We start from the raw sequence: 108111 nt of genomic DNA, 5'->3' as shown, positions 1-108111 counted from the left end.
GCATCTAAATTTGAATTTTACATCACATTGAATTTTGAGTCCTCAGACGTATTTGTGCAACTGAATGCTCAGGCCCTGATTTAGCAAAGCACTTAAGCATTAGCCAAGAAGCTTATTATTGGAAGGCCAAATTACACCTGCCCTACTTATAAAAGCAATCCAGTTGGAGTCAGTAGAACTTCTTGCAGGATTAAGATGACACCAAATTAGATCACAAATTCTAAAGACACAATATACCTGTTTGACTAGATGAAGGTCCATATTATTTGTATTACAGTAGCACTTAGAGGTATCAACTAAGATCAAAAACCACATTATGCTAAGCATTGCACAAACACATGAGACAGTCCCTGCCCTGATGAGTTGACAAATAGAAAGACAAGGAGTGGGAGGGGAAATTTGCAAGAGAAGTGAAGTGACTTGTACAGTGTCATACAGCTGCTCTGCAAATTTTTCTCAAAATGTATCAGCGCACTTGGTAGATGAAGTTCTGTTTCCTTAACAGTAATATAAACAAACTTAGTCAAATTCTGCCAGTTCAGCTCCATTGACTTGTGGGGATACAAGAGTATAATTAAGGGCAGAATTTTATGGCTTATTTAATTTCCATCAAGGTGTTTTTGCTTCCTAGCTGTACATTAATGTGCACCTGACAATTAAGCAGTAAGTGCTCCAGTAGTTCCTCTACCCTCCTTCCCCCTGCCAAGCATATGTTAAACTTCAAGGACAATAAATCATGGAATTGACATCTATGGTAGAACAGCTGACGAAGGCTTCAATCAAAAAGGAATTTCCCAGACATGGATGCTGCTTGCAAGCTTTGTGTTGTATGTGCCATGGCATATACATTTTGTACATATCTAAAATTACCAATCAATTTAGGAATGCCAAACATAAAAGTACGGTACAGAGAGGTGAGGCTACACAAATGTATGAATTATTTGGCTAAAGGCCAGAGTTGGTTCTTTTAATAACTCTGACCTCCAAACATACTAAAGAATTAAAAGTTGAACTAAAATAACTGGAGAATATGTATTCCTATCCAAAGAACCAAACAGGGATTTTCTGCATTCCTTTGGAAAAAGACTATTCAACTTGCTGAAGTTCAAGTTGTGAGTAGAGTTGCTGTTATTACTAGAATGATCTAAGGTTGTTTGGAACGAACTGCATATGAAGTAGTGATCCATTTTAGCAGGCTTCCATGATGGTTGTAATGCTGATAACTCCAAAAAAAAAAAAAAAAAAAAAAAAAAGGAAAAGTGCAATATGATGATCTTTTGCATTGGTGAATAGCAGTGAATTAAGGGATGGTACTTATAGGATAGCTATTGTGACAATGTTTTAACCAATTTAGGTCACTAGATGTTCAAATTGCAGTCTTATTGCATCAAACACGTCTGTCTGCCTGCCCCAGCGCAACATACTGCATTAGAAATGTTTATACATCTGTCCTTGCCATCATTAAGCCCTGCTCTGAAGTACCAAATTAAAGTTTTAAATCTTCCACTTCAGCACATATTTATGATTTGTGTTCAGGGTGTGATAACAGCTTATAAGAGGTGGCAGACTAAAGCAGAAGGTAATGCATGTGTTGTGCTTATGCACCAATACATAGTACAATCAAAAACTGTATAGCCGTGACAGCACAAGCATTCTGAATGTTTCTGCTTCCTTGCTGCCAAGAGGCCCCCACAATCGGGTCCCCTGATAAAATAATTATTAGAATTTAGCACAGCCTAGCTTTTAATTTCCCTCTGCCCTCTTTGAAAATAGTTTAATAATTTACACTGGGGCTTGGAAAATCAATCTACCATTGGCAAGTGGGGAACTTTTCTTGGTGAAGGAGGTTGCATAAGAAATAAATTACTGGAGAATGTATTTTTCATTTAGAGAAAATCATTTCCTATATTGTGAAGACAGCTATATGAATGTCAACTAGTTCAGAGCTGTCTTCCTGCTGCTAGTGCTCTAGTGCCCCTGCTGCTGCTCAGTGTAAGCAGTGACACACAAATATGGAGCAATGAAACTGACAAATATGTCAGTTTTACTTCTCCACTGCAAGACAAAGTTCTCAGAACCTCTTGAATTCCAAGGAAGGAGATGGGGATGCCTCCCACATCTACATGCTCCTCTCCCAGCCTAAGGAGGAGGTCTCAACTGACATTGGGAAACAAATAATGGAAAACAGGAGTGAGGGTTACAGGGTCAGAATCAGGGATCCAGAAGAGGACACTGAGCAGAGAACCCTGGACAGCACCCACTGCTCCTCGAAGGAGTCCGGGAAGCCAGTGGATGCAGCCCAGAGGAACTTTTCCCGGATACCTGATCTGAGGGAGGAGCAGAAATAGGCCCCACAGTTGCAGAGCACCTCTCTGTCCAACATCCTCCTCCTGTGTGGCAAGTTCTGAGCAGCTGCAGAGGCAGACCTTGGAGTTACTAAAATAAAAGGTATGCACTGGTGACATCTTTCCCTCCATCCATCCACAATCCCTTGCCCTCCTTCTCTCTCCCTGCACAACAGCCAGGAGTCCGGAGAAGATGAGGAGGGGAGAAATAGAATAATGGAGACTGCCCTCTCACAGCACGCAGGATGCTCTTGGGGAAAGATAGTAGTAGATGGAGACTTCTTTCTGTCCTTCCCTCATTCAGGAGGCTAGGGGAGGGGAATAGAACATCAGAGACAGATATCCTGCCTTCTTATAACATCCAGGAAACTTTGTGTACAGAAGAATAGGTGGGATTCTCCACACTTGCAGTAGAAAAGAGCCTCTCTTGGGAAGAGAACAGATAATGAGGTTCCTTTTCTCTTTCAGCAGTTAGAACAAGGAGGAAGCTTAACATTTGCTACATATACCAGTCAGTGGCATATGGAAGATTAAGGCCACAAGCAGTTTCTGGGCCAGCACCCTAGTAAAAATCTCAGAACCCTCCAGCCCTTTTGTTGCAGCAGGCTTCTTACCAGGATGTTGTCCTTGGACCTGTCTGGTGCCCACCTTCATCCTCAGTGTCAAAAATCTGAGTACAATTCAAGAGCTCCTGGCTTCTAGTCCTGTGCTGACACCCGTAGGCCAGGCCTCTCACATTTGGCTGATATGTAAAAAATTAGAATGTTGTATATCAGAGGGAGCATTGTCTAGAGGACTGTGCATGAGGCTGGAAGTTGTGATCTTGGCTCCACCCTTGAATTGCTGTGGGGCCTTACGGAAGTTGTTTAAATTCTGTCTCTGTTTTCACATGTTTAAAACCATAATCAAACCATAGTGAAGATTAGCTCATTAATATTTGTACAACACTTTGAAAAATGTAACATTCTGCAGAAATATGAGGTATTAATCAAGAACAATATAATAAACAAATGGTAGTATATGTTTAAAAAAAGACATGGATAAAAAATGTTAAACATGTTGAATCACTGCAGGACATACTTTGATACTGAATGTCTATATACATTGTGTATTCTGGTGTGTTGCCTGATGTCCGCCATCTTTAGTAAAAATATTCTTGTGATTAAAGCACAACGAGCTGGCTGGAGACCTGGGATCTGGTCCTGGACTTTGTGTGGAACTCTGAGCAAGGCAATTCACTTCTCTGTAGCTCATTTTCCTTAATTGTAAAATGGGGATAATACAACACTGCCTAGTTAATGGATATTTGTAGAGAGTTTTTTTTGGAGATCTTCAGATGGAAGCCACTTGACAAGTGCAAAATATTATTTATTATATTATTATTTATGTATTTTTGTTTCTATGCAAATTTTTGTTTCAGTTCAAGAATACAAACCACTACCTCTGAAATGTACATTATTAGGGTTCAGCTTTTGTCTCATTGAACCAAAGAAGGTGGCAAATATGGCAAGGCATATAGCCTTTGAAAGAGAAATCCATCCAGTGATGTATTGTAAATGCCCCTTGATGCTGTCTGCCAAATTCACCAGGACGAGTTAGGATAGATGAGTCAGAAGGTGGCTGATAGTGTTGTCTGAAGGACAAGATCAAGGTGAAATCCTGGTCCCACCAAAGTCAATGGGGCCAGGATTTCATGCCAAGAATATAAATTTGAATGGATGAGAGGCAGTTAATATGAAATTCCACTTGTATTAAAAATGACATTGTTTAAGTTGGTCTCTGGGCTGTTCTTCTTTTGAAAACACCATTGTGTGGTATCACTTACTACTTTTAATATCTGCCTGTAATGTTTTTGAGAGACATGTATCTCAGAGAAACTACAGGAAAAAAAATGTCTTTTTATAAAGAATGAAGCTAGTGTTTCTCAGAGTGATGGAGATCCTGAAAACTGAGGAGGCTAAACTCTGGTATTTATCCAGGAACCAAGTACCTGGCTGGAGAAAAATGCTGGCTTTGCTGCACTGTTCCACCTGTTTCCCCCAACCCTGATTTGAAAGGCTAACCTTCGAACAGTGCCAGATTTTTTTCAGATAGTCTGCTCATCCAGTCCAGCAAGGATATCTAGAACTTGAAAAATATATTACTGAGCTTCCACAATCTCATACAGAATTTCTTCTCTGCCTTCTTCCCCTAAAGAATTACCCTCAAAACACACACACACACACACACACCCCCTTTCATTTAAAAACGGTACTTCTACACAAGCTTCCCGGTCCGAGTACCATACTAGCTTAACTAAAAGTTGCCTCAGAGCTTCTAGTTGCTACAGTACTTATGTGTATGGTGTCAGTGGGGCCTATGCCTCTTTTTAGCACAGATTTTTGGATTTGTGGTGTACTTTGCAATGTTGCCAATAGTCCACAAAGATCTACTGTGAGTTTGTTGGTGACGCTGGGCACTACTCTAGGTAACTCGGGAGGGTGGAAGACCACAAGTGTTGATGAAGCCCTCTTGCTCTAGGCCCAGGCAAACTGAAGCCCCTCTGCTCCTTGAACTTTCTGTGACCCTGCACAACTATGAGGAAGCTAGCACACAAACAGACAGGTTTGCACACGGCTCGCTAGCCAAGGCCAACTTCGGCCTGGGAAACGTATAGATAAGGCAGAAATGTTTAGCAAAAACTAGTAACAAATAGACCCAAATAAGGCAAGGCTTAGGCAATGAGGAAAAACACAACTGGCTGCTTTAGCGGATTGGCTACGGTATTGTACGGGGCAACAGGTAATTGGTTGTATAAGCCTGTGTAGTGAAACAGGCAAAGGTATAAATTGTATACTGTAATCTGCATTCGGGGCTGCAGGATTTGAGACAGCTCAGTCTCCCTGCGCCCTATTTGAAGCTTCAAATAAATCTCTCTGCTTCTCCACCCCGTTGTGGTCATCGGCGCGATGCACACCGGGCAACGAACCCAACTGTTGCTTGCCTCGGGCACTCTGTGCCGGCAATAAGTTTATACCTGCAAACCATTTTCTTCAAATCCTACAGAGCCACTTACGTGGAAAAAGTTTTACTTACATCAAGGCTGAATCTATCTTGGAGATTTAGGTAAATTAACAAGAAACAACAAAAAAAGGATTTTTGTGTTGATTATTTTCATATCAAAATAACTACATGATAGCTGTATATGAAATGTAAAACAGGAAGATGAAAGTGAGACAGTGAAAAAGCTGAAATGCAGGAGTTCACTAGCTTTAGTGCTGTCTTCTGGTGAGAATTTTTTCCGGTGGATAATCTTCTTAACCTCTCAAGATTAAATACCCTAAAAAAAGAAAAAAAAAAGCTGAGCCTTCAGTAGGGGTGACGGTAACTTAAAGGAATTACTGGTGCACAGGGTGGCTGGGCTCCTGGGCAAGGTGTGGGGTGGGGAGGCTCTGGGCTCCCAGAAAGGGCAGGGCCTGGGGCGGGGTTGGGGCCAGACTCCCCCAGCCAGCCCTTCAGCACTGCCCGGCCCGCTCCACCAGGGCTCCGGCGGCGATTTAAAGGGCCCAGGGCTCCAGCCACTGCCGGGAGCCTCGGGCCCTTTTAAATCACCGGGCCCTGGGGCAGCTGCCCCTTTTGCCCCCACCCCCATCAGTGGGCCCTGCCGGTATGGTGTTTAAAGCGCAGCCATGGCAGCGCTTTAATGTCGGCTGTGTACCGGCCCATACTCGCAGCCACTTTCTTACCAGTACGCTGTACTGGCTTACTTTCACCTGTGACGTTCAGATGGCAAATTTAAATTTTATCCCCCTCTTTTTCCAGGTATAGTCCATTTATTAGGCCATGTCTACACTACGTACTTAAGTCGATTTAAGTTACGTCCATGATCATAAGCCCCTGTAATTACATTGCTTGTGCATGTTCACACAATGCTCTTTATAGCAGGAGAGCGGATCCACAGTTGGTGCTCTAGCATTGTCAGAGAGAGCTGTGCACTATGGATAGCTATGCCACTGTGAAATTGCCACCGTCTCTTGCTATGATCACAGTGCATCCTGGGGGCAGACTTATCACCCCGCGATGCAGTTTTTTTGGTCCCATGATTCCAAGGGCTTCCGACTGCATTTCGTGCCATTTTTCGACTGCACCTTTAAACTTTGCCCGCCATCTCTGCTCACCAGTCTTGTGATAAGCGTTATGAACACAACATGGCTGATCCTGCAGTATTTCATGAGCTGCAAATCTGAACAGAAATCTGTGGTGCCTGCCCTACTGGGTGCCATGGAAAGAAACAAAGAGCAGCTGCACACAGTGGACCATTGCTATCGAGCTCAGAAAACAAACACCGAGTGGTGGGACTGGATTGTGACACAGGAATGGGATAATGAGCAGCGGCTGCAGAACTTTCATATGCGCAAAGCCACCTTCCTGGAACTCTGCGTGGCGCTCACACCCGCCCTCCGGTGCAAGGTTTCCAAAATGAGAGCTGCCCTAATGGTGGAAAAGCACGTGGTGATCAGTGTGTGGAAGCTGGCAACTCCAGATTGCTACCAGTCCATCACAAAAAAGTTTGGAGTTGCGAAGTCACCATGGGGGTTGCGGTGATGCAAGTGTGCAGGCATAGGCTCCGACTCTGTGGGTGCTCCAGGGCTGGAACACCCATGGGGGAAAACTGGTGGGTGCTCTGCACCCACCGGCAGCGCTCCGCCCCCGCAGCCCCAGCTCACCTCCACTCGGCCTCCTCCCCTGAGCGTGCCAAGTCCCTGCTTCTCCCCCTCGCTCCCAGTGCTTGCTGCTGCAAAACAGCTGTTTCATGGTGGCAAGCCCAGGGAGGAGGGGGAACACAGCGCGCTCTGGGAGGAGGCGGGGCGGGGGGAAAATCTGGGGAAGGAGTCCAACAGGGGCAGGGAGGGGGCGGAGTTAGGGTGGGGACTTTGGGGAAGGGGGGAGGGGGAAGGGCAGGAGGGGGCAGTACAGGGGTGGAGTCCGGGTGGGGCCCGGGGCGAGCACCTACCGGCACCGCAAAAAGTTGGCACCTATGATCCCATCCTTAGTACATCAGGCTCTGGTGAGCAGATGTTTGGTATATTTTTCAAGTCTTCTATAACATATTTATAGCACAGTTCATCCCAAATGATCTACGAAGCAGAGCCACTGAAATGCACCCACCTGTGGGTGGACAATAACATGCACTGCAGTATTGCAGGAGGGGTATTCAGTAAGGTACTCTCAGGTATACATGTTTCTTAATCAGTGCAATAGACCTTAACTATCTACAAAGAACTGACATAGCTTTAATTTTTAAGATTTTGTCAGAAAGACACACAAGCCCCATTCTCCTCTCACGCACATTTATAGCGCATGGTATGGTATGATATTTTCCTACTTTAGAAAGACAGTAAGTGGAGTTTGTTGCAATTTGAAATTATGATTCCATGGTGTCTTAAGTCTTCATACCTGGCTTATACCTTTAAGCCATTCCCTCCTGTTCATTTTTGGGACTGCATTCTTCCTATTACTGAGAACTGCTCTGCCGCCACTGAATAGTCTTTAATATTCCAGAAAAGTCCTATTGATCTAACTATTTTTTGTACCATTCCACTCATATAACAAAGGGGCCAAACATGATACGGTTTCTAGGGGGTACTGTAATATAAATAAAATAACAAGTATAAACACTGGTTTCAGAGTAGCAGCCGTGTTAGTCTGTAGCCGCAAAAAGAAAAGGAGTACTTGTGGCACCTTAGAGGCTAACAAATTTATTTGAGCATAAGCTTTCGTGAGCTACAGCTCACTTCATCGGGTGCATTCAGTGGAAAAATGAATGCATCTGATGAAGTGAGCTGTAGCTCACGAAAGCTTATGCTCAAATAAATTTGTTAGTCTCTAAGGTGCCACAAGTACTTCTTTTCTTTTTAAGTATAAACACTGCATCTCATTATTGCTGTGCCTAGATTTTGGGTTAAGACATTGTTTGCTGGATTAATCTCGATATTGCAATCAGTGTGTCTGGGGGTGGGAAAGGACACTCTATTAAAAATATATTTTATACAAAGCACTTCATATACGACACACCTACAGTACCACTGAAACACAGCCCTCGCTAGTCTGGAAAGTGCTGGTGGACAGCAAAGGGAATTTTCTCAGTGTGGTCCACTCTGTCAATTCGCATGATATTTGGTGTAGTTCTTAAGCTCCAGCTCCTGGAATCAAGTGATTACATGACAATCACAACTTTCATTTTTAAAAATTATAATTTTCTAACCTTCATGGTTGAGGAAAAGGAAGCTTGAAAAATGTGATTCACGGGCACCCTAAGCCTCAAAAGCCAGAAGGAAAATACACAGAAACCAACCTTTATTGTTGTTTTATTAATACTAATAATAATTAATATATATTTTATTATTTAAAAAATTGTGATTTTTAAGGAAGTTTCATCAGCATTGAATCCTTGGGGTTGGCAAGCCTGAGGACACCTTTCCTTATGCTGCCACTGGGCTCGTCACCGCCCCCTGCCTCAGTTTCCCCAGCTGTAAAAGGAGGCTAAGGATATTGGTCTCTTTGTAAAGCTCCGCGCACTCCATCGATGGTGCGTACCAGCAGAGTGCGAGGCACGCATGAATTATTATGACTGCTCCCGCCAGTGGGAAGCGCCACGTGAAGCGGAAGGGCCTGGCTCCCATCCACACAGCCCCTCATCGCCGAGCCCCGCCGCCTCCCGCCCTGCAGGTGGCGCTGTCAGGAGCCTGCCAAGTGCATGGCCGGGCTGGTCCCCTCAGTTCCCCGGAAGTGTTCCCAAGTCGGGCCGGAAGCGTTCCCTAGCCGGGCCGGAAGCGTGCGGGCACCAGGACCTTGGCGGTCAGAGCCGGAGGGGGAGCGGTGCGCCGCGCCTTGTCTAAATGCGCCATGCTGCAGCTGCTGAGAGCCGGGCTGGTGTTGGGGCCTTGGCGGTGTCAGGGCTCGGCGCTGCTGTGGCAGCAGGTACTGGGCTAGGCGAGCAGCTTCGCTTGTTTCCGCGGGGCCAAGCTGGCCAGGGAGCCGGAGCCCCTCTGGCTGGCAGAGCAGCTCCCGGCCCGGGGAGTGTCGGCAAAGGGCCAGTTTCTGCCCGGTTGCGCGGGGCTGTTGCCATCGCGCCGGGGGCGAGGGCTGTCCGGGCTGCGGGTAGTAGGAGATACCACGATCCCTCTGCCCCTAGGTGTAAATACATCCATACTGCCCTACACAGACCGTCTGACTCAGGTCTGCGTTTTGAGATGCGTCCACATTGCAAACCGACAGGGCTTGGGCCTGAATCACAGTGGAACTCTGACTCAACCTCCCCTGCCCCTTAGAGTCCTAAGACTCCAGTCCTAAGTGCTCAATGACTTCAGTTAGACTGATGTGTGTGGATGGAAGGGGGGGTTAGGGCTCAAACCTGAGTCAGAGCCAAGCTTTAGTGTGCAATGTAGACAGACCTTAAACTTGTGGGCCTCTTGGCAAGAGTATGGGATTAATCTTTGCGTATTGACCAAATTATATGCTAATGACTCTTTCAAAGATTTCAGTGCACTTTCTAAACATCCACGAAAGTGGACAAGCTAAAAATCTTACCTTAAAAGCCAGATTCCTTACCTGTATTCTTAACACCATGTTATCTTATTTAAAACCCATCATCTCTTATTCTAATGTACTTTTCACTGCTAATGCTTACTGCTTATTTTTTTTCATTTCTTGTAGTTTTGTAGGCTTAAGTAGTTTAGTCAGTGATCCTTTGTGGCTCTCGAGCACTAGAACAATCCTGCAATGATTGGGTTGCAAACACCACAGGATAATGTATAAATCCAAACAAAGAATAAAAGCTTTTGTTGGAATAAAAATGCACTTAATATATATTTAAGTCTTTTGTTCACAAAACTTAAATTTATGTCTGAAGTGATCTGAAAGTGTCCCTGTAGACCTTACATACATCCTGGTGAGGCAGGTAAATATTATCTCAATTTTATAGACATAAGAGTGTGACTTGACTGATTTAAAGGCCATGCAGACTCCGTGATGGAGCTGGAAACAGAATTAAAGAATTTTGGCTTCTGTACCTCAGCTCTAATCACCAGACAAAGCTTCCTAATATCTTGATAATTACATTCTACTAACTCAATACTCCCCTAGTCTCACTTGGATACCGAATATTGCTGCTTCTCTTCTACTATAATACAATGTTACTATGCAATGCTTAACCCCGCTCTGCTTTAGTTGAGGGCTCTAAATTGAGGAACAGGTCCCTTATTCCTGCAGTTGTGGTTCGTATTCCTTAGGGCTCTGGAAGTGCTGTTAATTGTATTCCTAGTCCCCTCTTGTTACTGACCTGCCTCTGCACAGAGCTGCTCTATGCTTATTCACCTTTGCCCAGATTTGCCCTCCGTATAGGTTTTGCCTCTCACCTGCAGGTTACTGGCATGGGACTTCATCTGTACAGAGATTACATTTTTTATTTAAGCCTCTTACCATTATTGTAATAGCGATGTCAGTAATGGTGGGAGCACTACCATGGCCACATTGTCATTGACTAGAAATTAAGAGGGGATGAATGGAAAAAAGAAAACTAAATGGAGGACAATATCTTAGAGCGTGGAAGGTAAGACTGAGGGAAGTAGTAGGTAGACATGGAGAACAGAGTGTGGAATGAAGGGATCGAAAAGAAGGGAGACGGGGTGAGTCTATAAGTGTCCAAATCCTCAGTTTCTCACGCACAACACTTTTAGGGATGGACTCACCAATAATGGCTATCTTGTCTGCTCATTTTCAGATGTTCCTGATCTCTCCTGTCACCTTGTGACCTACTGTCTTTCTGCTGCTCCCTTTAGGCATAAAGGGAGTTTGCTTTCATACATTGTCCAAAAACCCCTTAAATCCACACTATGGCCCTCCTCAGAACAGGAGAGCTAGGAGGTGGCTTGACTGAATTAATAGCTGGTAAATGCAGGGAAAAATAAGACTGCTACTTCACACAATGTCTTTGAATGTGTACAGTATCTTGCCTGGTATCCCAGAAAGCAAGAGGGTGCAGGGAGCAAGTTTATCTGAAACCTCATTGCAGCATCTCTCTCTGCTTGCCCAAAGGATGGCAGGCTAAGTGCAGGGTTGATTGAGCTTTGAGTTGGAGGTGGGGGTTCTGGAATATGCTTAAGGATGTTTGGAGAGCTCAGATTAACTGATTTATTTCCTATCACAATGAAACAGAGGAAAGAATCACTTTATTGGTCACAAGTTACCTTCCTTGAGGCATAAAGAAAAGGAGTACTTGTGGGACCTTAGAGACTAACCAATTTATTTGAGCATAAGCTTTCGTGAGCTACAGCTCACGAAAGCTTATGCTCAAATAAATTGGTTAGTCTCTAAGGTGCCACAAGTACTCCTTTTCTTTTTGCGAATACAGACTAACACAGCTGCTACTCTGAAACCTTCCTTGAGACATGTTTATGGTGAGCCATTGTTGTTCTGACATGGACAAAACTGGCTGAACTGCCTTCTTCTCTTGTTTTTCAGTTTCTCTTGAACAGCTGCAGACAGTGTTCTTCAGGAATCATTCCCAATGAAAAGATCCGCAATATTGGAATCTCTGCTCACATTGACTCTGGGAAAACGACATTAACAGAACGAGTCCTTTTTTACACTGGGAGGATAACACAGATGCATGAGGTTTGTCTCTGCGATACTGGTATGACACTCGTTTTGGTGGTGAGGGGATTTTGAACGTTACATGCAATGATTCAGCTATTGAGTTGTCTAGAATTGTTGAACCACAAAGAGCACTGAATGGAATAAGAAGGTTGTGCTTAAAGGCTTAGTGACCCTGTTTGAAGTACAAGCCAAATGGGGAATCCTAGAGACAGCTTTCTCATGGTGCTCTCTGACTCCTCCCTAAAGTCACACACATTTGCTGTCACACACACTCCCCACCCCCCCAAACAAAAAACCCCAACAGACCTACCACCAACATAAATGGAGAACTTCTCCATACAGTCAAAGGTGAACGCTCAGTGGCTCCAGATATGTTGGCTTATCAGATTCATAGTGAAATAGAAATTGTTTGCAATGGCTTTTTGACCACCAGGTCTTCTTCAGGAATGATATGCAAAGGAAAGAGCAAAGCTAGTTAGGATTGTAGACTTGTGCCACTAACTCAGCTGAATTTTGTTGCCTGTGTGAAAGATGCTTAGTCTGTGTTTATTCAGGCAAAATTCTAATTCAAGCCAGTGGGAGATTTTCTTTAAGTAAATGCTTTACTTTTTGTGTTTAGGTAAAAGGTAAAGATGGAGTCGGGGCTGTCATGGATTCTATGGAGCTGGAACGACAGCGTGGTATCACAATTCAGTCTGCGGCAACATATACCATATGGAAGGACACCAACATCAACATCATAGATACACCAGGTAACGTGAACTCTGAGAACTTTGCAAGTGCTATCCTAACCAAAATATCTTGTGTCCAAAGAAGACATCGATTCTCCCCCACCACTGTGTTACCAATCTGATAACAGTAATGTAGCTGTTTATCTGAGCTGATCACACAAAGTGTTGCACTGAACAGAGACTTCCATGTGTTTGTTTCTGTCTGCCCAATCCAACCACCCGTTCTCCCCTGACCGCTCCAGGAACCCCTGTCCCTGACTGCCCCCCGCCGCCCCATCCAACCCCCCCTCCCCATCTTCCTGACTGCACTCATTCAACCCCCTCCCCCGTTCCCCGCCCTCTGACTGCCCCGACCCCTATCCACACCCCCACCCCCGAACTCCCCTGCCCTCTATCCAACCCCACCGCTCACTGCCCCCTTACTGCGCTGTGTGGAGCACCGGTGGTTGGCGGCGCTACAGCTGCACCGCCCAGCTAGAGCCAGCCACGCACAGTGCAGCTCAGCACACCGAGTCAGGCTGCGCTCTGCAGCTGCACTGCCCCAGGAGCTCGCCACCCAGAGCATTGTGCTGGCGGTGCGGCGAGGTGAGGCTGTGGGGGAGGGGGGACAGCACGGGAGGGGCCTGGGGCTAGCCTCTCGGGTCAGGAGCTCAGGGGCCGGGCAGGAGGGTCCCACGGGCCGGAGTTTACCCACCTCTGTGCTAGGTGCTGTACACAGAACAAAAAGACAACCTCTGCCCCAACAGCTTACAATCTTAAGTGTTGGGCGAGAGTCAGCAGATACAGAGGGAGATGGGGAGCACAAGAAAACAGTGAGACACTATTAGTCATCACGATCAGCAGTGGTATCAGTGGTTTTCTGTTTCATTATTGATATACAGTAGTCTGCTCAAATCAGTTTTCCTTTCTGGCTTTTTTGCACTAGTATAATGTTGTTGTGTTTGAGTTGTAGTCACTGTATGGGGATTTCTATGTGATTAAAATCAAAACGCTGTCCAGTGGAATTCCTTTAAAAACAATTTCTCAGAAACATTTATTTTTTTCAAAATCTAATTCTTGGACAGAATTTGACTTGACAGTGTCCCTTTCAGCATAGCTAAAGATTTATTCATGTGGATACAGAAGAGTAAACAACCCAATAGAGTGCAATTCCTTGCTGCAACTTAAACCAACACAGAAAATTGTTTTTCTCATTCAGGGCATGTGGACTTCACAATTGAAGTGGAACGAGCGTTAAGAGTTCTTGATGGAGCTATCCTGGTGCTCTGTGCTGTTGGAGGAGTCCAATGCCAAACAATGACCGTGAACAGGCAAATGAAGCGTTACAATGTCCCATGTTTAACATTCATCAATAAACTGGACAGAATGGGCTCAAATCCAACCAGAGCTGTGCAACAATTGAGGTAACTAATGTGCTTAGCTTGTTTGCAGTGCAGTTTCAAACTGTTCATGTGATGTTTCTTGATGTTCTGAGTAGATGTTAATGAGCTTAGCTTGTATGGTCTGAGATAACAATTCAGAGAATAATGCGTAGCTTCAGGTTAATCAGATGGTAGCAAGGTAACAGAAACAACTCTTCTTTAACGTCGCCATAAGGTGGTACCAAAATAACGCTCCCATTCATCAAACAGCTGTCAATGCCAGCTTAGGTTATGAAACTTCCATTTCCCCAAAAGAAGTCCGTTTCATGGCTAGTGAGTTAGGTCTGTGGCTCATTTGGACTCATTATGATAATAGAGATGTTTCTGGAGTTATGTATAAAGGTTTAATAATAAGATAGTAGTGCTGCAGTGCATTGTTCCAGTATCCCAGGGAGGAGGAGTAGGGACCTAAACGTGGGGCAGGCGGTTGACTTTAGCCTTGTATCTCATGCAGGTACTACCTTCTTTTCCCCCATCTTCTTCCATCCTCCAAGTCTGTACATAGATTCGTTCGTAGTAGAAGAACAAGCTGGCTCCAAAGTACTAACACACATGAAGGAGAAGTAACTTCCTGGATTAAAATTACTATTGAAAACAACTAACATGGGTGAAAGCAAACTTTGATGATCTGCTAGCGTTTTGATTTCACTAGGGCTCTGATACTATGACATGAGCCAGTGAGGCTTTTCACTTGAGTGAAGGAAGGCTAGGTTATTGGTCCCGGGGACACTATTGAAGAACCCAGGTAAGACAGATGAGTTAAAATGCTGCCTTGCTTGTACTGAGAACTGATTTGTATTTTTAAACTTTTCAGATCTAAGTTAAATCACAATGCAGCCTTTATGCAGATTCCCATTGGCCTGGAGGGAAACTTCAGGGGGCTTATTGATCTTCTTGAGCAAAGGGCCATATACTTTGATGGTGACTTTGGGTAAGTGGTTGATGGCATTTCTTATTTGTTGAGGCTACTCCCTGTTTGGTGAATGCTGAAACTGAGTAGACAATTGTTCCTGTCCCTCCCCCCCCCCCCCCCCCCCAAAAAAAAAAAATATTTCTTGGTAGTGAGAGAGGTAGTTAGTGGCTTGCCTGGGAGGTATGTGTTTGGTTGCCCAGCTTTGGTAGCTGCATCCCTTTGATGGCCACCTGAATGTGGCTGAGAAGGTAAAACAGCACTGTTCACTAAGAATATAGGGAATGCAGTTTGATTGAGGAGCCCAAATCTTTGCAATCTCTGTGGCTGTGGGCAAGGTGGGAAGACAACACAGCATTATATCACGTATCTGGCAGAAATCTGGAGCAAGATTTTTATTCTTGTGGCCATTGGTTAAGCTTGTTGGGTGAAATCCTGTCCCTATTCAACACAGCAGCAAGACTCCCATTTACTTCAGTGCACCTGGATTTCACCCATTCTCTCTCATGAGGGTGGGGTAGATAGGCAAGGATCCCGTTCTTCACTTTATATTGGCTGTGAATAAAAAGCATCCATCCATGACATAATGGGGGATGAGGCCCCTAATTTTGTATCTTTATTTAAAACCTGTTGAGATGCCAGTAGGGCCAGTTTAGGGTGCAGTGGTAGCTGCCGGAAACTTGGTGCAGCATAAATCAAAGCGATCTGACATTACAGCTGTCTAGAAGACAACAATTCTGTTTTGTGGGAAGTTTTGAAAATAATTTTTGTTCCCCATTGGAAACAAAACAAGACCTTTCAAATGTTTTCACAAAAAAAAAATTGGTTGAAATGTCAGTTTTCAGACTAAAACCGTAGCTTTTTGATTTGGGAAGAAAAGTGTGTGTCTGTGTGTGTCCGTGTGATTCAGAATAGAGCTTTTCATCCCAGACCACTCTGAATCAGGCAGAGCAATGACTTGAACCACATCCCAGGCAAGTGCCCTAACCACCAGGCTGGAGAACATGGCAGTCTCTCTCTCAACCTTCCCAGTCAAAACCAATATGTCTCTGCAAAATGTTTTGGCTTTGACAGAACAGGATATTTTGACAAAATTTCATGTAGTCGAAAATGTTTGGATTAGCTCTAGTGGCCAGGCTGGTTGCATCCAACCTAAAGAGTAGGAGATCTCCTGCTCTGAAACGAGGTCCAATAGTACCTGTTTGGCATGTGAGTCTTGGGATAAACTAAAGGTAAGGTGGAATTGAGGCTGATGTACAGATTGTTCCGCTGCACTGCAAAGCCCCAGCATGAGCTGTTGAAGTTCCTCTCTGCTGTGGTGTTGGGGATGCAACATTGGTAGACCTCAGGAAGTTTATTACTTGCCTACATGCCGAGACTGTTGAACTGACTCAGAATTTCATGGCCACTGTGGTGCCCACATTGTTGAAAGCTCCACTCACATAGCTGTCCACAAAACTTACCGTGTTTTCTTTGCCTTTGTAGCGAGACCATTAGATATGATGAAATCCCAGCTGAATTTAGGACAGAGGCTACAGAAAGACGCCAGGAACTGATTGAATGTGTTGCTAACTCAGATGAACAACTTGGGGAGCTGTTTCTGGAAGAGAAGATCCCTACAGTCACTGATTTAAAGGTAAATGATAATTCTTGTGGAACATGTATTATTTATTAGCGGTGAGATTTTTTTTCAAAGCCTCCTAAGGGATTCGAGTGCCTAAATACCATTACAGTTGTTCTTTATATCACCCAAAGTGTGCCAAGTGCCACATATTGCAGGGCCACCGTTACCTTGTAAGTGTGCCTTTACCTAGAGGCACAGCCTCCCTTGGGTGAGAGGCACCTTCGCTCCCTATACCAGCTCAGATGGCTAACAAGGCTGCCAGATGTGTTGGTGGGTTTTGTAATGTGGACAGGGAACTGGACTGACACCCCCAAAAGGCCATGAGGTCTGGAGTGGATTTGAACTTTTATGTGCCCTTCATAACTCTGATAGTCTGTATAAGTATGTCCACACTTCACACTAAATCCAGGTCTGTGGGACTCAGGCTTGTGGAGTCAGTGTTTCAAGTCACAATGCTTGAGTTTCCACACTGCATGGTAAACCTGGATTTCCAATTGCTGGACCCAGTTGTCTCAGCTGTGCTAACATGGCCATACTGCACGACACAGAACTTGTGACTCAGGTCTCTTGATGTGACCTGCTTCCACACTGCATAATGACAGGGCTTGGACCTGAGTTACAGCAGGACTCCCGTTTTGACCCACCTTCTAACAGGTTCCTAGGTCCTGAGTACTTCCTGACCTGCGTCAAACTGATTTGTGTGTGGACAGAAGGGAGGTCTGGGCTCAAACGTGAGTCAGACCCTAGGTTTGGTGTTCAGTGAAAACATATTCTTTATGCCCTTCTGAATCCTTGAGCCATCTATTTAGTCACCTAGGTTCTTTAAGCATTAGTCTATCACTGTTACAGATGGCCATACTGATATTGAGGCACAGAGATTGTGACTTGCTCAAAGTCACACAGCTATCCAGTAGCAGTGCTAAGAATATATACATAGTCCTGAGGAGGGAATTCTGCACCAAAAGATTCTGTGCACAATATTTTAAAATTCTGCATATTTTAATTGTCAAAATAAGACAAACACAATAATATAATCACACCATTTTCAATTATTTGCTGACAAGTATTTTGAAATAAATTACCAAAATAACTGAAAATGGTATGATTATATTGTTGTTGTGTTTGTCTTATTTTGACAATTAAAATATGCAGAACTTTGCAGAATTTTAAATTCTTTAATTTTTTGGTGCAGAATTCCCTCAAGAATACCAGGGTTCCAGGTTTGAATGTATTTTCAGTATTCCAGGAAAGTGGCCAAAGCAGTATTCCAGGAAAGTGGACAAAGTGGCCCGGATGGGATAAGTGGGCACTGTTTCACTGAATTGAACTCACTTAGGCTAGACTGAATTTGACTCGGACTTGATCATGGAAATCATAACTTTAAAACATAGCTTTAGATTTAAAAGTGCCTTTGTCAGCATCTTTTTGACTCCCTTGGTATCAGAGTAATGTGGGATTGCCATTTTGTAATGCTTTCCTGTTCTATTCATGTTCTTATACTGCACTCATCACCATAGGAAGCAGCCCCCTATACCTGCTATTAATGGTGTATTATGGAGGCACAATAGTCACTCAAAGTTGGATGCATTGAGGGTTCCATTGTAAACTTTACTTGGATACTCTGGGCCCCTAACTTTTGATTTGAGTAAGTGATTTGTTTGATCCTTTTATGTATGTAATGTGTATTAGGATTGAAAGAATATTGATTTTTGGCTCCATGGAACTTTAATGATGAATCTTGTTGTCCAGCAAGTGCTCTGGCTTCAGGAGCACTCAGAAAGTTTATACCTCAAGATGCTATTAAAGCATGTGCCATGATGGCAAAAGGCCTGATTTTTCGGAGGTGCTAAGTAGCTGTTGCTCCCACTGACTTCAGTGGGAATTCTGGGTGCTCTGTGCATTTGAAAATCTGGTCCACTGTGCTTTATTTGATGAGATGTAAAGGCAAGAAAAACTAACTGGCCCACTCATAAAGCACCCCCTCTGCTGAGTGACTAAGACAGTCCTTAATAGTGGCCTTAGAGAACTGCAAAGCTCTTCCAGCCAGAGGAGGGAGTGTTGCAGTAGTCTGTACACTCTGTTCCTGTTGTGATTTGCTGTAAGAGATTCTAAGAGTTTGTTGTTGGTAGTACCCAGTGGGATGTCTGGGAAGGCAGTCTGTTACAAAAGTAAATTTGTCTATTCAGAGTGGCCTTGCTCTTATCACCTTTCCTGAAAGCAAATTAATTAGTTATTTAATAGCTGTGACAAAGCAGGTTTACTTATGCTAATTTTTTTTCAGTGGCAGACAGCCAAGTTCTTGTTTAACATATTTTTTCTTGGAAAACATGTTAGCTATCAATCCTGAAGGTCACAGTGTTAGTGGATGATCGTTAAGGATCAAGTGCTTAAATAAATACCTGGTTCTCTGGCACCAAAACATTATTTACAAGAAATGTTGTCCGATGTGCCCCAGCTCCTTAATGGAATGAAAATAATCTTCACAAAAAAAGAAATAAAATTACTTCTGTATCTCTAAAAAATTATTGCTGATGAGAATTGAATGGAGCCATACATTTCCAGTGTTTTATTAGGCTGTCAAAATAGAAATAATAGGCATTAACATAATTAAATAGGTTTCCAAAACACACACACTCAATGACTAGTTAAGCAGAAAAGATGACAATGGAATCTTGTATTTTTGTGCATAATTTTGTTAGATCTTCAAATATTTTTTTAAAAAAAGCATCCAGCAAGATTTTTTTCCAATTCAAGAACTGTTAAGTTTTTTTCCAGTGTCCTCCTTATGAACCATCTTGCTATTTCAAAATATTCTTTCAATCAGGAGAGCTTAAAAATAAACTGCAAGGTGGATGGCTAAGAGTTTGTGCTAATGGAAAAGGCAAGTAAAATTATTTAACGTAGGGACCAACAATCCTTTTTTGCAAGTAGTTTGAGTTTTAGCATATTTTATAAAAGTCCTGATTACATGGAAGTGCCATGTGTATCTGTAATGCCTCATGCTTTGGCCTGACCTCAGGGCAAATTGACTCCAGCCCTTCATTTAAGAGAGCTTGAACCTCAAGCCTAAACTTTAGGTCTAAATTTTCAAAACTGACTCTTGATTTTGGGGTGCCTTAATATGAGTACTCAGTAATTTATTTAAATAGGGCAATCAAATCACTAGACTATATTTTCCATAATTGACCTTAAGTGAATGGAGCCCAAAATGGCCTTCAGTGGTGGTGTGTAGGGTATAATTTGCTTTGGGGAAGGGGCGGGGCTTTAGGGAAGGGGCGGGGTTGATCCTGGGTTGCCCTTAAATTCAAAAAGTGATCTTGGGCGTAAAAAGGTTGGAGACCACTGTGCTACATACATCATTAATGCTATAACAATGCTTCCGGTCCAACCCTGTCCCTTTATGAATGATTATCATTTTTTGTTCTTGTTAACCGTTTGCTTGGCACCTTGCAAGGGATAAGTAAAGACACAATCCCTGCCCAGCAAAGCTGCCAGTCTGAACTGCTACAGTGTTAAAGGCGACTACCTTTGGTTCTATGTATAATATTGGAATTGCTACAAAATTTAAGTAATTCATAAATGTTTTTCTAGCTTGCAATCAGAAGAGCAACACTGAAAAAGTCCTTTACGCCTGTACTTGTGGGAAGTGCTTTGAAGAACAAAGGAGTACAACCCCTTCTGGATGCTGTTTTAGACTATCTCCCAAATCCATCTGAAGTCCAGAACTATGCTATTCTCAACCAGGAGTGAGTGCCAGAGGGAAGAGGGTGGGGAGGACAGATCTATTTTTATAAATATAAAGTGCTTATAGAATCAGGATTTCAAGCAGTTTCAAAACAGAGCCGGAAATTTTAACAAAATGCATGAATAATACAATTCATCAGTCATTTTAAAGAAAAACATTTATAGTAGTGTGGTGTAGTAGCCTTGCATGATCATTAAAAGATGACAGATCCCTCCATCAATGGGGCATTCTTTTCACTTGTAGTATAACATTGTTTTACTTGCTCTTAAATATTAAAACTGACAAATAGTGATCTGGTCAGGTCTTATTTGTAAGGATAAATTTATATTAACATCTTAGGTTGTATCTAGACTAGGAAATAGGTCATATTTAAAAATGTCAGGGCATGTTTTAAAAAGTATTTGCTATTTCTTACTATAGTTATGCCCTCATAGTTTAAAAACAAAACAAAAAAACCCCAGCCAAATCTTCAGTGCTAGCATATATCCTTTTGTGTATAAATGGTGGTTTGAGTAATCTGTACATATGTGCATATTTTCAGACATCTCTTCATGTAGAAATAAATCTTAGAAGGATGATCAGGTTTCTCGTGCTGTATTTGAGTTGCTCAGATAATGCAGTGATAGGTACAGTGTAAAACCTTTATACCTAGAAATTATACTAGTAAATGTTGTTTACCACCACCACACCCGAGCACCAGTATTTTTCATCTGACTCCTCACCCCTTCCCTGTCATGACCATCCTTCTGTGTTAGAAAGGTTAGATAAAGTTTCTTATGTGACCCATCAGTGTTACTTCTGAGCTTGTGAGAGCAGTTGCTACTGAGGGTTCTCTCTGCTCTTCTAGCATCCAGGTTGGAATGTTTTCTTTATAATAGTTCCATTCCACAATTGTAAGACCAAACCCAGAGGCTCTGAGGTTAGAGCCCCTGAATTGAATAGTAGCATATAGTGCAACAGCCAACCTAACCCATTCTTGTACCCTTATTGGTACTGACAGGTTGAGTTTTTGACCAGCCAGCTGTAGTTGTGGTAGTCATGCGCTTTCCCTCTCTGTTCTGTTTCATGAATACTCCCTATGTTGACATTTATAAGTACGGGTCTCTGCTGCATGTGCAGGAAGAGCGTGACGTGGAGGGCGCACTTGGCTGCAAAGTCCATGTCCACACTGCAAGAAAAACACCCGCAGCAGTGAGTCTTAGAGCTCAGGTCTTGTACTCGTGCTATGGTACTAAAAACAGCTGTATAGACATTCCTGCTCAAGCTGGAGTTCAGGCTCTGAAATCCACAACCCACCTACCCCCATACTATCAGACCCTGAATGGGAGCATCTACATGGCTATTTCTAGCACCATAGTGCAAGCCTGGTCTATAGACTCAGGCTCTGAGACTCTCTGCCACATTTGCTTTTGTTTTTTTCCAGTGTAAAGAGAAATGTTCTGCACTGTCTTTCTTACTAGGCCCTGGTCTACTCTAGAAAATTAGGTCAGTTTAACTACATCAGTCAGAGTGTGAAAAATTCACTCTCCTGAGTGGCGTAGTGAAGCTGACATAAGTCCCCATGTAGACTGCATGAGGTCAATGGAAGAATTCTTCCATCACCCTAGCTACGGCCTCTCAGGGAGGTGGATTACCTACGCCGACAGGAGAGTCCCTCCCATTGGTGTAGGAATTGTCTACACTAAAGTGCTACTGTGGCGCAGCTGTAGCATTTTAAATGTGGAAAGACCGTAGGTCTCCTTTCAGAGTAGAATTACACTTCGGTAATATTAACCAGTCTTCAAAATACCTGGAAGAGGCAGTAGTGTTATGAGGAGACTAGAACTTGGGAGGTTAAGCCAGTTTTGCCCAAGATCACAAAGGGAGTCACTGTTAGTTTGGATTTGTACTTGAGACTTTCTGGCTCCCAATTCTGTGCCTGACGCACACCTCTCTCTAATGATACTTGCTTTTGGGATCAGGTGAAATCCTGGCCCCTTTGAAGTCAACAGGGGTTTTGCCATTGACTTTAAGGGGGCCAGGATTTCACTCTAGGATTTCTGTCCCTAGTGCTTTAAAAGTGCCATCTTCCATGTAGAATGAATTATATCTAATAAAGCGTTGAGCTAGCCACTTCTTCCAGTGGAATTTTAGTGAGATGAGTGAATGCTGGTGATAAATATGTCAGTGCTATGGACCTCCACTTCAGTGATGGCTGTAGTTTGTCTGAAGTTGTCTCCAAAGAGCCTGTCTCCAGAGGTGCACAGATCCTACTGGGAGGTGCTGAGCAGCACTTTGCAATTCCCAAACAAATTCAGTGGAAGTGTAGGGCACTCCAGCACCTAGCAGGATTGAGCACACATTCAGGAGAAGTTGCCATGTATTGTCTAATCACCTTAACCTCCCCCCCCCCCTTTTTTTTTTTTAAGGGATTCTGAGGATAAAACCAAACTGCTGCTGAACTCAGTCAGAGATGACTCTGAGCCCTTTGTAGGTCTGGCTTTCAAACTGGAGGTGGGTTATTAATGTTTCTTTTTCATTTGAGAGGAATTTCTAGTTCAGCAAGAACAATTGAGGCACAGGGCATTTCCTGGGAGAACTGCTGGATTAAGTAAGATTTATCTGCACTGGGCCATTAATGGCAGCTTGTCATTAATCCCCAGGAAATGTCCTAGGCAGGGATGGTTACTGGTTTTGTAAATGAAACATACTAGAGTTTTGTTTAAAAGTTTTCTGGTAAATATGTCTATTTGTGCATATGACGCGTTTGTTACGTGACTGAGCTAAGGATTTCTAGCAGATGGATGGCTGGTACATTAGCCAGTTGACTTGCTTCAATTGTTTGAGTTTTTCATTTATCTTTTTCATGCTGCCAACATCTGATCCCAGCTGACTGACTTAGAGTGTTGAATACAGCTTCTATTAATCACCTTAAAGACATACTGTACCCACATTCATTATTTGTGACCTGGGTAGAGAACAGAGCAAACAAAACCAAAGGGATCTGCCATAATGTGTATAGCTCAAATCTCTCAAAAGGGGCAGAGGGGTAAGAATTCTTCCATTCTGTATGAGGTAGATCTTTAATGCTGTTAATATTAGCACCCTGCGTAAGGCACCACATGTACTCTGGTTGGCTAGCAAAAGAATTTGACTCTAACATTCAGTGTGCACTGAATTCTGGGGAATGACTTTTAAACCAGGTTTTCATTTCATGAGCATAGCTTTGGTCTCAAGATGAATTGCCAGGAAAAAGCATTAACAAATGGATGTAGAATGGGGTGAGATGGTGCAGGTATAATTAATCTTGCCTCAGAATTGGGGTGGTTTATGGACTAGATGACCTCTTGAGGTCCTCAGCCCTAAATTTCTGTGATTCTAATTGAGGATGAAAACATGGATGGCCTCTAATGTGTACTACTGTATCTTACCAGAACTGGTAGATCTTATGAGATAGAAGGCAAAAAATAAGAGAGACATGATCAGGAGGTAGGAATAAAGTGGCAATGAAGCTGATACACTAGGAGGAGAATAGCCAGGACATTGGTTGTTTCTTAGGACAGGCCAAGGAGGTGGTGATGGCCTCTCATTTTGTCCAGTTAGAAAATTTTTACTGTCTGGAAAAAGGGATAGTGGTGTATTGGTAAATGGCAGGTCCTGGTACATGGTGATGACCATGAATAGGATGCTGACAATAGCCCACGTGGTGATGCTGCTGCCCATTGAGTTAAGTTTTTCCACAGAAAAATGCACAAAACAATTGTTGTTCCAGATAGCTCTCGCTTCTCATTGCTTCTCATCTTAAGATGATTCTGGTTTATTGCAGTAACAATTTTGTAGCTTCAACAGAAGGCTTGAAAACCCCTAATCAGTTCTTTTAGTCCAGACAAACTCATTTAGCCCATTTCTTTGACTCCATTCTGTGCTGTCTTTCAACCTCCATTTTTATCCTTCCCCCTTTCTTCCATTTTGGCTCAGCAAGACTTCTTATCTTAAAAATAGCTGTGTTGTAACATATTTGTGGGGTCAGCAGCTATCCTGGCTCCCAAAGCCCCATGGAGCTGCTGAGCTCTGGTCTCAGTGCTCCTTTGATGTCTGTGCCTGTTGCCACAGACTGACAAGTAAATCTTTTAAATGGAGATCTTACTATCAGAGATCGAGTTAATAATGACTGTTAGACAATACGTTTCTTTATTTTAATAATTTTTTTTCATCCTGCTGTGTCTGAATGCATCTAAACATGGGTGAATTTGGAAATTTTAAAATGATTGCATTCCTGATACACATCATGTTTTTTCAAAAGGATTTGATTTTTCCACTTTTTCTGGGTTGAAAGGCGTTACCTTCCTTCTCTGTGGTTGGAACGGAACTGTAGCTGAAAAGTTTTGCGTTCCTTTGATTTATCACCGATATTTTCAGAGGGAAATGTTATGTTCCTGTGAAAAGCTGGAAAAGGGGGTGGGTTTGTGCATGTGTGAGAGGGAAAATAAGGCTTAAAATGAAAACGTGGTTGCATCTTTAATTAGAGTAGTGACAGAGACCTCTGTCATATGAGACATTACCATCTGGATTGTTGCTAGGATGCTGTGGCATACGTTTTAGCGGGCAAGCTTTTGGAATGGTGAGTTGGGGAGGTAGGAAACTCGTCAGGAGATGCCAAATTCTACCCCAGAGTTGAGAGAAGGTTTGACTGTTGTAGAAATTTAGATGAAATTCTTTTTGATGTATAATTTCAAACTAATAAACCCAAATTAATGGTCCTTTAGCAACAGCACAGTAGAGTGCATGTAGAGTAGCAGTGCTGTTGACTCTCATGGTGGTTCTAACTTTTATCTCCATTTTTTAATGCCATTTGCAGGCTGGCCGTTTTGGGCAGCTAACGTACATTCGAGTTTATCAGGGGATGTTGAGGAAAAGTGAATACATTTACAACACCAGGACAGGGAAAAAGGTGCGAGTGCAGAGACTGGTTCGCATGCATGCAGACTTGATGGAGGTAAGTGTAGGAACTAGAACTAGAGGAAAATGTTTGGATGCTGTTATCTGTCCTTCAGGCTTTTTTGAAAAGTTGAGGTGCTTGTTCAGCATCTCAAAATAAAGCAACACATGGCAAAATTCTGCTCTCACTTGGCCCATGTTACCCTGTTTCCTTTAGTAGAGTTCTAAAGGTAGAACTGGACATTAAAATCTACTCCATTGTATTTTTTTTCCCCATTGAGTTGGACGATTCTCCACATATGTCTGTTCTCCACCCCTGATGCCTTACAACATGGCTCTTCGCCTTCTGGCTGAAGAAGGCTAGATGTCACTTTCTCCTTTACAGCTTCCTTACTCATGTCTGTTTTTCAAAGGCTATTTCCTCTCTCTCCCAATGAAATAGCTCTGCTGTGAGGTTTTTAATATAATTCTCAAACTAAAAATTACCTCCCAAAATGCTACAAAAACTACCCTATCCAGAAAACATGCAGCTGTGGAAAGCAAAGTAGGTTTGCTTCTAGAGTTCTTGCAACTGTGATACTATGGGCAAGTGAAGATTGCATGAAAGTTAGCAAGCGACATGCTTAGCACCCTTTCTCTTGGGCTAGCTAATATTGAAACTGAGACCCCTTTATGAATTTGCACTGAAGATCTTCGTGTCAAGTTTGTATCCAGCTGTTTACAGCACATTTTTGTCAAAGCTGGAATGTTAAAATGGCTAGACTCTTAAGCCCCTTTTGCAAATTCCAACCCAGTCCTTTTTATCGTAGTTCTTTCCACTTGAAACCAGATGTAGCTGTGTGTGTATATATTAGATATTCTTTGCCATTTCTTTTCAATACCATGTACATAGCTAACCTGATTTTCTCCTCTTAGGATGTAGATGAAGTTTATGCAGGAGACATATGTGCATTGTTTGGAGTTGATTGTGCTAGTGGGGATACATTCACTGATAAAACCAGTACTGACATTTCCATGGTAAGTATAACTCTTTTCATGGACCTGATCCGTCACGCCTTGGGACTTTATTGGGTTTTTTAAGCCACTTTTTCTTAATTTAAATGCTCTGTTTATTCAGACAAAGGATATCTAACTGAAAATAACTTTTAGAAACATTTCTGATGCCAGTTTAGATTCTGTAAAAATGATACAAACGTAAAATTGCGGTGTGGATATATATGTAGGCATGTATACAAGATATTATACACACATAATACCAAATGTCAGCTCTCAGGAGTAAAAGTTAGGTATAATAGGTAAAATGTTGTGTGTGTCAATGTACATATAAAATTTGGAGTTAAAAACATGGAAGCCAAACCATTTAACTAACTAGGAGACCCACTGTCCAGAAAAAAGGTAATTTCACATTCAAGCAACAGTATTAGAAATAAGAAAAGGAGTACTTGTGGCACCTTAGAGACTAATCAATTTATTTGAGCACGAAAGCTCATGCTCAAATAAATTGGTTAGTCTCTAAGGTGCCACAAGTACTCCTTTTCTTTTTGCGAATACAGACTAACACGGCTGTTACTCTGAAACCTAGTATTAGAAATATTTTTCTTATAATTACTATATATATTAGAGTACAGTTTTGTCATGGTCTTGAGAGGAACTAACAGAATTTAGTAAGAAAATGGGGAAGGAGTTATAGTGCTTTGAAAATATCTGATAAGGCAAAGTGCTTTAAAGAGAGCTGTAAAACTAATGCAGATATGTTGGTGGTTTGTCATGTACAATATATAAAATCATTTATCATCATCATCATCACTCCCATAACCGCATTGGTCATTGAGGCACTATCACTGATGAGCAATCAACCATTAAATCATTAGCTTCAGATTTTAAAACCTTTTTGATATACATACAAGAATTGTAACTAGTCAGTTTTCTTTACTGTGTTTGAAATGATGTTAGGTCAGAAGGATTCTTGGTTCTAATACATATCCACTTGTGGCAATGTTTTTCCAGTTTTATAATTCAATTAAAAAAAAAAATCCTCCCCATCACCTGAAACATAAACCTGTACAAATATCACTCACTCATACTTGCAAAAATATTTGAATACATTGTGTATACGAATGTGTCATGCTTACCTCATCCCACTGTCCTTCAGCAGTTATTGCATAAGGTTTGAGCTTGGCAAATGGGCAAGTTCTTATCCCTTTCCTTCCACCTTAGTACTCTTCCTTCCTTCCTTCCTTCCTTCGGAGGGTTGGTGGTGATCAGGGTAGTATTCTAGTATAGATTTAGATCGCTTCCATGCACACCCTTCATTCCCAATGCCGTAAAGCTTGAGCCCAAACTACACACAATAGAGAGTGGGTCAAGGACAGAGTGACAGCCTTAAATCTCAATTTTCCTGGCTTTGTGATTGTAAGAACATAACATTATTTTAACTTTTACCTAGGGATATGAATACCTGTTCAAAAAGTTAAACGTTTAAATGATTAAAATTATATTGTTTAACCGCTTAACTGATTAAAGGGAGAGGGGCTAGGGCTGCTGCAGCTGGGGCTGCTCTGGCCGGCGCTGCTGGGATGGGGCTGGAGATTAACGGTTAGGGTCAGTTAACCAGGAAGACTAATGCTTACCAGTTAACCATTTAGTATTTTGCATCCCTACTTTTACCATGTTAGATGTAAATCTGAACAAAACCATGTTATAAAAATAGTCACTTTTGTTTGGAACGCATAGTCCCTGAGACCAAAACTTCAGTTTTCTGCTATGATTGCATTGCCAGCTGTACTGAAACTTGTTTATTTGGTAACTGTTCCTTTTTAACTACTACAGGAATCGATTCATGTCCCTGAACCTGTCATTTCAGTAGCCATGAAGCCTTCCAACAAGGTAAGAGCCTGTCAATCAAATTTATAGCCAATAATATAAAACTTTCTGTCTGAGTTCCCCTCCCCTATCATTCTACTCTTGTCATTTTGCAGTTTATTGAGGGAAACACTCTGGATTTGTCTATGCTGTGAAAATGAGTGGTGTCTTAAAACATGTTAGCTGATGCATTTATCAACATTTATTTGCTACTCAAATTGTTTAACATATGAATTAAATGTTAGCTGGTCCTGATTAACTGTAGGGATTTAGCTACATTAAGGAAAGGCTATCCGCTAAATCAAGGTAAAAGGTGATAACCTGCATGTTCACGAAGAAAAAGATTGGGGTTAGCTAACGCTGACCCAATCATGACCTCTTTTCCTACTGTAGAGGTGTTCCTGCTTTGTGGTATGGCACATGCAGGCACACTTGCAAGAGTTTGGAGAATGAACCTGATTGTAAGTTTATGGATCTGTTTGGGATGGCAAATCCGTAGACCTCTTATTGGGAGGAAACAGTGCTAGCTAGTTAAGATGAACTTTTCAGACCTTTCTATCATCTGCTGTTTATAGAATGTGGAATAAAGTGGTTAATTTATTTTGCATGTGTGTAATTTTTTTTTTTTTTTTTAGAATGACCTAGATAAATTTTCAAAAGGCCTGAACCGGTTTACAAGAGAAGATCCTACCTTTAGAGTCCACTTTGACAATGAGAGCAAAGAGACCATCGTTTCTGGAATGGGAGAATTGCACTTGGAAATCTATGCTCAGGTGATTATAAAAACTGAATCTGAGACGCATGCAGTTGAGTCTTGGCTGGGGAAAGTATTGCTCTTTATGTTCTGCCCTAGAATATTGTGTAGTGTTGCTGTGCGCTTTTAAAAACATCTGCAACAATCTTTCTTGTAGGTGGGCTAAGTAATCACAAAATATAGGCCCTGATTCTGCAGTTGTGAATCACTATGCTTGTGTGGTGCTAACAGGTAGAGTTTGGGTGGAAAGCTGTTTTGAGATTTCAAAGATTTCACACTGCACATTGGGATGAAACACATCTTTTGACGTGTGTTGCCAAAAAAAAGTCAGTAGCCAGTAGCTGAGTAGTTGGGGCAGTCACCTGGGATGACTTGGGCATAAGTCTAAATTCATGGCATGAATTAGGCAGAGCAGGGATTTGAACCAAGGTCTTTTTCACATTCTGGGTGAGAGTTCCAATCACACCCATCCTGGATTTGAGAAACCTTGATGAAAGTATCGTCAAAACTGACCTTTTCCTGTGAAAACATCCATTTTGATGAATCGGCATTTTCCAATGAAAAAACATTTCATTGAAAAATTCCTGACAAGCTGTACTACCAGTGCTCTGCAAAAGTGCACGATTCCACTTGTTTAGATCCAGTGGAGGGTTGGGGCCACAGTTCATAAAGGATTTTTGGATCTCCAGAATGAAAAGCACTAAAATATTAATGTAAATAATTATTGGCTGCTTAAGGTCAGGATTTAATAAATGTCTAGATATAGATATTTGTACATTTCTTAGTAATCTTTTATTGGTGTTAATAGTTTTAGTTGAAGGCTTTCTATCATCTTAAAAATCAGACTTTGGTCTGAAATTTTTTACCTATTAGTACAAACACCACCTAAGATTCCTATAATTAAAATTTCAGAAGAGCACTTTCTTCCCTATTTCCTCATTTTGTACATTTGACAGCCTTTTGTTTACAGTGAATGTCACCATAGTCAGTTTCCCCTGTTTAGCAACAGAAAGAAGAAAAAGCTCTAAAAATTATAAAGGAAAATGGGTTGTAAAACTAATTGGCAGGAAGATCTGGAGTCTGTATGGGGTTATTCCCTTAAAACTAGTTTTGACTTGAAAAAAAAGTATGGTATTTCAAGATGATAGTGTCCCTTTAACAATTTTATATAACAATAAATGGAGCTGGCATTTTAAAGAACATAGAAAATCTTGTACAGCTTAAATCTGAATAAGAATGTTGCTGTTACCTGTATTGCGGAACACTTCTAGTTCAGAAGTTACTGTTCCTAAACCGGGATTATATCAGAATGACAGTGACACGCAGTTTGTTTTTTCAAACTACTTTAATGACTGTGATCAAAGACATTGTCACTGACAGGAACAGTCCTGAATTTTTTCTGCTTTCTCTGCAGCGAATGGAAAAAGAATATGCTTGTCTTTGTACCATGGGAAAGCCTAAAGTTGCCTTTAGAGAGAGCATAACAGCACCTGTACTGTAAGTATTTTCTCTATCCAGCATAATACACCAAATTAGCCAAGCACTGAGACATTTTATTATACCTTCATCACAACATTTACACTACAGAGAAGAAATACATAACACTTATTTTGATTTGGTTGGGCATGAAGTAAATACACATGGTAGGAATAGAGGGTTTCACTGAGTGAGTGAGGCTATTGCTCATCTCTTAGTCTATCTATATAGCTGCCTGCTTTTATGACTTCTCTGTCACCATAGCTTCTGAGCATCTGTTATTGCCATCTGGATATGCTTCTAGTCCTGCTCTGCATGTTTTGGCTGACAGCTGTTCTTTATTACTTTAACTCCATGCTGTGGATGCCAAAGAACTTGCATTTGCCAAGGAATAATTTCCTGTGAATAAAAAAATACATAACATACTGGAGAAGACTGGAAATTTTCTTAGAATAATACTGAACTAGAATACCAATTGCTATTTAAGAAACAAAAACAAGTGCAGGACTGCAAAAGAAACAAAAACTGTGCTTCGTACTGCAGTTAGTTGGCTAATTCTTTTCAGGACCTTCCCTCCCCACAGATGACTAAAGTATGGTATGTACACGCGATGCAAATATTAATGGAGATGCAGTGGGTGTCTGAATGGTAACATTTGTAATGAGAGGGGAATCTCTTGTTATCTGTGTATGATTTAATACTGAATTGCAGTATCTAAAGCTTTGAGTCTAAAACTTTTTCCCTAAATCAAATGCAAATTATTTTCTTTGTAAAAAAAAGATTTACCTGGGACACAGTACTGTGTAGTAAGATGGTGCCAGGTGTAAGATGGTGCCATTTTGGGAACCTAAGGTGCTGCTGCCAGTGCCATGCCCAGTGTGGAGAGTAGCTCCATGGCCTGATCCAAAAGCTCTTTGTGGACCTTGCCCTTATGCTGGTTGGGTACACTGCTTTCATTCCTCCAGGCTATGGAGGACCTAGCCTCTCCCTCATGTCTCTGGTCATCTTGTTCTGTGCCCAGATTGCTCCAACACATGAGCATTTTGGTCCTTGTGAGGGCGTTAAAGCAGATTAGGATGTTTTTGGCTCCTTCAGACATGGCCAGAAAGGGGAACGGGTCCACCCTAGCAATAATTTCCCCTTGATGGAGAGATCTGAGAGAAGCTGCTCAAAGAACCTCCTCCACCTCACAGGAAAGGCCCAGGAATTTCACCCTTTTCTCTTTAGTTTTTGTAGTCAATTAGAATTATAACCAAAGAATTTAAGATCCCTGAAGCCCTGACATAAGCGGAGACCCTTGGTCTGCTACCTGCATACAAATCAAGGCAGAGTACTCTGGAGAATACAGAGTGGAAAGAGTGGTCTAGCCCTGTCATGCAGCCAATCTACTGGTCCAACCACCAGGGCGAAGGGGGAACACGTCACTGTCAGTCTGTCTAATGTGGAGGGTTCTAGAAAGACAATTCATAGGTAGTAATCTTATTTTCCCTTTTGCTTGATGATAAAACTTTTACCTGTGACACAATATCATGAAGTAGGACTGTGTAGTCAAATTCCAAGTAATCATCGTTTCTTTTCTAGAACCACGTAAAGACAAGACAATAAGGACTGAGATTTTAAGTTACCTTTTCATTAACAAAAACAGTCATTTAGTTGTACTTGGCAGCAATAAAATGCCCAAAATATTACAAAAGAGTATTGAATAAAACAGATGAAATGTAGTTTTGCTCTATGCTGTACTTCATTTAACGACAGAATAACATCTGAAAGGCAGAACACAAAGTTTAACTCCACACTGATTGCTCAAACAGCTCTGTTTACAAAGTCAAGCATGACTAATGTTCTCTTTCAGGGGAAATATTGGGTTTATTTTCCAAACCAACTTAACTTTTTTAGTGTTGACTCATTTTCCATTTACTTATGTTGCTATAGAGACTCTTTCCTTTGGTTGTGTTTAGATTTTTTTTGACTGTGAATAATTTAGGGTTTGGACGAAGAAGCAAAGTAGAGCAATTGGTCATTTAAGAAAATCCAAAGTGACATGGAAATGGTAAGCAGCAGAAGCTAGTACATATTTTAGGGAAAGCAAATCTTGCTATAAAAATACCTGATTTGGGAAATTAGCAGCTGCAATCAGTTGGATTAGTCCTCCAACCACAGATATTGCTGTTCATAATGTAATCTTGGATGGGAGAACACTATGCTGGATGGAATCCCATAGAAGTTCTGTTTCTGTTGATACTAAACACTTTTACCATACGTCTTGTTTCAAGCGTAGCAAATATTTGCACGTGCCATGGTCCAGTCAATTGGGGCAGTTAATCACTATGTCCATAATATATGAATATTTCAAGGCCAGATCTAATCTGAAAGATGTTGGAATTCAGAGAAATTGTATCCTCTTGCATAAATGTTGGGTATAAGTGTTTGAACCTCACCATGCAGAGATATGAAAAAATTGTTCCCTTAGGTGAAGAGGTTAGAGGGGGTGTAGCCTCCCAACTACAGGGATCTGTGCGAAAGGGAACTCCCTCGTTGCTGCTCCTGTGGCCTGTCATCAGCCTCTAAGACCAATCCCTACAGCACATGCATTTCTGCAGGTTTCCAAGGAAGAGGGAAATGATACTTCGGTGTTGGCATTCCACACACTCAATAAGGATCTCTTCTGCTTGCAAGAAGAGACAGTAGGGCCCCGGTCTCTTTATTACTCCTTCTGTACAGATGCATTTTTGCACCTAATAGTGGTGAATAGAGTGGGACTTTTCAAAAGCGCCTAAATGAGTTAGGAGCACAAATCCCACTGATTTCAAGATCTCAAGTCTGTAAGGTGTGCTAACAAGGAAAATAACTTGTAAATGAAATTATGTTAATAGGGTAAGACATGCCAGGCACTGCAGGAAGTCTCACCAGGGTAACGTGTTATAAGAGATGGGTGTGGACAGCAGAATACACAAAAACAGACTAAAATCTAAGGATAAAGTGAAACCTGATAATTTGCCAATAATTTCTTATCTCTGTATGAAAGGAACACAGCACAGATCTGAAATTTAATCTAATTTAAGTGTTATATAGTGTCTGCTTTTCCCTGTTCTAAAATTTATCTGTTGCAGACAGTTGTGTTAAAATCCACACATAATCCACTCCTGCTCCAAGTCAGCCATCAGAGGGAGAAAAACTAACTAACAGATTCTGTTCCCAGAATGATACAAACATCACTGAAGTGATGATGCTCAGGTGATTAGTCTTTATCCCCATTCTGTGACAGTTTTTCATTCCCAAAGTGAGTTTGTGACTGCATTCCTTTCGCACATACAACCTCAGCTGAGTTAATTGGACATACTGAATATCCAAGGCTGGGCTTTGAAAATGTAGTCTAAACAACTAAGGGACCATTGTACAACAGCGTGATCCTAAATGATATGCCAGTTGTGGTTATTCTGAATGTCAGGTCCTGTTCTGCATTTCAGTGTCCAGGATTAATGTGTTTGAATTTTAAGTTGTCTCTCAGTAATTGCAAAAAAGAATCCATATTTCTTCTCAGCAAGCAGACAATAGAAGCAGGGAGTCAACAGATTTCCACTTGCCTAAACACCATCTATGGTTTTCCTAAGGAAACTTATACTCAGACAAATTGAGTGAAGTCTCTTTCTGGTAAGAAATCCACAGGGTCTTTTGGCTGTGGCAGATGGATTACTTTTGACTAACTTGAAAAGCTATAATTTTTTTTGGCAGCCACAGGTCATGTACTTCTAAATGGTTTATGGCACATCAAGATCAATTCAGTAAGAAGAGACTTTCAATGGGCAATCAGAGTAATAAGGATAAAACATGAAATAACATCTACATGTTTTGGCCCTTCCCTTAGGGACCATCACCTTGCTTTTCCTGCATTTTATTTTCTTGTCAAACTTAATCAGTGATCACTATACCATATAATCCTGTGAACATTAACTAGCTAATAATGTACTGCTTTAACGAGCTGGATGGCTGCTTCTGCAGCAGAAGTAATTATAATATGAATCATATTAATAATGGCCCTCTTTCAATTATATAGTTTTAAAAGAGAAGAATTCAGAGGGCATATCCCAACTATATAACTCTTTCAAGGTATGGGCTGCTTGAGTATTCTTTTAAGACACGTGCTTTAGTGAAATGAAACGTACAGAAATTAATAAAAGCAAATATAGCAAGAGCAAGGTTAAAAATAATATTTGGTGATATTAAATTAAGAATTAAACTGAGACTTGATCCCTTCTTTGAATATCCTTTTAGGTAAATTAACAATGGTTGAAGACTGGAGTGTTACAAACCAGTACAAACATAGATGGATTTTGATCTTATTGGAGTTGAGATGAAGCCCATTGCTATTTGTCCAAACTCAGATAGTATAGAGATGTCAAACAATATTACTGTGACTGACTGTGAGACTGTAGTGTAGACTGAAAGATAAAGGAGAGTATTTTGATATTGTACAGATGTAAGACGACTATAAATTGGACCTACAGAGAATATAAATGAGGGGAAGGAAAGAAAAGTAATAGAAACCCCTAATTAAATGAAGTGATTAGACCAGAGATAAAATGTCAAAAGACTTATAACTAATAAACTTGCAATACTGTAAGTACCAAGAAACTGTATGAGAAATGGAGCAAAATTAAATTAATGAAGAGAAGATCTAGGAGAACATTCCAGTCATCAAGCAGGTGCATTGTTTTGCTAGAGCAGAAAAAATATTTACTGGTTAAAAGTGCAACAGACCAAGAAATTCATAGGAATGGTTTAAAATAGAAATCTTTTTAATTACTTTTGCTTTGACTCCATCCTAGAGGTATGCTTTTCAGATGAGGGGTATGGATCACAGGTGTAGGTTGGCCTGTGCCATAAAGCAGTTCAGTTTTCTGCCTGGAGCATGTCCTTTGACATACTAGCTATTTGGGCGGATTAGGAGTGGGCAGGTTTGCTTCTTTATTGATGCACTCTTTGATAGTGATATCTAATTGCATCCATTGTATGAGTGCTCCTGTAACAGGGTCGAAAAAACATGCAATCACATGCATATGCATGTGCATGAATTCAAAAATTGGGACACTGAATATTAAATTCCAGAAACACCTTGGTACTAATACCATGATGATTGTGGCATACCTAGAGAGAGCAAGCTGTCCTGTTATGTTCAGTGTCCTGAATTTTTTTTAGGTATTGATATGTAAATGCATATCAACTTTGAGGTGCAAAGGATAGAGAAAATAAGTAATAGGTCAGTCAGTATGTACATATAAGACTGCTATCTTATACCTAATCAGGGTAGGAAATTGTCTACACAGTTTTGTGAATGGTGAGCAAAGAACCCATTTAAAATCTTGATATTGTCCACATCTCAGTCGGATTCACAGAATCTGTTCCACTGTAGACCTTAAATCTGAATGTATATGTTTCTACTTATCCTCCAGCAATCTATAGTTTTAACAATTGAGTATCCTTACATAGCAGCTTCTCTGAATTTATTCCTAATTATCATCATCATCCCAGTGCATTGATAGGTGCATTACTTACCACCTGCCTGACATCTCTGATATGAACCAAATTGTACAATGTGTTTTCAGTTGAGTTCTGCCATATTATATAACCACAGGCCACCCGGGCTAGATGGCTGATGGGCTCCATTTCTGGTGACATGTTGCCATAATTGTCTGAGAACCAAAGCAAATAATCTGTATTAAATGTGTGAAAATCTGACAAATTGAAACTCATTCAATCTCACCCTAGTGGGTAGGATACTGGACTAGGAGGCAGGAGACCTGGGTTCTATTCTTTGCTCTACTGCACACCTGCTGTGTGACCTTGAGCAAGGTCTGTTTCTCCTTCTACCCTTTTCTATTTAGATGGTAAACTGTTCAGAACAGGGATTATCTATTCCAGTGTTTAAGTACAGAGCTTTGCACAATGATGGCCTGGTCTCAGTTGGGGCCTCCAGCAGCTACTGTAATGGTTAACAACAGTAATGAGCCATACGTTTTTAAAGCAAAGCAACTAGCCTAATAAGTATTCAGGGAAAGAGCAATTTAAAAAAAAAATTGAGTCAATCTCAGCACATTCAAAACAAATGAATGCTTGCTGCTGCTATGCTTGACACTAGAGTTTGAATGAAGGAAGTGAACGTTTCTGCCAAAATCCTTCCCCCCATCTTCATACCTGGAATATTTTGTGCAACCAACGGTTCTTGAAGGCTCTTGATTCTGTTGTAAAATTTGTTATCTGCTTCATTTGTGTTCTTCCCAAGTTCTCCTTCCACTGTAAAATGCACTTGTGGTGCAGTACGTTGGTTGCCCAGAAGATAAAGAATTTCAGCAGTGCAGTTAATGGCGTTGTCCTGTTACAGAAATAGTTATATGGATTTAATCCATTTTAATAAAGTAAAATAGACAGTTAATATGTAGAAAACTCCACAATGCATCTGTTTTATTGTTTTATGTATTAGCTATTTTTTCTGCAAGTCTGATGTGTGTGAGGATGTGCAGACTATTTCATTAAGATTAAAGCAGGGTCAAAATCATAATTACCCTTAAAATATATTCACAAACTTTCTGTGTAGTTTATATAGAACATGTCAAAGCTATATATTTAGTGATGGTGCTTTCCCTTTTATATCAATTTGACACAGCATTTTGCTTGTTATTTAGCTAGAGAAATCTATTCAAATGAGGTCTGCAATTTGAAGATGTTATCTAACTCACAGTGGCTGACACTAAGGCATCCTTGTTTTTAATATGCTAATTGCCTTTCTCAACCAATTGCCATACCATGGTATTGTACAGCAAAAAGTGACTTTTCAGGGCTTTCATGGTGCAAAAACTGTCTGTTTCGTATTTTGGTTAAATCCAGTCCTATGGCCTCATTAGCAATGAAGGGAGCTCTGAAATTTGTGTATTGTACTCCAATTTTACAACCAGATCACTTTCAAATGATTATTTACTGGTACAGTCTAGAAGCCCCAACAGAGAGCAGGGCTCCATTAATCTACGTGCTGTCTACATGTATAATTAAAAGATGATTCTTGCCCTAAAGAATCCACAATTCAAGTATATAAAGCAGAACTCACCTTGAGGAGGAGATCTTCTATTGAAAATTTAAGGTGGTATTTGTGCCCAACATCAGGAATGTCCTAAAGTGAGGAAGTATTTTTTTAAAAGTTAAACTGTTCTGTCTTTAATCCTCCTTATTTCTGTACCTGATGGAGATTGTTCAGGTTATTTCTGTGAAGTATGACAATGCACAGTACCACTCTGTACAGTACATATTTAACTCTTATCTTTTGTATACATGTGACCAGACTTAAAGGTTACTCATTTAATACACAGCACCATCATTCCTGATGTCACATCTGGTTAGTTATCCATGGTCCAGCTTATTTAAAGTCCTATCGGGTGAAATACATCCAGTTCAGAGGTCCTATCTGTCACATAAAACCCATTCTCACTGCTCTTAAGCACTACAGTATTACAAATAATAATAGCCTTGTGATGACCACGTGCATTGGGTGACTTTCACCCTCCAGGAATTAAGAACTGTATATGGTCTTAAAGTATTTGAGCTGTAAAATGAAAACAATACAGAATATCATAGACTTATCCTTAAGTCTAAGCTGTTTGTGTTCTGGAACATGGTACAGTCTCAATCAAGGACAGCTCTGTGCTGAGAGAGTCCGAGCTGTTCTGATCGTAACCATGATACTATCTTTCTAGCGAAGCTGCTTAAATGAGGTTCTTGGTGGAAAGATGGTAACTGATTCCTTAGCCAATAAAGAGAGAGCCTAAAATCCCATCAGTACAGTAGCAGAAGTGTTGGGGGCACAGTTACTACACAGCAGTCCTTTCCCTCTCCCCAACTGTGTTAAACATGTTTCATACCAGCATTATAGGTGGAATAAAACAATGTTCCTGAACTGTGCTACCTCCTTGGGCACTAGCAAGTCTGCTGCACAGGTTGGAACATAGTTCATTCTTACCTACACTGCAAGACTAAACCCTGTTTTAATCACGTTGTAACTAGGTATCTCAACACAATAAATGGTATAGTACAGGAAGTGTTGAACTGGAGAACAATCTTTGCAAGAAGTTATCACCACCAGGTTATTTATGCTTTCTCTGCTGCTTTGATCTGATATAAAAGGACGTTGTCTGGGGAGAGGGCAGTGCAGATGTAAAAACAGCTTTATCTCCATACTTCAGAACTACAAAAAAGAAAATGGGCACAAGCTAATTCTTATTTTTCAGACTGTGCCAGTAGTGGGGGCAAGGCCACTTAAGACATCTTTGAGCAACTGGTGCGTGGGACATTTGAGCAGATCTGTCCCAGCTATTATCTGTAAGAACAATGAAGAAAAAGCTCAAAGCTGTGACAAACAGGTTTATTAACACTTAGCATTTATATTGTGGTCCATTTTCAAAATGCACGAACGGTAACTAATCCTCACTACACTCTTGTGGAGAATTGTTTCAGTGTTAGTCAAGTCACTTGTCCAAGGCAACATCGTTATCAAGAATCAGGATTGGAATTTGGGGGCTCCTGGCTTCCTGATGTGCTCAATCCAGTAGACAATTCAGCCTACTTATCAAATAGATGTTTGTGCAGCATAAAGCAGCAGTTTTGGTTATTGATATGTAAATTAATCTGTAACTCAAGTTACTAAAGGCACAGTCTCAAAGGTGACTTTCATCCATGCATAGTAGTCTCCTAAAGAGTAGAGTTGAATTGAGAATGAGAGAGAGTATGGCAAATTAAGGGTTAATGCAATTCAATCTGGAAAGAATCCAAGATTCTGTTACTTGTGGAGCCAGACCTGGAATAACTAGAAGTATCAACAATGATCCTTTCTGGATTGAGGAGAGCTACAGAATTTCTGTATGGCAGGAAGAAACTCTTGAACAATGACTTAATCATTTGTCAGTGCTTTATGGTGACAGGTAGAATGGATAGGGGAGCTGATCTCAGTGGAGAGCTTGAAACCAAGTCTCCTAAATTCTTAGGCCCTCTTCATTGTTGTGACCCAAACAGGACAATACTTGGCTTATTTTCAGTACTGACAACGCCAAGCATTGAAAATTCCTGAGCAAAGCCTCACTGAAATCCATGAGATTTTAAATTATAAATTTGCCATTCTTTTTATTTGTCTTGTGGTGGTAGTAATGGCTTATGTTTCCAGGCTTTTCTCTGCAACCATGAGGGCTCTGTTGTTTTTTTTAAAGAAAGCTGAGAACTGTGTGACTCCAGGAACTGAGGCTTTAGGTAAAACACCAAATACAGCAATACTCAGGGTAAAAGCAGGAGCCAGGGTAACAGTAGTTTTACCTGTGTAGACACTTTTTTTTTTTTTTAAGCCATAGCAGAGAACCATAATTTAGCCTAAATCCTCCTGGGTTAAAACGTGGTCTTGTGTGGGATCAATATTTTAACATTAGAAGATTAAGTCTGTGTGATTTAAAGATATATTTTAATGTCCTGACAGACAAGAAAGACTAAAGGAGACTATAATATGGCTATTTGGTAGCATAGCTGCCGCCGGCTGGTAAATACTCAGTTACAGCACTTCTGCAAAGGAACACCTGTGGTAGGAGCGTGACGCTGCTGCGAGACTCCCCCGGGGTGGGAAACAGGCCTCTCCCTGCCCAGGCTCTGTATCAGCACTGAGCAGAGGAGTGGGGAGTGGCTCTGGGGCAATTCCTTACACCACGGAAACTAGCCTAGCTCCGCCCTACATGCCCTAAACGCGCTGGGCTGTGTCCAGCTTTCCAGACCCGGACTAATTCGTTCTAGTTCATGTGCCAGGGCGTTTCTAGCCAGCCCCTCGTCGCAGTGCTTTCCCCCTCCTCACACACTCACCTCCCTGCTGGCTTTGGTCACCTTCTGCACCATAAAAATCTTACTGGGGCTGCCGTGCTGGTAGTTGATGTAGTTCACAGCTACGGCGGCCGCTCTGGTCGCCGGGTAGTGGGTCGGGGGGATCTCCATGGAGCGGGGCGCTTGACTTGCTAGCACAAGCGGGAAGGCTGAGGCCGGAGCAAGGATCGCGCAAGGCGCAGCGGTTGCGAGTGTACGATCCCTTCAGCTGCCGCTCCCGCGAAAGCAGGAAGCCGCCGCTGCAGCCCCCGCGCCGAGGGGCCCGGCTGATGCGTGTGCAGCACTGGGCGCTGCGGATCAGCGGCTAGTCACCTTGTTTCGGGGGAACGGGAGCAGGTGTGTTCTACTTTCGCTTTTGCGGAGGAGGAGTGAGGAGCCGCAGCCGCTGGGACAGGCTGATGCGGGAGGCTGGAAGTTGTGTGTGTGTGTAAGACACTATACATCACAATCCTTCTTCCCAAATACTGCCCCTAAAATGAACACTGCCAGTGGGGGCTTCTAGTAGTGGGACTAGGCACGTCTGTGATCAGCCCTGTCTCAGCTTCCCCTGGAGTGCCTGTTTCATAAATCCAGTCTCTGCTGTTACATTCTTTCTTGTTAATACATTTTATTACGCAAATTCACTTTTGGAGCTTATTCTGCCACTAGAAGCCCCACCAGTGCATCCTTGTTAGCATGAGGGACTACCTGGATCATCCATGCTTAAACAGCTAGTGCTTTATGAAAAATTCGAATTTCTGTTTCACAGAAATGTCTGTATTTTTCTTCATTCTGTGTTATAAGTGTCATTTGCATGACAACTGTCTAACAAGTTAATCCTGTCAAGGTTTTCTTTACCTATCTGAACATCTCAGACATTTATTGACAACCCAGTTTTTGCATCCAAAAAAACTGATGTCACAGTTGAGGATTATGACTTCAAGTGGAGATTAGACAGTGAAAGAAAATGAATTTGGGGCCGCAAAAGAGTTCTGATTTTCATGCTAATATCCCATATGGGTGTCTGTCAGCTATGTTTTGTTTTTTAATATAGACTATTTTGGAGCATTTGGACTGCAGTGACCTATAAAGTAGTATCCTGTCTGTTTTTACTCTCATGTGGCTCCTTGAATATTTTTGGCTATTGTTTCAATGATTAATAGAAATGTGTAGCCAGTTTGGTTATGCATAACTAAATAGGATAAGGCAAAATATCAGTAAAGGGACATATTCCTTTGGAATTCTGACTAGAGCATAGCTTCTATGATAGATAACACAGTGCTTTGTCTTTTTAGGTTTGACTATACTCACAAGAGACAGTCTGGTGGGGCAGGCCAGTATGGTAAAGTAATAGGGTGTCTACAGCCTCTGGATCCAGAGAACTACACGCAGTTGGAGTTTGAAGACAGAACTATTGGAACAAACATCCCAAAGCAGTTTATACCTGCTGTTGAAAAGGTGACGAATATTTTCTAATATTTTGTATTTATGACATAACAATTGCACAATTCTTACCTTCCTCCTGTTGTCATCCCTGAGGAGACCAATCTTGCCCCATTGGAGGGAATGAGAGTTTTACTGTTGATTCAAGTTCAGGCAGGATCAAAGCCTAAAAGTGATTTTGCTGTGTTTCGCCCAATTCCTAAGATTTCCAGTTTTCTATGTAATTGAAACGGTCTTGTTACTTATATTACTAAAGACAATGAAAACAGATCAGTTTCCTCATCTTTGGCATGTGATATTCAGTGTAAGACAAGAAACAAACAAAAAAGAACAAGTTGTTTTTCAAATGTTTTAATAAAACAATCCTACTTCCATTGAGACTGGTTTTTGAACAACCCCTTTCCTGAATGTACCTGCTTTTGGCTATGTCTAACCAGCAGCAAATTCTGAAAAAATGTAGTGTGTGTGATATATCTGAGATCTTTTTGTGCAGGAAACTCCAGCTAAGTTAAATTTCCTGAATAATTTCCCAAATTGCTCCACTGTGTGTGTCTGTTTTTATGTGGCTGTATAGTTTAGTACATATAACTTTTAATATTAGCATGTTAATGGCAATGTCTCCGTCATAGCACTGCTGTACCATTTTATGTTGCTGTATTTCTGAATCTCTTGTTGATTATGCAAAGAGATCATTCTTGGACACTTCTGTTTTGCACCCCTAACTTCAGTCGCACAACAAAAGAAGGATTTTGGCCAACCACTGCCAAGAAAAAAAAAAAAGGATGCTATCAAAAATGAAGGTGACATCTTTATTGATAGTGTGCCTCGTCAAGCCATTCTCTTTCTATTCAGGATGATACTTCAGATACCACAATCGTGGGCAATCTTATAAAAACGTAAATAGATTATTTTAAAAAAATAAATCTTGCCCTGAATTCCTCACCTGATCCGTCTTCCAACGTGACAGCAAACCAAAGTCTAAGAAAATGCCAGTAAAGAGCTTTCAAACTGTTCTGAGGGAGAAACATTCTTTCCTTTATTGTATTATGTTTTTGGGTCTTGTTTTTTCTTCTTGTCAAGTAATAGGACTAGAATTAGTTTAGGATTATGCTTGCTGTGAAGCTTTCTTTCTCTTAGCAAAAGACTTGATGCTTAGTCTCTGGAGGCAGTTTACTGTTCCTTACACACTACCATTAATATTATCCTTTTTTAAAGCTATATTTTGGGGTGAAAATTGCTAACTTTGAGACACTTCTCCACAGGGATTCCATGAAGCATGTGAAAAGGGTCCACTGATAGGTCACAAGATTTCTGGAGTCCGGTTTGTCCTAGAAGATGGTGCACATCACATGGTGGATTCTAATGAATTCTCTTTCATCCGAGCAGGAGAAGGGGCCCTCAAACAAGGTATCTTTGAAGATGTGCTGTTTTACATGTTCATAATTGAATCTTTGTTCAAACCAAATTAAGCTATTGATTTCATTTTTATGCTCCTTGCTTGCTTCCCTACTCATACACCTTTCCCATTCAGAGGCAGTCAGCCAAATGTAACCTGTGTTGAATAATGGATGTGTAAGATTTGTAGAAATTTCAAACAGTCATTCTGAGGAATGTGACCTCACTCCTGAAGCTGTAGGAAAGAGACAATGGATCCTTTTTTCATAGATCTTTGTGGGAACCACCCCTTCCGTAATCATAGACACCTGTAAGAGTAATTATGTTTGGACAGTCTCTCCTGGAATGTCATGCAGAGTAGGTAGCTGCTACAGTGGAACATTGGTTCCTTTAATGGTATAAAAATTGATGCTTTAGAAGTGCTATCATTAGCTGATAATAGACTTTATCAGAATGATTCACAGAATTGAAGAACAGAAAACTCATAAGCTCCTACCTAGACAATGGGCCAGATTCTGATCTTGTTTGTGCTAGTGAAACTGAAATCAAAATCTGGCCCAATGTTTGTTCATTTACATCCTAAGTCATACTCCCTGAATGGCTCCATCTGGGTTTATATTCATCACGAACAAAATTAGATTGTACAGTTATATTTGAAAGAACATATACTCCGATATTGTAATGGTAAACTTAATCTTCCCGTGTATAAAATGTCACAAATTAGTGAACACACATGGCATACCAGCTAGGGTAGGGGATTGGCAACTTTTGAGAAATCAGAAAAGGGTTTCTTCTAGAAGCTGGTCTTCCAAGAGTACTAAGAAGCTGTTGATTCTAAATAGCACTTGGGTTAGAAGGGATGTAAAGTTTTCATAGCATTTAAACTCTGCAGAAATAATAAAACACTTGTCATAGGAACCTGCCCTGATCACTCAGTTCCAAGCAATTGTAATTGATTAGATTTAATTTCAAAGTCAAATACAACATCTCTACACTGATCTCTTTTTAAGATGGGTTTATGTCTCTGCTTTTTATACTACAAATTGTGATCATGCCTCCTCCCCATCCCTAAAACTAACAATTTCAAATGCTTGTTGAAGAAGTTCTAAATGATGCTGCCAGATGTTTTCTGAATCTATCAAGCCGAAACAGCAAATAGAAGCCCCTTCTGAGTAAAACTTAGAAAGTATGATCTATGTGTCAGACCTCTGTAGGGAGTTGTTAATTCCCCAAGGAAACAGAGAAGTAAATGTTTTCTTAAGAGTATCTGAGATGGTATTTGGCTGAGCCTAAAGTAAAGTCAGGTTATTTAGAAGAGAAGGCATCTTGAGGAAATGGTTCCTCTTTCCCCACTCCTAATGCCAATTCAGCAAAATACCCCAAATTAATTATTCATTTGGGGTAAACCTTACCATTGAATCTGCACCAGCATTTTCTAATCATCTGCCTCTATAATAAAAGTTTGTCATATTGTGTAGAGACTGTAGGACAATCCTGTGTTTTCAAGGCACTCTCCTATTAGCAACAGTTGCCAAAAAATTCACATTATGGGTCTGTAACGTGCACTGAATCATATGAAGTTACATTATGCCCTCAGAGGTTTTGACGTTCTGCTTGCATCTTCTTGAACTAATATATTTTCAGTATTTTATTATTAATTCTCAAGTAACAAGTCATGTCAAGCTGGTTTAGGTGTACACATAGCTATTATTTGAAAGAGAGCATGAGTCAAAGGGCATTTTCCATAAAGAATAGATTCCCTTATCCATATAATGATTATTTTAGAAGTAGGAAATATCTGATGGCACAGTAACTCAGGCTTCTAAATCAAGTATTTCAAGACTAAAAGATATGCTGTAGTTCAAACTGAAGTTATAGACATGATGGAGTAATAACTGGGTGCAGTTCTGTTGCCTGTATTATGCAGCAGGTTCTGAGGCTGGTATTATACAGACTAGACCAGTGGTCCCCAAGCCCCCTAAGGAGGCACGGAGGAATGTCTGGAGGGATTGGGGGGGCCTGAGCCAGCCCCCACAGGGGGCGGGGAGGGAGTACTACACGGCCCTGCTCTGCCCCCAGCCCCTCTCCAGCCCCAGCTGCAGTTGTGATCCCCCCAGTTCCGCTGCTGGCCCTCTGCCACAGCCCCGTTCCTGGCCTGTGGCTGCGGCTTGGCCCCTGGCCCTGGCTGCAGCTCCAGGTTGTGGCTCAGCCCCTGGCCCTAGCTGCGGCATCATCCCCTGGCTCCGGCTCTGGCTCCACTCCCAGTCCCCAGCTATGACTCTGCTCCTGGCCTGGGGGGCAGGGGGCGGGGCGCAGACACATTCCATTACTGATAAGGGGAGGGCGTGAGAGGAAAAGTTTGGGCACCACTGGACTAGATTATCATAATGACCCCTTCTGTCCTTAAAATCTATGATATAAAGAGTGCAAGTCCTCACTGAGGGAGGTTGGAAGTCAAGACATTCTTCTCCAGTAATGTAAGAAATACACTTAACATTAATCATGAAAGCCCTTGACATTGTTGTGCGCCAGAATATTATGAATATCAAGTCATCACAGCCAGGATTCTCCACTAGTTCCTATGATGGTCCATGCACAAGTATAACTTATAGCTAAGTGTTACCTTTCAAAACTGCCATAGAAATCTTCAAGCCCAGGTGCAATATCTGTTTTCTCACCCTTTACTGTCATGATGATTATAATGGGAAATGGACACACTTGCCTGTCACTTTTGGCCTTATCCAAAGCACTTTGAAAAACTTGCATTGATTTCAATGGGCTTTGGATCAGGTCCGGTGGGCTAGTGGTTGAATATAATTTTGCATGCCTGAGTTAGATCATTTTTGAAGAATGTGTAATATGTATGGATGAGGGAAACATAAGGATGTGACTATTCTACTTCATTTTCCTTTTTATCCAGCTGTGGAAAATGCAACTCTGTGTATACTTGAGCCCATTATGTCTGTGGAAATTGTAGCACCGAATGAATTCCAAGGAGCTGTGATTGCTGGAGTTAATCGTCGTCATGGAGTGATCACAGGACAAGATGGAGTAGATGGCTATTTCACTCTGTATGCTGATGTATGTGCTGTTCAGTGTGCCTAAACCTGTTTCCCCTTTCAATGACAGACCTAAAGCTGATTTACAAGAAACTTTATTTTAATATTTAGACAATTATGTTATGAACAGAAGCAATTTCTTGTTTCCTCTCCTGCATTATTATTAAGTCTATGGCTGCTTTTTCTGAGCTCCAAATTTGCCCATATTAGTCTGATAAGTAAACCATATCCGAGGGATAAGTGTGACCTGGTGGAAGAAGTTAAATGTAATTGTATAGCAACATGTAGAACAGTACTATTAAACCTATTGTAAGTCTCTGCTATTTTAGCAAAGCAGTTTCATGCAGTGGATAGAGCATTAGACTGGGACTTGGGAGACCTGAGTTCTGTTACCTGCCCTGCCATTATATGATCTTGGGTAACTCTCTATGCCCAGCAGTCCCATCTTAAAAACAAGGATATTGATACTTCCCCTGCTTTGTGCATGGAGAGGTATAGATGAAAAGCTCTTCACTGAAAGAGACATGCTCTACTTTTTAAAACTAATAATTAAGTTTTCTAGTAGAGCACACTTTAAATAATATGTCCAGACGTCTTTTTTTATTATTTTGTTTGTTTTTAAAAGGATTTTTCCTCTCCTCTGTTGTTTACAAAGGTCTTTTCAGCCAGGAGAAGGGTCTGACCAAATAACTATACAGTGGAAGCAGTGAAACCAAATTATACACAAAATCCTGGAAGAAGCACAGAGTAAACTACCTAAAAAGTAGAAGAAATATTTCTTCCTCTAACTTCTTCCAGTTATAGTAACCTATAGTGTTACAAGTAACAATTGCAGATTTACAGACAAATGAGATTTTTTTTCAAGCTGATTAGTGTCCCTTTTTTACATTTAATTGTCTTGCTAGTTCAGGTTAAATTTATTTCTGAACAGTTGTAGGAGGTTAAAATACCTCAGCACAACTCCTTATCTCTGGCTGCCTGGTCATTCATTTTCATCTCTTACCCCCCAAAGAACATTTTTTAACCACCGTGGCAGTACTTTATCTCCATCTATAGCTTTGTCTACCTAAGGAAAAATAATCCATTGCTGACTGTGAGTGTCAGTAACATGTGCAGCCAAATCACTGCTGAACATGGTTTAAATGCAACTACTGCCAAGGACGAACCTTCTCAGTGCTGTTACAGAAATTGTGGTTAAAATCTGCAGCCCAGAGATATTTCCAACTGGGACCTCTTATGTGGTACTACAGCGTACTGAGGTTGTGCCATTAAGCTAGCTGAGATGTCCTTAAACTGAGAATGTCCTTGTTTTCCTGCTGAGCATAATGAAAATAAATGCTTTGAAATAAACAACATTTATAAAGCCATATAAGAAAATCAATACTAAACGCAAAGCATAATTTTTAAAGTGTTACCAACTGGCTTTTTTGATGTCATAGTAAAGATTAGGAGAATGGAGCCTTTAATTCAAAATTACATTGAAAAATTTCTTGCTTGCACAAGAATAACATGTATAATACAATTTCAATTGGATTTCAGGTGCCACTGAATAATATGTTTGGATACGCCACAGAACTGAGATCCTTCACAGAGGTAAGTCAGCAAATAAACTCTGGATACTTTTTATTGAAGACTATTGGATCTGCAGAAATAAGCATCTGAAGTTGTGTTTATAAGTGGGTCACAATGGTGACAGCAACAGTAGAAAAGAGAATCCAAATAGGGAGTAGAGTCATAATATAAACATGTGCATCGCTAATGTAGTTTATTCAAGAGTACTCAATTTTATTAATTTCTACGGCAGTCAGAAGCTGTACAGGTGTTAGACACTTTAGGACAAAAATGGGCCAAAGATGCCTGCAATAAATTATTTATTTAATATTAGACACAACAATTGTGAGTGAGAGTAATAATTGGTAGAGAGGGGATGGAGAAAAGGAAGATGTGGGTTATGGCAAAGTGATCTACAGTTGAGCACATGCACATTTTGATAGTATAGTTGGGTTTTTCAATTACTATTGGGGCAACACAGAAGAAGGACTTTTGGGGTAGGGGGAGGGATAGCTCAGTGGTTTGAGCATTGGCCTGCTAAACCCAGGGTTGTGAGTTCAATCCCTGAGGGAGCCATTTAGGGATCTGGGGCAGAAATAGGGGATTGGTCCTGCTTGGAGGAAGAGGTTGGACTAGATGACCTCCTGAGGTCCCTTCCAACCCTGATATTCTATGACTCTTAAGTAGTAGTTTGAATTAAGACAGGTAGAGGCATAGAAGAATAGAATGGGGGGAGTTTCATTCATGGAAAAAGGTACAGAGATGGAAGCAAATTGCACTGCCTCTCATCGGGCTATAAGGGGAATGGCTTAGCCATACAAACAGCCAGTCCCCTAGGGTGTCCAGTTCACTGTGAAGGTCCAAAAAGAGTTACACATCATGTACACTGTGGCATATCATGGCAATATCTAACTTGACACCATTCTGGAGAAGGGCTCCAGATTCAACTGAAGCCAGGTCTTCTAAAAGGGGAGACCTCCCCAGAGTAACCAAATTTAGAAAGGCCTGTGCCCATTGGTCTGTCTGGGTCGATGGTAGTTTCCACAGAAAACAATACAACCTGCTGGCAATTGTATGCCAGTAATTAATAGTACCAGTAACTCTTAGAAGCAATGTCTGTTGAGAAGTTTAGAAAGGAGGTGAAAGACTAGATCCTTGTATAATGCATTTGTACTTAAAATAGTTCTCATCCAAGGCTGCTGTGTTCTTGCCAGAGTTTCATTGCATGTAAACTTCCTGTAGCATTACGTTCTTTTAACAATAATAGTTAATGATTTTAGAAACTTTAAATGTTTACAAATTGGCTGATATTCAAACTGCAGATTCTTGGAGTTCTAGGGGATGGAAATTTCTCTCTTCTAAGCAAAAAATGTTGGTATTGTTGGACGGTTGAAATAAAGGGCCAGATCTTCAGCTGATGTAACAACAACAACAGTTATTTTGAAGTCAGTGGAGCCATGTAATTTATACCACCCGAGACTCTGGCCCATAGTTTTCGGCTGATTAGAATATACAGTAAATGTACAGGTATTGTCTCCTTTGAGGAAGAGAGTCAGGTAGGGGTACCATAGAGTACTGAAGGAATCAAAGCAACATATTTCATACATTCTGAATGAGAAGCCTAATCTTTCTAGGGCACTTTTTTCTTTTAGAAAGGAATGGAGAGTACTTGGAACAAACAGTTAATGGAACAGTATTGGCAGGACTGAAATTTGGAGAATTCTGCCATTTTTTCTCCCAATTAAGTTCTGATGGCCCTGGTTCAAGGAAGCATCCCTATTCCATTGAAGTCAATGGGATTTATGCATGTGTATAAGTCCATCCTTATTCTGGAAGTGCTTAAGCATGGTCCAAAAAAATGTTTGTTTTTTTTTAAAATAGAGCTAATAGAGTATTGCTCCCAATTCCACTCTATGCCCAGGATGCAGGGTATCAAGAAGGGGGAATATGGGGAAAGGGCGGGGAGACAGTTGTCAGGGCAGGGCAAGTGAGAATTGAGGAGAATAATACTGCCACTTTTGAACCCCAGAGCACTAGTATTTTGTGCAGAAACCTAATTGTCTATGTAGCTGGAGTCATTGCCCCCAGCAGGTGTTGCTGTATAAATGCATGTTTGGTGGGAGACAGGAAGATATGTTAAACAGGAGGACACCTCCATATTTAAAATGTGTTTATAGATGGGTGGGCTTTCGCTTATGTCTTCTACAAAAGACAAATAATAAATATTGATACACTGAAAATGAAAATCTAAATTTGGATACCTCCTAAATACTTGCTATGTCGTTGCAGACTAATGATTTTCACATGCTTTGGGAAAAAAAAGTCTTCCCTAATCTTAAGTGATAATATAAGGCATGAATTTAACACTCTTCTTAGTGTCTGTCAGAATGGAAAAGCTTGGGCATAGAAGCTACTTTCCAAGTCCAATACGTGTTGCCCATTTTGAATTTCTGTGCAAGTAATGGAGATCTTTGAAAGCAGCACTTCAGCAAGCAAGATCTCCATCTTTAACAATATGAATTTTTAAGACTGTATGTTGACTTAATTACTAGAGTACTCTTCCCAAGTGAGATTTTCTGTACATAAATCACTCACAAATAGCAGCTCAACATTCTGTTACATGCAGGTACTTCTACCTGTGAGGTGTTGAGTGGGTCATTATTAACACCAGCATCGTTCTTTTCCAAAAAAAGAGGAAGCAAAATTATAACCCAGTGATGGTCAGTTGGTTGTTATAAAACTATTTGTCTCGGCTCCTTTCCAAGAAAAATATATTGTATGTGAAATAAATCTGGACTTACATTACAGAACGCTTCATTGTGTGGCTCTTCATGCTTTACTGGCAGTTATTACTGCATACTGCTTTGCAGAACATTGTGCAATCTAACTGTCAAGTATGTGTGTGTTTACAGTGTCCCTAACTTTGATTTTTTCCCCCCCTTCAGGGAAAGGGTGAATATACAATGGAATACAGTAGATACCAGCCATGTTTACCTAGTGTTCAAGAAGACCTAATTCACAAATACCTAGAAGCAACAGGACAACTTCCCGTGAAAAAGGGCAAGGCCAAGAGCTGACTTGCCTCCTCCTGAGTGTTAATTAGCAGCTTTTCACAATCTTCCGACAAACTCTTTCTCCTGCAAAGCTCTGTAACCTCAGTGACTCAACACCTCCAGGGTGAATAGATGAATTCAGACTGTATCAGGACCTAATCTTTATTAAAATCTCCTTCCTTTATGATACATTCAGAAGTTACCTGGCAATCACAGCTGAAATGGTCACATACAAATTCCATTCATTAGCAAAAAAATCTGTTTAATTATAATAATAATTGTCTTTGAATTTTTTGTTTTAAAGCACTTGTATTAAAATGGTGATATGGTAATTATTTTATTTTGTTACTTGGGAAAATACGATACTGTGACTATTGTGCCTCAGTTTTGAATCTTCTAGGATCCCAATTCAGAGGACTAAATTTACACAGCTTGTTGGGCATCAGGTGGATGAATTCTTATCCAACAGAATGAAAATGTGTCCTTGAAGGCTGTTCCCAAACAGATCCCTTTGCTTCTATAAGTCACTCATTAGCAATATGTGATTTCAGGAAGTGAACATAGATATTTATTTTACTCTGATTCCAAAACAAAATTCTAAGATCTTCCAAAGTCATAAATAATCCACCGGCCAAATTTATCTGTTAATGCAATTTGCTGCTCACCAGCGCTGCTCAGGACAGAGGAGCCCACTATAGCAAATTTGAAAAAAACTGCCCAGGATTTAGGATTATACCAGCCCTAAATAGAATTAAAGTGAATATCCTTCATAAACTATAATGTTTTATGGATTTAGCTACTATTTCATTTGCTTGCCTATCATCAGGTTCTCTGCTTTTCCAATGGGATCTTTTTGTGACTGCAAAACAAACAGACAAAAACAAACAAACAAGCTGTGCTAATTCTTCCTCAAATCTCATATTGAAGAAGGTAGTTTTATCTACCATTGAAATTGGCATCAGCAGTGATCCTCAGAATCAATTAGTTCCCATTAGGTGGTTGCACAGAGTAAAAGCCAGGCTATTATAATTGGGCAGGCTATTGTTCATGTGCTTTAATTAGAGTTTTTATTACCTAACCAAAAGAATAACTTTGATTTTCACAAAAAGAAAAGGAGTACTTGTGGCACCTTAGAGACTAACCAATTTATTTGAGCATAAGCTTTCGTGAGCTACAGCTCACTTCATCATAGCTCGCGAAAGCTTATGCTCAAATAAATTGGTTAGTCTCTAAGGTGCCACAAGTACTCCTTTTCTTTTTGCGGATACAGACTAACACGGCTGCTACTCTGAAATGTTTGATTTTCACATGCACATTTGTTCATCCCTGACCACTGCAACTCCTGCTATGCTTACAACATTCTCTGCAGATTTTCAGTTAACAGGCCATGGGGTGGGGGTGGGATGTGAAGCTCAAAAGCAAGAAAGCGTTTTGGGACAACGTTCCTGGCACCTTGTTCTGGTTATCCAGACACAGAACAGAACTGTAGTGACGTGCTTTGCATTAGCATTCACAAAAAGATAGCGAAGATGGTTATTTTTAAATAACTATTGTAAACAAATACAATTTCAAGGATTTGCCAGGTGCACATAGACACAAAACAGATGCATCTAGCTCCATGTACACTAAACCTCATAGGATCAAATCCTGCTTGCCCGGCTCATGTATGTAGCTATTCTCAGCTGGAGTACTCTTGTGAATAAGATTAACTGGATTTGGCCTTTAAAAGTGCCCCACACATTGCTTATTCTTTTGTAATCCAGTAAAATAAATGTTCTAGCAGGATCTTCCTTTGCCACAAACAGATAAACCCCCTCATGAAAGTAGTAAGGATGTTTTTGAGAAAGTAAAAACTGGGTAATTGTCACTTATTTTCCATATATTTGTGGCCCTCATTTTGTCCTCTTATCAGAGGATCACTTTTTTTTTTTTTTTTTTAAACAAATAGCTTACATAGACCCAGATTTATCAATGTAAAGGTCACAAGAGTTTCCTGAATTTAGGTCAAAAATCTCTCTACAGGAATACAGTGTGATATGGTTATTGAAGGGACTGACAAAAGCTGGTTGCTCAATACAAGTGGCCTTAGAATAACGCTCAGATAGAATTTAGGCCCTAATTCTGATCTCGCACTAGTGTTAATTGGAGAAACTCCATGTTTGTCAGTGGAATTACACCAATATAAACCTACGTGAGTGAATAAGAATCAGACCCTATAGATTTCTTGGTGGTTTGGTGGGGGAAGGATGGTGTCTTGCACAGGTTTTGTTGGATCTGTAACATGGTAACACATCCTGTATAAGGAGTTTCGGTAACAGTCCAGACCGCTCCATTGTTTTCTCTTTGGGTAGTAACCATTAGTTTGTTCAAGAATTTTGAGGGGTCACTTCTATCTTTGTATCTGTCACCAATCTCAATTTTTATGGAAAAAGAGGCAGTGCTCCTACTTTCAGTAAATGAATAGTCCATTGCATCAGGTGGGTGAATTTCAGCTGTTCATGGGTTTGTGAGGCAGCTGTCCTCTCAGGGAGAAAGAACAGAAAGGACCAAAACATTCTAACAAAGTGGCAAAGCTTTGAAAATAAATACTTTGTTGAATCTGGGCTTACTGATTGAAATACTGTTATTTAAGTCCCCCCCCCCCCCGCCCCCATACAGACTGAGCTTGATGACTCTGATTAAAACATTTGACTGGGAGAATTTAGCCGAGAATTTAGACCATAGTAGTTCACCTATTGCAAGGAATTCCTTTAACTTATTATAAGTAAAAATGCTGTTTTCCTTGGTATTAAGACAATCCCAGATAGATTGGCATAGATTTAAGAGTGGGAGGTGAGGGGACACCCCAATTGCCCTAAACCTAGAACATGTGGCTTAGGGCAAGGAATTTTGAGTGAAAAACTATGAATGTTCTTACAAAAGGACTTTAATATGTTTGGGATGGGGCAAAAAGGCAGCAGTAGAAAAGACAGTCTGAGAGTTCTAGCTGGGTAACTTGAAAACAGCTGTTTGCTGGAGCCCTGCTGTGGGGATACATCTGTGCAAAGCTTTTTCTGTTCTATCCATCTTTGTTCAAGGTAATAACAGGAACTCTGTGCATATTGTAAACAAAAATAGACTAGGAATGACCATCCTGGGTCTTTGTCCTCATTTTTCTTCTGAAAAATTTGTACTTCTCCAAGCAAATTGTTCCAGGCTGTCTGCACGCTGAGGAAGATGACACTACATCAGTTTTTGCTCTGTCCATATTTTTACAGTTGCCTTCCTAACCATGAGGGCTAGAAACTTTTTTTTTTTTTAATGAAAGCTTAGATAATGGAGCACAATTTTGTGTCAAGGAGTAGCTTGTGCACTAAAAATTTGTGGTCACAGAACAGTGGAATACACCAGGTTCTTCTTCTTGGCTTATGTTTATTTTAGTTTGTGATAGAGAATGTTTTTCTCTGCCTTGCCTGTTGCTCTTTCCAGAAGTGCTGCCTAGGCTGGTCTGCAGCCTGTAATGGCCATCGATTTGGAACCAATGCCCACAATGGAGATTGCTTGGAGTTGCTGAGGATAAGGAATGAATCAGCAGTGTCATGCAAAAATAAAACACAACTTCCTCCAAATGTAATGGTATTTATTTTACTGTAGATATAAGTTAAAAGCTAACATCATATTTCTGTTCAAAAATTTAAAAAATTAGTAGACAAATATTTGTCTTATGGAGATGGAAAATTAACACTTTTCTCAAGACTTTCATCCAAATATATTAACTTTGTTCACATTCTGAGTTACAACTAAGTAACTTAGTGAAATAAAATCAGGGGTGTGTGTGTATATATTTATTTTATAAGAACATTTTTAGGTAGATAGATATAATGTGTGATTTCTTTCATTTAAAAAATTCTACAGAGATTTATTTTTGGTGAAGGTTGACTAGTTAAAAGGCTTCGAATTCATTGCAGTACAGTTTGTGTAGAAGAGTTATCACAAAACTGATTGGAACTATTAATGCAATATTTTTTTCCATTTCAAATCTTTATATAAAAGCCAACATTAATCTTTTTAAATATTTGCTTCTTTCTCATTGAAAATTCCATTAGTAGACCCAGATTCTGTTCCAGACCCTTCTCCAGATTCTGACCATTGATTCTCTGACAAGCAGAAGTACTTCACTTTCAGGGGATGACCAGGAGTCCAAATGACACGGAGGTGGCATGAAATCATTTCCTGGAGAGCAGACAAAACCAAGGTTATCTCTACATTGTCTTTTTTGTTGATGAAAAGAGATTTCAGACAATATGTGTTTTTGTACCTGTGTTGGAATTTCATGTAGTACAACCGAGTAGTCAAAGTCAATCGAATCATCTTTAGTTATCTGGATGCACACAAAAGACAACGAAGAGGGTCAACCAAAATGAGACTAATGTTCAGAAGCAATTCTTCCTGGCTCCATTAGTACGGCCAGTTAGATATTGAATACATGCTGTAGCTTTTTGATTCATTGTGTGGGCTTTTCACACAGCTATGGATGGACTCTCCTTCATCTCAAGCTCTGAACTAAGGAACACGCCCAACAGGATCTGTGTGTTTTCCCATCACTTCCTGTGTCCCCTCCTAGACCAGCATATAACACACACCTAAGCAAAAGCATAACCCTCCTGGAGACTTTCAGCCTTGCCCTTTCTTCCTCTCATATAGTAGGGGATATCCTACTATCCTCTCCCTTGAGCCCCAGACTTGTCACCTTCCCAAAGCAGTGGGGCTGCACCATCCCTGAGATCTATCCAGCTCAAAGATCCATTGTTCTTGAGTTATCTCTAGGAAGGTTTTTCTTTACTAGCAAATTAGGTCATGATGAAATATGACATTGAGAGTTGTGGTAAAAACATGATGTAAAATGTAGCTCTTTGTTTACCCATGAATACTTGACATGATGCTAAACATGACTTGTCATAAGAACATAATGGCCATACTAGGTCAGAGCAATAGTCCATCTAGCCCAGTATCCTGTCTTCTGACAGTGGCCAATGCCTGGTGCTTCAGAGGGAATGAACAGAAGAGGCAAATATCGAGTGATCCATCCCCTGTTACCCACTCGCAGCTTCTGGCAGTCAGAGGCTAGGGACACCCAGAGTGAGGGGTTGCATCCCTGACCATCTTGGCTAATAGCTGTTGATGGACCTGTCTTCCATGAACTTATTTACTTCTCTTTTGAACACCATTATAGTTTTGGCCTTCACTACATCCACTGGCAATGAGTTCCACAGGTTGACTGTGTTGTGTAAATAAATACTTCCTTTGGTTTGTTTTAAACCTGCTGCCTATTAATTTCATTGGGTGACCCCTGGTTCGTGTGTTTATGTGAAGGAGTAAATAACACTTCCTTATTCACTTTAGCTAAGCCATTCATGATTTTATAGACCTGTCATGTCCCCCTTACTGGATCTAGTCAACTTGGAAAAGAAACAATTATTTTTAATCTCTTGTCATACGGAAGCTGTTCCGTACACTTAATAATTTTTGTTGCCCTTCTCTGTATCTTTTCCAATTCTAATATATCTCTTTTAAGATGGGGCAACCAGAATTGTATGCAGTATTCAAGGCATACCATGGATTTATATAATGGTATTATGATATCTTCTGTTTCATTATCTATCCTTTTCCTAATGGTTCCAAACATTGTTAGCTTTTTTGACTGCTGCTGCTCGTTCAGCTGATGTTTTCAGAGGACTATCCACAACTCCAAGATCTATTTCTTGAGTGGCAAAAGCTAATTTAGATCCCATCTTGTGAGATCCTCTTGTAACTCTTCACAGTCTGCTCTGGACTTAACTATCATGAGTAATTTTGTATGTTCTGCAAATTTTGCCAGCTCACTGTTTACCCCTTTTTCCACATCAGTTATGAATGTATTGAACAGCACTGGGCCCAGTACAGATCCCTGGGGGACAGTACTATTTACCTCTCCCCATTCTGAAAACTGAACATTTATTCCTGCCCTTTGTTTCCTGTCTTTTAATCAGTTAACAGTCCATGAGAGGACCTTTCCTCTTATCCCGTGACTGCTTACCTTGCTTAAGAGCCTTTAGTGAGGGACCTTGTCAAAGGCTTTGTGAAAGTCCAAGTACACTGTATTCACTGGGTCACTCTTGTCCACATGTTTATTGACCCTCTCAAAGACTCCAAATAGATTGGTGAGGCATGATTTCCCTTTACAAAAGCTGTGTTGACTTCTCCCCAATAAATGTGTCTGATAATTCTGTTCTTTACTATAGTATCAACCAATTTGCCTGGTACTGGAGTTAGGCTTGCTGTTCTGTAATTGCCAGGATTGCCTCTGGAGCTGCAGGCACCAAGTACCACCTGTTGAAATGGCTAACTATGGCCATAGATGCTGAAGGGTATGTCTCCACTGGAGAGTTAACTTGGGGTTTGCTGCTAACTCCCCTCCATCCACACACAAAACCCTCTCACCCAAGTGTGGTGGTGTGTTTTCAGCCTGAGCTGGCTGTCCCTGCTGGGGCTGTCGGTTAAAGCTCAGATGCTGCTTTCACTTGAGCTGGTAACCTCACTTTGAAATGATGACATCAGCTAAATCACTCCAATGCTGATGGTCCTCCAGTGCGCTCCCACAATTTCTCCCATGTAACCAGAAGGAATGACGGTTTCTCCCACAATTCACTGGGAAAGAACCACGGCAGCTCATCTTACTTCAGCACAAAGAACCATGGCATGTGCCCCAAGAACTCCTAGTGATATACATGGTGGAGTGCAGCACCAGTGAGGACACAGTAACTTGGATATGGCTTTGCAGTTTGGCTGATCACACCTGGGCTAGGTGAACCCAAGATGCTCAGAGCTGGATGCTGCTCACCTGAGTTAACTTGGCAATAAAGACTTACTCCAGGTTCAAGAATTCTACCTCATCAACCACTGGAAGGTGCCACCGAAAAAAGGATCTTTCATCTTCCCATAGTTTGGGAAGCCTTCCCATAGCCTTTTCTTCTGAAAATCTGACCCTAAACACCCAGGACCAAAAACTAAACACATTGTGCATATTGATCATAGAAATTAGAGATGGAAAAAACCTATTAGATCACAGATTCCATACCCTCCAGATACAAGATATAGTCCCCTGAGAGAGGGCAGGTCAAATATTCAACTGGCATTATACTTAAGCTTAGCTAAAAGGCCAAAAGACAACTGGAATGAGTTAGTATAAAGTCAGCATATTACATTAACACGGGGTCAAATCCTCACTCTCATGTTTAGTCTTACGGAAATCAGTGGAGGTATTTGCATAAGTAAGGCAAGCAGGATTTGGCTCACACTTTGTACTAACATTTTTCAGATAAATTCTTGGACAAAGTAAGTCATTTCTGATTGAAATACTTTCACTTTGGATACTGAGATCTTGTATGAATCTGATATTTGATAGTGATTATGAGCTCCTGATTGTTGGTCTGTTATGTATTGCTTATTGTGAGATGATGTGTTAACCTTGTAATGCAGATTTAATTTCAGTTTCACTTACCCACTGCTTCACATTCTTGACTTGTGCCATGAAATAGCCTAAGTTCTCTGTTGACTTTTCCCACATTAGGTAGCTGCTGCCAGCAACTGCCAAAGCCCACGCTGGCTCCAAGGCTGGTTCAATATTTCCATAGCTGTCTGAGAGGGGAAGTAAAAGACAGTGATGTAAAAATAATTCTGCTTTTAAATCAGACACACCGGAAACCACTTTTGCACTGACATTGGATTATTCCCAGGAAGTAACTCTTTCCTCCATGTCTGTTTTGCAATATTGAATGGAGAGGGTAATGAACTGATAATAAGCTTATTGTAGATATAGAAATACAAAAGCATGGGCTGACCCTGGTGGAGTTGAGTTTAGCAAGCAACATTATCCACTGGGTCCCCACAGTGTAGAGTGAAATGGGAAACCCAATCTCCATGATGACAGAGTTAGGATGAGCCTATCCAGAGTGGGTGAATAACTGAGGCACATTATCACTCTATTTCCAGTATAAAAATATTCCACTAGTTAGTCCCCTATGTGCCTCCTCTCAGTTGAGGGAACACCAGTGGCCTAAGAGACACTTGTTAATACTCTGACTTCCCTAAAAGCAGCGAAAGAGTGGGTCTTTCATTGCAGAATTTTGCACAGAATTATGTGTCGTCGAATCGTACAGATATCTCTAGTCCATCATGTTGTCTTCATCCTGCAAAGCCCCAGCAAATTTTTTCAGAAATCTTCTGGAATGTTGGCCCCTTTTTAAAATCTCTTTGTTTTAAAGCTGCTATTGTCAAAATAAATATCTTTAAAAGAAGTTTGTGCATATTTGCTTGATTTTTGTAGTGGTTACAAAAACTGTTTAGTACAAAAATTTAAAATAATGACTGAAAGGGAATGTACCAGGAATATCATTTCCAATGAGTGGTTTGGTTTGTTGCCTCATTTTTTTGTAAAAGCTGTAGTCATCTTCTCGGGTTTGCTTCTGATCTTTGGTATATGTGCAGTTTATATTAACGGCAGGTCGAGGTTTCCTCTTCAGGTAGAACACTGTAGCAAGGCAAGTCCCAACGTTTTGCTAAAAACATAAATATCAAAGCTATTATCTTTCACTCCATGTCTTTATGTGCATGCATCATGTTTTCAAAACAAAACAAAAAAACTCCATTGTGTTAATCTCTGAGGCAAAGCATATACGGTCGGCATGTTATGTGAAACTATATAGGATTTGTATAGGGTTAGGAGGATTGGGGCAAAACACCTATGATTTATCAGTTATTGCTTTTGCATCTCTTGAAGTAAACAGTGTTCAGAAGAAATACAATCAGACCTGTCCTGAGCAACAGACAGAAATTAGTTGCTTAACAGAGCTGGTCTTCTAGTACAGGGGAGCAGAGCTGTCCACGGTATCCTTGGGGATACTTTGGGATCGTCTCTCTCAGAACAGGAGATTAACTGATAAGAGAGGTCTTTTGGACAGGTTTTCCCTGTATCATAAACATGGACTTTATTCAGAGAAGAGCCAGGGATTCATTTTAAAAATCATTCTGTATGGTTTAGATCTGCCTGTAATGGAATCCCAGATGCATATGGTGAAATCAGTAATGATAAGTCCCCAGTGGAGTGTAAGTGCAGTGAGGGTTATAATTTCAACAAATTCATCAGGTACGTATTCAGATTTTGGAGCGTGGACACCACAGGAGATACATTTGGATAATGAGGGCCATACTGTGCCATTGATTTTGACATCAATAGGAAGTTTGACTTAAAAGCTTGATGGGACAATATAGCTCCAGGTCAGGATTATCCTCCTCAGGCATTGAGCCAAATAAACCCTATGAAGGGTCCACTCACAAAAGCATTGAAATGAGCTGTATTTTTAGGGGTAAGTATTGTACTTTGTGTAGGAAGGACCATCTTACATTACAAACTTACGCTGCTTTTGTAGTCTTCTGTAGTGAACTGCAGGTAGTACTTATGTCCAATTCCTGGGATAGTCTAGAAGTGAGAGAAACAGGATCTTTATAAAAGGGGAAGTTCAGATTGTATTTTAGCACAGATTGTTCTGGTTGCGTAGGTAGGTCATCATTAAAATATTTACTGATTATTGCTAAATACAGTATTCAGGTGATAGCAGGGAAACCTATGCTGTGGCTTACCCTTGTATCCAGTGTGGGCACTACAATATGATATTATGGACAAGACAGCGATGCATTATTAGAGGTGGTGTCTGGGGTCACTTTTGCCTTGCTTTGGCTGTCCAATCTGAAATTAAAGATCGCATGGTACTACTTGAAATGATGAGGGGATAACCTGAGGGCCCTAATGACTATTTCTGCTCTTATTAAAACCAGTTTTATAATGTCCATGCTACGAATAAGCACACAGGACCTGATCCAGCTCCCAGTAATGGAAATAGAAAGATTCACATTGACTTCAATAACAGCAGCAGCTGATCCATAAATGGCTGTTTTATTTGCTTACACAAGAACTACTACGCTTAACTCTTTAAGAGATTTAGATATAAAGCATTACAGAGAAAGGCACCGTCTACATTACTAACACCAATGCCCAGACACTGCTCATAAGACCAGTGGTGAGCTGGAGCCGGTTCACACCAGTTCGCTAGAACCGGTGTTAAATTTAGAAGCCCTTTTAGAACTGGTTGTTCCACAAGGGACAACCGGTTCTAAAAGGGCTTCTAAATTTAACCGGCCAAAAGTGGCGCCTTAGCCACCGACTCCACGGGTGCTCCAGCCCTGGAGCACCCAAGGGGAAAATTTAGTGGGTGCAGAGCACCCACCAGCAGCTCCCCGCCCGGCCCCAGCTCACCTCACCTCCACTCCGCCTCCTCTCCTGAACGCGCCACCCCGCTCTGCTTCTCTACCCCCCACCAGGCTTACTGCGAATCAGCTGTTCGCGCGGGAAGCCAGGGCGGGCTGAGAAGCAAGCTGTGGCTTCCCACTCAGGCCCAGGGAGGCGGAGGTGAGCTGGGGGGGGGGGGAAGGGGGCACACGAGGAGAGCCGCTCGCACCGCAGCAGGTAACCGGGGGGGGGGGCAGCGGCGCAGGGGAACTGCTCCCCGCCCCAGCTCACCTCCGCCACCCTCGGCCTGAGCAGGAAGCCGCGGCTTGCTTCTCAGTCCTCCCCGGCTTCCCGCTGAACAGCTGATTCGCGGGAAGCCAGGGGAGGGGGCGGAGAAGCAGAGTGGGGCGGTGGGTTCAGGGGAGGAGACGGAGGAGAGCTGGGGCCGAGTGCGGGGCGGGGGGCTGCCGGTGGGTGCTCTGCACCCACCAAATTTTCCCCGTGGAGTCGGCGCCTAAGGCGCCACTTTTGATGTGATCAGTGGGGGGAGCGGCCGCTCCCCCTGCTCCCCCCCAAGCTATGCTCCCCCGCCCCTAGGAGCCAGAGGGACCTGCTGGATGCTTCCTGGGAGCTGCCCCAGGTAAGCACTGCTGGGAATCCCCCCCCCTTTTTGCCCCCCCTGGCAGGTGCCTCTGGCTCTTAGGGGTGGGGTGGGCACCCACTACGGTGGCCCACGAGACCCTCCTGCCTGGTTCTGGGGGCAGACAGGGGAGGGGGGTGGATGGGGCAGGGGTCCTGGGGCGGGGGCGTCAAGGAACACCGGGGGATTGGATGGGGCAGGAGTCCTGGGGGGTGGAGGTGGGCAACAACCCCCTTGTGGGGTGAGGTGGGAACCCGTTGTTAAGATTTTGGCAGCTCTTCACTGCATAAGACCCATTTTTATTTAAACATGGAGCTTGAACTAGCTTGGCTTTACCACCAGTTGAAAGGGGTGTAATTTGGTGCATATATTTTTAGAAAGATGTTTGATTCTCCCTCCGTGCTTCAGAAATTTAGTTATGCCCCATTTCTACTCAAAGCAAAACTGTGCCAACTGAGCCAGCTTTAAAAATCAGCATAGTGTGAAACTAAATTCTGCTGTTCTTTCTCCATTCAATTTGTTCAACCTATCAAAAACAAAACTTAATAGTAACACCACTTCTACTATGAAAATAGGTTCTATTTTAGTCCCAGCTATGAGCAATGGAAACCAGATGCAGTCAGGGGAGCACAAATATGTATATGCATTTGTTACAGAACAATACAAATTGCTACTAAGGACCCTATCCGGCCCAAAGACATCTATGCAGCTTCAAGTCTGCAAAGGCCCTGCCAGTCTGCAAATGTTTCTGCTAACCTACAGTCATTGACTCTGCTGCTTATTCTGAAGGGCCGTGGAAACCAATTTCAACTTTGTGTCTGCCTTTGTCTGTTCTATTCCCAGGGCACAGTCATACATGGTCGCTGCATTCCCAATGACCTAGAAACCAGGTGAGTTCTTCCTCGGCTGACTTTCAGATGGATCTCTGTCAGGAAGATGTGATGATCAGGGCCCACTGGACAGAAGATTCTTCCCTTCTCATTATACTGAATGCCAAATTAGTGTGAGTCCACTCTGAATTATAATCAATTATTACTGATAACGCTGTGATCACAGAGTAGCAAAGTAGAGTGTGCAAAGACTACTTCCGTCACTGTATCAGAAATAATGTTCTCTAAAAATGTAACCCAGACTTCCATTTGATTATGGTTTTTCATGTGATAGATAAGTAAAAAGGACATGTTTGACAAAGATAAAAGCAGAAACCTTCCAAAACAACTGTTAGATATGGACATCAGGCTGATTCACATTGAAAGTGCATACAGCCTAAGAGCTGTCTTTGCAGCAGTCCTGCAAAGACTTGTGTATGTACTTAACTTTATGCACCCACCAGTAGTCTCATTGACATCAGTCGGGTTCTGCTCATGATGCATAAGATTAAGCGCGTGTATAAGTCTTTGCGGGATCTGGGCCTTAGAGAGGTGATGAAGAAAGATGCAAGTATGTTCATGAATCATTCTGCCTGGCTGTGTGTAGTCTCCAAAATTAATTCAGAGTGTGTATCATGTAGCTTATATATTTTACTGAAAAGTTAGAAAAAACAAAACATTGGTCTGAAGACGGTATTGGAGTACAATACTGGGCACAGCATTCCATCCCAAACTTTGGAGCTTAGATTAAGGAATGTTCTAAAGCCAAGGTAGTACAGATTAAGATTCTGTTCTGAAGAGGCTGATAGTCTAGATTCAAAAGAATGAAACTCACATCTTCAGATCAGTGCTGGAAAGACCAGGTGGAGTTTTTAAACATAGGCAACAGGGGTTCCCTTAATTACATACAGTTTAGATGTCTGTCATGTTGCACACTGATTTACAAGTGAAGACTGAGGCTGTCATCCCTGAAGATGCTAGCAGGTAAGAGACTCTCAAATCTCATCAGAAGTTTCAGTTCCTAAAAGCTATGACTGAAACAAAAAAGATTCAATTCTTGCTGAGTGGAAATAACCGATGGTACCACAGTTACCACACAGGTTCAGGAGACTTTTGAAAACTGGAAATTTGAGCACAGAGGAGCTGGAATAATTTGTAAAGTGGGGGTGCTGAAAGCCAATGAACCAAACTGTGAACCCTGTATATGATGGAAATCACTTCAAGCCAGAGGGCGCTGCAGCACCCCTACTTCCATCACCTATGTCTGAGTGTACACATTTGAAATTGTGGCATTTTTCAGATCTGCAAATCTTGTCACCGTGGTTTAACATTGCAGTCCTTCATGATGATGATTGCTGACTGAAATGGTTCAGTAAGATTCCTCAGTGGATCTTTACAGAAACACTTCAACTAACAAGCTCTAATTCTGATGTGGTCTGCTTAACCACAGAATATTTGGGACAAAGTGCACTCAAGTTGCACAGAAACAAATATTTTAGGGTCAGATTCTGAAAAACGCTATCATGAATAGTCCCATTGTACCACTCAAAGTAGTAAGTACTAAGCCTGGTAATAAGTATTTGCAGGATCTGCTCCTTCCTTTGCTAGTTAATCACTTATCCTCCCACCAACTTTTGTCTTTTTCATTTTTTGCAAGCAGGGAGTTGGAATGGTTTGGGAGCTAGTGAACATATACAGGTAAAGGGTGTTTACAAATTAGTTATCTGTTGAAGTCTTGTTTGTCAATTAATATTTTGCATCAGTTAAATGGCTGGCATGTTTGCACATTTTTCTTTGATAAAATCAATTATAAGAAAATCAAACCAAATAAATCTATTTGGATGTTGTCATACAGATTTTCCCTTAAGGGGCTGTCTATATTGCAGTGCCTAATTATTTTATTTGAGAGTGCTAGTTGTTTACCAAATGTGTGTGTTTAAATGTAAAGGTAAATTACTGTATGATAGCAAAAATTACTACAATTTGTTAATCTTATATTTGTTTTGCATGTGATCCTCTCCAAGTGAACAGTGAAAAGAATTCTGGCTGTTTGTACAGTGTTAGAGGTTAGAATCTTGAGCAGGTATGCACATATTTTACTTATCCAAACTTGGCTCTCCTTGCGCGCACGCGCGCACGCACGCGCGCACACGCGCACGCACACACACACACACACACACACACACACACACACACACACACACACACACACACACACACTTTTTCCTCCAGGCAACTATTACTATCAAATGTTTGTAAAAGTTTACTAGGAGAGCAAAGCTGTGGGCCTGGCATCTGCCCTATGTATATACACGTGGTTATATATTTCAGATAAGAGGCGACAGTGGATTAGCCACTTACACAACTTTAAAATAGCTTGTTTGGCCTCAGAGGGCAGGGAGACTGAATGTTGACCCTCATAATCTGCTTTTCTTTTCTTTTTCCCTTCCACTTTGAGCCCTAGCTAACAATGTGTTGTCCTTTTGATCTACTCAACCATCAAGTCAAAATGACAAAGGCTATTAAATGAACAGGCATTCTTAGTATAGTAACAAAGTAGCTGCCTGGAGTTTTATGAGCGACTTACGAAGGTGTTATAAGTGTTTGTGGCATAGAAACCAAGACCCAGTATTGGGAGGGATTGAGCACCCTGTGGGAGGCACTCAGCACTAAGGAGAGATGGGCCCTATGTCAGCTTGCAATTTAGCCTTAAAGAGACACAGGGAATTATTTCCATATATTGCATAGCAGAAAAAATATTTTAGGGTCCTGTGTTAACACAGATAACATGAAATAATTACCACCAAGGGGATTATAATACTTTTAAAATAGAAGAAATGGGGGTTTGAGACTGCCATTGACAGTGAGTGGGGGGGACTTCTGAACCCTCGGGGAGCCTCATTAAAGTCACTGCAGCCTTGCAGAGATGCAGCAGTCTGCCTGCATGCTTTGAGGCTTAAAATACTTGCAGTAGCCACTATGTAGTTAATCCAAAACTTCCCTATCAGAAATGTCCTAAGTCATATAATAAATGCTGTGTTTTTCCTTCCACGATGCTTATCCTTAATGGTGGCCTCATCCCTTTCTGTCTCTTGAGAAACATTTCCATTGTATTATTATTACTACTGAGATAACTTTAAGTATGACAATCAAATTTCATGACAAAAACTGCAGTAGTTTCATTTTACTTGTTTAAAATAAATATTAATGAAAGAAATAAAATCTATCATAATTTTGTATATATCTGTTATGTAAATATAGAATTATATGCTTCTTTGAAATGGATGTAATCTCTTTATTTGTAACTATGCCATCTGGTAAATGGGTTTTTAGAAAATTTTCAAGGGTGAGCTGCAAAGCTAACGTACAAACTGACTTAAGTAAAGAAAGATGTGTTGAAAGATTTCCCTATCAACACAACGGGGGCAGCATCTGGCACAGAAATAAGTTTTTATTTAACTAGCCTTTTTAAAATTCTTCCTTTCCTGCCTTCTATGAAAAGATTTTCACTGTCTTCACTTTCACTCTCACTTCAAGGTTAGCTGATGATATCCCAGAATGCATTATTACATGACCCCAAGTCCATGGGTCTAAATGAGACCTCCAGGATATAGGACATCAAACAATGTATGCTGGGTTATTGTCAGCCAACCAGGAAGTCTCTGAAGGATTTCAGAAGAGGAAAGAAAATAATTTAACGGTTTAAGTTGACATTTCTCTGCTGAATGTCTGGGCTGAGGGATACCTAGCTTATTGTTGGGATAAACTTCATCCAACTTCCATGATAGATTTTCAGTTCTCAGTATACTAGAATAGCTGCTTTAGAAAGGTTCTAGACAGGACTGCCAAGTATCATGCACCTTGTGTGACACACATACACCTACCAGCCCTGTCATTATCCCTGCAAACTAACTGAGATGTCAAGTGTTCTGCTGGGCTGTAGGGATAGCCAGCAACTGTTACTCCTGGCTCTGTCACGCTGCTCCCACGGCTGACTCCCCGCTGGGAAGGAGCAGCCAGCAATAATGGCAGCAGCAACTATGGGAACAGAAGGTGAAAGGGGCATAATGTTGGCCCCAGGTTTCCCCCAATCTTTGCACTGACTTCAGTGGGTTCTGGATCAGGCCCAGACTTAATTAAAACAAAGTATCAGTCATACACAATGATCATCATTCTTATAATTGTAAGAAAATTAAAAAATACTTGTTCTTCTCGGGCCAGGAAATGTATGTTTCTTTGTAGCCCCTAAAGAGTTAACTTTTCTTCCGTTGTCTTTCATTTAGAGTAAAGATTTCTAACACAGGAAATTATACTGTTCAGCATCCTGATACATTTCTGGAGAGACAGCTCAACCCTTAGAACTATACGCTCTAATAATGCATGACACTGGAATTTGAGCAAGTGCTGCGGCTTGGTCAAAAGATTAGGAAGTTTTACCTTTGTTGTCAGTTTCCCTTTTCCCATTCAAATACAACTTACTAAAATTATGGGGCGGGGCTGGAATCTAATCATAGGTTTTATAAAACTTTTTTCTACTATATTTTGGACATAAATTACTTAAGTGTTTGTTTAAGCCAGGAGCACAAAATGAAATAGAGATAAGATTTCAAGGTTTTTAAGTAGGAAATCAATTAATTCATAACATACAATTAGTGTATCCATATCAAATTCTGTTACAAATATTGCTATCAAAAGAAGCAGGGAGGTCATTTAACTAAGTGTATTAGAATGGAGATTATTTAGCCCTGTTTACATGTCTCCTTATTAATTTGCTTTTCTCTAGCCAGGCGGGCTAGAGCGATTCTCTGTAAAATCCACTCAAAGCTGCTCCTGAGTGTCAGTGTTTTTGGGTATTGCTTCAGTGTTGTACCTGATATGGTGGATTGTGAGGGCAGAATTTTAAACCTGAAGTGATTCAGGCTGTGGCCAGCCTCTAGGAAGGAAAAGATGACCCACCGAGGGGAACGAAACATACCTGTGTTTTCAAAGCACTGTTTTCTCTCAACATAGTGGCCTCAGACCAAACTTTGTCAATTTCAAAACCTTGCTTTTGACAGAGTCCCAGAGCTGGAACCTTTAACCTGTCTGCATGCTCTCTTAGGCCTGTCTGTTTTATGATTGGCAACTAAGAAACAGCATCAAGAGGTAAAAATGTAAGGCACATAGGACGGTTAGTGTTTTGAGCTATATGGTAGCTTGAGGATTGTCCCAGCCTATTTACAAAGTCTTGAAAGCTGCCAAGAACCAGCACCAATTTAATTTCAGATGATCTAAAATCCTACCACATCCCCACCTCTTGACTTTAGATTTCTTTCAAGGCACAAACATGTTACACTGAAGAGTCACTCTGCTCGCCTTCCACTAGCTTTAAGCATAGGACTTTCATTGTGTGCAAAATGTCATTTTATGTATGTTCCAGAAGAGGCTGACACCAAGGTAATATCTATTTAACATAAATGGAGAAATAAGAGCTAAGGCTGGAAGCCCTGACATAGATTTCTTGGTTAGCCCATAACACGCTAGAATGTAAAAGCACGCCCAGGGGCTATGCCCATTTCTATCAGACACCATTGATTTCAGTACGATTAATGGCCATAGGGCAATAGGTGTTCTCCTTTGTTGCACCTTTTATTCTCTTACAGGACACTGAAATTGTTCATTTAATCCAAAATGTAATCTAAACTCTACAAGTTTAAGGAAGTAGATGATTTTTCTCTCTTGCAGTCATAGCAAAAGATACTATAATCACATATACACCGTAAACCCTTTCTGCCAGTGCAGTTACTCATTTAGCAGCCTTAGTATTCTATGTTTGCAAGATGAAGATTGAAGCAACACAAGAGGCCATTGTACTTTCCAGCAGAAAATTCTTTGGAAACATGGAGTTTGGAAGCAGTTTAGGTATTTTTTTTTTTGTTAAAAATTAAGTGTTAGCATAAAAATTAGCATGAGGTTTGCTAAATCTGAAGAGAATTCACAGTTGCCGTGACAAACAGACTATTTCACTAGGGACCAGGGCATTTTAAGAGCTGTTTTAATGTTAATGAAGTGTGTAGTAGACTGCCTGCCTTTGTTTTTCTGGGCTGGTTTGGTCGCAGAGAGTTGATGAATAGTTTAAGTCTGTATGTACTGGCTATTGAAGTGCTTCTAGACATATTCAGGGGCTAGCACTGACCATTTGGGAAATGGCTGCTATTCTAGCAGCTTGCTCAGGAGCCAGTGGCCAGGAGTGTAATTCGTAATTTATTAGAAGATTTGCTGCTTGGGAGTACCAGTGGGCACATTTGAGGGGGGTATATTGGTCCCTCTCACAACCATTCTTTCACCTTTCCTTTGGAAGTGGTTCCTCCGGCCCTCCTGTCTCCCTTTGCTTGTCTGCTTTACACCATCCAGCCCCTGACACACAAGAATACTAAATCCAAGTCTTTTTCCATCGTCTCCCTATGAAAACAGCTGAGGTGTAGGGCCTGAAATGTGTGCATTGTGCTATTTGCAAGTGGGCTCAGTGTATTACTCTTTGCTGTGTGCATTATCCCCGTACCACACACTCGGTGCAATGCCTTTTTCTCTGTGTATTATCCAGGGAACAAGTGGGCTAGCGGCATTGCCTTTTGCTCTGTGTGTTACCCTGAGCACCAGCGGACTCTGTGTAATACCCTTTGCTCGGTGTGTTACCAGGGAACAAGTGGGCTCCAGGGTCGGGCATTGCCCTTTGCTCTGTGCGTTGCCCAGGCACCAGCAGGCTCCAGGCACTGCCCTTTGCTCGGTGTGGTATGTGGGCTCGGTGCAGTACCCAGGCACTCCCTGGGTCAGGGCTCTGCCTTTTGCTCAGTGCAGTACCCGGGCTCTGGCACTGCCCTTTGCTCGGTGCGGTACCCGGGCACCAGCGGGCTCTGGCACTGCCCTTTGCTCGGTGCGGTACCCGGGCACCAGCGGGCTCCGGCATTGCCCTTTGCTCGGTTCGGTACCCGGGCACCAGCGGGCTCGGTGCATTGCCCTTTGCTCGGTTCGGTACCCAGGCACCAGCGGGCTCCGGCATTGCCCTTTGCTCGGTTCGGTACCCGGGCACCAGCGGGCTCGGTGCATTGCCCTTTGCTCGGTTCGGTACCCGGGCACCAGCGGGCTCGGTGCATTGTCCTTTGCTCGGTTCGGTACCCGGGCACCAGCGGGCTCGGTGCATTGCCCTTTGCTCGGTTCGGTACCCGGGCACCAGCGGGCTCGGTGCATTGCCCTTTGCTCGGTTCGGTACCCGGGCACCAGCGGGCTCCGGCATTGCCCTTTGCTCGGTGCGGTACCCGGGCACCAGCTGGCTCGGTGCATTGCCCTTTGCTCCGGGCGGTACCTGGATACTCCCCGGCTCGGGGCTCTGCCCTTTGTTCTGTGCAGTACCCAGGCACCAGCAGGCTCTGGAGTTGCCCTTTACTCGGTGCGGTACCCAGGGAACAAGAGGGCTTGGGGCTCTGCCCTGTGCTCGGTGCGGTACCCGAACGCTGCGCTTTGCTCGGTGCGGTACCCGACACTCCCCGGCTCGGCGCGCCGCGCTGCCCGGTCGTCCCTTACCTTGAGCGTGGCTTTCCGGACCTGTCCCAGGGCCCGCAGCGCGCTGGGCGACCCCAGGCGGTAGTTGAGATAGTGCAGCGCCACCCGGGCCGCCTGCCCGGCCAGGCGGTTGGAGACTTGCAGCTCTCCGTCTGCCCGGGGCGGCGAGGGGCCCTCACCCCACGCCAGAGGCAGCAGGAGCAGGAGCAGAAGGGGGCCGAGCCGGGCTGCGCTTCGCCGCTGCATGCTCAGCGATGCCGGCTGCTCGAGGTGCTGCGCGTCCAGAAGCTGCTCCGCACTGAGCCCGCAAGCGCCAGTACAAATAGCGAGGGTAGGGCCGGCTCCCCGCCCCTCCTGCCCCGGCTGTCAGTGCCGGGAAGCGCTCGAGCACCACCAAGGAGGCTCCGTCCAGTCTCCGGTGGCGACTTCTTGCCTTCCCCTTTTCCCGCCCCCGGCCTCCCTCCCTCCCTTTCCTTCCCTCCTGCCCGAGCTCCTTCCGTGAGTCCTCCCGCCTGTCCCTCTCTCCTTGCCCCCAAAACCTTTCTCCTTCCCCCCTTCACCTTAACCCCTTCCCCTGTTTCTTGCCTCTTCTCTGTCTCTCCTCCAACCCTCCCTCCTTTTCTCTCCTCCCTGCCTTCTGCCTCTCATTCTTCCCCCTTTCCTTCCTCTGCTCAGCCTTCACCCCCAGAGCGCCCAGCCTGCCTGGGAGGGAGGCAGATCTCAACTCGCCAGTTTGCACTCCCAAAGGCTTTCGGGTGCTGGGAGGTAAGAGAGCAGTTCATGGAAGCCAGCCCTGGTGCTCTGTAGAGTTCCCACAGCCTTTCCTCTTCTATTCTCACTCTCTGGCTAGTCTCTTTCTCCCTCACAATTGTCTCATATCTTTTGATGAGCCACAGACACCTTGGTAGGTTAAAGAGACACGTGGGTGAGGTAATATCTTTTATTGCACCAACTTCTCCAAGAAGAGATATCGCCTCACCCACCTTGTCTCTCTAATATCCTGTGACTGACCGGGCTACAACTACCCTGCATACAATTTTGTTAGGTTAACGTTTTCATTCCTTCCGACCAAAGTGTCTTACACACAGTGTTTGAGATCCCCAGGAGTCTGGCTGAGTGTAAATCTAGACCTGTCAAAGCTTGTGATGAGTATGAATGAGGAATCTGCACAGTCCTGGATTTAAACAGAGGAGGAATTACACATGCCAAGGGGAATGCAAATCCACGGCACACTTCCCTGAGTCTGGGAGCAGTCTTGTTCCCAAGGAAATAGGAGTTGCCACAGACCATTAGTCAAACAACACAGGAAACATGGAACACTAAAAGCTGTGCAGGCTCAGTTGTGGCAACACACAGCTGTACGGCACCAGATAAAACCAGACAAAAATGAACCACAGTGTAATAGCAGAGGCATTGGACAATCATAGACTATGGTTTATAAATAAGGAATTCAAAAGTCTTGTGTGACAATGGGGAAAAAAGTAAAACCCATGTTTATGAACACTTTTTGGTCTGATTTCCCGAGGGGCAGAGCATCTACTGGTGTTCAAAGTTCTGAGCATTTAGCTCCACTGAAAATCAGGTCAATACCCTGGCACCAGCAGGCTTCCAATGTTGGTTACTAGAGAAGGCGAGGGTTTGGAGGGAAGATTCCCTCTCTTAAAGTTACTGTTACTGTTTGTACAGCTGTAGTGCATAGGAGCCCCAATCAGGGATGAGACCCTCATTGTGCCAGGCACTGTACAGACATGTAACAGAAAGATGGGCCTTGTCCAGCTCTGAAGAAATTATAATCAGAGTATAAAATAGGAGACAACAGGTGGCTTTAACAAACCGGTGGGGAGAGCACAGGGCCGGCTCTAGGTTTTTTGCCGCCCCAAGCAAAAAATGTGCCGCCCCCCAAGCTCCGAGAATGCAACTGCCCAAGCAAAAAAAAAAGGGGGTGCAGCCGGAATGCCACCCCTGGAATTGTGCCGCCCCAGGTACGTGCTTGCTTTGCTGGTGCCTAGAGCTGGTCCTGGGAGAGCACCAGGTAAGGAGACAAGTCTAGTCAGCATGAGAAGTGGCAGTCATTAACACCCAATGCCTAACCCTTGTTGAGTTTTTTGTAAGCATCACAGCAAAGTCTTTAGGAGGTATTAGCAAGAGAACAATGAGGTGGTTTTGCAGATGTTTATGAGTAGGTTCTCCTGTGCATAAGAGGCGGCTTGGAAGAAATACCGTGGAATATAGAAATCCTTCAATACGAGAATGTGACTCCAAAGTGCAAATGCTGTTGGAGAGGTGATCAATTGCCTTGCTCAAAACTAAAGTTAGTGTCAAAGACCACGGTAGATATAAATAATCACAAGATAGCAAATAGACCAAAAAAACCAACATCAGGTGAGCGTTAGATCTGCATCTTCCAAAGCTAAATAAAAATGGCTCTGATCCTGTGGAAAGTCACTTAGACGGCTTGTGGCAAGTATGTCCCACTCACACACAACTGAAGCACGCAAACATGAAATACTCATATACAGCAGAGGACTTTTCAGCATTTTATTTTTATTTTGCAATGGTAAATCTATATATTCTTTGTAGCCTTCCTAATCCCATTTCTTGCATCTCTTCTTAAACCTCCTCTTCTCACCACTGTGTCCCCCCACAAGTACATCTCCTGCAAACATTTTGTTACTAACTAGAAAATTTTTCAAGAAAATAGCACTTCCCCCCCAAACCAAACTGGCATGTTCCTGGGGGAAAATTTTATAAGCAAAGATGGCTTTTACAATCCAAACCTGCAAAAATGTGCACTTTGGGGATGTTTTTGGTGCAAGAACAGTCATTTTATCAAAATCGTGCTAAAGTGAGATATGTGTATGTGAAATGAAAAGGAGTACTTGTGGCACCTTAGAGACTAACAAATTTATTTGAGCTTATGCAAATTTTTTTTTATTATTTTTATTTTTGCGAATGCAGACTAACACGGCTGCTTCTCTGAAACCTGTGTATGTGAAATGATACTGTGCAAAATGGAAGTATTTTCCATGTGGAATTCAGACAAATAAAACCCACTGATACTGCATTGTTCCATCCCTTTCTCACTCTGCCTTCCCTTCTGATCCCCAGTGTGTCCCCTCTTCCAACTGCAGCCCTTCCTCTGAAAATCCTGGTCTACTCCACACCCAAACAATGAGCTATTCTGCTCTCTTCTCACTTTGCCTCCCCTTCCCAGCTTTTCCACCTTTACCCTTTCTGACACCCCCTCAAAGGCCCATCTGTCCCTGGGAATTCCCCCACCCTAGCCAGAACTTGTGCATTTATCAGGAAAAGTTAATTTGACACCAATTATTAACTCTGCTGTGAGACTTCAGTAAATTCATCAGTTAGTGGTAAAGGATAATTATGTGGCTTGTATATATTTCCAGTTATCATGATATTACTATTCTTTTTAATTATGTGCAGAATCCTTTTAAGGGAGTAATGAGGAAGGGCAACTTGCTTTGCCTACCCAATAGTAACCCAGTTATCCCATCTGAGCAGGTAAGATACATTTAAGCCTTTTCCAACAGATGAGGGGACAGTCACTGCAAGTGGGTGAATTGTAGCTTATGACAATGCCTGTTTTAAGTGAAGACACTCCACCATTTTATTTCTATTACTTTTGGTAAAGCAAAGCTTCATTCTAGAAGCTATAGATTACAGCAGTATTTTGCCTTTAGGCTTCAAAGTTACCATGTTCCATTAAGAATATCTTTGAATTTTATGCATGTTTGTTTATTAACTCATGCAGTGGACTAAGTCCCTTGCATCTGTTACAAGGGTCAAACCTCTCAGCTAACCCTGGAGTTACCTAAATAAACTGGATGGAAAGTTTATACTTCTGGAGGTGTCAGTAGAGACTGGATATTTGACTAAAGTCCCTCTGTTTCACAACCTAATCACTTATTTAAATTTGTGTCCAAATTGGCATCATAATTTTTCAGGGAACAATGGAGTCTTCCATGTATGTTTTTATTCTAAAATGTTCCCTTTTAAATGTTTTTGATGTTTGGCTCACATTCCCTTTGATTTCCTCTAGCTAAACAGCCCCACTCCCACAAACTCCAACCTTCTCTCTCACATGCATACTCTGATAACATCTTGATATAGGCCACTTTAAAAATTAAATACAAAAAGTGATTCCCCTTATCTGGCATAAGTGATCTGAGCTATGTCAGGTGTTTCCTGATGCTACCTTCTTGCCTCACCTGCTCCACTCTGCACAGACACCCTTGGAGGCAGGATGGGCTGCAGCAGCTAAGGAGATGGGCTCTGCAAAGCCAAGCAGGTGAAGAAAGTCAAGGCCAATAAGGGCATTAGGGGTTGAGGAAGGTTTTGGACGGGAAGGGAGGTTGAGCAGGGATGGTCTGGTGGGAAGAGGATTTTGTGTAAGGGAGACCCTAAAGTGGTGGGGAATCAGGGCTTTGCAGGGACCCTGGGGTCCCAGTCCAGGATACTGGTGCATCAAGGGTTCCCCGTAGTGCAGCTACCTAGTACACCAGAGGCTCTAAATCACCAACACTGGGAAGCCCTACAATCACTGATGCCACTAGGCTCACCTCCACCCGAGCATCCTGTTCGACCCTTGACCACTATACGCTACTGTGCTCTTCCCCAGCCCCTGCTCTCTTTACCATCATCATTGTCAGAGTTAAGGCTACTCACTTGCTCCCAAGTATGGCGGAGAAGGTATGTACATTGTGAGTAGTGGATGGTTATGGGTGAGTATGACAAGGATAGAGAACCTATACTGTGAAGTGGGAAGAAGGAGGACTTGCAGTGCTGATTTCCTAGATTTTTAGAGATTACAAAGGTAACATTTGCACTTGAGCAACCTTGATTCTAAATTAACAAAGTGTTTGGTTTGGGGAATACAAAGCTTGAATGCTGAGCTCATTCACTGGTCTGGGTCTGGGTCTGGGTTAGGGAAGGCCTCTTTCGTACATCGAAGCAAAGGCATTTGCTCCTTCCACAAGACTGAGACAAATATACTCACTTAAAATCTGGTTGCCAATGAGTGGTCCTTGAGAACTGAGGGAGCATTCTGTAGCAGCAGGTTCTGAAGGTACCTATACTCTGCTCATTTGGTGGAGATAACAAGGAAATCTGTTTAATGTCTAATGACTGATAGTAGGAAAAAGATTAGTTGTCTCAATAAAAAAATTCCCTCTACATATTTATACAAGATGATCAGAGGCTGGAATATGCAATTTCGTATCTTTTTAGAGTACGTTTACCTCAGTTCACACAACTTTGACCAAATGTAGAGGTAACATAAATGGTGATGTAAGTTACATGCTAATAAATGGGAGTAAGTGTGTGTTATGTAACAAGGTAGAGAACCTTCCAGGGCACTGAAACAAGGATAATTTATAAGTCAAGGGTGTGTTGAAAAACAGACACAAGGATGGTGTGAGAAAATCTAAGATAAAGTTGAGGGCTCATGGCCTGTTTTGTTTTCACCCTTCTATTGACCACTTTCCTTCTACAACCTGTAAATTCCACACATTTATCCTTTATTTACCATTGTACAACTTACATCACAATTTTGTATCATCTCTGACTCTATCCCTTTAGGGTTTCTTATAATTGAAATGGAAGCAGGAAGTGTTTTGGACTTATTGAACTGTTCGTGTACAAAGCAATCTGAGATTTTCTTTTTCTTACAGCTGTTTCTCATGCATCAAATATTTGTTTAGCAACCGTTATTTTAAGTTATGTCATATTTGAAGAATATTGGCTATAACCTGTATAAAGCTTTTACAACAGACCACATGGTCTCATAATCACTAATAGATACCTTTTGCAATGGAATGGAATGAATTTGGACAAAATTGTGTTTATTTTCTTTTACAACTTTTCCAGTTCAGTTCTGACTTTGGCATTTCATGGTAGTTTACAAAACAAGTTCTTTATGGCCCCATAGCGTGTTTTCAAGTAAATAATGCATGGCATTTTGTTTTATCCATCAATAACTATGGCCTGCTTATTTTTCTTTTCAATGATTATTCATAGAGGGAGTTTTAAAAAAATTTTATAGTCTCCAAAATTTGTTGTTGGATAAATCAAGTTCTGAAGAGTTGATCTTTTTAATTATTCAAGGCTGAACTTGCTTAGGGTAAGTTCAGATTTTACTGATGACCTAGTTAGTCATGCAGTGTTTGTACACAGAGAAGGGGAGAAATTCCTTCCTGACCTCTGTCATGGTCAGATTAGGCCCTTAAGCATGAGATTTGATTGTACACTTGCAATAGCTTTTATGCTATAAATGTTAGTGCTCAGAAAACTATCCAATTCATTATTAAGTCCAACCATGAACACTTCATTTCCCTTTGACAGTTATATAATGACAGTCTGCACCTAATCCAGTTGGTTTTAATACGCAGTGAGTAGGGCAGAACGGCACTAGCTCAGGCTTCTGAAGGAAGAAAGTGGTGGTGAGTTTGATAGCACTGTAAAATGTATTCTAGTGAACTGAAAATTTGTGTAGCTGAGCATAACACTTGGGTATATATTATGAAGATGCTTTTGAATCTGCTTGGGTTACAAGGAGGCAGAAAAACTTCCAGTATTTTGCATTCAGACCTATTCATTCTACTCACAGGGTGATCTATGCAACAAAACAAAACAAAGCAATGCAATAAGCCAATGCAATGCAATAGAGGTTCCCTTTTTTATTATTCAGAGCTCTATCTGATTTGAGATCCAGCTACTTCTCCTTAAAGGGCTTTGGGAACAAAGAAAACAGATATCTGTTAGAATCCAGCAGTACCAGTGTCTGTACAGGAAAATGCAAGGTCCACCCTTTGTTACCAACCATTTTGGCAGAAAGAACGTGTTTCTGGCATGTGAGACACTACACTACCTTCCTGATTTTGAAGCATAAAGCAAAAATATTTTTGAATCTGTTCACAAAATAACACTGTAATATGATCTTAAGTGCATTTCCTGCTTCAAGAAATCTGGGAATATATTTGCAAATAGACTTCCAGTAAATGCCCTCTTGGTCTCTGTAAATAATATGTTATGGAATGGTCAAGGTCAGGCAATGAGCAGGAACAGGATTTTGAAATTCTCTTCGTAAGTTCAGAGAGCTCATAATGCTGTGTGGATGATACTTCTGCATTAGCCAAGATACCATGTGTGTATAAATTATATGTAATGTAAACTTGGATGTAAGTTTATGTAAACTGTCAGTATCTTCTATGGCAATAAAAACTTTTTTGGTCTGAAGAAAAAACTCAACTACAGTACTGTGTCTCAATGATCTTTTGTATTTCATAGGTTGAATATATATTGCATAAATAATTATTTAACTTTTTATTGGCTCTAAATTTACTGCCCTTTAATATAATTGTGCTTCCCCTTGTTCTTGTCTTAATGGACAGGCTAAGAGAGATGGTCCAGATTGCCAGTACTGAACCTTCTCAGGTTCTGCTGCGTGTTAGTGGTGAGTGGACCAAAATTAGACACAGTCATTCATATGAAGATATACAATTGATTGATATCTCATTATAATATTTTCTGTATTTTATATCCCTTTTAAAATTATTCCAGCTTTCAGTGAAATTGAAAATGTCATGATTAGGCTTCAGAGAAGTCTTTTAACTGCTGCTGCACATTGGGAAAACTTCTCCATTGAATTATCCATGAGGACTTCTAATCTTTTTTCCTCAGAGGATCCTGCTAGTTCAGAGGCAGTACGTATCGATAAGAAATCTAACTATATTTGTCAGTGTGCATAACTTTTAATCTGCCCTTGTGCTGTCCAATCTACTTTAGTTTTGATGAATAAAAACAGTGGTCCTGAGCCTGCAAACACTGAAGCCCATGAGTAACTGTGTGAACTCAATGAGACTACTAACATGCAAAAAGTTATTCACACAGGATCAGAGTTTTAGTGGAGTCAGCTGATTTAACAAACTCAGTGTTTCCTTTCATCCTCCAAAAAGTTAATAAATATATTAAACAGCGATCACAATATAAGCCCTTTTAGTGTCAGTTCTAGTTATTGCTATATGTATGTAATTTGGGGTCAGTTTCCCTGTTTGTTTAATAATGAGACCGTATCCTAGTGGTGGAGTTCAGAATGAAATTGTCTACCCTTGGATAGCATATGTACTGTTTCAAGATTACTAATTCAGTACATGCACTAATCTGGAGTTTTAAAAGATTCTTTTTTGTGGGGGTATACTTCGTATCAGTGCCACATTTACAGGTAACTGCCTTAGGAAATGGTCACAAACTTAAGAACCACCATCTTTACAACTCTCATTAGTTTCTTAATACTTGTAGAATATCAGGTGTACACACTGACAGAAGACATGGTAAGATGCGAGCATCTCTTGTTTCCTGTAGAAGAAGGGAGAGCTTCACTGTGTGCTGGTCTGAAATACTCAGAGTGGATACAGTCATGGTATATCCTTGGCTTGTAGGTGGAAGGTTAAATTTGTAAAAGTGAGATGAGCTCGTACCAGAGATCTCTAAAACATAAGGCACTAATAGCAGAATGTCTAAGTTTACAATGTAAAGGCTAATGTAGTGCCCATCTTTAAAAAAGGGAAGAAGGAGGATCCTGGGAACTACAGGCCAGTCAGCCTCACCTCAGTCCCTGGAAAAATCATGGAGCAGGTCCTCAAGGAATCAATTCTGAAGCACTTAGAGGAGAGGAAAGTGATCAGGAACAGTCAGCATGGGTTCACCAAGGGCAAGTCATGCCTGACCAATCTAATTGCCTTCTATGACGAGATAACTGGCTCTGAGGATGAGGGGAAAGCAGTGGACGTGTTGTTCCTTGACTTTAGCAAAGGTTTTGACACAGTCTCCCACAGTATTCTTGCCAGTAAGTTAAAGAAGTATGGGCTGGATGAATGGACGATAAGGTGGATAGAAAGCTGGCTAGATTATCAGGCTCAACGGGTAGTGATCAATGGCTCGATGTCTAGTTGGCAGCTGGTATCAAGTGGAGTGCCCCCAGGGTCGGTCCTGGGGCCAGTTTTGTTCAATGTCTTCATTAATGATCTGGAGGATGGTGTGGATTGCACCCTCAGCAAGTTTGCAGATGACACTAACCTGGGAGGAGTAGTAGATATGCTGGAAGGTAGGGATAGGATACAGAGGGACCTAGACAAATTAGAGGATTGGGCCAAAAGAAATCTGATGAGGTTCAACAACGACAAGCGCAGAGTCCTGCACGTAGGACGGAAGAATCCCATGCACCGCTACAGACTAGGGACCGAATGGCTCGGCGGCAGTTCTGCAGAAAAGGACCTAGGCGTTACAGTGGACGAGAAGCTGGATATGAGTCAACAGTGTGCCATTGTTGCCAAGAAGGCCAATGGCATTTTGGGATGTATAAGTAGGGGCATTGCCAGCAGATCGAGGGACGTGATCGTTCCCCTCTGTTCGACATTGGTGAGGCCTCGTCTGGAGTACTGTGTCCAGTTTTGGGCCCCACACTACAAGAAGGATGTGGAAAAATTGGAAAACGTCCAGCAGTGGGCAACAAAAATGATTAGGGGACTGGATCACATGACTTATGAGGAGAGGCTGAGGGAACTGGGATTGTTTAGGCTGCGGAAGAGAAGAATGAGGGGGGATTTGATAGCTGCTTTCAACTACCTGAAAGGGGGTTCCAAAGAGGAAGGATCTAGACTGTTCTCAGTGGTAGCAGATGACAGAACGAGGAGTAATGGTCTCAAGTTGCAGTGGGGGAGGTTTAGGTTGGATATTAGGAAAAAACTTTTTCACTAGGCGGGTGGTGAAACACTGGAATGCGTTACCTAGAGAGGTGGTGGAATCTCCTTCCTTAGAAGTTTTTAAGGTCAGGCTTGACAAAGCCCTGGCTGGGATGATTTAGTTGGGGATTGGTCCTGCTTTGAGCAGGGGGTTGGACTAAATGACCTCCTGAGGTCCCTTCCAACCCTGATATTCTATGATTCTATGAATGCAAAGAGAAATAAGCTAGAGCAATGTCTGAAGAGTTACTTTCTTAAGAGGCCAAAGACATGCTAACATTATTCCACTTGGGATCATCTCTAATTCATGATTAACTTATGAAAATCATTGAGGACAGTACAATTCCACATCTCATATTAGGAACTTAAACCCTTTTCAGAAAGAAGCAAGTTGCATGAAACAGATGATAGTTCCTAAAATGATACTATGCCACTGGTGAAAATTAAAATATTAAATTATCTGCAACTGAGATGTGAAATTCCATATGTTATACAAAGGAAGAGTATATTGTTGCTAACAGTTGTTCTTCCTAGCACTACAAGCAGCATAGAATATCTCACTAACCGGTTCTTAGGTAATTTTGTTGTTGGTCATGTAACAGCTGTGTATTTGGAAAATGTGAGGACCTTTAGTTTTCTTCCAGGTGGTTTGGATACACTTCAGGGAAATCTCAATTTATAGACCAGCTTACTCAAACAAATTTCTTGAATGCCTGAATAAGACATAAATCACCACTGAGTCAAATACACCAAAATTAAATACGAAACACCCAGCTAGTTCTGAGGAAGTGAGAAAATAATCCACTGACTTGCAATGAGGAAAAGTCTGTCCTTATGAAAGTAGCATTGTTGAGATTTACAAGGATGGAACAGCCTTCTGCCATTCTTCCAAGCTCTGGGCTCTGCCCTTGGTTGTTGCACAAACAAATAAGACTCTTTCACTCAGAGGACCTTAATATGAGATCAAATTGGCTGCTGCGATCCCAGCATTTTGAGTTGGATTTTTTTACATTTAAGGGACTGTAATGCTCACAAAAAGTGCCAGAATGGCAGCTCTGAAGTTCTGTTTGACCATAGAACATGTATAGTAAGCAGTGCCACTTCCCTACTCCACCATTATTCATCACCCCACAGCTCCTCTGATTTGGCCAAATTGTGCAACAGGAAGAGGCGAACATCTGCAGTTCTTAAATGTGAAAGTGCTGCTGATGAGTAAAAACTGAACCCAGCAGCAGATGACTGGAAACAAACAGGAAGACTAGACTAGTAAGAAATATTCCACCCTCAGAAGTGTTGAGAATTTGTGACGGTGCTGGCATTAACAGAGAGAGAATTATTCCTAATAATTAAGGCTAAGTTTTTTGTCACAGATATTTTTTAGTAAAAGTCACGGACAGATCACAGGCAATAATGAAAATTCATGGAAGCCCATGACCTGTCCCTGACTAAAAATATCCATGACAAAATAGGGAGCCTGGACATCTGCCGGTGGGCTGGAGCTCCAGGGTCTCACACCACTGGTGGCTGTGAGCTGTGGGGGTGCCCCCCTACTGCCTGCAGTGGCTGGGAGCTGCGGGGGTCTGCCTGCCACCCATGCCGGAAGCTGCAGAGCGGGTACCCCACAGCTCCTTGCCTCCACAAGCGGCAGGGGATCCTGCAGCTCCCAGCTGGTGCTAGCTGAAGTCATGGAGGTCTTTGGAAGTCACGGATTCCGTGATTTCTGTGACCTTCGTGATTAAATTGCAGCCTAACTAATAATATCATCAGAACCAGAAGTATTAGATTTTCAATACAGTGAGTGATGATAAGGGAAATACCAATCTGTAGCCTATGTATTGTAAATATAGGCTAAATTGTATTTTCCAGCAGCAAATCTGAACATTTTTGCCATGTGCAGTAATTAATATAATGTGTGATATGCGCTGTCCAAAACATGAGAGAATGAAACTAGTGTTTGCATTCTTTTAACATTTGCTCTTTATATTAAAAACTTCTCATAGAAATGGATCAGATAAAAATGGGAATTGTTTAATGACATATAGACACCATGCTTTAGTTCTTGTCTGGAGCTCGACTGTGTATCAAACATGTAAGTTAAGCATAAACTCCAATTTGTTCATACGTTTCTAATTTTTCAGATTTGTGTGTGTCTGTGTACTGATCTCTCATTTTACTTGCCAGAGGGTTGCTAGGTTTGGGCATTTTACTGTCAAGAAGGATGATGTTAAATCAATGTAAATTTTTTTCTCTGGCAATGATCAGTGTGTTGCTACGGATCGGTAGTTGTTTGTGCCAACCTTCAACAAAAATCACAGAACTCTCATTACTGCTGCATAAATGGAAGCATCACTGTAAATCTTGTTGACAGTTGCTTCTACATTTTCGTTGGCAGCCCTGGGCCCCAGCCAGACAACATTGTGCACAATCTGTGCACTGCAGCCAGTGCACATTGGTTGTCGCCAGGTTCCGCCTGCAATTAGTAGAACACATTATTTTTAACCTGGCAAGCAGCCCTTCCAAACACTTGTTGGTGCTATCACCAACAAAATGCAGCTAATTCATTAGTTAAGTTTCTTTCAACAGAGGATACAATGTGGTCTGACAAATTGTTCTGCTGTTTCACTAAATAAAACTGAAATGTGAAGGATTTGGGTTTGATACCCTCGAGAGTCTTTAAGGAAATGCAACTACAGCAGGAACCAGATTAATATTTTACAGTTCAGAGATGCAAATTTGACATTTTAAATTGGCAGATCTTTGTTTCTCATGCTGACACTAATACATTAACAATGAAAGCCTGTGTCTTAATGTGGGCTCAGAAACATTTCTGATCAGAGGGTTTTCTGATCAATCTTTATATGTGGTCCATGGAATGACGCAATGTCTGAACATGTTTTACAAACTCTCCCAATAGCAAAAGCCATTTTCCATTTCTTTTTTGGCTCTTCTGCTCTCATGTTTACATCACTCAATGGCAACGAGCTTCAGCTGTATACAAACTTCTCTTTTGCTTTTAAAAGTTCAACAGAATCAGAATGTCTTACAATGAACTGAAGTTTTTCAGGAAATGTTTCTTCTTTCTACCCGCCCCCAAATCACGTCAGTGTCACCCCTTCTCATGTTGACAGGTTTCAGAGGGGTAGCCGTGTTAGTCTGTATCAGCAAAAACAACGAGGAGTCCTTGTGGCACCTTAGAGACTAACAAATTTATTTGGGCATAAGCTTTCGTGGGTGGCAGAGTTTTCATGGTGTTTATTACTACAGTGAAATCTACCTCGCGGAAAAATCTTGGCATATAAGTATTCACATACCAAATAGGCTTGGGCCTGATCAGTACTTGGATGAGAGACCACCAGAGAAGTTGTTTCAAGAAGTGTTACTGGGCATTTTCCTGAGCATGGAGGCAACCTCCCTGCATGTGACAGGGCTCATTATGCTTACTGAGAGGTGGTTTTTGAGGTAAAATGTATATTTGAGGTCTGGATTGTTTGCAGTTGTTATTTTTTAGTAAGCAAGATCTACAAGATGGTAGTTAGGCCTGTACTTCGTATGGCTCTGAATGCTGGGCACATGAGGAAAAGACAGGCGCAGATCTTGAATACAGTGAAAATGAAAATGTTAAAATAGATGCTTGGAGTTACAAGGATGGACCATATTCAGAATGAACAAATTAGGGGAAGTATGAAAATGGTACCAATTACAGAAAAGATGTGAAAAGAAAGATCAAAAAAATATGTAGGAAACTGTGTTACTCTCTACTTCTAAGGTTAAGAGAAGAGTTAGAAGACCCAAAGGTAGCTGGATGGATGTCATACAAAAAAATCTGATTAACTTCTGACTTTCCAAGGAACTGCTTCAAGACAGACTGAAATGGAGAAGAGGGACTCAAAAGAGCCAAGCCCATACAGATAGGACTAAGACTAGAAGAAGAAGACTCTTGGTAGTGGCATTATCCCTACATCCTGCCCAAAGTTCAGTATGGGGCATTCCAGTTTTCCATTACCTTCTTGGTATATTGTGCTTATTATATAGTGTTGCTATGTATGGAGGTAGCTGTTTCACCATAGTGAATGAAATGATCAATGGGTATATCAGTTCAAGAGCCTGGTCCTACTCCAACTAAAGTTAATGGCAAGACTCGCATTGCCTTAAGTGAGTTTAGGTGTTGGATCATATTAAAGAAGTTCTGTATTAAAATCACAAATGAGTTTGATTCCCAATAGTTTAAATTCCAGGGTATTACTAATTAAGAGGTCTCTTGATTTTTGGTACTGTTTCTCTCCCTCTATGTGTGAAACTTGCAAGCTGCTAATTGCGTTAGTACATTCTAAGACAGAGTCTGTTCTCAAAGCAATTCTTTGTAATAACAACTACTCGCACAGAGAGAGACTCAAAGCAATACTCTGTAACAACAGAAACAGCACCCAGAGACTCCCCGCCCTTTTGTTGTATTCATCTTGCTTTGTTAACAATTGTGATTAAAATAGAGATAGAGGATGTATGTGGATGGATGCTTGGTGTGGATAATAACTGAATGATCAGGGAGGTGCCAGCCTAAGAATCCAGTGTCCATCAGCTGAAGAAGGCGTCAAGTGGAAATAACCAGAGGACCCCCAGAGGGCAGACTGGAATCCACCCAACAGCCTCAAGAATGGGAGAACCAAAGAACAAGATAACATCTGGCAGCACGGAGCCGTCAGGAATGTGCTATCTGCTGATTGATTCAGCAACAACATGATGAAGCAATTCTCATAGACTGGCATAGGAAGAAATTCCTATAAAAATGGACTCTAAAAAGTGAGAACTTTGGGGTCTGATTCTGCAAACCAACTTCCAGGAGCATCAGATGAGCATCTGACAAGGCCCTGCTCCCACCTCATGTCCAGGCCACCTGGCCAGTGGCTTGGCATGAGCAACTCTAAGGCTGGTAACTATGATAACAACCTTGCAGAACCTCTCTGTGTGTGTGTGTGTATGAATGTGTGAATAAATATGAGATTGAATGGAATGTTATAGCTATAACTAACTGCTTACTATGATTCTTTCTGTATTCACAATAAATGTGGTATTTTGCCTTTTTCCCTTTAATAAGATCCTGCTGGTTTTTATTTTATTGGTATAACATAGGATCTGGCCTCAATATGTAATATCTTTAGGGATGAAAGGTGCTATGTCAATATGATTCATATTGACAACAGTGTAATATATGTTGTATTAATTGCAGTGAATGTTGTACTTAAAATTTCATTTATAACTCCATGATTTCACGCACTCAAAACTTTCTGGAGGGCTTTTCTTTGTGTTTGAAATTTTCCATGCTTGATTGTGGCCCAAAGGTGAAAAAAATCTCCATGAAGATTTAAGGAAAATCCATTTAGCCATTTTCAATTTATGTGAGACTGAAAAAAATGGCACTCTTTCCAGTATAAGAAGTTATTGCCATATTGCCAGTTTTTGATGCAGTTAGCTCAAACTAAAGCTGAATTCTGAAACTTAGCATGTAAATAGTCTTCAATGAGATGTACTTCCAAGGCCAAATGTGAAGAACAGCAGTTAGAGAATGAGTTCCCGATAATAGAAAGTCCTAAGAGCCTTCAATTTCCTCTTGAGTCCTCCTGCTCCCACCCACACACATGTCCCTTGCAAAACTTATATCCCCCTCCCAATATCTCTAATCATCCCCACTCACTAACCTACCAGCTCCATACTCTGTGAGTCTATGCAGTAAGATGATAAGATTTTCAAAATAAAAAAAAAACTGACAGTATTTTCTGGCAACATTTTTAGGGCCATGAAATGTTTTGACAACAGACTAAAGTAAATTTTTTTTATTAAGTGCATGCTGATGTCACTACTCCCAGCTTCTCCTTGACAGAGACATTTCCTACAGCAGAGGATTTTCCCCAGTAATTTAGTGTTCTGATTGAGTTTATCATGGAACACTGATTAGGTGTTGTTATTACTCATTTTGTGAATAGCAGTATCACTGACGGTATCTACACTCATTTGATTTTTCTCTTCATGTTTTTTGGAGAGTGAGATTAAATATTAGAAAGTCTTTTTCCTCTTAAAAATAATAAATCAGTTGAAACTGTAACTGTTCTAAGTGTTGTGCTATTCTAGCAAGAGCAAATTCGTGTGGAATTGTTTTCAAAAGTACTTTGGCAAGAGCTTAGGCACAATTTTAAGTGAGAAAAAGAAATTCAACACAATCTCATGTTCACGTGCGTTCTGCATCGACATATTTTTGAAGAATTTAATTAAAAAGTTAAACATGGTTCCTAACTTTTTTAAACTTTACCAAATGAGGCAACCAGAGAGGAGGAGGAGGAAATTAAAATGGCTGAATACTAGTTGTGCCCTTTTTCCACATAAAGCTTGAGCCTGTGTAAGTTGCAGGTGCAGTATTGCACATATCATACAAATGCAAGATAAAAAGTGATGATGGGCAAGAAAGAGAGAGCAATGGAGTGAATCCTGCGTTTATGGGAGCAAACTACTTTTTTGCCTAGGAGTAGAGTAAGGCCAAAGAAGAAAATATCTAGCTTTGAAGGAGGAGGTGGATTGTTTTTAAACCAATGTCTCCTCATCCAGCTATTTCCCACCCACAGCTAACCATTCTGCACCCTGAGTACATGCCAGGAATGGAACAGGCAAGCAGGAGGTTTGAGAACTACTACTGCTTACTGCAGAAGACAACAGTTTTAACCTGACATCACTTAAGCATAGCTTTCAATCCCACTTGAGGTGGACTCAACAACTTTCTTGTGCCCTGTTGCAACTTTCAGCTGAAGTGCATCCTTGGTTTTTTGTCTTTTGTTTTAAAAAAAACCCCTAATTCTGCAACTGTGTTGTTGTACGCACAAGGGTCTGCCCATGCAAAGCCAGTTGTAGATTGGGGACAAATTCATGGATTCCAGGCCAGAATGGATCATTGTGATCATCTAGTCTGACCGCCTGTATAACACAGCTCATAGAACTTCCCCAACATATTCTTAGAGTAGATCTTTTAGAAAAACATCCAATCTTGATTTTAAAATTGTCAGTGATGGAGAATCCACCACGAACCTTGGTAAATTGTTCCAGTGGTTCATTGCTTTCATCGTTAAGAATTTATGCCTCAACTTCCAGTCATTGGATTGTGTTATACCTTTCTCTGTTAGACTGAAGAGCCCATTATTAAATCAAGTCACTCCTTAACCTTCTCTTTGTAGAACTAAATAGACTGATCTTCTTAAATCGCACCAGTGCCAAATATAGAGGTAAAATAACCTCTTTACTCCTACTCAAGATTCCCCTGCTTATGCATGCCAGGATTGCACTAGGTCTTTTGGCCACAGTGTCACATTGGGATCTCATGTTCAGCTGATTCTCCACCACACACCCCCAAATCTTTTTCAGTCACTGCTCCCCAGGATTGAGTCTCCCATCCTGTCAATATGACCTATCTCCTTTGCTCCCAGATGTATACGTTTACCAGTGCCGGCTCCAGGCACCAGCTTTCTAAGCAGGTGCTTGGGGCGGCATTCAGAATGGGGCAGCAGTCCATGTCCCGCGGCCGCAATTTGGCGGCAGCTCAGCCGCTCTTCCCGCCATGGCGGCTTTTGGGCTCTTCGGGGCTCGGCGGCAATTCAGCAGCTACTACTTGGGGTGGCAAAATTGGAAGAGCCGCCCCTGACATTTACATTTAGCTGTATTAAAATTCATACTGCTTGCTTGTCCCCAGTTTATCAAGTCATACTGATCATGCTGAATCAAAGAATCAATTTATTATTTACCACTTGCCCAATTTTTGTGTCATCTGCAGACTGTGTCAGTGGTGAGTTTCTGTTTTCTTCCAGGTCATTTGATAAAAATGTTAAATAGTGTAGGGCCGAGAACTAATCCCTGAAGGACCCCACTGGAACCATGCCCACTTGATGATGATTCCCCATTTCTGATTACATTTTGAGACCTATCAGTTAGCCAATTTTTAATCCATTTAATGTATTCTGTGTTAATTTTATACATTCTAGTTTTTTAATCAAAATGTCATGAGATACCAAGTCAAAGTATGTTATGTCATCACTATTACCTTTATCAACCATATTTGTAGTCTTATCAAAAAGGATATCAAGTTAATTTGATAGGCTCTATTTCCATAAACCCATGTTGATTTGCATTAATTTATATTACCCTCCTTAAATTCTTTATTAATCGAGTCACATATCAGCAGCTCCATTATCTTGCCCAGGATCAAAGTCATATTGATGGGCCTATAATTACTTGGGTCATCCCATTTACCCCTTTTAAAAATTGGCAAAACATTAGCTTTCTTTCAGTCTTCTGAAACTTCCGCAGTGCTTTAAGACTTATTGAAAATCAACATTCATTGTCCAGTGCATTCCTAAGCAAGCTCTTTTAAAATTCTTGGATGCAAGTTATCTGGACCTGCTGATTTAAAAATGTTTAACTTTAGTAGCTGTTCTTTGACATCCTCATGAAATACTAGTGGAATGGAAAGATTCCATATGATGAAACTATATAATCTGTCCGCCCACCCCATTACTGAACAGAAATTTTTATTGAACACTTCTGCCTTTTCTGCATTATTATTGATAATTCTACCTTTTCTATCTAGTAATGGACCAGTACCATAGTCAGGATTCTTTTAATTGCCAATATATTTTTAAAACTCCTCTTTTTTGTTGTTAACTTTGCTGGCCATAGATTTCTCTTAGTGTTCCTTTGCTTCCCTTATCATTTTTCTATAATTCTGAACTTCTGATTTATATTCATTTATGTCAACTTCCCCTTTCTTCCATTTGTTATATATATTTTTGTTTGTTTTTTATAGCTGCCTTCACTTCCCTGCTAATCCAGGTAGTTTATTTTCCAACCAGTACAGCCTTCTTCCTTGATTGTGGGATTATGTTTTTTTAGGTATCTAGTAAGATGTTCTTAAATTATCCCAATTGTCATTAATATTTTTTGATTACATTCTTCCTCCAAGATAAGCTGATGGGCTCATAATTGTTTTCACCTTTGTGCAATTGGCCCTATTAAAGCATCAAGTATATGTATGTGTGTACACATACACAGTAAAATATATATATATATATATTTTTTTTACTGGTCTGGACTTTATTCTGTTTGCATATTATAAATGTGATCAAGTCACTTTCATTTGTATCTAAGCCATCACTGATTTTTAGTTCTGTGATCAGTTCCTCTTTAACTGCTAAAACAAGGTTTAATAAAGAATTCCCCTGAGTTGGCTGCATCACTTTTTGAGTTAGGAAAGTGTCATCTATGTTTAGAAATTCCAAGGATGTTTTCATACTGGCAACATGAGACCTCCAGCATATGTCACTCAAATTGAAGTCCCCAGTGATCATACCGCTTTTTTCCCTACACATTATAGATAGGTGTGTAAGGAGCTGGTCATCTTGTTCCGTAGTGTGATTTGGTGATCGTTAGCAGACACCAACTAATACCCCCATCTTGTGCTTTATCTGTTAGGACATTAATCCATAAGCATTCAAGATTGTTTTCTTCTGAGTTATCAATGACTGGGAAACAGGTAATGCCACTCCCTCTCCCCGTTTGCTCACTTGATCCTTCCTAAATAGATGATAACCACTTATTTTAACATTCCAATCATAGGAATCATCCTACCAGGTTTCAGTAATGCCAACTAAATCAAATTTTATGCTTATAACTGAGCAATCCCAGTTCATCTTGTTTGTTACCCAGGCTCCTAGCATTGGTGGATAGACAATTCAAGAATCTCTTCTCTTCATGTCCTTTGGTTCCTTGATTAATTTTATTCTCAACTTCTCGATTTTATGCTGAGTGCTCATATCGTTCTGCTTTTTTCCCCCTCCCTTTTTTCTATTAGTTTAATGCCCTCCTGACCACTCTAGCCAGCCTGTCCCCATGGAGATTGGCTTCCCTTCTGCTGAGGTGGAGGCCATCCAAACTATACAGCCCTCTCTCCCCACAGAAGATGGACCAATGTTTCACAAAAATGAAACCCTTTGCCCTTTAGTTTACCTCGTCACTTCCAGAATCTTCTGCCTTCTGTCTTCCTTTGCTCATAGGACAGGAAGTATCTCAGAAAAGATCTCTTGAACTTTCTTCTTCAGCACACTTCTGAGTTCCCTGAAGTCATCTGTTATCTGTGAGATATCTTGTGAATCATCACCAGTGGATCCTTGCCTGTTAACTTCAGAAGCCTGTCCAGTCTTAGAGTGATGTCATGTGTCTTTGCTCTGGGAAGGCAGCACACTGTCCTGTTGTCTGCCTGTCCCTTGAAGAATGTTCTTTTGATTCTTCTGAGTATTGAATCTCCAACACAGATCATCTGTCTTTCTTGGATAGTGAGAGAACTCTTTGAGGGCAAGCTTGATTTACTTACAGTTGGACCAAGCTGCCATTCACATGTGTGTCCCTGGCATCTCTCCATTTCCTTGGACCTACTGGATCTTGAGAGGTATCTTTCATAGTTTCCATGTTGAGGATCTGGTTTTGCTTTGAAACTTCTAGCTATGTGGAATTCTTCTTGCTTTTCTTCTTGCTAGTGGCCACAGCCTGCCTGTCCTCATCTGTCTCCAGCTGTGTAGAATGCCACCGTGACCTCTTGTATCTGGTGGTTATGAACTGCCAGGCCTCCTCCCTCTCCAGTTCCTTGGCAGTCAGCTCCATTATTCCTCAGGTACTGGTGTTTCCTGAATCCGGCTTTCTAGGAACTCCTCAGCTTCTCCAATTCTCAGTAGCATCTCCACTTGTCCCTCCAGTGCAAGAATCTTTTCCTCCAGTACAGCCACCAATTTGCACTCAGTGCACAGGGAATCCCTTCTGACATTAGGCAGGAAGGAGAACATGGTACAACCATTGCAAGTCACCACCAGTGCTGGCATCTTGATATCACATGTAGTGCTGAACATGGAAGGAAAATCACTCACACTCCCTGTCTGAACTCCCTCTGAAACTCTCCTGTTGGCTGCCTCTTGTTTGTGGCTCTCAAGTTTGCCTAGCAAGTGACTTTTTAAACTAAGTCTTGCCTGCTTTGCTCTACTCAACTCTGTCCCCTCACCACTCAGAGGCCTCAAATAGCCTCACAAGTCCAAGGGTTAGAGCCTCACAGGCTTTAGCAAGGCACTAATCGAAGTTCCCAAGGTTAGAGCCTTGTGGCCTTTAGCAGAGTACTGTGCTTACTCAGGGGCCCATGGCTCAGCTACTCAGCCCATACACAGAGAACAAACAATCAACAACTAACCCATAGATGGATCAAACACATCCCTCATCAAGTCCTGCTACCTCCAAGCACAGAATCTGCAGTGACTCCCTCCTGTCAGCTGCCTCTCAAATTTGACGAGCAATTTTCTGATCTGTGACTGTTTAAATTAATCTGCTTTGGGAATAAAATAAATTAATTAATCTGCTTTGGGTTTTGGGAATAAAATAAAATAGAGGGGCAAGTTCCACACAAAAAGAAATGGAAATGCCACTATTTTATTGTATGACTGCTCTTCCTAGCCAGGTATCATTTACGGACTTTCAAGAGCTGTATTGACAAATACAAATATTTTTAAGTGAGCTATTTTCCATGTGCACCCCTGCTTATATAAAATACACCATATCTCACAGGACTAGCTAGCTTTTGCCTGAGATTACATGCTCACATATTTTATTTATATATGTTTTAATAAACTGCATTTGTTTGTGCTAACCACCTGGATTCTAAGAAGCAACTTCACATTTTTGTGAGTACAGGGCTGCAGCTTACGGTAGGAAAAGCAAAGCTGATTTTGCTCATGCCTGAAATAGTGCGTGTTAGGAATGAGGCAAATGCCATAAATCAAAATGAGAGACTTGAAACAGTTTTGACACTAATCAATAGTTTAGGACTATGGAGGCAGACTATTATTGATCCAAGAAAGAGATGGCTGGATGCTCGTCGAAGAGCCCTGAGGACTTTCTCCTCACTAAGCATTTCCTCACAGGAATTATCTAACAGTTCATGACAGGCACTGGTGGAAAAATCATTTTCTTAATACAAACAATGTAGAAAAGAGAAAATAAAATAAGACCTCATGAAATGAGATATATGGAAATGAAATAAATTAAAGAACATTAAAAAGCAAACGAGTGAGAAGGGGACAGACATCTGCCATTTAGTTAGTAAAACATGACGTGGAAGCAGATTAACACATTAATTGATTATGGTCGAGGCTGATTGTTTGTCATGGGAAAAGTCATGGCTTTGTCTTGGCAAAAGTTATATAAAACATAATTTTAGTTAATAACAAATGATTTAATCCCTAATCCTGCTATTGATGGCACACAGGTGAACTGCCACCACCACCAAGAGCCTCATTAACTTCAGTGGTGTCCTTCTTCTTAGCGTATGCACAATGTACCTCAGATGGCACGTGACCAGGATTCATCACCGAATTTGGTCCACCACTGGTTGGATCATTAGCTTCTCCAGCCCAGGCCAGGTACTGGCTGGGAGTACGCTATGAATCCAGATCTATGCCCCCCACTGGGGTCCTTACTGGACACATCTGTGCTCCTGCATGCTGTCAGTTTCAGGATCATTTATATTTCATGAAAATGTGTTAAGTAGCTATTAACAATTCAAAAGCAGAAAAAGGGCCTCATCCAAAGCCCACTGAAGTCAATGGGAGTCTTTCCTTTGACTTTAGAGTGGACTTTGAGTTGGGTCTAAAGTTAGCACAACCAAACAAACACCAAAAAAAAAAAAAAAAAAAGAAACCAGTTGGAATCAGGCCCATTAGTAGACCTAGGAAAAACAGGAAGAAGAGGGTTCATATGGTGAGTAATACTTTGGACATGGCAGTTTTGGAAAAAAACGTTAAACCAAGTGCTGAAAACTGGTAGCCTATTCTCCAACCCAGAGGTTTGATTATGTGCCATAGTGTTAATGGTTTGCTGAAGTTCAGATGCTTGCAAGGCTGCAAGATTACAAACAACAGATCTCTCAGACTCTCCTTCAAACTTATATATAAGACAAGAGCCGTTCAACCTTGAAATGTCCTGGAGAACAAATTATATTTCTTTCAGTAGCTGAGTCTTGGATTTAATCCCTCCCCCTACAAAATCAACAAACCTTAAAATGAGTTAGCTGTTTCATTCTAATGAAAAATCTAAAATTGGTAAACCATGAGCTACGTGTGCTTAGAAAAGTATGAAAATGGGTGATCACATGGTATTGTGACATTTAGATTTATTTTTGTCTTTGAAAACAAAAATCGAATCACATGTTTTAATAAGGTTTAAGATCCTGATGTGACATATTTTTAATTTATAACAAGCAGCTTTCACTGAATCTGTGCAGCTGCATTTCCGTTGCACCTGACTGGATGTTGTAATGAGGCTCTGGAATATCACTGTATCTGGGGTCATAAGTTTACTTTTAGCTTTCTCCTGCTGTTCCCTTTTCTTCTCACCTCCCTCAGCCTCAAGTGAATGCTGCTGAAACTTTATGTTAGGACAAAGTATTATTTCTGTGTTTAGGGCATAGAGAAAAAACAGAATTGCATTGAACTATTGCTTGCACTATAGAAATATTATTTTGCTAAGGTATCTGTGCCTTGTATTGTCTGCAAATGTAATAGAATACCTTGTTATATTTATGTCAAAACACCCTTGCTATAACTATGCAATCAACTTGTACACTATTCTACTAAGAAAAGAAACAAACCTTGATCAATAAGTTTATTATTATTTGAAAGCTTTCTAGCTATATATAGTTGTCTGAAAAGACTATATAGATATAGGAAAGTTTAGTAAATAGAAATACTATGGAGGAGGAACATCAAGAAAATATTAAAAGTGCTGTGAAACCCAGACTCCTAGAATGCAATCCTGGCTCCAGTGAAGTAAATGGCAAAACTCCTATTAACTTCAGCATAGCAAGGATTTCACATCAGTGTGACTACTCCACACCCTCTCAGAGCCTTTCAGCTGAAGTCTGAATCAGGATCTAGATCTTAAATACATCCTGTCTTTATAGAGTCAAGCCGAAATCCCCAATCCAGCATCCTTGAATTGTACAAAGACACATGGAACCCGCTATGAAATACTTGGAGTCATGTCTTCTTATTTGGGGCCCAATCTTGCAAGATGCCAAACAACCTTAACTCCCATGGGATTCAGTGATAGTTTAGGATGCTCAGAACCTTGCAGGACTGGGCTTTTGAATGGGATGTCCCAAAATTCAGGCCTTCTGGATTCTTTTCCTTTCCTATATATGTAATAACTTCTGCAGGCCTTCAATGGAGTTCATCCAGCTTCTTCCTCAACCTTCCTGTTAAGAATCTATACAGAGTAAATGGGGAAAATTAATCTCATAGCCAATTGCACAGTTGCATCATACTGGAAAGGAACTGAACAGCCAGATATCTGCACTTGGCTAACATAATTCTGAATTATAACAGTAACATTTTTTTCTGATTTTCCTCCTGATTCTATTGCTGGATTAGACCTTCATTTATTAACATATTGTATTGTGTATTGAAAGCCAACTATATAAAACTTTTCAATAGTTTTGCAAAACATTAGGAAAAAAATTGTACTGCTGCTATGGTTTGTTCTCCTAGAAAAGTTAAGGGGAAGGTTGAGTCCATGATGCTACTGCTGACTTCTTAAGCAGTTCCAGTTTCCATGCTTAATGTGTTGGATCATATTAAAGAAGTTCTGTATTAAAATCACAAATGAATTTGATTCCCCATAGTTTAAATTCCAGGGTATTACTAATTAAGAGGTCTCTTGGTTTTTGGTACTGTTTCTCTCCCTCTATGTGTGAAACTTGCAAGCTGCTAATTGCGTTAGTACATTCTAAGACAGAGTCTGTTCTCAAAGCAATTCACACAGAGAGAGACTCAAAGCAATACTCTGTAACAACAGAAACAGCACCCAGAGACTCCCCGCCCTTTTGTTGTATTAATAATTGTGATTAAAATAGAGATAGAGGATGTATGTGGATGGTGCTTGGTGTGGATAATAACTGAATGATCAGGGAGGTGCCAGTCTAAGAATCCAGTGTCCTTCGGATGACGAAAGCGTCAAGTGGAAATAACCAGAGGACCCCCGGAGGGCAGACTGGAATCCACCCAACAGCCTCAAGAATGGGAGAACCAAAGAACAAGATAACATCTAGCAGCACGGAGCCGTCAGGAGTGTGCTATCTGCTGACTGATTCAGCAACAGCATGATGAAGCAATTCCCATAGACTTGCATAGGAAGAAAGTCCTATAAAAATGGACTCCAAAAAGTGAGAACTTTGGGGTCCGATTCTGCAAACCAACTTCCAGGAGCATCAGATGTGCATCTGACAAGGCCCTGCTCCCTCCTCATGTCCAGGCCACTTGGCCAGTGGCTTGGCATGAGCAACTCTAAGGCTGGTAACTATGATAACAACTTTGCAGAACCTGTGTGTGTGTGTTTGTATGAATGAATGTGTGAATAAATATGAGATTGAATGGAATGTTATAGCTATAACTAACTGCTTACTATGATTCTTTCTGTATTCACAATAAATGTGGTATTTTGCCTTTTCCCCTTTAATAAGATCCTGCTGGTTTTTAATTTATTGGACTAAACAAATGCACCGTTATGGGTCTAATTACATGAAAAAAAATACTGGACTTTAAAAATTGATACTTTCTCTGTTTCACTTAATTGGATTGTAGCTTCTCTTGAGTTTGGAAACAAGAGCTGATTATGAAGTCAGCAGCTAGTTGAGTCTTAAGTAATTTCATAGGCATTGCTGAGAGAAGGAACCACAATGGAAGTACAAGAATTAACTTCTCAATTTCTTCCCCCTCCCCCTCCCAATCCCTGAATTGTTGTATGGTTTTAACAGTGATAGTCTCCTGAATTGTATGGTTTTAACAGTGATAGTCTCCTGAATGTTGGGAGCTAGAGATTAATGACTTTCACCATCGGAAAGCTGGGGATTCCAGGCTGTGCAAATCGGGTTAGAACTGAAGAAGAGGATGTGGAGGGGCAAAGGCAAGATGGTAATCAGAATGATCTTACTTAAGGCCAGGTATCCCATGAATCAGTAGGTCTAAATCTGAATGCTATATCCTTGCAAAGTTGTGATTTCTGACCCTGGTGTTTCAAGATAGTGGAAATTAAAATGGCCTCTGAAGTCTGGAGATCTGGGTTCCATTACCTTTGTGCCACTGACTACATGTGACCTTAGGCAAGTTAATTTGCCTCTCTGTGCCTTCATTTCCCCGGATGTAAAATAGATATAAAGATGCTTATCCTTCTTGGAAAAGCACTTTGAGATAGATGGTTGCAAAGTACCATAAAAGTGCTAAGTATTATTATTATTTTGTTACCCCTCAGACAAGCAGTGCAATTTTGGCACTAATCCAAGATTTAACATAAAGTATTGGAGCAAGCCTTGGACTTTGGACCTGTGTAATATTTAATCCACCACTGAGTGTTCTTGGAGATGTTGTTAAGGTTTTGAGTATTCTTTAGGAGATTGCCAAGATCCAGTGGGTTGATGAGGGTCCTATGTTGGGAAACAGGGGAAAGAATGTAGTTTGGCATTAGGGAGTAGTAACAACATATACTGTATGCAACAGGCTAACTTTTTAAATATGTTAGTAGTATTTCTCCTCCTCTTTGAATCCACCTTGGAAAATCTCAGTGTTCTTTTCACTTTTGATTTGGTTTAGCAAGGCTATTGCACTTTCAGTGTCCCAGAAGCTGCACTTCTTTGGCCCATATTTGATCCTTAGTTTGGCAGTATAAGGTAAAGAAGCTTATGAATGAAAAGCAGCTCCCACTGTTTTGTTTGTATGCTTGGGACTACATCTGGGAAGATGAGAATTGTATGACTCTCTTATTATAATTTCTTTTGTTCGTGATCCAGGGAAAAAAGATCTTCGTTTGCCCCTTAAATCCACAATGTAGATGACTGCTCTGCCAGGCTGTGTGCTAGTAACAGATTTTCCCTGCCTGTATTTGGGAATGTGCTATGCATAGAAGGTCCATTTTTTAATACCATCCCCCTCCTCTGGAGATTTAGTAGCCATGATTTGAAGACTGGAGTCTTCCTGTTTAGCCGTCTTTGCTATCCACAAGGTTCTCAAATTATTAATCCTGACTTGGTTTTTTTAAGTGTTTCAATTTTGCATGAGCTCTGGATTTGGTTTTGCTGTCAAATTTTGCACAGCTGTAGTCAAGACCTGTTTGCAAGGTCAGTTGCAGTCTTTAGGATAGTAGTGCCAACTAACATCATGCTCAGGCATTCGCTCATTGCTGATCTAGAGAAAATCACATACCTGATTTGATTTTATAAAAGGTATCCCCTTCCTGTGAATGTATATCAAGGCAAATATAGGCGAGTGGTGCAGAATATAAAACTTGTTCAGGAAGAACATTTCATGCTATACCAATATTTTGACAGCTTGCTTGAAAAACCTGTGCTCATGTGAAGCATAGACAGTGGGAGAGAAATTGTGACAAGTATATACGGTATGGGAAAGTTCCCCCTGTTCCACCTTCTGAATCACCAACAGTTTTTCAACCTGGGTGTTCCTTGGAGAGTCCCCAGTCCAAACTCTGACCACATGAGTCACTACTTATGTCCCAGCCCCAGGAGGTATGGCTGCAGGCCAAAACCCTGTGCAATTTTGGGGGTTTTTTTACTGTCATTATTTAGCATGTTTATTTTTCTATTTATTTCCTTGAAGGACAATTACTGTACACATCCTTGGGTCATGCACATCCTGCTGGAGTTGTGAAAGGATTGTATAAACTGCAGCATTTCCTCCCCCCTCCCTGACCTTGAAGGAACGCATGTACGGCAGGTTATTGGGCTACACTTTAGAATCAGTGGGTGAAATTCTGTGGCCTGTCTTACATCGGTCAGAATAGATTGTCATAATAGATTCATAGATATTAAAGCCAGAAGAAACCATCATTCTAAAAATCATAACATTCATTTTTTTGTCAGTGAATTTAGCAGTTAAGGATCAACTTTCCCACTTAGGGTATAGATGCAGTAACAATAGGAATTACATGTAGAATGGTGCAGAAAATGTCACTCACCAATTGTTTTCTGTACCAAAACAGCTCAAATCCTCTCTTCTATCTTCTTCATGGAGTTATTTTATCACTTTCACTTATGGTCATTAAATGCTTCTGCCAGTAAAAAAAACCCCAAACCTTTTTAAACAAACTTGGGCTTAGTCAGAATCTTAATTTTTGGTTATGTATTAGACCGTAAGGTCCCTAGAGCAGCACCCTTCATTTTACACACTTTCAGTAAGGTACCAGTCATGTTTCCACATAGTATAAGTAGTAGTAATGAGCAGTGCACTGGGAAAACTTTGGGCATCTGGGTGTTTGTGGAAAATATCCACAAGTACACAAAGTCGTACGTTTCCTGAAAAAGAGTGCTGTTGTGTTTAGTCTTTGTAGCATTTTTTTTATACAAAGTATTTACAGCACTGGAAGCATATAAAATAGTTTTTGGTTTTGCTTGCGGGACAGACTGGTCAGTAAAACAACAGTAGAACAGTGCTACAAGAACTAAACATCATGGTGCCACAAATCTATGTAACAGCGTGTAAGGTCACAGGGCCCTGCAGTTGTTTCTGTTGATGCATCCAGTCAAACTGGATGCCATTACGGTAGCTCCAGCTCAGAAGCAGAAATGAGGCGAGGAGAGTTAGGGGCAAGACCAGAAGGGTCCTGCAAGGACAATTCCTAGAAACAGACAAGTGCAGGAGACAGCTTATGCTGGGGAGTATGTTTTATTTTGCTGTTGTTTAAGGCAAACCTGAGGAACTGGTTAAGTTTGGGACAGATCCAGTGTATGTGTACTGTGTTAGGAGTACCATCTGCTTACAACCAAATTTGCAGAAGCATTCTCAAAGGGTCACCTCATTATCGAGTGGTTTTAGTATTCCATTGTAGATTTCGCAAAACCTAATGAGTGACATCCACTTCATCTGCATAAAGCTTGAGTAACTGGGCTCTAGAAAGTGAAATGTATGATAACCAAGTCTGGAACTAGTGCAGCCCCCCTCCCTCAGGCCTCTACTCCAGCCGTAGCTTATGGGATGCGGTAGAGGTAACAACCCCTCTTTCTCCCTTGCATTGGGTAGTTTGATCCCAAGGCCTTTCCCTGGGCTGGTCCATTCCCATTGCAGCCCTATCTCCAAAAGTGATCATATATTTGGTTTCACTGGGACAGGCCAGGTTTTTCATTAGGTGTCCCTGTGCTCTAGGACCTTATTTCAGGACACCTGAGCTCTCCGAGTTTTTCATTTCATCAAGCAAAATGTTTTTTTTTTTTCATAACTACAAAATGTTGGTACAAGGATACTACTGTATTGATGAGAATTTGCTGATTTCACTGTTTGCCAGGAACAGTGGAATGAGGATTCAATGTGATGGACCATGTTTGAAATAAAGAGAAGTGTTGAATGAGTGTACGCCTAAGCCCCAGAGGGATCCTCAGACTGGGCGTTCCCCAGCCAATCTCACCTGTGGGCTCAATCGAGTAGATGTTCTCACAGCATGCAAAAAAGGATGATGGTGGTGCCCTCTTTATACCCATTAGCCCAGTGGTTAGGGCACGCTCCTGGGATATGGCTTTTGTGATTCTCTTTCTTAGGCATAAAGAAAAGGAGTACTTGTGGCACCTTAGAGACTAACCCATTTATTTGAGCATAAGCTTTTGTGAGCTACAGCTCACTTCATCGGATGCATTCAGTGGAAAATACAGTGAGGAGATTTATATACACACAGAACATGAAAAAATGGGTGTTATCATACAGACTGTAAGGAGAGTGATCACTTAAGGTGAGCTATACCAGCAGGAGAGCGGGGGGGTGGGGTGGGGGAGAAAACCTTTTGTAGTGATAATCAAGGTGAGCCATTTCCAGCAGTTAACAAGAATGTCTGAGGAACGGAGGGGGGCGAGGAATAAACATGGGGAAATAGTTTTACTTTGTGTAATGACTCATTCACTCCCAGTCTCGAAGAGTCATTACACAAAGTAAAACTATTTCCCCATGTTTATTCCCCCCTACCCCCCCACTGTTCCTCAGACGTTCTTGTTAACTGCTGGAAATGGCCCACCTTGATTATCACTACAAAAGGTTCCCCACCCCCCCCCCACCCCCGCTCTCCTGATGGTAATAGCTCACCTTACCTGATCACTCTTCTTACAAGCAGTAGTGGATTTAGAGTTAGTGGGGCCCCATGGGCAGCTTCATTTTTGCCCCCCCACCAGGAAAAAGAACATTCTCTCTTATCTCCCCCGTTTTTCATTCTTTTTTCTTCATCCTTCTCCTATATTATAAGTAATAGGAAGTAAATGAAAATAAAGTGAGGTACCTTGATAGGGGCAGGGGTTTGGGGTGCAGGACAGGGTGCAGCTGTGGGGGTCTGGGAGGGAGTTTGGGTGTGGGGTGCAGGCTTTGGGCTGGAGCAGGGGTCGGGGTGCGGGAGGGGGGCAGAGGGGCAGTGCTTACCTCGGATGGCGTGGCTCCCAAAGCGACCAGCATGCACACCCCTCTGGCAGCGGCTCCTAGGCAGGGGGAAACAGTGGGGCTCCACACTCGGCTGCCTGCAGGCACTGCCCCCGCAACTCCCATTGGTTGCGGTTCCCACAGAGTTGGCACTTCCGGGAGCAGCGAGGAGGGAGGGAGGCAGAGCGGGCAGGGAGCTGCCTTAGCCCTGCTCCTGGCACATCTTTGCATGCCCCTTGGCAGGAGGGGGACAGCGGGTCTCCGTGTGCTGCCTGGGGTGGGGGGAGAGTACAGAGCCACCTCCCCACCCCGCCAGAGACTTGCCAGCAGCCGGCTGCTTCTGGGAGCAGCATGGGACCATTGGCCACGGCATGCAGGCAACCTGCCTGCCTGAGCCCTGCTGCACCGCCGGCTGAGACTCGGGGGCAGGTTGTCAGATGAGATTTGTCCTGCATTTTGGGGGCCCCCCTGTCGTTGGGGGCTTCGTGGCCACCACACGGTTTGTTTCATAGTAAATCCGCTCCTGAAACCAAGCGATGCATCCAATGAAGTGAGCTGTAGCTCACGAAAGCTTATGTTCAAATAAATTGGTTAGTCTCTAAGGTGCCACAAGTACTCCTTTTCTTTTTGCGAATACAGACTAACACGGCTGCTACTCTGAAACCGATCATATGTTGAATATCTACATAGTCTTTGGTGAGTGGTGTCTAATTTTAGCAGATACCGCCACTCCCCTCACCCCATCTGACCCCTGAATGTAAGTCTTTCATAGGCAATGTGAAGAATGTCATTGATTGATTGAATATACAGACTCATATTTTCAATATAGAAAAGTGTGAATGAAAAGCAGCTGATGTGGTCAGGCATTAAATTATACAGGATCCACATCCATAAACTTCTCTAACTCAGGCCTTCCCCCCCGGTTTGCTACAAGAGGGCTGAAATCTGTAGGTCTCATACAAATAATAATAATAACAACATAATGTAGTCATTTTTATAGAAACTACAGAAGGGTAACATGATGTACATCTAGTCTTAGCACAGTGTTAATGCTGGCTTTAATACACAGCTCTCATGAAAGCAGCACTTTATTACTCAATATTAATTACCTCCTTTGTGCACGTCAGTAGTGTTACTTTCATAATATTAGGAAATGCTAGTCTCTCATCGCTGTTTGTTCAAAGTTTGTTATTAACTTTTCCTTTTCAGTAGAAAAACCTGGATATACATCTGTTTTTTTTCTAATGCTGTAAGTAATACTTATGAATTTATTTGTACTCCTAAACCACAAGGTCATGAACATGAAGGTGTAAAAATGCAAAGCACTGTAATCTCTAAGGAATGAAATTTTGAAATCAGCTGCGGAGCAGGATGTTTTAAGGGACATAATATATTATGTGACTTATTCTACAAGTGATTTTGTTGCGTGGTCAGAGAATTTTTCATTTATTCCTTCATGGAAAGCAAAAGTGAAAACTGTATACTTCAAAATTATAATTCCTCCTCTACCCCTCCTTAATAATTTAGTCTCAATGTTTGTCCCTTATATAAAGTTTGAGCAATATTTTCTATTGTCAATTCTAACCCCTCCTCCAGGTGAATTTACTGCTAGTTTTCATTTCATTGCTCAGTAAGGAAACAATTAAACTCTTTTGTCTGAATGTCCAGCCTGTTTCTTCTGTGATTTCCCTGGTGCTCTGACTTTCATGAGATCACATATTTTAGCACATGAAACCTTTCAAAGGTGCCAGCAAATGTACTCTATTACAAGAAAAGCTTTGTGTTGTATAGTCAGATACGCAAATTGGATACAAGGAGACAACTCAGCATAGGAATAACTGAAACCAGGTGGCACTGATTTTTTGCTCTGTGCTATATTCTGAAAAGTCACAGGCCAACCTGCTAGAATTGTTCAAAATAGTATAAAAATATACAGATGAGGGTAAAGCAGTACATGTAAATTAGTAAGCTCTAGGAATTGATACAAATGTATGTTCTGGAACAGAGGATTTGCTAATGATAAGGGAATAGTATATCTGTAAAATGGGAGCGATAATTCCCTGCCTCACAGGGTGTTGTAATGATAAATTCCATTAATGATTATGAAACACTCAGATATTATAGTGATCAGGGCCACATAAGTATCTTGACAGATAGGATCTCAAGAAGGTTCAGGAGAGCAAGTAAAATTAAGGTAGAAACCTGAAAGAAACTACTGAAGGATGGGTCCTAAGGGCACAGGCATAATTTGACTTCTATATTTGGGGGGTGGGGAGCTCCAATCAGGCTAACAGGGCTGCCCGTGGCTTGCAGTTTCCCCCGCCCCCACCCCCCGGCAAACTATGCCCATTCCTAATGGCGGTGGTGAGCAATAGCGCAAAGGTACAATGCATAGTAGCTGCAAGGAAAGCAAATAAAATGCTCAGATGTATAAACAAAGGAATTAGTTACAAAGCTCAGGAAATACTGGTGCCACTGAATAAGGCTCTTGTCAGGACTCACATGGAAAACTCTTTTCAGTCCTGGGCTCAATTCTAGGGAAAAAAACCGCATCAGTGTCTTGGAAACACTCCAGAAAAGAGCAACAACAATAACTTGTGAGTGGAAGGAATGTGTTATGTGAAACTGCTAAATGTGCATAAAATGCTCAGCCATGAGAAAAAAAGAAAAGAAGGTTGAAAGAGAGTTGCTTTTGGTACACAAGTAACGAAGGGGGGTAAATACAGCTTTAGAGAGGGAAACCATGAGGACTTAGGCTCTTAGTTAAGGATGGGGCAATTCCTTTTGAATTCTTAATGTATGATGATCAACCATTGCAGTTACTGAACGGTATTAATAGAAATTAATTTAAGAACAGAATGGCTATCTGTATACACAAAAAGAAAAGGAGTACTTGTGGCACCTTAGAGACTAATGCTCAAATAAATTGGTTAGTCTCTAAGGTGCCACAAGTACTCCTTTTCTTTTTGCGAATACAGACTAACACTGCTGTTACTCTGAAACCTATCTGTATACATTATACCTTTACAGTGATGTCAAGGGTTCCGCTGTAAGGCAAGTGATGGTGTCACTGGGCACACAATTTCTTTCATCCATCCGTTTCTATGCTTCCATGTGCTTTCATTTAAAAAGAATGAACCGTCTAGGCCTGGTTACAAAGACAGCCTTTAGACTGCTTTCATTTGGTCTTCAGCCAGACTGAGTAAAACAATGGCATTGACAGGGATGCGAATTTCCCTCATTCCCAAGGCATTTAGTCCAAAGCATAGCAGTGTAATGAGGAACTAACCTTTGAGCATGCTTATTCAAAATCAAAATTTCCTTCTTGAGTCACTAGATTTCATTAAATAGACAGTAAACCTTTCAAAACAATTTTAAATGTTACCAAAATGCTTCTTTTTACAAACTAATTGCCATATAAGTGTTTAGCATCAGTGTACACAGTAACATAATGCTATTCAGTGATCCACAGTCCTCCAATATTTCAATTATTTCCCTATTTACATTTTTGATTCACCAGGTGCCTGCAAAACATTTTTAAAAATTGATCATTGTTGCCTTATTGTTCTGTGGTTGTACAGTACCTAACACAATAAGATCTGTGCCTACGGCTCCAAGGCACTATGGGAATACAAATAATAAATAAATAAATATGCTATGTACTATTCTACAGAAACATGCATATTTTTGGGGAAACTTATGTAGATGCTAAAGTAGGGTGACCAGATGTCCCAATTTTATAGGGACAGTCCTGATATTTGGGGCTTTTTCTTATATAGGCTCCTATTACCTCCCACACCGGTCCCGATTTTTCACACTTGCTGTCTGGTCACCCTATACTAAAGGAAAGAAGTATGTTAAGCAATAGAAGTATGGCCAAGTGATCTGAGCACAGTACCTGGTGCCAGAAATTCTGGATTCTATCTCCAGCTCTGACACTGAGTTATTACAATGGCTCGAGACAGGTGACTTAACCTTTCTGTGCCTTAGTTAAAACACTCATAAAATGGGTATCATAATAACAGGGTTTAAATGGGACTTAAGTGGGGCATATACCTTGTGCTAGCCCTCTGCCTAGGGGGGCATTTAATCCAATGTGCATGAAATGGAGCAGAATGCAGCCACTTTAATCTTCAGTATGGAAATGCAGCCTATAGAGATTGAAGGGCCAGTGTGCAGTCCTTCACCATGAATTGGGCTGCCTTCTTTCCTGGATCATGTTAGGGTTCCGCATACAGCAATTTGAAGTCTCTGTGGGCTTCACACTATAGTAAAGTTAAGACAGACTGTGCTGCATTCTAGTACCTCATGGGCTGTATTCCTGCTGAATAAAAAAAAAATTGACATATTCTCCAGATCTGGTATATAAAACCACTAATATTTCAGACAGAAGAAGGAGGACACATCACAATCACAGAGCTATATAATAAAGCATTCCTTATTCTAGTAGGATGGCTAATAAAGTGTTTGTTTCATTGTATAAAAAGGAGTTTTCATAATGGGGTGTGAATGCAGATAGGATCCAAGTACAAGAGCCTTTTACCAGAGAAAGTATAATAACAGAAAGCCTAATAAAGGTGATGTGGATTCAATAACATTAAATACAGCCCCTGCCTCACTGCTATGTTGTCATATTTTGAAACATTTTCACTGGAGACAGTAGTAATTTTTTAAAAAAAACTAAAATGTGAAAGCTAATCATTGATTCACATGAGTATTTACTATCCAGAATGTTCAGTGGACTTGATTGATCAGGGTAAAGCAAAACAGTGAGGCCACAAGCACTAGAATTTTATAGCACCTATAAAGTTCTGTATACAGTTTTTGCTCAATTTTATGCTGTTAAACTAAACATTTGGTATCATATGGCATTTTAAGTGTTTTGATTTATGTTAACACAGCAATTCCATCTGTAATAAACATTCCAAAGTATGGGTTTAAGAGTAATCTACAGTATTTATTTGTGACATAAACACTTACCTGCAATGCATTTGATAATCATCTTAGATTTAACTCATACTGTACATTAAAGATATTATGCTTCAGACACAACAAGGTCATCCCCAAGGTGAAGACTGTAGTGATGGTTGGGGTAGGGGGGAGAGGGAAGCGCAAGTAGTATGGCAACAATTTTGGATTTAAAGGTGGAAAAATATCCTATATTTCTCCTAACAAATCTAGATAGCATAGTTTCTATATTAAATTATATTATAAAGTGTCTGAGTTCTGTTTAAAACAGTATCATTGCAATGCCATTGAATAATAATCTTAAAAACATGATCATGACAATAACATAAAAACAGTGACATTTTTTAAACGGATTTAGTCAAATTACATTCATTTCAGGTTTACTCAGGCTCCCTCAAAGACACAATGAAGAAACAGAAACTCTGTGGATAGATAGCTTTAGTCTCTGCAGTTGTCTGTCCTTAACCTACATTCACATTAAAATAAAATAAAAAATGTATTAGGAATTAATCTGCATTATATTTTTGAGTGTCAGTAGGCTGCTTCCTCTCTTCTGCAGTAAAACTTACAGGAGAGGAGATAGGGGAGGAAAATTCCATGAGGATCCCCTCAAGGAGTTTGTCCCCATCATTCTGTCAGATGGACAGGGATTCATGCAGATGCTCTTTGCTCTGTGACAATTAATCATGTTACCTAAATCCCTTATCCTAATCTGCCTGGCCACAAATTACCCTTTAGCTCCCCCAAGTGGACCATTAAGATAGAAAGCTTTTTATGTTGCTTTTGCTATGAAATAGTGCACTCGAAAGGTCAGCTCCTCAGCTCATGTAAATTGACATGATTTACAACAGCTGAATATCTGGCTCAGAAATGTTGTTCTTTTCATTACTGTGTCTTGTACTTATGTATTAGACAAACCCGTTTTCTCTTAGCATATATAATACAAAAATAGAGATTTTTTTTAAGTGAAATTTTAGTACTCTTGGAAGTTGGCAGATCGACAGCTGGAAATGTTTGTCCAATATTTATTGGCAGAACAGATACAGCACAGACAGTGTACAGTGGAGTATATTTAACAAACAGTAAGTATAAATAAAATGTGCTTTTAGGAAACAGGAAGTTATGTCCTCCACATAAACTGTGCCAATTAATGCCCTTATTCCTAGTTTTCTGAAGCAAAGAAGTTCTTCTGTCTATAAACTAATAGATAATTTGTAAAGGTATTGTCAAAAGCTATTATTACCATATTATTTCCTCCTTCAGTAGGAAGGAACGAATTCTGGTTAAGGTACTGGATTGTGACTCGGGAGATCTCTGTTCAGTCCCGTTTCTGCAAAGATTTCTTTGTGAATTCAAATAAATCACTTAATCACTCTGGGCCTATCTTCTGTTGGTATGTCACATCCCTTTCTCACACCTGTTATCTGTCTGATCTATTTAGTTTGTAAATTCTAAAAGGCAGCAATTGCTCTCTTACTGTGCTGCTATACAGTACCTGGGACAATGAGATCCCAATCTTAACTGTGACCTTTAAGTATTATACCGCAATTAATTAATAATAATAACAATATATGTGGCCAGAGAAAGCATTATTTATATTGATATATCCTGTTCAGGGGGTCTTATTAGTGGTAGATGAGGTAAGTTTTCAAAATGCAAAAATGTAAAAAAAAACAACAACAAAAAAACTATGCCAGTAGCTAACAAATTAACCAGACTTACAGTAACAATATCTCTCTGTGGACAGAAGCATTTGCGAGGGTCTAGTAGAAATATTTCAAACTGGTCTTGCTGAAATCCAGCCTCCATTCACAGTTCTGTAATATGATCTTGGTTTTATCAGTCGTCTACAATAATCCTCAATGAGCAAGTTTTCACTCCTTTTAAACTTGGCAAAGGCACATCCATCAAGGATGTCCATCACAAACTGCTACTTAATTAAAAGACTGCTGAAACAATAGTCATGAGGACTAGACAGGCGTATCAATAATATTTCAACCTACAGAATTTCAGTGGAAGAAATTTCAGCCTCTTTGCTGATTCCAGAATTATTTGAAAGTCTACCTCAATTTTCTTAAATGGCTGCTGACCTGGTTAATGAGAGAGACAAGGTAGGTGGGGGAGAGTAATCTGAAAGTGAACATCTTGGTTCACTGTGTACACGGCAAATTCAGCACCTTTAATTCCATTACGCTTAAAAGGTAGTTAAAGACTTTGGCATAAGCATTTCTGCCAATATAAAAACAAAATTTTAATTAAATGGCTCTAGCATAACATCTGCGTTTAGTGCCATATAGAGCCCAGTTTACTGCTGGTGTAAGAAGAAAGTGAAACTTCAGTGAAGCCAAGAGAGGGGCACTCTCTTACACCAATGGAGAATGTGGCCAAAAGTTGGTCTGTTATGGGTAGTACATTTTGGGAAGCAATCAGCCTTAGTAAAATGGTTATAATACTGAAATGTAGTACTTTATTATGACACATTGGTACTTTTATTGCTTTTAAATGAGGGCTGTGGGCAAATGTTACATGTTCTTTCACTCCCCTGTCAAAGTTTGGCCCTTAATATTTCTCTTTTTCACTGTGTAATTACTGGCAAGAGGAGTAAAGAAAACATTCAAGAAAAAATATTTAAAATTAAAAATCAAATCTGACCTCATGGAGGGAAAGCTTGTAAATGTGTAAAAGTGGTAAATAATGAAAAAGGACAGGTCACTGATTCA

At 41.2% G+C, this 108111-nt stretch overlaps 3 protein-coding genes across 5 annotated transcripts; 1 reads left to right on the top strand and 2 right to left on the bottom strand.

Moving 5' to 3' along the window:
• Positions 1 to 9132: 9132 nt before the first annotated feature.
• On the top strand, positions 9133 to 51966 carry GFM1 (G elongation factor mitochondrial 1). Its single transcript, XM_074963695.1, has 18 exons — positions 9133 to 9305; positions 11847 to 11999; positions 12601 to 12733; positions 13911 to 14115; positions 14948 to 15064; positions 16529 to 16679; positions 20259 to 20413; positions 22821 to 22905; positions 25250 to 25387; positions 26245 to 26346; positions 28159 to 28215; positions 28827 to 28964; positions 30360 to 30442; positions 41593 to 41755; positions 43003 to 43147; positions 46056 to 46216; positions 47734 to 47787; positions 50691 to 51966. The coding sequence occupies exons 1-18, from the start codon at positions 9231 to 9233 to the stop codon at positions 50820 to 50822; spliced, it is 2247 nt and encodes a 748-aa protein (XP_074819796.1). The 5' UTR covers positions 9133 to 9230; the 3' UTR covers positions 50823 to 51966.
• On the bottom strand, positions 30349 to 40656 carry LXN (latexin). 3 transcript variants are annotated; one of them, XM_074963697.1, is made up of 6 exons: positions 40301 to 40652; positions 37521 to 37583; positions 36614 to 36791; positions 35975 to 36111; positions 31936 to 31998; positions 30355 to 30820 (listed from the first exon to the last, which is right to left on the bottom strand). In XM_074963697.1, the coding sequence occupies exons 1-6, from the start codon at positions 40427 to 40429 to the stop codon at positions 30722 to 30724; spliced, it is 669 nt and encodes a 222-aa protein (XP_074819798.1). In that variant the 5' UTR covers positions 40430 to 40652; the 3' UTR covers positions 30355 to 30721. The 3 variants fall into 3 exon arrangements, with proteins under 3 accessions (XP_074819800.1, XP_074819798.1, XP_074819799.1); XM_074963699.1 differs by lacking the exon at positions 37521 to 37583 and having other exon boundaries at positions 30349 to 30820; positions 40301 to 40656; XM_074963698.1 differs by lacking the exon at positions 31936 to 31998.
• A 1588-nt stretch (positions 51967 to 53554) lies between the features above and the next one.
• Positions 53555 to 70571, bottom strand: RARRES1 (retinoic acid receptor responder 1). Its single transcript, XM_074963696.1, has 6 exons — positions 70171 to 70571; positions 60232 to 60294; positions 59200 to 59374; positions 58318 to 58454; positions 55096 to 55158; positions 53555 to 55010 (listed from the first exon to the last, which is right to left on the bottom strand). Exons 1-6 carry the CDS (start codon positions 70393 to 70395, stop codon positions 54846 to 54848), a joined length of 828 nt encoding a protein of 275 aa, XP_074819797.1. The 5' UTR covers positions 70396 to 70571; the 3' UTR covers positions 53555 to 54845.
• Positions 70572 to 108111: the final 37540 nt, after the last annotated feature.

This window comes from Natator depressus, chromosome 9 (assembly GCF_965152275.1).
Source record: "Natator depressus isolate rNatDep1 chromosome 9, rNatDep2.hap1, whole genome shotgun sequence".
In the NCBI taxonomy this organism is placed as follows: Eukaryota; Metazoa; Chordata; order Testudines; family Cheloniidae; genus Natator; species Natator depressus.
The sequence above is the reverse complement of the archived record's forward strand: the minus strand, read 5'-3'. Positions and strand labels throughout refer to the sequence as shown.

Bases quoted from the DNA above. Each gene is read 5' to 3' on its own strand.
- GFM1 (XM_074963695.1), top strand. From the start codon at position 9,231: ATGCTGCAGCTGCTGAGAGCCGGGCTGGTGTTGGGGCCTTGGCGGTGT. The intron at 25,388-26,244 runs GTAAGTGTAGGA...TTCTCCTCTTAG, and splicing joins TGCATGCAGACTTGATGGAG to GATGTAGATGAAGTTTATGC. The intron at 46,217-47,733 runs GTATGTGCTGTT...ATTGGATTTCAG, and splicing joins ATTTCACTCTGTATGCTGAT to GTGCCACTGAATAATATGTT.
- LXN (XM_074963697.1), bottom strand. From the start codon at position 40,429: ATGGAGATCCCCCCGACCCACTACCCGGCGACCAGAGCGGCCGCCGTA. The intron at 36,792-37,520 runs GTGAGTTCTGCT...TTTCTGTAACAG, and splicing joins TAGAAGATCTCCTCCTCAAG to GACAACGCCATTAACTGCAC. The intron at 30,821-31,935 runs GTAAAAGTTTTA...TTTTATTCACAG, and splicing joins TTCATGATATTGTGTCACAG to GAAATTATTCCTTGGCAAAT.
- RARRES1 (XM_074963696.1), bottom strand. From the start codon at position 70,395: ATGCAGCGGCGAAGCGCAGCCCGGCTCGGCCCCCTTCTGCTCCTGCTC. The intron at 58,455-59,199 runs GTACATTCCCTT...TTCCCCTCTCAG, and splicing joins CATTGGAAATGATATTCCTG to ACAGCTATGGAAATATTGAA. The intron at 55,159-58,317 runs GTAAGTGAAACT...GTGTGCATCCAG, and splicing joins TCAAGAATGTGAAGCAGTGG to ATAACTAAAGATGATTCGAT.